The sequence below is a fragment of the Cryptomeria japonica genome, chromosome 3, assembly GCF_030272615.1.
Source record: "Cryptomeria japonica chromosome 3, Sugi_1.0, whole genome shotgun sequence".
NCBI lineage: Eukaryota > Viridiplantae > Streptophyta > Pinopsida > Cupressales > Cupressaceae > Cryptomeria > Cryptomeria japonica.
Window position 1 is genome coordinate 958313134 of NC_081407.1, and position 144179 is coordinate 958457312.

Genomic DNA, 144179 nt, shown 5'->3' on the forward strand with positions numbered 1-144179 from the left:
TACTGATTTCCAACACTACTTTACTACCAATTGCAAAACTGCATCACTACCAGTTGTAATACAACTCCATTACCGGTTACTATTGATATCAATGAAAACATTATACTTCATTAATACAATCTTCATGCCCTAGTTGAACTCTCTCCCGGATTATACTTTTTCTTCCCAGATATAGTAGTTTAAATGCAGTCTCAATTTTTGCATATGATTCTCCAAGTTCACTTAATTCAAAAGCAGCAAGCTTACCAACCATCATGTCTCTTGTCACAGTTATCATAGTCTGGATCTCATCAATAGAAACAACTTTGTGTTTGTAAGCAGGAGGAAAGGATCTCAACACTTTATCTACAATCTCATCTTCTTCAATGATGTCACTGGCACATCTGATGCTTAGTACAAGATCATTCACTTTAGACATAAAGGATGAAATATTCTCATCTTCTCCTATTCTCAACAACTCATACTTTCCTTTCAAACTTTGTAATTTAGCAACTTTCACATGTTTTTCTCCTTCATACATGGTTTCTAACTTCTCCCAAATCTCATGAGAAGTCTGCAATCCTATCACATTAGCCATCTCTAAATTAGTCAGAGCACTTAGCAATGCTTCTTTGGCTCTTATGTTATGTTCAACATCCTTGATCTCATTTGCAGTAACATGACCATTCTGAGGAACATTGTAGACATTCTTTGTGATCTTGCAATAATATTCTCCAAGACATTTCAAGTGAAACTCCATCCAGTTCTTCTATATGGTGTAATTATTTCTATCAAATCTAGGACTTTCCTTCTTGAAAATAAAATTTGGCATCCAAGATCTCCTCGAGTGGTCAAGCTTCTTCCAGAGGATCTATCTCTGATAGAAATTGTAGGCAACAATGAAGAAGGAAAATTGAGAGGGGGGGTGAACTAGTTTTCACCAAACTTAAAAAAACTAATCACAACATCAGATCTGATCATTAACAACAAGAACAAAGATAAACACCAAAACAACAATATACATAACACACAGATTTTGACTACCTATTGGGGGTACCTATTGTTCGAATTGCTTGTAGAATTTCCTTGCATATGTTCTTATTTGTCAGTCAACTTTTCTTTCTGGAGGGGTTTGTCTGCTTAGATTCCCTTTTCTTGGCTTCGATCCATCTCATCTTTGTTCAATTTAGTTTTGTGGATAATCCTGAATATTTTCAGTTATGGGTTTTAGGTCCTCCCTATTAAAATTGCTTTGTAGAGGGTTTCGGTTCCCTTAAAAACCTATTTTTAACTTAATAAAAAAAACATCGATTTTGACGTGGAAAATCCGGTTAATGGAAAAACCATGGTGGGAACCTACCCATAATATGATGATACTCTGTAGTAGTAGTATATATAAATATTACAATGGGGATTGCACATGCATTCAAGTACACTTCTTAGAGCTCAATGCTCAAACACAAGAGAGGGATACAACTCTTGGAGGAAGAAAAGAAGGCTCGTTGCCTTACAAAGATCAGACACCAATCAAGATTATATGAACTGAAAGAATAACATCTTCAAATGTGTGATCATAGTTCTAGTTAAGCAAACTATCTTCTCTGCAACTCTCTTCTTCACTTCATCACTCTTCTAAAAGATCAAATGCTTGTTCATAGATACAACACCTAGAAACGCAAAAACCCATCTTACACGATTATTACTCTTATTTATACAAATCATCAACCTTAATTTCAAGGTCATCTCAACTCATAAGACCTAATTACAAAATTACATCACATGATACATAAATCAATATGTGGACCAATACAATGTCGACAAGGACATAGCATGGACCTAAATCAAAACCTTGAATACACAACACCACTGAATATCTTGCCAAGATCATCCACAACACGCAAGAATCATCAGGTTGTTCGAAAAGTCATATAACATGAAGAATACCACCAAACCAAGAAAATCTTCAATAATGCGCACAACGATTAATGCAGACCAACAACACGGATAGAACATGATTAAAAAACATCAACAAGAAACATGAATTCTACTGCAACAACTTGGATTACTAGAATCATCATCATCTCCCTCCTAGAGCTCAAGAACACCAACATATCTTATTGACAAATTGAAAGATACGCTTGTGAAGTTTCAAATCATGGACCACTTGGACTGAGGACACACATAAATGTCCCAAACACTCCAAAATCTGTTCAACATAATGAATCAATTTTAGAGCAATACAAATTAGAAATCACAACTCTGCAATACAGAACCAACAAAAAAACCAGTCATCACACCAGACCTCATAACTTGATCAAATCACCTGTCGAAGCATTGAAACTCATGCTGAATCAACTGAAGATACTAATCTCTGGATCCTTAAATCTAGATTAGCATATCTGCAATATACCAACCAAACCAACTCTCTACAACACCGAAGCAGAAGAACATAGGAATATGTTGACATCAATGACAACAACACATTCCAACAACTATAATATCCAACAAGACCAAGGCGTGGCGCCCTGGTCCTCAAGGACTAGAGCACTTAGCACTTGAGTACTTCCAATTAGGACCCAATTTTGGGACCCTTAACGGTCATAAGATTTGAGCAGGAATTCTAACCCTGTGTCGGCTCATGTTGAACTTTGTTTTTCAACGAGCAAGTATAAAAGGAGGTCTACCCCTCTCATTTGGATATATCCAAAAAATAATTGACACATCTATCAAGAACTAAAGCATTCAAGTTCAATTGAGCAAGAAATCAGTCTTCTTTCAAGCATTGGAGCAAAGATAAAGTCAAGATTCAGGCATTGGAGTTGACATTCATGTTCTATGTTATTGAAGACTTCGTGAAACCCTAATTCTGTGTGGAGACAAACAAAACCTCACAAGGAGGTATAGAATTTTGTTGACAATTTGGATGAATTTATTATGTGTTGCATTGATGTTTGTCATTGATGTCAACACTAGCTATTTTGTTGTCTATCGGGTTCTAGTAGAGTGGTTGGATTATGATGTTGATCTGGAGATCTTCTCTAGTATGTTCTGACTTGTGGAATTGATTTGGATTGGTTATTCATGTGTTCCTGATGTGTATCTCATTTAGCTAGTTCGGTATTTGATGATCTAGATCCTATCATTTGTTTTAGTAAGCCTTTTAGTTACCAGTAAGGGTTTTACTGGCAGGGATTTGTTGAAGATCTTTTGATGAATCCAAGAAGTGGTGTTGGTGCGGCTTCTAGAAGGTTATCAGGATGTTGATGGTTATCTTGTTCGTATTCGAGTTGATTGGCGGTGTTGCAGTTAGCACCAGACCTATTCTATTCTATGTTATTCTACTAGGTTATGGACCGGTTTATGTAACATGTTGGTTGATGCTCTCGATGCATTACCGGTTGGATTTATCGTTTGGTTTATGTTGTTTTGGTCTTAGGCCGACTTAGTTTATCATTGGTTTGTGAGATTATGTAATGGATTTATTGTATTATCTTTATGGCCGCCAACCTAATTATTTAGGTTTTGGGCTGGTATAAATATGTTGTAAGATCTCTTTGTAGATCATGGTATGTGGGTTATATGATTATCTGTGTGTGAATAAAGTTATAATCATATGAAGATGTTTTGGTCGATCATAGGTGATCGAATTGGGTTTGTGTGAGAGGTTTAAGACCTCCGATATTGAGCTTAACTGGAACTGTACTCAGGCATAGGAGATGTTATTCTTCCAGTTCATTCATCTTTCCGGATTGTAGTCTGGATTTCTTTTGTAGAGAGTGAGGCTCCTTTGTAATGAGCAGTGCACTCTAGGTTGTTGGCCTTCCTGCATGTGCAGGCCCCTCTTATTGTAATCACATACTTATTGCACAAGTATTACCTGACTATGGATAGGCTTCCTACCATGGTTTTTCCCTTTACTGAGTTTTCCACATACAAATCTTGGTGTTATGTGTTGTGGGTGGATGGTAATTGTTCTGTGATTTATGTTTGCGCTTAATTGTTATATCTGCTATTCCAGTATTTGGTTTATACATTCCGATAAAAGGTTTTGTTTTCTTAAAGCTTTATAATTTGTTGACAACTTATTCACCCCCTCTCTCAGTTGTCCACCAGTTATCCTAACAATTGGTATCAAAGCCTGGTCCTCTCTGCAGAAGCTTAACCGCTTAAGAAAGATCCTATGGCGAATAATAGTTCAACTGCTATTGTTTTCCAAAGAGAAACCCCTAAGCTTGAATCAAAAAATTACAAAGTATGGAAGATTAAGATGGAGAATCATTTGAGATGTATTAGGAAAGAGATTTGGGAGATTACTGAAAAAGGCTATACTTATAATCTGACATCTGGCAATCCTCCTCCAACAGACTTGGATAAGAACATTGAAAATGACTGTAGAGCTAGAGAAGCCCTCTTGAGTGCACTTTCTGATTAGCAAATAATGGGATTAACTGACCAATAATCTGCAAAAGCTATATGGGATAAGTTGGAGACTTTTAATGAAGGTGAACCTACTGTTAAAATTGCTAAACTTGATGGTTACTGGGTGAGGTATGAGAACCTAAAGATGGAAAAAGATGAAAGGATTACTGCTTTTATGGAAAGAGTGAATGAAATTGTTATGGGAAATTCAATGTTGTGGTGGATCTCTGAGCGAAGATGAGATTGTTTCTTAAGTACTAGGAGCTAGGCCACCAGCTTACAAGATGAAGGCTACTGCAATTAATGAGTTGAGAACAATGTCTAACACTTCTATTAACAAGGATACTTTGGTTGGAAAGTTATCTACTTTCGAGCTTGCAGAATTTGGTCCTCAAGGAGTGGCAAAGACTGGATCTTCTTTTCATACATTTACATCATCAACCAACAAGAGTGATTGAAAAGCTTTATATGCAAAGGAACTGGAGGAAATGAAGAAAGAAGACGATGAGTTTAAGCAACTTGAAGCCCTATTTGCTAGAAGAGTACCTAAAGGTCCATCAAAAAGTAAGTATGAAGGAAAATCACCTTTCAAATGTTTTGCATATAATAAGATACGTCATTTTGCATCTAGATGTCCTAAGAGGAATTCAAGATTTGAGGAGAAAGCTAGAAGATATTTTAGGCTTAACCATGTGTAATTGTGGGAAAAAGATGAGTGATTGATCAAGAGGAAAACTAACCCTTTCCCTCAAAGAGAGATAAGAGTTTCACTATTGATTATCCTTCAAGCACTTTTCACCATTACATTAGGAAGATAAGGGATAATTCACTAGATCCAATCTCTACACAAAGATGATAGATTGAATTCTAGATGAATTAAGAATGATAGGATGATCCCTTCTTCCTTTGTTTGATTTGGAAAGGAAATTGATTGAATTATGTAGTGCAAAAGTGACAAAGAATTTATTATGACTTGAGATCTGAATATGGGATGAACTTGTGCACCTGGATTTCGCAGTAAAATTTTGAGATGAAGTCTCCCTGCAAATTTGACGAAAAGTTGTCCGGACCATGGTGGGAATGTACATGGTCCTTCGAAAAAATCCATGAAACAAAAAGGGTTTTTCCGCCTCTGCAAATAAAGCCTAAAGATGAAAGTACAGTTGCGCACCTACAACCTACACACAAAAAAGAGAGGGAAATGTGTTGGGATTGGGGGTTTACCTTTAGGTCGAACCCCAGTTTTGGAATAAACCAAGTAATGAAAGAAAGTACTTGCAAGTAGATGTAAATGAAAGACTGGATTGTAAATCACCTCAAGGGAGGTTGTAGTAGAAATATTGATAGAAACGCTTGTGTGGAATTGAATGTTGAAAGGGATCTCCTCTTCAATGGTTGAATCCTTGACTTGAATGCAACACCTACCCTTGAAGGGAGACTTGAGAATGCTCAATGCTGGAAAAGAATGCTTCAATGCTTGGATTCTTGATCGCTTATGCAACTTGAATCTCTCCAACTTCGACCTATCCAACTTTTGCAAATGAGAGAGTGAATTCCCCCTTAAATACATGTTTGAAGGATTTGACTTTAATCACGGGCCGACATCGGGAGAATTTTCCCGCTCACTGCACAACTCACAATGCATGCTCTAGAAAGGTCCTGCCCCAAAATAGGGCAAGGACAGGGGTGCCATGCCCCTATCCTGGGAGGACAAGGGTGCCACGACGCCCCTTTCCTACCCCTTTAGGGTAGAGTGCAGAAAAAGTGATGCAGAGGCCAAGGAAGAAGCTATTTTTGCAAGACGAGCACTCTCCGATCTCTGATCAGGCTAGAGGATTCGAGTACACATGCGTGAGGACCCTAATGCAGTAAAAAATTGCTAGGGTTGCAATTTTATGACACTACACCATGATTATCAAAACAAGCATAAGTACAGGAGAAACAAAGACAAATCATGTGACTATGCGGATGAGGAAGGTGTAACTGATTCTAATGATGAACCGGCACAAGATTCAACTAGTGGATCCAGTCGTGGAAGAATGGGTATTTTTTGCTATCAAGGAAGATACTCTAGAACCTGTCATTCAAAATGAGGAAAAGGCCCTTGCTGCTAAAATTCAAGACAATGATGAATGGGTGATAGATAGTGGATGTTCACATCATATGACTGGAGATAAAAGGAAATTTCTATCTTTGTGAGAATTTGATGGTGGTCTAGTTAGATTTGGAGATGACAAAGCATGCATGATCAGAGGAATAGGAACTATATCATTGGATTTTAAGCATAACACTGATAATGTTTATTATGTTGAAGGTTTAAGGCATAATATTTTGAGTGTAGGACAGTTGGTGGATAAGGAATTTCAATTACACTTCAAGGATGGAAAATGAAAAATCATCAATAGATCTGGATTGGAGATTGCAACCGGTACTCAGACTAAAGGTAACATCTTTCATTTGAACTCTGGTGAGAAGACATGTTTGATTGCACAAAGTGATAAGAGTTGGTTATGGCATAAGAGGTTGTGTCATGTGAATTTTGATTGCATTGTAAAGATTCATTCAACTAAGGTTGCTAGAGATATACCTAAGATTGTGAAGCCCTAAAATCCAGTATGTAAGGAATGTCAAATGGGAAAGCAAGTCAGAACTTATTTTAAGAGTATACAAGACAAATCTAATGATGTTTTTGATCTTATTCATACTGATTTGCATTATCCTGCTAGAATAAAAAGTTTTCAGGGTGATAGATATTTCATGCTAATCATTGATGACTATTCTACAATGATGTGGGTTACTTTTCTAAGGGAGAAATCTGAATCTTTTTAAAAGTTCAAGATCTTTAAAGCTAAAGTTGAGATAGAGACAGGGTTGAAGATTAAATACTTAAGGTCTGATCAGGGTGGTGAATTCACATCTGGTGAATTTAACAGTTATTGTGAGAAGCATGGGATAAGAAGACAGTTGTCTGCACCCCAGACACCTCAGCAGAATGGTGTTGTGGAAAGAAAGAACAAAACTATCTTGGATGCAGCGAGAACTATGATGATGGAAGCTAATCTACCTCATATCTATTGGAGAGAAGCTGTGAGCCCAATGGTATATACATTCAATAGAGTTCAAATCAAAGGAGACAATGGGAAGACACCTTATGAGTTATGGTTTGGTCATACACCTACAGTTAAGTATTTCAAAATCTTTGGTAGTAAATGCTATATTAAAAGAGATGATTACATTGGAAAGTTTGATCCTAGATGTGATGAAAGGATATTTCTTGGTTATTCTAATGAAAGAAAAGCATATAGATGTTATAACAAAAGATTGTAGAGAACTATACAGAGTGCTAATGTCAAGGTGGATGAGCAGTTAAATGTCAAATCAGAACTTATGAGAGAGAATTGGAAGTGGAAATGATCGTAACTAAACTGGTAGCACCTGTACCAAAATAGAATGTTGAACCAGTTACCCCGATAGTATCAGAAAATTCAATAGTAACTGAAGATCAGAGCAGAGAAACAAAAAGTCAGAAGACTCCTAGGTATGTAAGGTTAAATTATTCTACAGATTAGATCATTGGAGACAAGAACAAAGGAGTAATGACAAGAAGAAGGTTGGTAGCTGATGAGATATGTTTAATTTCTCAATTTGAAACGGCATCAGTTATTGAAGCTTGTAAAGATTAATTTTCAATGAGAGCTATGGAAGAGGAATTAGATTAGATAGAAAAGAACAACACATGGAATTTAGTTCTGCGACCTAAAAATAAGAATGTTGATGGAACTAAATGGGAATTTAGGAGTAAATTGAACGAGGATGGACAAGTTGTGAGGAATACGGATAGATTGGTATGTAAAGGATATTATCAGAAGGAAGGAATTGATTATGATGAGACTTTTGCTCCGGTAGCTAGGATTGAAGCTGTGAGATTATTTCCTTCTTATGTTGCCTATAAGAAATACAAGGTTTATCAGATGGATGTTAAGTGTGCATTTTTTAATGGAGATCTTGAAGAGGAAGTTTACATTGAGCAACCTCATGTATTTTCACTTTCAGATGACAAAAACATGGTTTGCAAGTTAAGGAAATCTTTATATGGATTGAAACAAGCCCCTAGAGCTTGGTATGCTAGATTGGACAAATATCTTTTGAAGCTTGGTTTCACTAAAGGTAACGTTGATAGTAACTTATATTATAAGATCACTGATGATGACATATTGATTATTGAAGTCTTTGTTGATGATATCATTTTTGGAGGTGAGGATAAGTTATGTATGCAATTCCTTGATAATATGAAGAATGAATTTGAGATGTCTATGATCGGGGAGATGAAATTTTTCTTAGGTTTGCAGATTTGTCAGACTAATAAAGGTATTTTCATTTGTCAAACTAAGTATTCTAGAGAGTTGTTGAACAAATTTGGTATGGAAAATTCTAAACTGGTTGGTACTCCTATGGTTACAAGTGAAAAATTGACAAAGAATGATGCATCAGCTCCAATAAATCCTACAAGATATAAATCTATGATTGGAGATTTGTTATATCTGACTCAGACTAGATCAGATATAATGAATGTAGTTTGTATTGTATCAAGATATCAAAATAATCCTAGAGAGAATCATGAGAGTGCAGTGAAAAGGATTTTTTAGGTATTTGCAAGGAACAGCTAAGTATGGTTTGTGGTATCCTAAAAATGATGACTTTACACTATGTGCATATACAGATGCAGATTGGGTTGGAGATGTTGATGACTGTAAAAGCACATCTGGTGGAGCTTTCTTTCTTGGAAAGAAACTTGTTTCATGGATCATCAAGAAACAGTCATGTACTTCTTTATCTACTGTTGAAGATGAGTATGTTGTTGTTGTTACTAATTTTACACAAGTTCTATGGATGAAGCAAATGTTGAAGGATATAAGGGTAGATTGCAATGAACCAGTAGTTATTCACTATGATAACTTTGTTGCTATTGACATATCAAAGAATCCAGTATTTTATTCCAAGACAAAGCACATTTTTGTCAAGTATAACTTTATGAAGGAGAAGGTGGAAGCAAATGAAGTCAAACTGGTTTATGTGAACACTAAAGAGAAGATTGCAGATATCTTCACTAAACCTTTTCTTGAGGAATCATTTGAGTACTTCAAGGATTAACTGGGAGTTTCTGCCCCTCCGGTAGAGACTTGAGTGATGCTAAATGGCATTATTCTGACATGCATTATCAGAACTATCATTAATTTTGGATTGATGTGTTGGTGCTACTACTTAGGGGGAGTAGTCAGTTGTGTGGTTTAGAGGATTTATGATTTTTCTTTGATATTTATGTCATATTTCTGGCATTGATATTAAAGGGGGAGAGATATTTATGTGAAAAATAGAACTTAATAGGGATATCATTCACAGGGGGAGTTTGGTCTGTTGGTTCAGAAATTCATTGTCATATCATTTTGGGGAGATTGTTGGATGTCTTCCTTTGGTGGAGACTTGTTTGGCATCTCTTGGCACTTGGATAATTTTCACATCTAGTGTTGCCATCAATCCCAAAGGGGGATATTGTTGGCAATTTGGAGTAATTGATTATGTGTTGCATTGATGTTTGTCATTGATGTCAACACTAGTTGTTTTGTTGTCTACCAGGTTCCGGTAGAGTGGCTGGATTATGATGTTGATCTCGATATCTTCTCCGGTATGTTCTGACTTGTGGAATTGGTTTGGATTGGTTATTCATGTGTTCCTGATGCGTATCTCATTTAGTTGGTTCAGGATTTGATTATCCAAATGCTATAATTTGTTCTAGTAAGCCTTTTGGTTATCGGTAAGGGTTTTACCGGAAGAGCTTTGTTGAAGATATTTTGATGAATCTGATAAGTGGTGTTGGTGCGACTTCTAGAAGGTTATTAGGACGTTGATGGTTATCTTGTTCATGTTCTAGTTGATTGGTGGTGTTGCAGTTAGCACTAGACCTATTCTATTCTATGTTATTCTACTAGGTTATGGACCGGTTTATGTAACATGTTGGTTGATGCTCCCGATGCATTACCGATTGGATTTATTATTTGGTTTATATTGTTTCGGTCTTAGGCCGACTTGGTTTATCATTGGTTTGCAGGATTATGTAATGGATTTATTGTATTATATTTTAGGTGGTCGACCTAATTGTTTAGGGTCCCGAGCTGGTATAAATATGTTGTAAGATCTCTTTGTATATCATGGTATGTGGGTTATAGGATTATCTGTGTGTGAATAAAGTTGTAATCATATGCAAAGGTTTTGATCAATCATAGGTGATGGAATTGGGTTTGTGTAAGAGGTTTAAGACCTCTGGTGTTGAGCTTAATCGGAACTATACTCAGGCATAGAAGATGATATTCTTGCAGTTCATTCATCTTTCCGGATTGTAGTCTGGATTTATTTTGTAGTCAGTGAGGCTCCTTTGTAATGAGAAGTGCGCTCCAGGTTGTTGGCCTTCCTGCATGTGCAAGCCCCTCTTATTATAATCACATACTTACTGCAGAAGTATTATCTGACTATAGGTAGGCTTCCCACTATGGTTTTTCCCTTTATCAGGTTTTCCACGTACAAATCTTGGTGTTATGTATTGTGGATGGATAGTAATTGTTCTGTGATTTATGTTTGTGCTTAATTGTTATATCTATTATTTTGGTATTTGGTTTATGCATTCCAGTAAAAGGTTTTGTGTGCTTAAAGTTTTATAATCTGTTGACAACTGATTCACCCCCCCCCCCTCTAAGTTGTCCACCGGTTATCCTAACACATTTTTGTTTCAGTCATTATTCAGCATCTCCCTAAAAAGGAGAACACTTTTATTATTACAATTCAATCATATTTCATTTCTATTTCAAGGTTAATTCCTAAACCGGAGTTTGACTTAGGCAGACCCCTATTCCCAACCTATTTCCTTTCTATAATGTGCGTAGGAGAAGGTACATAGCTATGATCTTCAAAATTGGCTTTGTTCACAATGATGAATCAATCCCCCATTAGAGTGTGAAAAGTGTGGAAGGCCAGAACGACCACCATCCTGGTCCTGAAAAATCAGGAACTCCTTATGGTAACAAGTCCAAATACTCTTATAATCCTCAAATCTAGGTCTGTGGCTCAATTCGATGACTGTAGCTTACTGTTCATGTGTTTTTACATCAATTTTAGGACATTTACTCAAATTTTAGCATTTTCACAATTCAACTTAAAAGAGGGCAGTCCAATCAAATCTAGTAAATCCAATTGAATTATTAACCCTTATCCTTGTTGGTTTGTGGCTAGATCCATTTGGTTTACCTCCCTCTTTTAATGTAATGGTCCCTAAGTAAAAATTAGAGGTTTTCATCCTTCTTGTGGTGGAAACCCTAATTTTTCACCATTACATGTATATATATCCAATACAATGATACAGGATTGCCAAAATCCATATGGACATAAAATGTCACATATCCATAATACCAAACATATGCTCAAAAATGCGATATAGGCATACAAAAAAGGCCCCTAGTCTACTAATTTCCCACTAGCACGAGGAAATAGATCATAAGTGGTCTTTGGCTATGGAAGGGATGGAGATGTATGCAATGTTGACATCTTTCGAATGCACTCACTAGTCCTCCTATATAGACTTCTCTAGAGCTCCAACTGATACAATCAAAAGTATGGACATCAATGTATAATATATATAAATAATAAATTATAGAATGACATATAATAGAATAATTACTTACTGCATACATATAATCAAACTGTCCATCTACAATGGGGGCACGTTCATGATCAAGAGTGACAAGGCCTTGCAACAAGCATTAAGATAGCAATTAAACTACATAGAGTATCATTATAATTTTTAATAATAGACCATTAAAAGAACAAGTGAAATTTACTAATTTGTCTCATACCTCTATCAAAGCTTCCAAACTCACCATTTTTGCAGCAACACCACGATCCAATGTAGTGTGAACATCAAGAGGAGTATCTAATGTCAACAATTGAAAATAAAACAACTATTGTTGAATTATCAAAATTACCTAAAATTGTTTTACAATACCATTAATGAATAAAGGTTTCCTTGGTTTAAGTGCCTCAACGAACTTCACTACAAGGTGTCGATGTCGAAGGTCCAACACCAAACTATTCGACATCCAAAGTGACTTATGAGAAAACCATTCATATAATGTTGACTATTCACATGTAATAATTAAATTATTTAGTGGATACATATTTGATCACTCGATGGTGTCATGTAAAATGTGGTTGGGGGAATGTCACGGGTAGTATAAAGACTCAGACCCTAGATTTTTATGACAATCATTGTACTAATTTAGTTATTCTAACACTTCAAAATAAAATTTAATAAACATAATTAAATGAACTTGCAAAAATTTGCCTGGGTATCAATACTGAATGTCTCATTCAACAAAGACTTTGTCATGACCATATTCTTTGTAGTAGATAGTTTCTTTGTCGGTACATGCTAACTACTATTAGGGTCATAAGTGCAAAGCAATTTGCATGACTAACAGTAGTGAGCTAAAACTCAAGGCCTACAAGATTCACCTCCATCAACATGTACTAGAGGCTCGACATACTATATGAGGGTCTAAATCAACAAGCTAATGGAACCTAAGGTATCCACCTTGACACTTTTCTTCATAATGGAAGGAATGCTCACGTGCTCCACCATAGGTCTACCCAAAGGTCTTGGTGCCATATTTGGGTCACGTTGTGCCCCTACATGAGGATCTCCCACCACTACCTTGGAAATTTAGGTACTCAAAATAGTTAGGGATCTCATTCAGGACAAATTCACAATAGAGTTTCCTCAAAAAGTTCTAAGGCACCTCATGAGTATTACATAGTAGCAGATCAAAAACCATCCACCACCTATCCCAAAAGTTATTCCTTATCCCTTCGTGGTGGCAACAATGGATATGGAATCTCCTACATCCAGGCTGTAAGGGTTGACTGGTTCAAGGGTCCATGAAAAGTGCACACAAGTCAACTTTGTTTATTTTCTTTTTCTTAACTTCAACATATTGATAACTTGTTTGCATAAAATTATTTTTGTTCTTCTCTTTTGTTGGACCACATATTAATTTGACCACTCACTGAACCTAAATGGGCTATGATAGATTGCAGTGACTTCACAAGGCTTTTCCTATGAGAGGTTGTTGAATTAGGATCTTTAAGCCTATTTATCAACTACTCAAGTTATTTTTTGTTGTTTTCAGTTTGCCCTAATATGTTTTCTTGTGCGCCTGGGGGATGTCTAGGAATTAAGGCAGGGGTTGGTTGTGCCTCTTCTTCAGAAGGCTCTTGACGAGGAGGTGGTGGTGGGGTTTCAATATTCTTAGATGGATTTTGAATTCCTAAAATTTAAAATAAATTTCAATTTAAAAACCTAATTGAATCCATAGTTTAAACAAAATTTGAGAGTAAAAAATCAGAAATACATACTTCTTTGACCCCCTCAACATCATGGTGCCATTTTAATGACGATCTCACACCTCTGGGAGAAAAAATGTGGTCTGAATTTGGTGTGCACATTGTGGAGGTCGAAAGAGCCAGTGGAACTCATGGCTTCAGTAGAAAAAATGAAGAAATGAAAATGTTTTTTATTTTTATAATGCCCTTCACATTTGACGCATGTCAAATAAGGTGTGCACGCCCTATTTGGTGCATGCCAAAGGGCATGATGGGAGCCAAAAGAAAAATTGACAACTATTTAGTTCTCCATCTTGGTTCACTCGCCCATATTATCTTAAGAAGATTGTTTTTCTAAAGATTTTTTTTTCTCAAAATATTTTATAGTGTATTTTATTATTTTTAATATCAATTATTTTATTATATATTTAATTTATATAAAATTTATATTATAATCATATTTATTATTATAAATTATTAAATCATATATTTAAATGTATTTTTTATTTTTTATATTTAATATTTATATATTTTACATAATATATTATTTAAATTATTTTTTAATAATATAAGATGGTATAATTCAACTGTTTATGTATTGTCTAAGTGAATAATTCAAACTATTCAAGAAGGATACATATCAATAAAATGAAATTTGATTATTCCTAGATTTAGGGTTTTTGGAGTTTATATGGCAACTTTTTAAGGTTCACCAATAAATAACTAGAGCCTTCCCTAAAGAGAGGCTCCCTTCATACATAGATTTGAGAATCTCAAACATATGGATCAACATCACTTAGTTCTCTCACTAATATATTTTAATTGTTTAAGATGAAATTATCAATAAGCATTTTTTATATTTATTGTTTAAATTAATCTCCATATTTCTCTTTGTCTCCTTAGCACTCCATGATTCTCTTTCTCTTCCACCTCTATCTTTCCAACTGTATCTATCTCTCTATCTCTCCCTCTCTCTTTTTCCCATCTCTCTCTCTCTCCCTCTCTCCCTATCACTCCCTCCCCCTTTATATTTATATCTTATCTCTATCTCTCGCTTATTTCACATTATCTCTCTTGCTCCATATGTCTATCTTTCTATTTTTTTTCACTACTCTCTCTATCTCTTTCTATTGTTATCTCTCTACTTTTATCTACCTATCTCTCTCCATATCCTTCTCTATCTTTCTACATATCCCTCTCTCCTCCCCTCCCTCCTCCCTTACTCTATATCTCTATCCTTTATTTATCTATCTCCCTCTAACTCCTTTATATCTCTTTCTATCAATATTGTTTACTACCTCTATATCCCTATAGCTCTAATCTCTTTCCCTATCCCTCTCTGTTTCTCTATATTAATCTCTATCTATATCTCTCCCTTTCCTCCTCTCCCTCTCTATCTTTCCCTCTTTCCCCATTTTCTTCTTGCTCTTTGTCCCTCTCCCCACTCTTTCCCTATCTTCCTCCTCTCCCTATCCCTCTTCCTCTCTTGCATCTCTCTCTATCTCCTCATATCTCTTACTCGTTTTCTCCCTCCCCATCCCCCATCTATCTATCTATCTCTCCGAACCTCTATCCCTTACTATCCCCCATCCATCTCTCTATCTCTACTCCAACTCTTTTTTCTATCTCTAATTTTTTGTATCTATTTGTCCCATTATTTATCTATAAGTCTCACTGTCTCTCTCCCCTCTCTCTATATCTCCTTATACACCCTTAATTAGGTTGTCCAATTCCACGCTTAGGTTAGCACCTACTTTAGTGTGTCCCATTGCATCTTACATTATAGGGCTTCCTTTAGCATTTCATTATTAATTTAATTAAATAAATTCCTCTCTCATTCATATACCTTAAAATTGGTCCCTTAACCCTAAGTGCGCCCCTTTTTATTTTATTTTAATTTAATCCTAATAAAGTCTTAATTTCAATCTTCAGGACACATTTTCGCATATCTACACATCTTGGATTGACCTACCGTGTTGGATTTAGCATAAGAATCATGATATACTACCTGGTTCTGAACTTTTTTCCCTGAATTTCTTGAGCTTAATTTGACGGTCTTATATTGTTTAAATTCTACTTGGTGTCAATTTTTATCAATTCTAAGTCACCCTTTTATCAAATATAAAATTAGGGTTTCATATATAAAGCCTTTCCTTTCCTCATTTTGGGATCCTAATCTAGAAATTTGAAAAGAGATCCTTGTGAAGTGAAAGTGCAACTTTGTGTGAATTCTCAAATCAACAAATTCATGCATCAATCAAGTCTTCATCAACATTTTCATCAATTATGGAAGCTCTAGGAGATATCGAAGAATGATAAAGAAATCACCAAGTGTTGATTGGCTTGTACATTTTCCTTAGGATTTGGTACATGATTTCATGTTATTTTCATGTCTCTATATTGAGCTTCAGATGTACATAATACTGTTTTTCAGATTTGAATTATTGCTTTAGATTTGCATTGCATTTGTGAATTAAAGCATTTACATTAAACTCGTTTTAGGATTTTGCTCAAAACATAGGGTAGAACTCTAGTTTGCATTTAGCTCATAGGAATCTTACAAACACATGAGATTATAGGGCACACACATTTTCAAGACAATATCAGCTATTTGTGGAGGTGGAAATTGCCAAAACAAGGGGTTTGAATAAGACAAAACCCTATATAGCCACAACACCACCATTTTTCAGACTGCAAGCACAAGTACAGGTTTTTATCGGAGCATGCAATTTCCAGGAGATCTCAACAAATATTTGTAAACACATTATGAGAAATTGGACTTGGTTTTTCAGGGAGTAGGGTGCCCCACACCGTAGTCCTCCAAGACCGGAGCACCCTATGCCCTTGTCCTCCTTGTTTGGTTGCAGATTTCACAGCACCTCCTAGACAGTCTCAGAGTTCAGAATTCCAGTTTGTAGATCAACATAGTTTCTCAGACTAGGGCATACAACGCTTTGGTCTTGCCAATTCAAGCTCGGTTTTTGGTTGCAGGTGCACATAAGAATTTAATTCCCAGATATGTACTTCTTCTCTCACTTATGTTGATAATTAGTCTGTTGTTTTACTGTTTTAGTCAATTGTATTCATCTTCTTTACATAGTTTCACATCCTCACATATTTTGCACACCCTTTCATAACAATGAAAGAATAGAAAACCTAGAAGTATCCCTTGGCTCTCTTTCACAAGAGTTAGTCAAAGAGGATTACTCCTTTAGGTGCTTTCGTATTCCAATATTTGAATGAAAGTGGGATTAGATCCTAAAACTCCCTGATCCCATTTTTCACCAACACAATACATACACACACACACACCCCTCTTTCTCCATACCTCCTCTCCCTCTCACTCTATACTTCTCCATCTCTTCCTCTCTATCTCTCTCTATGTGTCTATACTTTTATCCCTCTGTCTCTCTCTCACTACCCCTATATCTCTCTCCCTCTCTCTTCTTTATTTTCCTCTTTTATTTGTCCTTCTCTCCCCTCTCTTTTTATCTCTACCTCTCCTTCTCCACCTCCATCTCCTCCACCTCTATCTCTATCCCCAATCTCTACCTCCTTAACCCCTTTCTCTCTATCACTCACTCTTACCCCCTCTCTCCCTCTCTCCCTATTGCAAACATAACATGAGCTTGTTGGTAATAGAGTGCAATTATCTCTTTGATTAAAATGTTTTGTTTCAGTCGTGTTTGGATCCGTATGAGTGGATTTGTAGTTGATTTGAAGCTATCACTTTTCAATTGATACCTTTGTTTCACAAGAAACAACATTTTCTATATGGCCTACTAATTGACCACACGTAATGCATATGCAAAGAAAAAGCCATTTTTTCCACAAATTGACCTTTCATACCTCTTTGGTGTACCCATTGCACATCAAGGTGCGATTGCTAGTTATTTAAGTGTAAATAAATTTAAACAATGATAAATTTATATGTAAAATAATTTTGTTAAAAAAATATATATTTAGATTTTATAATTTACTTTTATACTTTTACCAAAAAATATATTATTTTTAATTATTATTTTTGCTAAATTGTGATATAAAATATAATTATATAATAAATCAATCATTATAAAATTTTAAAAATATTATTTCGTTTACTAAAAAATTATAAGAAACCATTCATATTTAGAAAATACATAATTAATAAAATAAATAGAAAAATTAATTAAAAACAATTATATTTAATATCTGCAAAAATATTTTATCATTTTTTTTAATAGTATAACTGCAATTTCAATGTAGGAAAAAATAGTTACCCCAATCATTAAATGCACAGTTATTGCAATTGGCGTTAATAATTAAAATCCTACGAAAAAACAGTAAATGGAGAACGGCCTTATTTTTCCTTCAGCTGTGTGATATTTATTGAATTACGGCACTTATGTAGGCCCGTGATTCAGATGTTTTGAATTTGCCCGCAATTAAATCGATATGATAGGTTATGCAATACAATTCCTTGAGCAACTACAGGGAGAAAGATAAGTATCCTGACTAGTTGTTATCAGTCATTTTTGGTCATTAATATAGTGGTATTTGTCGTCAATTGTTCAATCAATGTTTGGCAAACAAATTGAAATCAGTCAATTTTTAATATAAAGTTTAAATTATATATTTGTGTATAAAGTGTTATAATAAAAAGATATTTTCATACAATCAAGTAAAGTTCGTAAAAGCTTTTTAGTAAAAAAATTAGAAAGTAGAAGATTTTATGTGTACATGGTTATAAGATGATTCTACATGTCACCTCGAGTTTGATATAGATGCAAATAGTTGGTTGTCATTAGTATTGTGAATATGAAATCTATCATATCTTAGGGATTGGTCAAAGATTTCACTAGTAGCATATAGATGAATGATTCTAATAGCTATCTATGATATGATGTAGGCATTTTTTAGTAAATTGTCTTTATAATTGTGTATGTGATTTAATTGTTTGGAGCTAACTATCATATCCAAGGTCTAGTTGGTTGTCACTAGTAGCAAATAGGTGAACGATACCAAGAGCTACTTGTTGTATGATAGGGCTTAGCTAGCTTTCACCATCACCAGGCAAGCGATGGATTTGGATTGACTTCCACCAATTGTGTAGATACAATAAATGTTAAGATCCAATGACTAAAAAGGTTCAATAGACTATGAAAATATTATTAATGGCATTATGTGATGTTTCTTGTTATACTTACACCTTATTCAATGATGATCACAAGTGGATGAGATTCTCTCCCAACATCACAATTATTATAAAGAACCAAAACAATGATGGGACCTAAGGTGTAGTATGTGACAAATTGACATCCCTTTTACCAACTAGTATGCACTTAAAGGGTAAGTGTTAGCGAATTAGGTAATGGGAAGATACATGTAGTAGTGTCACATCCACTTCCTATTGTCAGTTGGGATCACTATATATGTGTGAGTCAATCATTATGTGTTGTGTAAAAATAGCCTTAGCTATTGTGCACAATGTTATATGTATGGCCTTGGTATCAATGAAAACAAGTAGTATGAGATCCTTGGTTGTTATCATAAGCGATTATAGATTGAGAAAAAGGATGGAACCCATGGCGCATTGTGAGATGTACTTAAGGGCTTGTGTTAGTGAACAAAAGCAAGGAAAATATGCTTGGAATAAGGTTGCAACTACTATGTTGCCAGTTAGTCACTATGTGTACTTATGAGGTTATTAAGTTATTTATATTGTATATATGTGTTGGGTGCTTGAGCTAGTCACACTATTTATATGTGATGCATGCATCATCTACCCCATTATATATAGGTTATGTAATTGTGAAATATTCACATCGTGTATATTTGACATATTCCTAAGCTAGTCATCATGTGTACCTATAATGTGGGTGTGAGCTAGCCATCGTTATATAGTTGACATATGCTTGAGCTAACCTCATGTATATTTGTGAATTGTATAAAAGATAATCACCTATATACATGACACAAGGGGAGCTAGCCACATTATGCATAAATGATGTATGCTCGATCCAATCACTATGTGAACAAGGAATGTTGGAATAATATGGTCTCTATATGATTTTGTGTGTGTTCGTACATTAATTATTGACATGGGACTAACACTTAATTGGACTGCATTTGTTATAATACCATTGCAAATGGATTGAATTGGAAGCATAAGACCAATTAGTAGCTATTGTTTCAAAGAGAGACCAAAGATCTTGTATCAAATGAGAGGATGCATTCTCTCTATCATTTAAATACAAACTATAGAGTTTTTTATTCTCAAAAGAGAAATGTGGGACATTATGGATGAAATATCTATCTAATGTAACATATGTATGAATTAGATAATTTAAGAAATGCTAGATAATAATTATTAGTACAATATTTATAGTATATATAATTAATGAAAGATGTTAGAGCTTTTGATATTTGGTTGTTATTTTGTTCCTATATCACTCTCACATTTGAGAGTCTCTATTGTTGTTTGTTGTACCTGTTGGGACTGATTAAAATTGAGTCAATTTTATAGGCCCATTTCAAATTTTTGCTCTGCATACCTAAATGAAGTCAGTTTGAACGGCCTAGTTAGCAAGGGGGTAAATGGAGCTGGTTGATTTTCAGAGGGTAAGGCTCGGGATTCATGTCCCACACCTTTCATTTGGCCTATTCAGTGATGTGCAATTTTCAGAATTCAATTTGGATAAGTTTATGAGGTACCCAGTTTGAGGGGTGAGCTGGAAGTGCATTTTAGGCACAAATGCATATTTTATTGAGTAGCCTACTTTGAGCGATTATATCTTTTTCCCTATTGATCATCATGGATAAATTCAAAATGGATTCAATTATATGCATAAATTTGAGTGAGCTCACAAATTTTCAAGTCTTAACGAATCCATTTGCTCAGTTTTCAAAAGCGAATCCGTTTGCAGTTTGTGTGTTTTGGCAAGTCCCTGTTTCGACAGCTAGTCGGAGCCCTGTTTTGCACAATTGTAAAACTTGCCTCAGTAAGCATCATGCCAAAGTGTTTCTTCCAAGTTGATGTCAGTATAAATGGTGAGCTACGTTTCAAATTTCAAGTCCTATCAATCTGTTTGCTCAGTTTTCAAAGTTCAATATGTTTGTAGTTTGTGATGTTTGCACAAGTGTAAAAATGTCCTGGTGAGCGTCATGTCAGAATGTTTGTTCCGGGCTAATGTTGGTATAAATGGTGAGCTACGTTTCAAATTTCAAAGCTCTATCAATCCGTTTGATCAGTTTTCAAAAGGACTCATTTTGCCATCAAATTCAGTTATCCGCACTTCCAGTGTTATATCAGTTAATGTAGCCGTTTTGGTGAGCGCGCCGTTTGCATCCTGTCAGTCGGGTGATCGAACTGAGAATTCAAAGATTTAATATGTACTTAAAAGTACCTATGTTCCAAATTTGAGAGCTTACGGAGGTCGTTTGGTATTTTTAAGAAAGGCGTCATGTGTTGCCAGAACATTGACTTCATCAGGTCCGCAGTGTCGACAAAGCCAGTTGGGCATTTTCGAAAATTATTATCTCTTCGCTCGGGACTCGTCTTGAGAAACCGTTTGGTAGATATCATCCTTGTATATCAAAGTACACGCCTGTCAGATGGCGAGCTCCAGAAAGGTGTTTTGATAGGTTTTAAAATTACGTCTTCGCGATTAAATGCGAAAATTGTGGCGTAATTGCCTGAAAGATGTAAAATGCAATTTTATGATCCGAAAATGGTGTCGATCGATTCCAGAGGTGTGTTTGAAGTTCCTAAAGCATTTCGAAGGCCAGTCACTTGAAAACGAAATTTTTTTTAGTCAGACCCACTTTGGGGCCCGACCTGGCCCATGCTTGTGCACTAATTTTTTGTGGCGAATTGTCCAGTTTTCAGAGTGTGCAATCTTCCTTTTGACAAATGATGAAGTAGAGAAAGAGGTAGTTGATATGGAAATGGTTTTAGATCCTGCTGACAAAGAGACCACAACTGAAGAAGAATGATTCATGTCAATTAATTGTTCTTTGTCACGAAATTGAGAAGACTTTCAGCAACTTAAGCGAATGGAAAATTCAAATTGACAAAGGTAATGTCAAATGTTCCTTCAGCAAACAAAGACAAACATGAAATATAAGCACATTATGCACAATATTTTGACTACTGGGTATGCTGGTAGTTATTTATATGCAATTGCAGAGGCACACACATTTTCATTGAGAAGTATTAACCAGAGGTGAGGAGTGTTGAAATCATAAGAGAATGCAGACTTTAGCAAATTAAATGCCAATCAAACAAAGAGACCTCTTTCCACATAGGTTTATTTTGGCAAATATCTCCAGCAGATGATTGAAGACCAGCATTCTCCCTCACATGGCATGGCTAAGAAAGGGGAATGGAATGCAAACAGGTTAACTCCCATGTGGTTTTTAGAGTCCCAGCAAGTGTTCATAAACTGCATCAAATGTCCCTCTTTTTACATGCTGCAGGGAGTTCCAAAAGAAATGCTCCGAATTTCAAGTGATATCCTCCATTTTGTGGTCTCCTGTCTTCTTTTCCCCCTGCGTGACATGGAGGATGGTGAGTGGGCTGCGTTGGAGATTTGAAACTAAAGCAAGTATGGTATCTCCCCTTCCCCCATGCATGGTGTGCTGGAGTGTGTAGAGGCTGTTGACATGGATTGGGGAGGAGCTTTTTTTTTAAGTTTTCAAAAAATTGATGTTGCTGCCTCCTTTTTCTCCTCACGCGCCCTCCCATCTTCCTCCCAGAGTTCACATGGCATGTGAAAAGGCCATAAAAACATCAGCAAATGCAATTGGCTGTTAAAGCCATAAACCTCCCTTCACGTGGCTGGTGAAATGATTTCAGAAATTGCTAAGTCTTCCTTGTGCGTGGTGGACAAGGTTTTCTGGTGTGATGTCTTCCTATTCTCCATTTGGTATGGTGTGTATCTGCTGCTGTGTGATGGCATGGACATTCAAAGAACAAACTCCATGAACTCCAGCATCTTCTAAGTGTTGTGAGTTGATAATATATCCCAATATGACATGGTTGAGAAGAAAGACCATTGAATGCCAGGCAAATAAAAAAATCACCATGAAAGCACTCAGGGAAAGCAAAAAAATGAAGCTACAGGCAAAACCACAATATCCCACATTGGCTGGGCGAGAGCATTTTTAAATATTTATATACAAAAACACACAGTAATATAATGTCTAAGCCATAAAGGCTTTTGACACAAGATGCCCATGGGCGCCCAAGGCGGGCCCACACGTGAGCACGTTTTTCGAGGCGATGGAAGAGTTGACTGGACGAAGACCAAGTGGACCCCACGTAGGCACGCTTCCCGAGGCAAACAAGCAAAATTTTGCAGACGAAGGTCGGGTTAACGAGTGAGCAGGTTCGAGATGGATCGACGGTGCGCGCTATTTCGCAAAGGGAAGATGCACGCGAGTTAAGGCTGCGAAATAGCGAAAGTGAACGAGATCCATCCACGTGGCACGTAGGTGGCGGGTACAGTCGGCGGTCCAGCAGGCGGGTCCCGGTGAGGTGGCAATGATGTGGCATACAAGCAAGCGGCCAAGTGGCAGTGACGAAGCAGATGACGTGGCGATGATGAGGTGTCATCCCAGGTGGCATCCGGTCAACCCCATCAGCCAATCAGAGGCCGCCACGTGGCAAGGCGTCAGAGCACAAATGGAGGCAAAAATCAAATTTTAAATGAATAAATGATATAGTTTAGACTATATTGAAATTCGAAATATTTAAATGATGGATCCATGATGAGAATTAATTCGCCCAGGGTCCAATTTTTGGCCAAAGTATAAAGTATTATATATCGCCGAAAAGCTCTCGGAGCGAGGAATCTGATTATGAAGTTAATTTGGACAAATGTGAAGTATTTTAGAAGCAGTTTTCACGGGAACGAAATTCAGTTAGAGAAGGGACACTTGGCAATTCAGTTACAGATTTGATTTGGTTCCCTCTCTCTTTTTATTCCCCATTCTTCTCAGTTGTAAGCGTTCCAGAATTCTGTGAGAATGGCTCCAGTTTTCATGGCTTCCAATTTTGAGTATTCTTGAAGATTGTACAGGGCAGGGCTTTTCCTTTAGTAATGGAGTTCAATTCTTCGTATAGGTGTTCTTAGTTGCAGGTTCTCGTGTATGTAAGGCATACATAAATTCACACAGAATTGTCTCTAGATTTGTATTTCCATTTTATCAAATCAGATCCTCAAGGAGGATGAAATTTGTTATCTCAAGGAGATAGTTATGATTGTTTGCAGGGATTCTTCAAGGAAGGATTTAAATTCTGTAATAAATCATAAAAAAATGGAATATAGTTTCAAGATCTGATGATTTTGTGAATGATCTTAGTAATGCATTTATGCAAGGCATTAATGTATGAATATTTAATAATGAAGATGGATTTGCAATCGAAGCTTTCATTTATAGTTTGATGTATGACTCTGTTGCCCTTGGATAAGGCACTGATCTTGCAATTAAAGGGGTTCTCAAACCAATTTAAAATCTAATCAGAATACCTTTAGTATGTTATGTTTTGAAATGTTTCATCTATCTCATGCTCAAGCATAGTTGAGTTTCATGTGTAGATCTAGCCCATCTGCAATAAACTACTTGTTTTGGAGCCCTAGTGAGATCTATCTGTTTATGTTGATGCTGTCATAGGTGTGTAATAGGTTTAATTCTAAGCACCAAAGGTATACCCGCCTAGGTTTTGCAGAGCCTGAAGAGTAGAAGGATTCATATCCTTGTCATGTTGTCCAAGCCCTGAAGTTCTTCATAGATTGAATTGGCTACTTCATAGATCAATTGCAGGTGTTCTTGGGTTATCACTTTTGGTGAACAACAGTACCATTATTGTTTGGTTGTAAAAGAGTGAGACCCTTTCAAAACTCCTTTATTTTAAGTCAAAAAAAATGAAAAATGCTCATATAGCATAAAATCTCATATTGATTGAAAAAAATAAAAAAGAGAATAATAATATTTTTTTTTACATTTTTCACATTATATTATTAAAAAGTCATTATTAGTATTATCTTTACTTATATTAACTTATAATAAGAAACTAACTTTTTAAGTTAATAATCTTACATATAACTTATATATAGTATTAAATAATTAGTTAATTAAAATAATTAATTAGTAAAAATATGCTTAATAATTAATTCAATTAAGGAAAAACTTACTCTTGTAGAGTAAAGGATTAAAAACAATGCCTAAATAGCAAGCTTTCAACAAGACAGTAACGTTCAAGCTTGCAAGGCATCCACTACAGAGTAGCAAACTTTCCTACGTTACTGTATGGTAGTATATACAATGAAAATGAAATCTATATCTATATATGTGTGTATATCCTTTTACTGCGTAAGAAAGCATCCTGAAAGCAAAAATGCAGAGTCTGGGAGGCTCTGGTCTTGGCTTAGAGGACTTAGCCATATATGCCTCCTTAGTGGGTTCTCAGATTTCTATGGCAATTAGCTCTGTTCTCGTGGGAAAGCAATTGGCAAAGGGTTCAAATCCCTTGACTTTTGTGGCTTATACCAATGCTTTTGGGGGCTTGGTACTCACCCCTTTTGCCTTCTTCCTTGAAAAGTAAGTAGTCTTTTTCACCATAATTTTTTTGCTGATCTCTTTACAGAAATAGTAGAATAGATATGGGAATTCAATCTTGAATTCATTGATTTCCCCAAAAAGGTGTGAAGTATTTTGTTTCAATTGGGGTATGTCTTCGAAATATTTCATAGGATGATATAATATTGCTTGGAGATCTTTCAGGGGATGATATATTCTTAATCTGTTCAAATTTATGTCTGAAAATTGCAGAAACAAGCGGTCCAAACTCAATTTCTCTATGTTGGCTCGGCTGCTTCTACTCTCTCTTGGCGGGTGAGTCAATTTGTAGCTCAGATTTTCATGTAATGTGGTATGAATTAAACAGAATTTGAATTTTAATGCACTTTTTTGTGTCTGTTATGAAAGAGTGTGTGCATTTCAAACATTGACATTAATGGGCTTGAAGGAAACTTCGCCTTCCTTCTCTTCGGCTATGGGCAACTTGGTGCCTGCAATTATTTTCGTCATGGCATGGGCTTTTGGGTGAGTGCTCTGTAATCATGTTTTCTACTTCTTGAAAGATAAAATTTTTGTTTAAAACCCTGGCTTTTCTGGTTTAACTAGTACTCTGTTTTCTTTTGCTTTTTAGAATGGAGAAAGTAGACATTAAGTGTGCTCACAGCCGATTCAAGATTGTGGGTACAGTGCTTTGTGTGTGTGGGGCAATGGCCATGAGTTTATTGCAGGGTCCTTCTTTAAGCCAGCTCTGGCCTTCATCAGACCCTAATTCAGAAAACATCATCCCTAACTTCCTACACGAGAGCAATTCTGACAAAATTATCACAGGATGCATTTACCTCATAACAGCTGTGACAATCTTGTCATCTTCCATAATAGTACAGGTCCTATTTCATTTTCTTATTCTCTTTTTCTAGTTTTTAGTCCTGGCTTACTGTAACAGAAACTTTGGTCACATTCATGGACCTCTCTGTTATAACAGTTGTATTGTTAAGTTGTGGCTAAAGTTTGTGGGCATGCAGGCTGAGACATTGAAAAGGTATCCAGCCCCATTATCTCTGTCAGCACTCACAGCACTTCTGGGATCCATTGAAACTGCTACCTTGATAACGAGTTTAGACATGGGTGTTGATGCAACATCATGGTCTCTGGATCGGAGTGGAGTTGTGACTGTTATGTTGGGGGTAAGTGAGACTAATGGACTTATGCTTTGATCCACGCATTCCCTATTCCTAGCAGTAATTTACAAAGACCAGTCTCCCATGACCATTAGGCTAGTCCTTCCATCTGTGACTTTACTCCATTCTTATGCTCGCTTACCACCCAAATTCCCTTTCCTGTTTTGTAAATAGTGCTATTGATCCCCTGGTTATATCAGAATTTGAGCTCTGTCTGAATGATTTCATTTCACATATTTTTTCTGCCAAATTGGAAAGTAAGCGACAAATATTGGTTACATGTGCAGGGAATCTTTGTGAATGTAATCCTTATCACAGTGCACTTATGGTGTATTCAGAAAAGGGGACCTGTATTTGTGTCAACATTCAACCCTGTTTCCACTGTTTGCTCCACTTTCTTGTCCTCCTTCGTTTTAGGGGAAACCCTGCATCTGGGAAGGTCAGGCCTTGTTTTTAAATTACATAGTCGTCCTTTATCTTTGTATTTGGAAATACTTCAACTCAGTTGTTGATAAGATTATTTTAATAAATGAAATAGTTTTAGAAACCTTAATGTTATAGACCTAATCCATATATTATTGGAATATTATAATTTTAAAGTATATATATATAAATAATTAGTTTTAGAAAACTTAATGCTATAGACCTAATCCATATATTATTGGAATATTATAAAGTATATATATATATGAAATATGAAATATGAGAAACTCTCAAAAGGGAAAGAGATAAAAGAGGCTTGAACATATATATATATATAAAATATGAAATATGAGAAACTCTCAAAAGGGAAAGAGATAAAAGAGGCTTGAACACACACACACACATATATATATAGTGTGTATTAAGATATTTATCTTTTAAAATTATTGAAAGAGCTATTTTGTTTTTAACTATAAAAGCAGCAAAACAAGGGTGTTGACCCTATTACAAAGGTCTAAAGGGTCAAGAAACAAGGCCAGAAAAGACCATTCACAAACAAGCCAACAAGCTTTTAACAACACACAAGCCAAACATGCCACTGACAATACTGAGATCAAAGATTAGAAATGCAACAGAACAAGGTACAAATCCAAACCACAAGGGCTGAAAAACAAGGCCAAGCAGGCCACTTACCAACACAGAGACTAGAAGGTCATTTACAACACAAAGAAAGAACTAACAACCCACTCCAAGAGGGATGAAATAATACCCAAATCCAACCCAAGCACAACAATGGGTTGGACTAAAACTGAGAGAGAACCAACTCCCTTCGCCTCAAGAGATTCCAAGAACCCCAGAATTGTCTCCACATCAATAGAAGGCAATGGTAGGGATTTTGGTAAACAATAAACTCTCCTCCTTGAAAGGAGCATTCGCAGGAACAACTGGGGTAGCCCCACACATAAACACAAATATCATAGTTGCTAGAATCACCACGTCCAATTAGCACAAAGACAAGCCTTGACAAACTTTGCAGCTGAAATCACCTCAATAGGATCAACAATAGTAACAAATACCATTCCAAGCCAAAAAATCCACACCCACAGGCCATTGACTCGTCTTCCATCTTGAACCACTCCACTTTGAGGTAAGACCCCAGTAAGTTATGCTTCTAAAACCACCTATATAGGATTAGAAACAACGGGAACCACATCAAAATCCTCTAGGAAGAAACTTTAGGAGTAAGGCAAACCACCCAACCCACCTCAATAGGATCGAGATCACTTTTACTCACAAAAGCCACCACAAAAGTGTCTGCCAAATTGACCTCCATTGTAAAAACCACCTCCATATGCCCTACAAAAGAAAATACTAGGATAGAAACTCCCACTAGAAATCTAGATCCAAGTGAAGCACACTCAACCAACCAAATCCAAAAGGGAAACCCAATGAACTCCACCTTAAGAGGAAGTAAGTAGAGGCCATAAGAACTTAGGTCAAGAACATAGGGGTACAAGATCCCATCTTCAACTTTCACAGCAACCAAGACAAAAGTCACTATACTAGCCAAACCAACCCCAAACCAAGAGCATTGAGAGACAAGATCCCCCAAACTGACCAACAAAGAGAGCCTTTGAACGACTGCCTTCAAACCCTCTTTGTGAGAAAAAAATTAAATTAAATTAAAAAAAATAAAAATAAAAGGCACCATGAAATGGTTGTTGGCAACAAGGCAAAAAACTAAGTGGGAGGAGGGGGGGAGGAGTGGGGAATTAGTTTTCTCAAAAAATTTACTTAACTCAAACACAACTTCAAATCTGATAATTAGCAATGAAAACATAAATCAACACCACATCAATAACACACATAACACCAAGATTTTTGATGTGAAAAACCTAGTCAAGGGAAAAACCACCAGTGGAACCTACCCACAATATGATGATACCTTGTTAGAAGTATATGAAATATTACAATGGGGAATGCACATGCATTCGGGCACACTTCCTAGAGCTCACTGCTCAAAACACATAACAAAGAAGGCTACAACCCTTGGGAAGACTTGTTGTCTTACAAAAACATTTGGATTACATCTGGAAGATCATGAACTGAGAAAATAGCATCTACTCATGCCTGGTTACAGTTCTTGTTAAGCACATAACACATATACTACTCCTTCGCACTTCTTCACACTTCTTTCACTCCTACCGAATGATCAAAATATTATTCGCACACACAGATAATTCTCTCACATGAATATTATTTATTTATACATATCATCAACCTATCTTTCAAGGTTGACTCAACCATATCACAAATTACAAATTACAAGGATATAACCATGCACGCAAGAACATTCCATGCGGACCAAAACAATGTCAGCTAAGACATAGTATGGACTTAAATCAACACCTCAAACACGAAACACCTCCAAGAATTACACCTCAAACATTTGCAACACGCTACAATCATCATGTTGGGCAAGAACATGAAGAACACCACCGAATCAAGGAAAATTATCAATAAGGCACACAATGATCAATGTAGACCACCAACACGGATAAGACACGATTTAGAAACATCCACAAGCATCATGAATTACCACAAAAACAACTGCAACATCACCACTTACTAGAATCTTCATCATCATTATATCGGACTTCAAGAACACTCACTAAACTGACTGTCAAACTAAGAGATTCACTTGCAAACCTCCAAATCATGAACCATCTAAATTGAGGACACACCAGAATGTCCCAAACACTCTGCCAAATCCACAAACTAAAATATTGCAACGCGAAGCAATGTGGAACAAAATCCAGAACATTGATCAACACCGAACAACAGAAAAACAAACCGCAATACCAGACCTCATAGCTCGATCAAATCGCCATGCGGGCCATTGAAACTATAGCAGAATCTATAGACGTATAAGTCTAACCACCTTCTTAAATAAATATTTAATATTTATTTAAACCACATCCCCCTATTAATTAAATTATATTTAATTAATTTCTTCATTTTCATCTATTTGATTAAATAAACTATTCGATTTTTTTAATTAAATTCATCTAACCCCTTTCTAGCCTTTAATTAAATAAATCACTTTATTTAATTAAATCCCTTTTCTCTATTTTAATTAAATTTACATTTAATTAAATTGATCCTTGCATATAAATAAATCAAATTTATTTATAAATCCCCCCCTCCCCCCCCCCCCAACCTTGCATTTATGCAAATTGCATCTATTTTGGTTGAAATAAAACATTTTTTTTTAATTTCAATTACAAACCTATTTCTCCCACTTGCCCTTTCCTACATTTCCCACTTGCCTCCTAAGCATGCTTCTAGAACCTCTCTAATCTCAATCAATTAGCCTTAATTCATCCAACCATATCACATCCCTAAAATTGGGGAGGTCACTTCTCAAGTTTGGAAGAAAGACTTCTAAATGCAATAAAGACTTTATTTCTTCAACAAGTTAACTTGTTGAATTCCCCAAATTTGTAAGGACTCTTACAAATTTGTCCCCAAAGTCCTATGAACATTTAATGGATAATTCAAACTTCCCTCATGGTTAGAGACGTTTTCTCTAACTTAACCTTCATCTAACTCAAGGGTCTCATCAAGAACTCATGGCTTTGACTCTAGTTATCCTATCTAACCCTTGCACAAGAGTTTATCTCTTGGGTAAAAGTTTTATCCAATGGATGACCCTAACCTAATCCTAACCCAACCTCCCAAGGCGACCTTCATGTCTTCTCGGGCAGTTAATGACTCTTGCATATCCTCTCAAGCCACCTCTTGTTGACAATTGTTACCATTTCATTGGTGAAAAATTGTAATCATGGATCAAGTGACTTCTAATCCTAGCCATTGTTAAAATTATTCAATCTTAACCATCCATTGCCCTATTTTCTCTATAAATAGAGCTCACATTCTTCATTCTCTATATCCAAGTTTCATGCATCTGCATTATAGTCTAATTATATCAATCATTTTAGCCTCTCTTTGTTAGAATAACATTTTAGCATCAAGAAGCATTTCATATCATAACATATTCATGTTAGTATATCATGTTAAGATAGTCTATTAATATATTTATCATATCATTATCTTCATCCTAGTTTAATATCATAGTTTGAACATATCATATAGACCTTAAAATGCATTCATGCATGTAGATCGCAATATCACTTGATCTTGGAGTTGTCATTCCTAAGTCATTTGCTCAATGATCTGGGAGAAAAACATTGGCTTTAGGGATCCTATGAGATAGAGAACAATGAGACATGTCTTAGAGAAGTTAAACTAGTTTAAGTTAGTTAATATTTGCACGCAAAAGTCTCATTGGTATGTTGGTCCTTTGATCTCAATATTGATATTCTGATCACCATAGATTCCAACACTTCAATATTGGTGCTCACCGTGGGGCACATCCCCAAATCTATTATCATTTTTATTACAAGTTTAACACAAAGATCACGTCAAAATATCAGAATAATGCATCAGAGAGTTATTTTAGTGCATCCATAGCTTATCTTAGCACATCCATGGCACATTTTAACACATAGACACCATCTTTCGGTGCATTTGATCTGCCTTTTAGCGCTCAACCCTCTTTGATATTTTAGCACATAGGAACACTAGATTAGCGCATCCAGACCTAAGAGTAGTGCATTTGCCGAATTTTCTAGCGCGTAGGCATCATTTCTTAGCGCATTTGTTCCACAGTTTAGCACATAGAGCTGACAAAGACAAAAAATTGTAACAGAGCTAAAAATTAGGCTTGTGAAGCCCACCATCAGAATTGGATTTTGGCTAATTGGTTTGGTTGTAGGTTCTAACAGTTGTCTACAGGAGGAGTTAGAATAGTTTTCTTTGCTTACATTTTAGGTAAAAAGAATTCACCTTTCTTGCAATATTTTAAAACAAACCTCACATTTCATTTGGAAGCTTAAAAGGAACCTCACATTGCTCTCTTAAAAAGCTTTCAAAGTTTTGCAATTGTTTTTCATTCATTTGGCGAATTTATTTTGGTTGGCCAGGATCTTATTTGTTCAAAGTTTTTTTTTGCTATCTTCACACATTGCTATCTTGGGATAAAAAGAACCACATGTCTTTTGGAACAATGTCTCCAAGGTAGCTTTATAGAAAACAATTGTGATATTGGATAAAAAGAAAGTGTGTATTTCGTGTTTCGAAGGTGTTATGTATATTCTCTCCCCTTAATTGGGTGATTGAAAATCCAAACACACCATTTTTAAGCTTTCTTTCGATTTACAAATTAAGATACAACCTTTAGAGGGTCTACGTTCCTCAAGCCTTGAGGGGGCTAGTGAGAAGGGTACGACCCAAGTCGGCAATGACTTTATCGCCAAGTTTACCAACCCACTATAATCAAGTGTGGAGGTTGATGAAAATCACCTCCAACGGCAATGTGTATTTGATAACCTTCCCTTAGTATCCTTGTGATGTGAAAATCCTTTGTTTTAAAGGTCAGGAAGTCTCTTAATTGATTTTATCATTTGTCGCGCCGAACAAAACCTTTATTACAAACCATAGAAGTAGAAAATTTGAGCCAAGTCAGTTTCCATACATTGGCAATATCATAGTGCAAGAGTGGGGAAGAACCTGCCCCCAAGATTACTCACCATACATCTCCCAAGATAACTACTCAATTGAGGAGCAATCCTCTTTGGGTTAATTTATGGACAAAAGCAAAAAATGGGTGCCCTCTAGGGGGTGACACGGTCGTTTGAGCTGAAAGAGTATCGAGTGTGAGCTATGATATTGTCAATGACCCTTGAATAAAGAGTCTACTTGATATGTCTTATTTGTATCCAAACCAGTGAAAACATCGAGGATTTGAACACATCCTCAAAAAAACATACACTATCTGTTTAGCATAGACAAACTGTTATTGCTTTTGTCTACTATCTTTTCAAATCATCTCTTAGAATATCATTCATCAAAAACACAAAGATCATTTCAAAAATTTCAATAAGATCATCAAATTGAGAAAATCAGGACAGTTAGCACAAAAGAACATCAATGTAGAGCATTGAAACCATAAAATAGCACTTACAATCTATAGATTGGCGCTTAAGAGGATAAAATTAGCGCATTACCAAAAATGACAATTGCAAAAATCAGATAGCGCTTGTGAACACCATATTAGCGCATCAAGAGCATCAATATAGTGCATATCCATCATCAAATAGCACATACCAACCAAAACTTAGTGCTTGCGCATAGCAAATTAGCGTATTGTAAAACCAATATTTGCATTATCATACAACACTAGATAGCATATTTCAAGAGCAGTATAGTGCATCTGACCAACTTTTTAGTGCTTTGGAGTCATCCTTTAGTACATCAACAGTCTATTTTAGTGCATGACCAAAATTGTCTAAAAACAGAGAGCAATCTATCAACTTTTGGGGAAATTCATAACTACTTTCAGATACCCTTTTGAGCCTTTTGTCAAATCCAACGTAGACAAAAGAAACTGTATCAACACAATATCAGTTAGTGATCACAAGTTTCAAATCAAACAAATCCAAACATCAACATACCCAGTTAGCTTTCTAAAGTTGGTCAAATCAACTTAGTTTCCAATATCAGGGAACTGTATCATATCATTTGACATACTTGGTCATATCAATAAGGGCATATTGAACCCTCTATTTGACTGAGTAGACTTAGAAATCAAAACAAAGTATTCATCCAACCAATATCTCAATTGAAAATTTGATCATTCGCATGAACACCCTTCAGCATATCAAGAAGAAGCATCCTTGTCTGAAAATTGGTTTGAAAAGGAGACAACCTAGTCCTAAAGTGCTTATCAAGAGGAGAAAATTTATCTACATCAACCATCAACTCTTTGTATCACATCGTATTTTCCTGTGTCATATGCGATTGTATCTTCAAGGAAAAACCAATGAGTTTGATGAAGAGCCTTTGAGAAGTAGGGCTTTTACATAGAAAACAACATTCAACCAACATCTTAACAAAGGGGGAAAGATCAAACCCACTTTCTTTCCAAGAATTTACATCACTTACAACGAAGCTTCTCTTGAGCCACCAATTCCACCAAGAACCCCACTAGGAGAAGAGGAATTCACTACTTTAGAGGTATATTGATGCCCACTATCACTCTGTCTCAGAAAAACAAAGAAAAGGATCCACAAGCATGAGTCTTAGGGATCCAATCCTTTTGACGAATACATGCATATCGGGGAAGAGGAGATCACCGAGGAGCTCATCCAACAATGTCAAGAGAATGTCGCTTTCCAAAAACTCATGGAAAGGCTTATAGAATCGGATAAACAAAAATACCTCCTCATGCTATATAGTAAAGGAGTCAGGATTCCTGAGGATTTTGACATAGATAATTTAAGAAACACTAATGAAAGAATCCCAAGATCAAGGCCAAGGACCTACACATCCCATACTCAAAATAAAGAGCACTTGGGAGGAGATGACACCTATAATCGAGACAACACCTGTGACTGAGATGATACCCGAAATCATGATAACATTAGTAAACAAGGGAATGTCGATCATCAAAGGTTCAATGAAGAAAATGCTCCCCTTAGCAAACATAACCTAACAACCTCAAGCACTCCAACGACAGATGCAAGATATGCAACAAGGGTCCACAATAAGGTGCTCTTTGGAGGACATTTGTCCTTATCCTTTTGATAAATAGGTTAAACATGGTGCCTTTTCCACCAAACTCAGGCATACCAAAGTATGACAAATGCAATGGTAAGAGTGATCCCCGTGATCACAACAGGGAATTTTGCACTATGTGCTTGGAGTTTGCCCATAATGACACTTACATGATGAGGCTATTCCCAAGAAGCTTGAGAGGACAGACAATGGAATGGCTTTCAAGACTCACACCTCCTATCAGATCATTTGACGAGTTAGTGAATAAATTCATTTCACAATACTCCTACAATATCCAACACGAGGTCACCATGCTAGACATCTGCAATACAAAACAAAAGAACAATGAAACTTTCATGGTGCTCTTACAACGTTGGAGGCACGTGGTCTCAAGATACCCACGGAAAGTGCGAGAGAAGGAAAAAATGGAAATATTCATAGACAACTTAAATGATGAAATGAGTTATCAGCTCAAAATGCAATGTCTACCTACTTTTCCACAAGCTAATCGAGAATGGCATTCAGGTGGAAGAAGCCTCAATCAAGAAAGGAACATTGAAGTTCTCTAAAGATGGTGTTAACTCATCAAACAACACTTATAACAACAATTACTATAACAACTCAGACAAATCCAAGTTTTGGACAAGAAATAATAATGTTGTTAATGATGGTGTGGTGGACAATGTTAAACCGAAACAACCCATGTTGAACCTATCCGGTGTTACTCCACCAATTAATATTCAAAACAATACCAATCAAAGAACCAACAATCCAGGAACAAGCAATCAAGGAAACATCAACCAAGTCAATAACAATAACACTAATTCAAAACCAACACCATATCAACGGAAGTTCACACCTTTAGGATAAACCCTTGAATCCGCATTTTGGGAACTATTGGCAAATAAACTCATTACATTGTCAAACACAAGGGATTTTGAGCCTCAAATCAAACCACCATGGTGGAATGACACACACTATTATGAATATCATAGAAACAAAGGGCATCGCACAAATGATTTCCTAAGGTTGAAGAACTTGGTTCAAGATCTAATCAATAATGGTGACATAACAGTAGATGGTCATAAGACCAATGATGATCATGCCACATTTAAGAATACACTTCCAAATTATGACAAAGGCTCATCCTCATCCTCGAACAAAAAAGGATCCCATATCAATTATGTGTACAACAATTTTATCAATCACATATCGACATCTGATGATCATGTTAATGTCATTACCATAAAAAAAAAGAACATATCCCTGCCAATGTAACGACACGAGCACAAAAATATGTCTTGAAGGGAAGCACAACTAAAGAAACAACATCCCTAAACAATCAATACAAATTGATAGACCAATTGAAGAAGACACCCGCTCACATATCCATATTAGAACTTCTCAAGATCTCACCCGCACACAAGGATATTCTAGAAAAGGATCTCATGGACACTACAATTCCAAACAACCTGGATATTGACCGATTCCAAGCCATGGTGGGACATTTAACTGTGCCTCACAATCTGTCATTTTTAGAACATGATGATGTTTCTCTTAATCATCCACATAATACCCCACTCAATATCAAATTCCTAGTCTACAAACATCGAGTGAAAATAGTACTAATATATGGAGGAGCCAGTCTAAATATTTGCACTCTAAAACTTATTTGTGCTTTGGGTTTCTCAGAAACAACCATTAATCCAAAGAAAAATATAACAATCAAGGCATATAATGATGAGGAAAGATCGTCAAAAGGGCTCATGGTATTACCCATTCAAGTAGGGTCAGTTCAGAAAGATACTCTATGTCAAGTCTTAAACATGGACATGTCTTACAACATACTTTTGGGTCGACCTTGGATCCATGAAATGCAAACAGTGCCATCCACATATCATCAGTGCCTAAAATTTCCATATGATGAACAGGAAATTACTATCATAGCACACATTAATCCTTTCCGATATTGCAATAACCTCAAAGAAGTTCAAAATGCTCTTGTACCCCATAACAAGGAAGCTCCCACTTCCACATTAGCAAACAACAAGGATCAACTCAAAACTCTATCCATAGATTTTGAGAAATGTATGAAGTTAAAAGACAAAGGCATGGGGGAATACTCTTTTGAATCCCTATGTCTATCATAGATGTTGATTTCACCAAAATCTCATGGACAACCATCAACTTTCAAACAACAATCTTCACAACCTATCAAAAAGTTTGATGGCATGTTCATTCAAGAAGGGACCCTAGCGGATGAAACAAAAAACAAAGACATTTTGAATTGGCTCTACCAAGATGAAGAAGACATAAGAGCAACATATATTAACATCACTATTACCACATAATAGTATGGCAAAGGATTTAAAATCATGCAGGGTATGGGATATCAAGGAACGGGTTCGATTAGCAAGCGTCAAGAAGGCATCATAGAACCAATTCAACCCCAAGATAAATATGGACTTGGGTATGACCAGCATATTCAACCAGTACAAAAATGAGATCATCATCAAAATCCCTAATGGAAAAGAAAGGTCATATACCAAGAAGACTCATGGAAAGAAGCACTACATCAAGCGACTGCAAGGATTAACAAAGAACAAAAAGATGAGGAATATGAAAAGCAACAAGAGGAACTTTCTATCCAAAGAGAGGAAGCTTCTTACAAACAGATACATCATGTGCATGCAATGATAGAACCTGATCAAGACAGTACACAATAAGTCATAAAAGGAACAATTAGAACATACAAGGAAGATGAATCTAAACCACAACAAGAAGAGCCTACTACTCTAATAAGAGAGACTATTTATGAACAAATTCAAAGAATACAAGAAAGTACAAAACCTAAATCAACACAAGCCACACAACTTGTATCAATTATCAGTGAACTCTTCTCACCTTACAATATTCCTGTCAAATACAATGGTATAGCCTTGGAAAGTGATTCTGAGACAGACTCAAAAGAATATGAATGGGATACTTGCTCTGATGTCACTAAGGACATTGAGGTAGATACAATCCACACATATACACCCATACCCTATGATGGACAAAATTCAGGGGCTAGACTAGTTGAAGTTGGATCACAACATATCAATGTTTCCAGTGAGGATGATTAGGTTCTAAGAGAAATCGATTCTAAAGAGGATATCATCATATACTTTGGCCTAAATAACGCCGATTTTAACAACATATCCATCATGACCCTCACTATTGTGGACCTTAACTCGCCAAATGATCCCTTACCCCTCATACATCCTAAACTCATAGACTGGGAATAACCTGAACAATTTAACATACCTATCTTCCCAAATGATGACACTATTGTCCAATACCCTTGTTATATAAACCCATAAACATGTTCCACTAGTGACACTCATAATGAAGTTCTCAATCAAGAGAGTGCCAAGTCTCTTAGTCTCGAAAGAAAAATAAAAAATAGATCTAATGGTGAAAACCATTTAATGGAAGTATTAGATCATAAAACTGTAAAAACAAAAGACGTATTTGATGGTGAAAACGTCTTTGAGGCGCCTGAAGATGAGAGACTTGACACTCTTCCTGAGCACTATCAAGAGAGATCACCAATTTTGATCGAGCCAACTCAATCAGTCAATATTGACGCTAAAGCATCATCACGAATCATACACCGGTCGAATCACTAACCGAACAAGAAAGGCCCGACTTCATCCAATTCTCCAAGGAAAAGAAAATCAATTTTGCTTGGTCTTATGCAGATATGTCGGGGGTAGATTTGGATCTAATCATGCATCACTTATCTATAGCCCTTGGAGATAAACCTGCCAAACTAAAATTGAGAAAGATGAACCTGTTGGCAGTAGGCCAGCATCCCTCATGAGGATTCACAACATGGTTTAACAGCCTCCTGTGGATTCTATAAGTCTATTGGTTGTATCGGGAATTGGCAGGTCGATCTTTTGGTGCAACAACAACCCTATCTTGTAACAAAACCCACATGTCGCCATATTGGTCAAAGCAGAGATGAAGAAGTTACTAGATGTAGGATTCATCTATCCTATCGATTATGCAGAATGAATATCTAACATTTTGTCAGTCTCTAAACTAGATAAAAGCATCCGGATCTGTATAGACTTCAGATATCTCAACAAAGCTTGTTTGAAGGATGACTTTCCTTTACCCAACATCGACATAATTGTAGATCTAATAGTGGGACATGCTATGGTATCCCTCATGGATGGTTTCTCTGACTACAATCAAATCAAAATAACACCAGAGGACCAAGATAAAACATTTACTTGTCCATGGGGTACTTATTGTTGGAATGTCATGCCTTTTGGCTTGAAAAATGCAGGAGCGACTTATTAAAGAGAAATGACCATAATATTTCATGACATGATGCACACATTCATGGAAGACTATGTAGATGACTTATTGGCGAAATCATTCACAAGAGAAGGACATCTAGAAATTCTGGATAAAATCTTTCAAAGATTCGAACAATTCAATGTACGACTCAATCCTAAGAAGTGTGTCTTTGGTGTAACATCCGGAAAACTTTTGGGATACATGGTCTCAAAAAAAGGAATCAAGGTGGACCCTGCAAAGGAACAAGGGATCATGGAGATGGCACCTCCTAGAAATATCAGTCAATTAAGATCTCTACAATGATGGCTACAATCCATAAGAAGATTCATTTCTCAACTAGCCGACAAGTATCTTCCATTCACTCATCTACTCCATAAGAATGCACCTTTCAGATGGGACGACAAGTGTGCGAAATCATTTCATCAACTCAAGCAATATCTGATGAATCCACCAATCCTGGTATCACCAATAGCTGGCAAACCACTTCTTCTCTGCATATCAGCAACATAAGTGTCACTGAGGGCATTACTAGCACAAGAAGATCCAACAGGCAAAGAAAGGGCAGTATACTACATCAACAGGACATTGAATGGATACAATCTTAACTACACATTCATTGAAAAATCTTGTTTGGCAGTGGTGTTTGCTTCTCAAAAGTTTCGCCACTACATGCTAGCCCATACAGTCAAATTGGTAGCAAAGATTGATCCCTTAAATATCTACTCAGCAAAGCCACTCTCACAAGCAAGTGAGCTAAATGGGTCATGATTCTAAGTGAATTTGACATTCACTACACAGATAGAAAGGATATCAAAGGGCAAGCTATAGTTGATCAGGTAGCAGAGGCAACCCTACAAGACAGTCATCCAATCCATGTGGAATTTTCAGATATATACATCCTCACAATATCAACAAAACCATGGATCTTTTACTTTGATGGATCATACACACAACATGAACCAGATGTCGATGTCCTATTTATTACTCCAGAAGGCAACACTATCCCTGAATATTACAGATTAATATTTCTTTGTACAAATAATATTGTTGAGTATGAAGCTCTAGTCAGAGGCATTAAGATGGTCATAGAATGGAAGATCACATAATTGAAAGTCTTTAGAGACTCCAAATTGGTTATTAATTAGGTTAATGAAGACTATTAAACAAAGGATGACAAGTTGATGCCCTATAAATGCATGGTGGATGATTTCAAGAAGTACTTTATGGACATCAAATATGAGCAGATTCAAAAGGTGAACAACAAAGTTCTAGATGCCATGGCAACCATTTCCTCCCTCCTACAAATACCAAACAAACAAAATTGTTATGATTTCTTGGTGGAATAATTATTTTCTCTGGCCTACGACAATCCTAAATCCCAAGTCATATGCCACCTAGTCAATTCTGACTCACCCCTCTATGGAAAGATATACACCTACCTAAAAGATAATATCCTTCCATTAGACCTATCCCGAAACCATAAATGCAGCTTTATTCGACAAGCAACTCGCTATACCTTAACCGCTGACACACTTTACCATCGAGGTATTGATGGTACTCTTCTTTGGTGTCTTGATCACTGCCTTGCAGGAACTTCATGAAGGTATTTGTGGAATAAATTCAAGTGGTCCTACTCTCACCGAGAAGCTTCTAAGAATGGGCTATTATTGGCCAACCATGGAGAAAGAATCATATCAGTTTGCCAAAAAAATTCCAAAATGCCAAATTCATGGCAATCTTATACATGCGCCATCCCAGGAGCTACAACCATTCACAACATCATGGCCCTTTTGTCAATGGGGACTCTCGACCTAGTAGGCAAGATTCATCCTTCCTCATCAAATGGATATAATTTTGATAGTATGATTAAAGAATGAGTATCCGGTAGATTAATGAGAGGGGGGGGTGAATCAATAAACAGAAAAACTGATACAAACTTTCCCAAACACCAAACTCAACCACTCAAAGTAAACTTATCAATGAAATACCATTGTCAAGATCAATACTCATAAGAATACCGATTGATGGTTACAACAACTTAACAGTAAACAACATCAAAATTGCAAACATCCAAATGCTTTATCATATGTCAACATACTTCATTTCTCAATGCTTCCGGTTATCATGTCTTATCAAAAATAGTTAAATCAAATAAACAATAAGATCATAACCATAAAAAAATTCACCACTTGACACAAGTATTTATACTTGGAAAACCCAAATAGGTAAAAAGCACAGTGAGATGGGACTCGCAAGAAAATATTTGAACTCTTCTGAAGTTTGCCCTATTAGGAGCCAAGCCTGTTAACGCTTTTACAAAAAGTCTTGTTAAGAATTGATCCTGTTAGGAATCACCCGGTTAAGGGATTGACTACAAATGCCTTGTTAGAAGCAAATACCTATAAGGAGTAACATCAGTAGAGGATTTGAGAATCCAATCTAATAGGCCACATTGCTAGAGGATTTAATAAGTAACCAAGCTTGTTAGAGCATCAGATCATAAACCAACGTAACAATGACATTACGTGTCACCATCATTACTACTCAACATCAAATCATAAACCAACATAACCAAATCAACAACCTTAATCAGCTAGGGTTTAGCAAAAACAACTGACGGTTTACTGGTTACATAACATATAAAGGGTTTAACCATATACTCCGGTTACCAGTTCAATTTACAAACTTACATACCGATTTACAATAACCATCACAAAGTTCTTCCTACCGGTTACAAGACAATATCAACAATATCATTAATATCATTATTACCCATTCAATTGACATCAATGACAACATAACATATCATTAATGCAATCTTCATGCAAATGCCAACAAGTTTATCATCACAGCCACTGAATATTTCACAAAGTGGATAGAGGTTGTTCCATTGACTACTGTTACCGACAAGCAAATATCTTATTTTATCTCGAATTATCTCATTTTTCGGTATGACATTCCTAGTTTTATTATCTCTGATAATGTAAGACCTTTCAAGAATCAAGATGTACAAGAACTATGTGAACAATTCCATATCTAGCATCATTTATCCACACAATATTATCCACAAGGGAATGGCCAAGCCGAGGCCTTAAACAAAATAATCCTGAAAATCCTCAAGAAGACAATGAATGATGTTGGTAAAGATTGGCATGCCCAGCTTAATCCTACACTTTGGGCATACAGAGCAAGTGTCCACACACCCATAGGAGCTACACCATATTCATTGGTGTATGGATCATAGGATATCCTACCTATTGAGGAAAAAATTGCATCACTCAGGGTATCATTAAAAGGCCTCATCCCAGATGAGAAGTGTCAGGTAAACAGATTGCAAGAACTGGAACCGCTAGATGAGCACTGACAACGTGCTTTTGATCATCTCAAACCATATCAGCAACACATGTACTAGAGTTATAATCACAAGGTAAAACCAAGAGCATTTCAAATCAGTAACTTGGTACTAAAGGAAAATCCCCGCAATCAACAAGATTGGGAAAAGAAGGGCAAGTTTGAACCAAATTGGCTAGGTCCTTTTTTCATCATATCTTCCTACGGATCAGAGGCATATCAGTTATCTACATCAGAAGGGGACTTGTTTGATGAACCTATCAACAGTGTGCATCTTAAAAAGTTCTATACCTAATTTATGCAATGCATGGATAAGAGAAAAATACAAAAATAAAAATAAAAAAAATAAATAAAAATTAAGAGAAAAATACAAAAAAATAAAAAAACAAATCAAAAAGTGCAATAAAAATAAGTAGTGAAAACCTAGAAATAGGCGCTATTTGTGATAGATCGACTCTTCCATCTGTATGTACTCATATCATATCTTTTTGTACTGAGCCTATGGCCATCACAACTTTGCTAAACACATATCTGAATCATGGACACACTTAGTGTAGTCATTGTCCTTGATTATTCAAACAATCATCCTCATAAATCTCTCACCATGCCTTGGTGATCACTGTATATATCCACATTGAAAAAGTGTCCCTAGCTGGGGGACAAAATCCTAATCTCAGTAGGGGCATTTCGCTTTAGCTTTCATAAAATAGGCAACATGTATCGCAAACAAGGATCACAACATACCAAGGAGACCAGTGTCAAAACTAACAGTCAGACTAAAAATCAAAATCATTGTCAGACTACACACGAAATGCAACACGATGGATGATCTATTCTGAATTATGATTTGTTTACTTACATTTAGCATGAAATTTTGACTGTTTGTATCTCCATTTTTGAACTATTAGATCTCCTAAGAAACTCAAGGATGCATTGAGCTAAAGAAGCAATGAAGGAATGTGATGTTTTCTTTGGTTTTAAGTTTATGAGGCGATCATTCATATGATGCAAATTTGTCTCGAGACATGATTGGAAACATATAATTGAAGATATTTCTCATTTTGCACATAAAAATGGTCAACTCTTGTCTGTTTTACGCAAACAATACTCAGGTCGTCTTGGTTCAATTATACCTCAACGCTTGTGTCATTTTGCAATATCAAAAATAATGTAAGTTATACTCAAGTCATCATGGTTCAATTATACCATTGATGTTTGTATTAATTTTCAACATTTCAAAAAGCTCAATGATGACAAAAAGAGCACAAACAAGTGACTAATAGGAAGGAGAATGACATAATTAAAATGATCATTGGTGCATTCATACATTTAGTCACATTCATCATCATTATCATCGTATCCTATGTATTTCATTATCACATCAAGGCATAGACACATCAATTATTATCATATCAACAATTTTTAGACCACATATATCACCTTCAAAACATATAGATAACCATCATCATATGAACAACATTCATAACATTCACACATCATCACATTATCAAAACATGTATATCCAAAATTCCATCAAGAAACAAACATGTGCATCCATACATCATCATGTGATCAATACATCTAAAAATCAACATCATAGAATCATCATAGCATCATCATATCAAAGAATCCACATAACATCATCATATCTATATATAACTATCAAATCATAAGCATCATAACATCATCATGACACATCACATGTGGATCAAAGAGAATCGCTATCATATATCATATAATATCACAACAAGGTCAAAATATACATCTGAGTATCATGTCTATAAGTACAACAATGATGATCCATATCACTGAAATAAGTCTATCATGTGTGACTATGCCCTGAGGTAGAGGGTCTTACAATGGATGTCTCTGCTCCTAGATCCCCACGAGATGGATCGCGTCGTGCTGGCCCTGTAACACCTCTTCTCTCCGTCCTAGAATGATTGTGTTCGGATCAGGTCGATGCCACTCGGCCTCCTTGGCCAACTACTGTATCTCCTTAAGTGTGTCCCTGAGAAGGGTGCCCATGACTACTCTATCTAATCTATCAGCGAGCACCTTTACTCGTCCCAGTTTCTCAATGGTTGTATCCCTCGCCATTTGCAGTTGGGCAATCTGTCGTTGTTGCACCAAAATTTGGGCCTGCAACTACTGCACCGAGATTTGTAGGGCCTTGATCTATGCATCTTGCTGATGAGAAGGCACCCTAATTTGGATGGGTACCTGCAAAGTATTCCATGTTTCACCTATCCCTATCTAAGGAGATGGTGGAGGAAGAACTTCGGATCTCCTCCTCTATGTGGGTCATCTACTGCCCTCTGTAGTGCCCTCCATACCTCCCACCACACCTATCATTGCACCTCTCCTTGTGCCTCTGCTCGCACTAAGCACAAGACTACCCCTACCACCTCTACCCTCTCTACCACCTCCACCATCACCCCCATCATCTCCCTCATCACCATCATCTACCTCATCCTTCTCTCTCTGCCTTTGACCTCCTCGCCTCTACGACTGCTCCTCCTCCTCATCATCAAATGACGACACTGGCTCTACAGGATCAGATAGATGGGCCACCGCATGAGAAACAAAGTAATCTGAGAACTCCTCAGTCATCCTGACATCCACTACCCTGACTTCGTAATCCCATATCTGGCCCACTAAGCTCATATACTCAGCCACTGCTACAACACTATCAATGGTCGGCCCCCACTCGAGTACATCATGTTGCTGACAAGCATACAAATAGGCTCCCTGTGGAATCCCCTATTGTCTCCCATACTTCCCATAGACATGTTTGTGCAAAAATATCTCAATGATAAAGAGAATCTGCCCAATCAAATATCGAGACATGTAGACATAGGGAATCTCTAATCCATCCTCAACCCATACTTCACAATCCATATATGGTCTCCAGATGACCATGTCCATATCATCAAGGACCCCGCGCTAGTGCTCTAGTTTTCCCAACTTATGCTGGACAACTACACCTGTATACACATATGCATAGGACCGACCAACTAGTCTGTCGATATCAGCAAGCGGCCGCGTCACCGCTATATGCTCCCATGCCCACACCTATAATATTGTCACCCTTGCAGATAAACTAGTGTAACCCAAATACACAACTTGGTGGAGCTCCCTGTATAGGTGGGCCAACATGCATGACCCCCATGTGAACCTATGAACCTATGTAACTATATCCTCCAATACCAAACCCCATCCCACAACCAGCCCCTTTGACCTATGGTCGAGACATAGGAAACCACCAATGAAACCTGCTAATACTAAGGGCAAAGGTGCATAATCTAGATCCAAAAACTCCTACCATGGGATCTCATAACCACTAATGTGGTCATCCTGAAACACATGTCATAGAGCCTCTATTCCACCCTCCTCCATCTTCTCATAAGGTAACAAATCTCCTATAGTAGGAATCTCCAAGATCCAGTAACATTCCTCGGGCGTCATCATCATCTCCCTTATCGCCAAGGTGTTGGTGTCGATATGCCACCTCTCTACTAGTGTTGTCAACAAACCCAGGTTAATGGTATACCAGGGCATGTCTAACAGAGATGCTAATCCTCATTTCTCAATGATATCTCAATCTACCTATGTCAATCATGGGATCAGTCTCCATGGCTTTGGAAATCTCTCCAGATATTGTAGAACACCAAGTACCGCCTACAAATCACAACATATCCACCATTAGTTCTCGATTCAATCAAATCTATCAAAACAAATCAACTCAAACTGTGAATCTCATATCACAAATCAATCAGTGAAACATATCCAATGCCTCATTTCAGTATCAAGAGCATCCTATCATGATCAATTAGAAACATATCAGTAGTAAATATCAGTATCAAAAGCATCACATCCAAATCAATCAAATCATCATATCGACAACATCCAAAACATATCTCAGGAATCAACTCAACATCATATCAGTGCATCATATCGACAAAATTAGAAACATATATGTACATCATATCCAGATCAGAAAGCCTCATATCGATGAAACAAATCAAAACAACATATAAGAGCATTTCATATCAGAGCAACATATCCATAAACTTGATCAAAAATCCATATACAAACAACATATCAGTATCCCATATCAGTGCAACATACCGACAAAACATATCAGCATCATATCAATGAAACATATCAGTGAAACATATCAATACTCCATATCAGTGAAACAAATAGTGAACCATATCAATGCCCCATATCAATGATTCATAACGTAACTCATATCAAAACAACCCATATCATGATCCATATCGTGACCCATATTTGTGCACCATATCAAAGCAACATATCAGACAAATCGATTCCACAACCTATATCAGACAAAAACAAATTCATCAGACCCATATCGATATCTAAATGAGCTACACACATCGATCACATCCTATTTCAATCATTCCAAATTGACAAACTCATCTCAAAAACCAACTTCTTACATTTTGCAATTGACATGCTAAAATAGACCTTCAAAGCACTACGTTGCCCTACATGTGCTAAACTTACTGGTGAATGTGCTACAGAACATGGTGAATGCACTAAATCCTACCTATGCACTAAAATAGTCATCGAATTCATTAACCTATTTTGTGTATGCGCTAACATCTCCTATGCGCTAACTTTCCAGGCCAATGCGCTAACTTGTGTTTTAGATGTGCTAAATTGCACCTACGCGTTGTCCTACCAGGTCAATGCGCTAACCTATGTTTCATATGCACTATCAAACTAAGCCTATGCGTTAAAACATGAAAAACTGACCCAAAAACATGAAAAACGTGCTTAAAATTCACAAAAATTGAACAAAAAGACAGGGATTCGAGTCACTTACTGGTGGGCCATACGCAATGGGTCTATGGTATTGTCTAATGTGCTCAAAATGATGAGTATGGTAGGGAATCGACATCATTGTCAGAGTTCCAAATGTCCAAATCACAAGAAGAGTACATAAAATGAATTTTTAAAATCACTTTTTACCTTTTAAAAGGGTAAAAACTAGGGTTAATAAATGGGGCATGTATTTTTCCACTTCTTTTTCCATTATTAACCATATCAACATCATTTTTCGGGAGATGAATCCAATCATGTGTATCCAAAATTCAAACGTCGTCAACATTATCATATCAAAACAACATCAACCAGTCAAAACTTTGACAATTTTTATAAATCTTTTGAACACACCCTTTATTCATCTCATAAGGGGGCATCATCAATATCATTTCGCAAATCCACATCTGGGGCATCATATCATAAATTTTGACACACGACATCACATCGATAAAATTTTGGCAACATATCAAGCGATTTTCTTTGAATCAACATGTGCACATACGCCACTTCAAAGAGCGGCAAAATGTAGACATGTAAATCTAACTACCTTCTTAAATAAATATTTAATATTTATTTAAACCACATCCCCTATTAATTAAATCATATTTAATTAATTTCTTCATATTCATCTATTTGATTAAATAAATTATTCGATTTATTAAATTAAATTCATCTAACCCCTTTCTAGCCGTTAATTAAATAAATCACTTTATCTAATTAAATCCCCTTTCTCCATTTTAATTAAATTTACATTTAATTAAATTGATCCTTTCATATAAATGAATCAAATTTATTTATAAAATCCCCCCTCCACTTGCATTTATGCAAGTTGCATCTATTATGCTTGAAATAAAAACATTTTTTTAATTTCAATTACAAACTTATTTCTCCCACTTGCCCTTTCCTACATTTCCCACTTGCCTCCTAAGCATTCTTCTAGAACCTCTCTAATCTCAATCAATTAGCCTTATCACATCCCTAAAATTTAGGAGGTCATTTCTCAAGTTTGGAACAAAGTCTTCTAAATGCAATAAAGACTTTATTTCTTCAACAAGTTAACTTGTTGAGTTCCCCAACTTAAAAATTTATCCCCAAAGTCCTATTAACCATTAATGGTTAATTTAACCTTCCCTCATGGTTAGAGAATTTTTCTCTAACTCAACCTTCATCTAACTCAAGGGTCTCATCAAGAACTCATGGATTTGACCCTAGTTATCCTATCTAACCCTTGCACAAGAGTTTATCCCTTGGGTAAAAGATTTATCCAATGGATGACCCTAACCTAATCCTAACCCAACCTCCTAAGGGGACCTTCATGTCTTCTCAAGCAATCAATGCCTCTTTCATTTCCTCTCAAGCCACCTCTTGTTGACAATTGTCACCATTTCATTGGTAAAAATTGTAAACATGGATTGAGTGACTTTCAATCCTAGCCATTGTTAAGATTATTTGTAGTCACATAAATCTGTCCACTTAATTAAATGAATACTTAGTATTTATTTGATTATTTAACCATCAATTAATAATTAATTAAATTAATATTTAATTAATTCCTCTTAACCCTATTCTCCTATTAATTAAATAAATTATTCAATTTATTTGATTTAATTCACTTAACCAAATTCAGACCATTAATTAAATAAATAAATCATATTTATTTAATTAAATCTTCTCTCACATTTAAATAAATTAATATTTATTTAAAACCCCCAAAATCCCACCTCTCACATTTAAATAAATAAATCATTTATTTAAAATCACCTTTATCCTCCACCCACTTGCATTTTCCTACAAAAGCAAGTTGCACAATTATTTTAAATAAATAATTTATTTAAATCACCTTTATCCTCCACCCACTTGTATTTTCCTACAAAAGCAAGTTGCACAACTATTTTAAATAAATTATTTATTTAAAATCCTATTTATCCTCACCCACTTGAAACCTTTAATGGTTTCCCTTAAAGTATTCAAACTTGATGGCTTTAAAGTCTTCAAACTTGATGGCTTCCTTCTATAGTCTTCTTAAAGACTTTAATGGTTTTCCTTAAAGTCTTCAAGCCTTTAATGGTTTCCCTCAAAGTCTTCAAGCATTTTAAATGCTTTATCTTCTTTTTCTCATTTAAATAAATTAATATTTATTTAAATATTTATCCAAATTCAACTTACACCATTTAATTGAAATAAATGATTTTATTTTAACTGAAAATACCAAAATTTCTCCCACTTGCATTTTCCTACAAAATCCACTTGTATGCCTAAACCCCTTCTAGATTCTTCTAAACCCTTCCTAATTAGCCTAATCCATCCCCTAAATATTGTCACATTCCTAAGCAAATTGGAGTCACTTCTCAAAGACTCCAAAGTCTTTGAAAAGCAATTAATGCTTTGTGTGTTCAACAAATTAACCCTCCAAGTCTTGGATAACCTTTGAAAGCTTTCAACCTTCAACCACTTAATCCCCAAAGTCTCCAATAACCATTAATGGTTAATTCAACCCTCCCACATGGTTAAAACATTTGTTTTGACTCAACCTCTACCCAACCCAAGGGTCTCATCAAGCCTTTAATGCTTTGACCATGATTATCTCTTAATCATTTGCACAAAGGTTTATCCTTGCATTAACTCCTAATCCAGTGGGTAATCCTAATTTAGACTTGACCCTTACCTTCTAGATAACCATGAGGTCTTCTCAGGCCTTTAATGCCTCCAACCTCTTCTCTCAACCCAATCCTATGTTGACACTTGTCACCATTTTATTGGTGCCAATTGTGCACATGGATCCCCAACTTTCAAACTTGGCCCTTGATTAAACCATTCAATCTTAACCCTTCATTTCCCCATTTCTTCTATAAATAGAACCCTTCTCCTCAAGCAAAAAAAACATTTTAGAGTATTGTTGTTATACTGGCATTAGCATAAAGCTTTTTCATAGCATCACTATCTACTCTTGCATAGTATTTGCTTATCATATTCAACCATCTTGAATCTCCATATGGCATCCATGGCTAGTGCTAAAAGCTGAGAGCTACACTCATTTGGGACTTGGAGAGGAGAGAAACAAGGGAGAAGCATCAAAAGGCATCATGGAAGCATCTTAGGGAGGCTCTTCTCCTTTCTTTTATTTTGTTAAACTTCTTTCATGCTTTTTGAAATCTCTCTTGATATGTTTAGAATGGTTTTTAGTTCTTTGTTTTGTTTTTATGGTTGAAACTAACTTATTAACATTGAACTTTGTTGTTGCCTTGTCCCCATTTCCATGACATCATTTGGTGAACCCGACGTGAATCCAAACACCAAAAAGATCAATTTTTTTTTTTAACCAATAACATGTTTGAATGTTGAAAATGTCACACACGTTGCGCTTTTGACACTGTTTTGGTGTGTTTGACATTATTTTGGCGCTATTCACTCTGTTTCAGTGTTTTTCCCTTCTCTGTCTTTCCCTTTCTTTTAGTGCGTTTGTGTTAAATAGTGCCTCTGTTCAAACGCAGACTAGCGCTATTGTAACAAAACGTTGTACAAATCACCTTGTAACCAAAAAAAAAAAAAATTAGGCTTGTAGAAGCCCACCAAATAGGCGGATTTTACTAACTATTTTTCTCTTTTGTGCAGATTTAAATTAGATTAAAAAGTAGATTTATATTTTTTACTAACTTGTTTTTTGAAGTTGGTTTTAAAAATGAATTCACTTTTTATTTTGGTTTAAAATTAACTTCACATTTCAAATTTGGGCTTTTAAAAAAAGAATCACACATTTGTTTGGGGCTCTTAAAAAGAATTTCATTGTTCCAAGGTAAAAAGAACCACAAACTTATACAAAAACAACTTTTTTTTTTTTTTTTTGCAAGTTAGGAAACAAACTTCGTTTTGGTGCTTCAAATCAACAAGGCAAATTTTATTTCTTGCATCAAGATAAAACTCACAATCCACACTTCCATTTTTGGTGCAAATAAAATTCACAATCAACTTGTCTCATTTTCAAAGCAATTTTACTTCATGCAAACGTGTTTTACATTAAGTTGACCAGGATTTTCAAATTCTAGTTTACTCAAACAATTGCCTTTGAAAATTAAAAAGAACACCATGATTGTTGGAGCAACATCTCCAAATAGTTAGATCACATTGCAATGACAGATTAAAAAGAACACGTGTTTTTTTGTGTTTGGCACACTTGTGCAAAAGAGTTGGTCGAGTGGTCCTACTTTTAACACACACTATCCTCTCCCTTGGCTTTCGTGGTCCTAGGTGCAAGAGAAAAGTGTTAGTAACGCTCAAATTTTATCTTTTTAAGAGAGGCCTGCCAAGGGATCGATACTCTTGGGAACGACCTCGAGCGGTAAATCCTTCGAGCCGCTATAGAAATCAGGTGAGAGCGAAAGCTGTAGCCTTGGGTATAGCTGTTCCTACAGTGTAACTGGCTGAAAGGACAAATGGGCCCCACCACCAGTTACAAGGCTCTTAAGTGAGTCACTGCAGAATGAACTTATGTCCAAAAACATCGAACATGACTAAACACCTTTAAGTAGTAGCCCACCTGTTCTATTGATTGAGGATATTTGAGATATAATTTAGTGCAAGAGCATAGATGGTTTTGCTCCCAAGATACTCACCATACATATTTCCTTGAGTAGAAACATAGCTTTTTGAAAAGTCACTTGTGGCTTGATAAAAGTGGTGACTCCCCCATCATAGGGATCATCTATTTGTTATGCTCATGCAAGACTTAGTATATCACATCCTTACCTGCCACGGCGGGATTCATAAGGTATGTAGTACCAAAGTCGAAGAAATATCAAGATGTGGGCTAAATTTATCACAACTGGCCATTTGACCTTAGGGATAAAAAGTGTTTGAAGTGTGTTCGTTTTATAGACCTAGTGCAAATTGAGCCGACTTCAGGCTTTGGAAATACACTTTAAAATAAATCTAAAGGAAGCGTCATATACAAGTCCAAAGATTGGGTTGATCTAGACCCATACTCATTTGTGCCTTTGGGGGCAACATTCTTGTGTTTGTGTGCTTGCTTTGTTTTCTTGTCAAAGAAAAATCAGCAAATCACTTTAAAAAACAAAGTACTCATCCAACATTTCTCAAAAACAACCAAACACATCAAAAACAAAGTAAAAACAACAAAGAGACAAATTTTATGACCATTCTTCACATCTTGCGAAAGAAGAAGTGTCATCAGAATATCACCTTGAAAAGGAGACCACTAAGCTCAAAGGCTTTGATCAAAAGGAGGAAATTCTTCTATCTCAATAGATAAATCTTTGTCTCACATAGAGTCTTTCTACATCGCATGTGTCTATACCTTCAAGGTAAAACAAACGAGTTTGATTCAAAATCATTGAACCGTAGAGCTTTTATGCAATATAGAGCTCTGAGTTATCACAAAAATCAAGGAGGAAAGATTAATCCCAACTTCTTCCCAAACGTCTGTATCACCTACAACACAGCTCGAGAAGTGCCACCAACGCCTGAAAGGGAAGTAGAGTTTGTTCCATTTGTAACACAAAGTTTTTATTGAAAGTTGAAAACAAAACATCCAGCATCTTACTCATACATCATCATTATTCCATCATCCATCCATCCCAACTCTCAAAACATTAAAGAGGTTCTTGTCCCACGATTCCTTTTTAGATATTGCTTGAAATCAAACACATCACATCACTTTTAGATTGTTTCTACATCTAGGATAAGCTCATCCTAAGAGACACATCTACGCAGGTTAAAACTAGTTCATGAGTGAATCCTCTCATTGCTAGGTAGTCAAAATCTGTAACACATCTCAGATTTCTCTACACCTTATCACATCCAAACTCCTCAAAACAAACAAGCAATTCAAAGAAAGAATTTCGGTTACATCTACCTTAGAGTGCTAGAGATCTACATACAACACAAATCACCAACCATCAATCTTTCATTTCATCACCAACTTATCATCATCTTCAATCAACTTCAACACAAACTTGCAAACAAAATGGCTCAAACCCGATCATGATCAAGGCAACGAGAAATAGAAATTGAGGAAGAAGAGGACAACCTCAATGAATTTCAAGAAGCACTTGGAGGAAATGTGAATGACGAAAACCCAAGTACTCCCACTCCTTCAACAATCGAAAGGGTTCAGCATAACCCTCATTTTAACAGATTATTTGATGAAATACTAAGGAGCAATGCAGATGCTCACTTCTTAAAACTCGCTCAAGAAGGAGCCAAACTCCCCTCGGACTTTGATCTTGCCCAATTAAGACAAGCATCAGAAAGACAAAGTCGCCATGAGGAGGAAAGGGGTAGAAATCACATCGGATATAACATTCCTCGAGGTAACCCACCACCTCCTCCTCCAAATGAAATAGAGATGTTGTGGCAACAAGTCGAGAATCTCGCCCAACAACTTCATAGTGGTGTTAAGACCAATCAATTCTCACTTAACGACATCTGTCCCTATCCTTTTGATAGGAATCTTTATATGCCACCCTTTCCACGCGGGTTCGAAACACCCAAATTTGAAAAATATAGAGGAAAGGGGGATCCCCGTGATCATGTCCGAGAATTTCATTCCGCTTGTCTTGAAGTGGCTTATGAGGACACATACCTAATGCGCCTTTTTTCCCAAAGCTTGGGAGGAACCACCACATCATGGTTTTCCCGACTACCAGGTGGCATTAGAACATTTGAGGAACTCATCCAGAAGTTCCTATCTCATTACTCTCATAACATTGAACGCGACATCACCATGGCTGATCTATGCAACACCAAACAAAAACCAGGTGAATTATTCTCAGTTTTCCTGCAACGATGGCACCAAATGTCTAGCAGACGTTCTCTTCAGTTACCTGAACAAGAACTAGTGGAAATTTTCATTTCCAACTTAAACGAAGAAATGGAATTTCACCTGGATGTCAAAGACACAGACTTCTTTAACGATATGATCACCAAGGGTATAAAATGTGAAAGGGCACTCATCAAGAAAGGACTCATCAAAATCTTTAATGAACCAAAAGATGGTCCTCGCCCGTGCTTCAATAGTGATAAACCAAACTTCTGGAACAAGAATAAAAATATCGTCAACGATGGGGTTGTGGATGCTCGAACTATCCAAAATGCACAACCTGTGGTTCGATTTGCAGGACAAAATCCTCCACCTCAAAATAACACAAATGTTCCTCTTAATCAAGGTCGCATCACATCTCATGATGAACCAAGACCTCGTCCACAAAAACAAAAACGCACATACACTCCCTTAGGGGAACCCATTGAAACAGTGATGCGACAACTCATTTCTCAGAATTTGATCACACTACCTAAGTTATCAAATTATGAGCCTCAAGTTAAACCGGCATGGTGGAGAGATACCGAACACTGTGAGTTCCATCAAGGAAGAGGACACAAGACAAGTAATTGTCACCGATTGAAAGATCTCATTCAAGATCTTATTGATCGAGGAGAAATTGAGATTGAAGGACATGATCCAAAAACGACAAATAATGATCATCTGATGTTCAAGAATCCACTTCCATCACAAGATCAAAGGGGTCCTTCCACTTCCAAGCGAGGTACTGATACCACTGATTATACGTAGGCTGCGTATAACTACACTGTAAATCACCTGTATGATGCCAGTGAACAAATTGCAACCATAACCTTCAAAAATCCCACCTCAAATTGCAATGTTGTTACACGTCGTGGCAAGGTCACCATCAAGGCAGCTCCACAAGGCACCACCTCCATCCCAAAGCAGTACAATCTTGTGGAACAATTAGATAAAATGCCTGCGCTCATTTCCATTTTAGAGCTATTACGCCTATCACCATCTCATAAAACAATCTTGGATCAAGCACTCCAAGAAGCGTCAGTCCCTGCAAACCTGAACATGGACCAATTTCAAGCCATGGTTGGAAATCTAAAGTCATCACCTTGTCTCACTTTTTCTGAAAGTGACAACTCTTCTTTCCAACAACCTCATAATGCTTCGCTACACATTGAAGGCTTTGTCAACCAACACAGGATCAAGCGAGTCTTGATTGATAATGGAGCAGGCCTAAACATTTGTACACTACAGTTGGTCACAACATTGGGATATGCAATAGAATCAGTGGATCCTCGCAAGAAGATCACCATCAAGGCCTATGATGATGCAGAGCGTTCATCCAAAGGAGCTGTGGTACTACCAATCCGAGTAGGCCCCGTGGTAAAGCACATCATTTGTCAGGTTCTGGACCTTCCTCTGCCATATAATCTATTATTAGGGAGACCTTGGATACATGCCATGCAAGCCGTTCCATCTACCTACCATCAATGTATCAAGTTCCCACATAACGGTGTAGAGATCACAATTCTGGGCGATGCAAATCCCTTTGCATTTTGCCATAATATCAGCCATCAACCAGAGATTACTGTTCCTAATAATAGGGAAGCCATTTCCTCCACATCATATGTAAATCCCGCCTCTCTTGCCAGTTCAAACACTCCTATACCCAAGCAAGAAACGCTTAAGATGAAAGTCGCAGAGGAAGGTCCTGGAGAATACAACTTGAGTCAGCTCTTTTGTGTGGGACAAATGCCTACTTCTCCTAGAACACATGGTAAACCACAGCAGTTACTCCAGCAACCACTAAACACGCCTACATGTGCCTTAACGCCTTTCATCTTTGGAAAGAGTCAAGAGGAAGAGACACAAGATAAGGACCTAGCGGACTGGATCTATAAAGATCCCATCACCACTGACATACCGCGAGTTACACTTCCTACAGAACAGTATGGCAAAGGCCTCCTCATTATGCAAAGAATGGGACATGATGGTCAGAGTGCTTTGGGATACTGCAAACAAGGACGACATGAACCCCTACTGCCGAAATTGAAGCCCAAAGGTAATACAGGCCTAGGCTTTGAAAAAGAGATCCTTCCTAAACTCAGATTTAAAGGAAAACCTAGCAAACCATTTTGCCCACCTACTGTAAAGAGGACACCTTTCATAATCAAAGCACCATCAAGCAATATTGTCACTGCCCCATCGAGGCTCACAAACCCACCGCAACCGTCATCAGTGCCAAAAATCCCACCAATCGAACTAGTAATCCCATCCACAGCAATCATCACATCAATAAAAACTTCATAGCAGCAACTATATTGGAACCCGTAGCAGCATCTATGGCACCAGCCGTTCCAATAGAAGCCACTAAATCAACCCTGTCGATACTTCCAGTGACAAAACCTTTAAACCCCATCACAGTTCCTGCAGCACCGATCACCTCAAAGGTACATAAACCAATCACTCCTGTAGTATTCAACTCCAGCGACATCCCAGTATGGTATAGCAATCGGATGCTGGAAAGTGATTCAGAGACCGACTCACATGAGTGGGAATTTGATTCTGTACAGCTTAACACTTCAAATGAGGAAGACACGTCACCACCTCCGCCACGCAAAGACATTCCTGTTTACGGAGAAGCACAGATAAAGACCACTTGGGTACCTGAGCTGGAAACATCTTCCACAGACCCTACGTCTCATCCTATGCCTGATTCTGACAAGGAGAGTACCATCAACGACCTTCACCACACTATCTTAACCCTCACTGATACATCTCCCGCACTTAACTTAATCGATGAAGTAATGCCCATTATCCACCCTGAACTCATTGAATGGAACCAACCAAATCCCCCATGTCTTGACCTCTTCCAAAACGATGAGGCTATCATTGACTTTTTGGAATTAAGGGATAATCTACCAAGCGGGGATCACAAAGCTGGATTCGCCATTGAACTTAATAGCGCAGCATACTTCGGGGTGGATGCCAAACCCTTCAGCTGCAAAAATATAACATTAAAACATGGATCTTCCAGTGAAAACCACACTGTGGCACTGTTTGATCCAACAAAAGTAAAAAGAAAGAGCGTATCCAACGGTGAAAACCTCTCTGAGGCACTTGAGGATGAAGGGTTTGACATTCTCCCTGCCAGTACACAACAGGAACGATCGATGATTCTCATTGAGGAGACTAAAGAATACAATGTGGGGACTCCTGAAAACCCTCATATCATACATCTGGCATCTCTTCTCACTCCAGAGGAACAGCCTCAATTTATAGAGTTCTTCCAACAGCGTCAGATCAACTTTGCATGGTCATATGCAGACATGCCTGGGCTTGATCCTGATTTAGTCATGCATCATCTCACAGTAGCAAAAGGAGCCAAACCTATCAAGCAGAAGCTTCGTAAGATGCATCCTCAGATTGCCGTGCTAGTCAAAACAGAACTCAAGAAACTTCTGGATGTTGGTTTCATTAGACCAATTGATTATGCAGAATGGATCTCCAACATTGTACCAGTTGGCAAACCAAAAGGGGGCATCTGCATTTGTACAGACTTCAGAGATCTGAATAAGGCATGTCCTAAGGATGACTTTCCCCTACCAAATATCGACATCATAGTGGATTTGACAGCAGGACATGCCATGATTTCACTCATGGATGGCTTTTCAGGATACAATCAAATAAAGATCGCACCAGAGGACCAACATAAGACAGCCTTCACATGTCCATAGGGCACATACTGCTGGAATGTAATGCCTTTTGGTCTAAAGAATGCAGGAGCGACCTATCAAAGAGCAATGACCACCATCTTCCATGACATGATGCATACTATGATGGAAGATTATGTGGATGATTTACTAGCAAAATCACTTACTAGAGAAGGACATCTTCACATCTTAGATAAAATCTTTGATAGACTGGAACAATACCATGTTCGACTCAACCCAAAGAAATGTGTCTTCGGAGTGACCTCCGGGAAGCTTCTAGGATACATTGTCTCAAGCAAAGGTATTGAGGTCGATCCAACAAAGGTTAAGGCAATCATGGACATGCCACCTCCAAGGAATATCAGTCAGCTAAGGACACTACAAGGACGGCTTCAATCCATCCGCAGATTCATTGTACAATTGGCTGATAAGTGTCACCCATTCACAGACCTGCTACACAAGAACATCCGCTTTCAGTGGGATGCCCGATGCCAGCAAGCATTTCAAGCGCTTAAAGACTATCTCATGAATCCACCATTGTTGATGCCACCAGATCCAAGTAGACCGTTGTTACTTTATATCTCAGTGACAAGTACAGCATTAGGTGTATTACTGGCACAACATAATGCAGAAGGCAAAGAGTGTGTTGTATACTACATCTCTCGTACACTGGTTGGCTATGAACTCAATTACACACCTATTGAGCGAGCTTGCCTAGCAGTAATCCTGGCAGCCACTAAATTGCGGCACTATCTATTAACACACAAGGTACAACTCATTGCAAAGATTGATCCACTCAAGTATTTACTCAGCAAAGCAGCATTGACAGGTCGCTTGGCCAAATGGGTGATGATTCTAAGTGAATTTGACATCGAGTATGTGGACCGTAAAGCTATCAAAGGTCAAGTTATTGTAGATCAGTTGGCCGATGCACCACTCATAGGCGATCATCCCCTCATTTCCAATTTTCCAGATGAAGAGATATTCATGATCACAGAAGTACAACCATGGAAACTATATTTTGATGGTTCATACACTAGGCACGGCTCGGGGGCAGGCATTCTGTTTATCACACCTCAAGGTGATAGCATCCCGAAGTCTTACAGGCTCACATTTCCATGCACAAACAACATAGCAGAGTATGAGGCCTTGATCACGGGACTCAAGCTAGCCATACAATGGAAATTACAAGAACTGCAAGTATATGGCGATTCCCAACTAGTCATTCGACAAGCAACCGATGAATATCAGACCAAGGATGATAAACTCGTGCCATACAAGCAAATGGTGGACAATCTAAAGACATCATTTACTACTATCACTTTTGAGCAGATACCAAGAGATCAGAATCGAGCTGCTGACGCTATGGCTACCATCGCATCTCTACTAGATCTTCCACAGAATTCAACACGCTACGAGTTCTTGGTAGAACAACTTTGGATCCCCGCTTATGATATCCCCGAATCTGAAATGATATGTTGCCTTGTTGGTTCTGAATCCCCATGGTACGGTGAGTTCTACACCTATCTCCGCGATCACACCCTTCCTCCCAACCAATCAAATAACCAACGTAAAACCTTCATTCGCCAAACTGCTCGATATACCATTATTGTTGAAACCCTATACCGACGCGGTCTTGATGGTACTCTCCTTCGATGTCTAGAACAAGGTGAGATAACAAAGGCTTTGGAAGAGGTACATGAAGGAATTTGCGGGACTCACTCAAGTGGTCCATCACTAGCCAAGAAGATCATGCGAGCTGGATACTATTGGCCATCTATGGAAAAGGATTCCTACTACTTTGTCAGGAAGTGCAAAAAATGTCAAGTTCATGGCGACCTAATACATGCACCAGCTCAAGAACTGCAACCAATCACGACACCATGGCCTTTCTATCAATGGGGTCTTGATCTTGTGGGTAAAATCCATCCATCTTCATCCAATGGCCATAAATTCATTATTACCGCCACTGAATATTTCACCAAGTGGATCGAAGCTGTTCCACTTACCCAAGTCACCGACAAGCAGATCGCCTCATTCATCCTCAACTACATCATCTGCCGGTATGGTGTACCCATCTCCATCATCACAGATAATGGTCTTCCTTTCAAAAATCAGGATGTCCGTGAGCTTTGTGAGAAATTTCATATCCAACACCGCTTTTCCACTCCCTATTACCCACAAGGCAATGGTCAGGCCGAAGCATCCAATAAAAACATATTGAGAATCCTAAAGAAGACAGTCAATGATGCCGGTCGTGATTGGCATGTTCAATTGAATCCAGCATTATGGGCATATCGAACTAGCATTCGAACCCCTACAGGTGCAACTCCTTATTCATTGGTCTATGGTGCAGAAGCTATCTTGCCTATTGAGGTCGAGATACCGTCACTACGGGTTTCCTTGCACAATCTCATTGATGATGAAGCTTACAGAGTCTCACGTCTTCAGGACTTAGAGTTACTTGATGAGAAGCGACAAGCTGCATACAACCATCTCAAAGCCTATCAGCAGCGCATGAGTAGAAGCTACAATCACCGAGTTAGACCTCGTACATTTGAGGTAGGTGATCTTGTTCTACGAGAGAATCCTTGCAACCAACCAAACCGAGAACATCAGGGCAAGTTTGAATCAAACTGGTTGGGCCCATATGTTGTCACTGCTGTATTCGGGTCCGGGGCATATCAGTTGGCTACATCAGATGGAGAACCGCTCGCAGATCCAATCAATAGCATGCACCTCAAACGGTTTTATACCTAAGGTGTACAAGGCATCAGGCTCCCCTGCATATCAGAAAATACCAAAAACATTCAGAAAACAAGGCATCAGGCTCCCCTGCATATCAGAAAATACCAAAAACATTCAGAAAAATGTCCTAAAGAAAATACCAAAAACATTCAGAAAAATGTCCTAAAGAAAATACAAAAACATTCAAAAAAAGTAAAGAAAAATCATGCATCCAAACGGTGAACAACCACTCCAGTGGCACCTTGGGTAAGTACGATGGCGAAAACCTGGCAAACAGGCGCCACTCGTAAAGGTAATGGCTCCAGTATCTTTCAGGCTCGTTGCGATCATATTCATACATACACACATCCATCCATCTAACCATGGCTTGTTATTTGATCTGTAATCCAAGAAAGTACTTCATGCATCTGGCATCCCACTTTTTCATAAATCATGTCCAACTTGGGGGCAATGCCCTTACAATCTAGATGATGGAAGTGGATTCTACATTACTGGTGATTCATTGGCAAAAACATTCAAAAATGTCTCGCAAAATACAAAAACATTCAAAAATATCTCGCAAAATACAAAAACATTCAAAAATGTCTCGCAAAATCCAAAAACATTCAAAAATGACTCACAAAATCCAAAAACATTCAAAAACTATTACACAAAATCCAAAAACATCGAAAAACCCATCGAAAATCACACAAAAACATGGGAACACCTTGTAAATATTCATCCATGCAGATACCAAAATAAACATTGACAAACTACTCACACAATGACCATTTACCAATCACCCACACACTCAACATCAACAATCAAACTGTCTTCAACAAGTATGCATCATTCCTTACCAAAACAAAGACAAAAGTGACATTTTCTTTGACAAGAAAATTATGTTAAGCTATCAAATGCTTGGTTGATTTGTGAGTAATTCATTTGTTTATCTGTATCGGGATCTTTCAGCATTGTTTTGTATCGTTTGCGCATTATTTTCGATGAAGTACTGGGGCATGTACTAATGGTGTCTACGTGGGAAGTTCACTAGGCTACGTGATCTTATGCCAAATGCAGTCATAGATCATTACGGCTTGCTGACTACAGCGTATACCTCAACCATATGAGCATGAACCATTACCAAGGATCCATATTCTTTATTCTTTATGTATATATTGTTTGTTTGCAGGTACAATTCTCTTTCTTTGGTTCCTCCTACCTCATCCAAACTGGATAAAGGTTTTATCTCTTATTACGGTATGCACTTGTCTCAGGATATGATCAACCTAAGATCAAGGAGGACGTTTCAAGTCATGCATGAAAGGAGATAATCCTTATCTGTTCCGCAAGCAATACTCAGGTCAACTTGATCCATTATATCAAGTTGCTTGTATTAACTTGCTATATCAAATCCATGTAAGAAATACTCTAGTCATCTTGAATCATTATGTCAAGATGCTTGTATTCTCTTCCAACATTTTAAAGCTCAATGATGAAAATAGAGCACTATGGATCGTCATTCCATCTCATCTATATATACTGCATTTCGTTGCATTCCAACCATCCATACATTCATAAATAGCTGCATATCATTCATACATAGTAATGACAATGGATACTCTATTTTCCTCTTCTTCCATAGGAATGTAATAGGTTCTCCATTTCTTCTATCTAACATCGAACCCCCCCCTCACCCTCCCCATCTTGATAATTAGCATCACATACCCTACATCGTTTCTCAATCAACCCAATCAAGCCACGTTCATCACCATCCATCTCTAAATAGGAGGGATTGTGTTTCCTATGCTAAGTCATCCAATAAGTCAAGAAAGTTACTCTATCTACACAGATACATCGACTCCCACACACCTAGACTATCAACAGATACTCTGATCAAGTATCTTCGGGTCTCACCAGGTAATCGATTATGGTAATCCTAGACTACATCAGGCATTTATCATAATGACCTAGTCTCAACGGGGTTGCCATGATTCACCACAATCATCCATCCCACGCACACACTATCAATTGATCAACCAATCAAACACAATCCAATGGACAATTACATCAATTGTCTAAGTCTCAACGAGTATTTTGCTTCATATACCTTGACTTCATCGGACAATTACATCAATTGTCTAAGTCACATCAGGTCACTTTGATTCACTTACTCAGACTTTATCATGTCCAAGCGACCAACTGACATCAACTGTCACGCTTTGACTTGACCGGGGCAATTCAACCGATTGCACCAGATTGTCCAACCAATTTTGATCAATTGTATAGCATCAATCAAAACCCCACACTACATCTGCTATGTATCTCTTGCATGACCTCAGGGTACTCGCTGGCTTGTTGTTTCTTCATATTCACTCCATTTTCTCCCATTCTTTCATCATTAGTTCTAATTTCTTCTATTCTACCTCCCCTCCACTTTTCATTCTTTTTCGAGAGATCGCCCGATTTAAAAAAAAAAAAACATTCGGCCCATCTCTCGAGGGGGCATACCACCCATTAAATTTACATTTTATGGGGCATTTCTTCACACCTATTTTTCTTTCTTTGAAACGACGCGATAAACCGCAACGTCTCAAAGAGGGGCAAATGTAGTCACATAAATCTGTCCACTTAATTAAATGAATACTTAGTATTTATTTGATTATTTAACCATCAATTAATAATTAATTCATCTTAACCCTATTCTCCTATTAATTAAATAAATTATTCAATTTATTTGATTTAATTCACTTAACCAAATTCAGACCATTAATTAAATAAATAAATCATATTTATTTAATTAAATCTTCTCTCACATTTAAATAAATTAATATTTATTTAAAACCCCCAAAATCCCACCTCTCACATTTAAATAAATAAATCATTTATTTAAAATCACCTTTATCCTCCACCCACTTGCATTTTCCTACAAAAGCAAGTTGCACAATTATTTTAAATAAATAATTTATTTAAATCACCTTTATCCTCCACCCACTTGTATTTTCCTACAAAAGCAAGTTGCACAACTATTTTAAATAAATTATTTATTTAAAATCCTATTTATCCTCACCCACTTGAAACCTTTAATGGTTTCCCTTAAAGTATTCAAACTTGATGGCTTTAAAGTCTTCAAACTTGATGGCTTCCTTCTATAGTCTTCTTAAAGACTTTAATGGTTTTATTTAAAGTCTTCAAGCCTTTAATGGTTTCCCTCAAAGTCTTCAAGCATTTTAAATGCTTTATCTTCTTTTTCTCATTTAAATAAATTAATATTTATTTAAATATTTATCCAAATTCAACTTACACCATTTAATTGAAATAAATGATTTTATTTTAATTGAAAATACCAAAATTTCTCCTACTTGCATTTTCCTACAAAATCCACTTGTATGCCTAAACCCCTTCTAGATTCTTCTAAACCCTTCCTAATTAGCCTAATCCATCCCCTAAATATTGTCACATTCCTAAGCAAATTGGAGTCACTTCTCAAAGACTCCAAAGTCTTTGAAAAGCAATTAATGCTTTGTGTGTTCAACAAATTAACCCTCCAAGTCTTGGATAACCTTTGAAAGATTTCAACCTTCAACCACTTAATCCCCAAAGTCTCCAATAACCATTAATGGTTAATTCAACCCTCCCACATGGTTAAAACATTTGTTTTGACTCAACCTCTACCCAACCCAAGGGTCTCATCAAGCCTTTAATGCTTTGACCATGATTATCTCTTAATCATTTGCACAAAGGTTTATCCTTGCATTAACTCCTAATCCAGTGGGTAATCCTAATTTAGACTTGACCCTTACCTTCTAGATAACCATGAGGTCTTCTCAGGCCTTTAATGCCTCCAACCTCTTCTCTCAACCCAATCCTATGTTGACACTTGTCACCATTTTATTGGTGCCAATTGTGCACATGGATCCCCAACTTTCAAACTTGGCCCTTGATTAAACCATTCAATCTTAACCCTTCATTTCCCCATTTCTTCTATAAATAGAACCCTTCTCCTCAAGCAAAAAAAGCATTTTAGAGTATTGTTGTTATACTGGCATTAGCATAGAGCTTTTTCATAGCATCACTATCTACTCTTGCATAGTATTTGCTTATCATATTCAACCATCTTGAATCTCCATATGGCATCCATGGCTAGTGCTAAAAGCTGAGAGCTACACTCATTTGGGACTTGGAGAGGAGAGAAACAAGGGAGAAGCATCAAAAGGCATCATGGAAGCATCTTAGGGAGGCTCTTCTCCTTTCTTTTATTTTGTTAAACTTCTTTCATGCTTTTTGAAATCTCTCTTGATATGTTTGGAATGGTTTTTAGTTCTTTGTTTTGTTTTTATGGTTGAAACTAACTTATTAACATTGAACTTTGTTGTTGCCTTGTCCCCATTTCCATGACATCATTATTCAATATTAACTATCCATTGCCCTATTTTCTCTATAAATAGAATTCACATTCTTCATTCTCCATATCCAATTTTCATGCATCTACATTATAGTCTAATTATATCAAGCATTTTGGCCTCTCTTTGTTATAATAACATTTTAGCATCAAGAAGCATTTTACATCATAACATATCCATGTTAATATATCATGTTAGGATAGTTTGTTAATATCTTTATCCTATCATTATCTTCATCCTAGCTTCATATCATAGTTTGAACATATCATATAGATCTTAAAATTCATTCATGCATGTAGATCACAATATCACTCGTTCTTGGAGTTGTCATTCCTAAGTCATTTGCTCAATGATCTGAGAGCAAAACATTGACTTTAGGGATCCTATGAGATAAAGAACAATGAGACATATCTTAGAGAAGTTAAACTAGTTTAAGTTGGTTAAATATTTGGACTCAAAAGTCTTATTGGTATGTTGGTCCTTTGATCTCAATGTTGATATTCTGATCACCACAAATTACAGCACACAGAATTAACTAGACATACCTTTTTGGAAAACATTTAATCTGCAACAACTCATCTGCAACACACTGGCCAAGCCAACTCAATTAATCTAACTACAACACTGGAACACACAGAAGAATTTGTTGACATCAATGACAATACCAATGACAATACATCACTCAACCAACCCAAACACATATTTTCACATTATCCTAGCAATGAGAACAAAATACCTAGAACCGAAGGCCAAGCTTCAGAAAAGGCCAAAACACACCACAGGTAGATACGACCATTTGCACACGTACAAAAGGCACAAAATAGCAAAGGGAGGCCCACACAAACCAACCCGAAGAACATTAGTGGGGGAAAGGCAACCCACATAGGAAAAGCCCTAAAAAACAACCAAAGTCTGGCCTACTTAAAAGGAAAGAACCAATCATAGTCACCCAAAACCACCACCAAACCAAATAACTGTTGGCAACCTGGAGGAATTGATTATGTGTTGCATTGATGCTTTTTCATTGATGTCAACACTAGCTGTTTTGGTTGTTTACTGGTTTTCGGTAGGTTCCGGTAGAGTGGTTGGATTATGATATTGATCTGGTATGCTCCGATATGCTTTGTTTTGTGGAATTGGTTTCTATCTGTCATTCATGCTATTTAGATGTGCATCACGATCAGTTGGTTTGGGATTTGATGACTCATAAGCTATCATTTTCTCTAATAAGCCTTTTGGTTACTGGTAAGGGTTTTACCGACAAAGCTTTGTTGAAGAGCTTTTGATGCACTTGATAAGTGGTGTTGGTGCGACTTCTAGATGGCTCGTGGGATGTTGTTGGATATCTTGTTTGTGTTCCTGTTGATCGATGATGTTGGATTTGGTTTATGGCGACCTATTTTGGGTTTGGTCTTATTCTACTAGGTTATGGACTAGTTTATGTAACGTGTTGGTGGATGATCTCAATACCAGTTGGATTCATTGATTGGATTATGTTGTTTTGATCCCAAGCCAATTTGGATGATCAATGATTTGTGGTTTTATGTTATGAATTTATTTTATTATCTTTTAGGCGGCCAACCTAATTGTTTAGATCCCGGGTTGGTATATATATGATGTAAGATCTCTTTGTAGATGATGTATGAAAAGGGTTATTGGATTATCTATGTGTGAATAATGTTTTAATCATATGCAGAGGCTTTGGCCAATCTTAGGTGATCGAATTAGGTTTGTAAAAGAGGTTTAAGACCTCCGATACTGAGCTTAACCGAAACTGTACTCAGGCGTAGGAGATGTTATTCTTGCAGTTCATTCTTCTTTTCATATTGTTGTTTGGATTTATTTTGTATTCAGTGAGGCTCCTTTTGTGATGAGCAATGCCCTCTAGGTTGTTGGTCTTCCTGCATGTGCATGCCCCTCTTACTATAATCACATACTTACTTCAGAAGTATTATCTGACTGTGGGTAGCTTCCCACCGTGTTTTTTCCCTTTATCGGTTTTTCCACGTACAAATCTTCATGTTATCTTTTGTGGGTGGTTGGTAAATGTTTTGACTTATATTTGTTCTTAACTTCTATATCTTCTATTTCGGTATTTGGTCTATGTATTCCGGTAATAAGGTTTTAACACTTAAAGTTCTATAATCTGTTGACAACTGATTCACCCCCCCCTCTCATTTGTCCACTGGTTATCTGAATTGTCTAACAATTGGTATTAGATCCTGGTCCTCTCTACAGAAGCTTGACTGCTTGAGGAAGATCCTATGACATCTAATAGTTCAAGTTCATCAAGTTCATGTGCAGCTATTTTCTGGAGAGAAATTCCTAGGCTTGATGGAACAAATGACAGGGTATGGAAGATTCAGATGGAGACTCATCTGAGATGTCTTAGGAAGGAGATTTGGAAAATCACTGAGAAAGGATATACTCCTCATAATCTGGCATCTAGCAATCCTCCTTCGATAGGCTTGGATAAGGACATTGAAAATGATTGTAGAGTTAGAAAAGCCCTTTTGTGTGTACTTTTAGATCAACAAATAATGGGACTAACTAACAAATCAACTACAAAGGCCATATGGGATAAATTGGAGACTTTGAATGAAGGTGACCCTACTGTTAAAATTTCTAAACTTGATGGTTACCGGTTGAGATATGAGAACCTGAAGATGGAAGAAGATGAATGGATTACTACTTTTATGGAAAGAGTCAATTAAATTTTTATGGGAATTCAGTGTTGTGGTAGATCTCTGAGCAAAGATGAAATAGTTTCTAAAGTATTAAGAGCTTTTCCACCAACTTATAAGATGAAGGCTACTACAATTAATAGAATAAGAACAACGACAAACACCTCTATTAATAAAGATACCTTGGTTGAAAAGTTATTTGCTTTTGAGCTTGAGGAATTTGGACCTTCTGGAGCTGCAAAATCTGAATCTGCTTTTCATGCATCTACATCATCTACTAGAAAGAGTGATTGGAAAGATTTATATGCGAAGGAACTAGAGGATATGGAGAAAGAAGATGAAGAGTTTGAGCAACTTGAAGCCTTATTTTCTAGAAGAATACCTAAAGGTCCGGCAGGAAATAAGTATGAAGGAAAATTACCTTTCAAATGTTTTGCATGTAATAAGATAGGTCATTGCATCTAGATGTCCTGAAAGGAATTTCTAGATTTGAAGAAAGACCTAGAAGATCTTTTAAGCCTAACTGTGATCGTTAGAACAAGCATAAGTATAGGAGAAACAAATACAAATCATGCTACTATGCAGATGAGGAAGGTGTGACCGATTCTGATGATGAATCGGCATAAGATTTAGCTAGTAGATCCGACAATGGAAAGGAATGGGTATTCTTCGCTCTCAAGGAAGATGATTTGGTACCTAAAGAAAAGGCCCTTGCTGCTAACGTTGAAGACAAGGATGAATGGATGATAGATAGTGGATATTCACATCATATGATTGGAGATAAAAGGAAGTTTCTATCTTTACAATAATTTGAAGGTGATCTGGTTAGATTTGGAGATGACAAAGCATGTATGATCAAGGGAAGAGGAACTATATCATTGAATGGTAAGCATAACACTGATAATGTTTATTATGTTGAAGGTTTAAGATATAATCTTTTGAGTGTAGGACAGTTGGTGGATAAGGGATTTCAATTACAATTCAAGGATGGAAAATGCAAGATTATCAACAGATCTAAATTGGAGATTGAAACCGGTGCTCAGACTAAAGGTAACATCTTCCATTTGAATTTCGGTGAGAAGACATGTTTCATTGGACAAATTGATGAAAGTTAGCTATGGCATAAGAGGTTGTGTCATGTGAATTTTGATTGCATTGTAAAGATCAGTTCTACTAAGGCAAATAGAGATATACCTAAGATTGTGAAGCCCTATAATCCAGTATGTAAGGAATGTCAAATGAGAAAGCAAGTCAGAACCTCTTTTAAGAGTATACAAGATAAATTTAATGATGTTTTTGATCTTATTCATATTGATATATGTGGTCCTGCTAGAATCAAAAGTTTTAAGGGTGATAGATATTTTATGATAATCATTGATGAGTATTCTAGAATGATGTGGATAACTTTTCTAAGGGAGAAATCTGAAACGTTTGAAAAGTTTAAAATCTTTAAAGCTAAAGTTGAGACAAAGACAGGATTGAAGATTAAATGCTTAAGGTCAGATGAGGGTGAAGAATTCACATACGGTGAATTTAATAGTTATTGTGAGAAGCATGGGATAAGGAGATAGTTGTCTGCACCCCAAACACTTCAACAAAATCGAGTTGTGGAAAGGAAGAACAAAACTATTTTGGATGCGGCTAGAACTATGATAATAGAAGCTAATCTGCCTCCTATCTATTGGAGAGAAGTTGTGAGCATATCAGTATACACATTCAACAGAGTCCATATCAAAGAAGACACCGCTAAGACACCTTCTGAGTTATGGTTTGGTCATACACCTATAGTTAAGTATTTCAGAATCTTTGGTAGTAAATGCTATATCAAAAGAGATGATTCCATTGGAAAGTTTGATCCCAGATGTGATGAAGGAATATTTATTGGCTATTCTAATGAAAGAAAAGCATATAGATGTTATAACAAAAGATTGCAGAGAATTATGGAGAGCACTAATGTCAAGGTGGATAAGAAGTACAGAGGTCAAATCAAAACTGAGAGAGAACCGATAGTGGAAATGATCATAATTGAACCACTAGCACCTACGCCGAAATAGAATGTTGAACCAATTACCTCGACAGTACCAAAAAATTCAACAGTAACTAAAGATCAGAGCAGGGAAACATAAAATCAGAATACTCCTAGGTATGTAAGGTTGAATCATTCAGAAGATCATATCATTGGAGACAAGAATAAAGGAGTGATGACAAGAAGAAGGCTAGCAACTGATGAGGTATGTTTAATTTCTCAAGTTGAACCGGAATCATTATTTGAAGCATGTAAAGATGACTATTGGATGAAAGCTATGGAAAAGGAATTAGATCAGATAGAAAACAATAACACATGGACTTTAGTTCCCCGACCTAAAAATAAGAATGTTATTGGAACTAAACGGGTTTTTAGGAATAAATTGAATGAAGATGGACAAGTTGTGAGGAATAAAGCTATATTGGTTTGTAAAGGATATTCTCAGAAGGAAGGAATTGATTATGATGAAACCTTTTCTCTGGTAGCTAGGATTGAAGTTGTGAGATTATTTCTTGCTTATGTTGCACATAAGAACTACAAGGTTTATCAGATGGATGTTAAGTGTGCATTTTTGAATGGATATCTTGAAGAGTAATTTTATATTGAGAAACTTGATGGATTTTCACTTTCAAATGACAAAAACATGGTTTGCAGGTTAAGGAAACCTTTATATGGATTTAAAGAAGCTCGTAGAGCTTGGCATGCAAGATTGGATAAACATCTTTTGAAGCTTGGTTTCACTAAAGGTAATGTTGACAGTAATTTATATTATAAGATCACCAATGGTGACATATTGATTATTGAAGTCTTTGTTGATAATATCATTTTTGGAGGCGGGGATAAGTTATGTATGGAATTCTCTGATAATATGAAGAATGATTTTGAGATGTCTATGATTGGGGAGATGAAATTTTTCTTAGGTTTGCAGATTACTCAGACTGATAAATGTATTTTCATCTATCAAACTAAGTATGCTAGAGAGTTGTTGAAGAAATTTGGTATGGAAAATTTTAAACCAGTTGGTACTCCTGTGGTTACAAGTGAGAAATTGACAAAGAAAGATGCATCAACTACGGTAAATCCTACAAGGTACAAGTCTATGATTGGAGGTTTGTTATATTTGACTCAGATTAGACCAAATATAATGAATGTAGTTTGTATCGTATCAAGATATCAGAGTGATCCTAGAGAGAATCATGAGAGTGCGGTGAAAAGGATTTTCAGGTATTTACAGGGAACAAGTGAATACGATTGGTGGTATCCTAAAGATGATGGTTTTACACTATGTGCATATACAAATGCAGATTGGGCTAGAGATGTTGATGACCGGAAGAGCACATCCGGTGGAGTTTTCTTTCTTGGAAAGAAACTTGTTTCATGGATCAACAAGAAGCAGTCATGTACTTCTTTATCTACTGTTGAAGTTGAGTATGTTGTTGCTTCTACTAACTGTACACAAGTACTATGGATGAAGCAAATGTTGAAGGATATAAGGGTGGACTATAATGAACTAGTAGATATTCATTGTGATAACTCTGTTGTTATTGACATATCAAATAATTTGGTACTTCATTCTAAAACAAAGCACATATCTATCAAATACAACTTTTTGAAGGAGAAGGTGGAAGCAAATGAATTCAGATTGGTTTATGTGAACACTAAAGAGAATATTGCAAACATTTTCACTAAACCTTTGCCTAAGGAATCATTTCAGTACTTCAGAGACAGATTGGGGGTTTCTACCCCTCCGGTAGAGACTTGAATGATGTTGTTTGACATCAATCCAGTATACATTTACAGGACAATTATTCATTCTGGATTGATGTGGTGGTGCTACTACTCAGGGGGAGTAGTCAGCTATGTGGTTCAAAGGATTTATGATTTATCTTTGATATTTATGTAAGATTTCTAGCATTGATATCAAAGGGGGAGAGATGTTCATGTGAAAAAATAAGCTAAACTGTAACATTAGTCAAAGGGGAGAGATCAGAGGTTAACATAGATATCATTCACAAGGGGGATTTTGGTCTATTTGTTCAGAGCTTCATTGTCATATCATTTTTTTTTGGAGTTTGTTGGCTATCTTCCATTGGGGGAGACTTGTTTGGCATTTCTTGGCACTTAGATATTTTTCACATCTAGTGTTTCCATCAATGCCAAAGGGGGAGATTGCTGGAAACTTGGAGAAATTGATTATGTGTTGCATTGATGTCAACACTAGTTGTTTTGGTTATTTACCGATTTTCGGTAGGTTCTGATAGAGCGGTTAGATTATGATATTGATTCAGTATGCTACGACATGCTTCAGTTTGTGGAATTGGTTTGGATCTTTCATTCATGTTATTCAGATGCGTATCACGATCATTTGGTTCAGGATTTGATGACTCAAAAGCTATCATTTTCTCTAGTAAGCCTTTTGGTTATCGCTAAAGGTTTTATCGGTAGAGCTTTGTTGAAGGTCTTTTGATGCACTTGATAAGTGGTGTTGGTGCGGCTTCTAGATGGCTCACAAGATGTTGTTGGTTATCTTGTTCGTGTTCCTATTGATCGATAGTGTTGGATTTGGTTTATGGCGACCTATTTTGGGTCTGGTCTTATTCTGCTAGGTTATGGACCGGTTTATGTAACGTGTTGGTGGATGATCCCGATGCATTACCAGTTGGATTCATTGAATGGATTATGTTGTTTTGATCCCAGGCCGACTTGGATGATCATTGGTTTGCGGGTTTATGTAAAGAATTTATTGTATTATCTTTTAGGTGGCCGACCTAATTGTTTAGGTCCCGGGTTGGTATATATATGATGTAAGATCTCTTTATAGATCATGTATGAAAAGGGATGGGATTATCTATGTGTGAATAATGTTGTAATCATATGCAGAGGTTCTGGTTGATCATAGGTGATCAAATTGGGTTTGTAAAAGAGGATAAAGACCTCTGGTACTGAGCTGAATCGGAACTGTACTCAGGCATAGGAGATGCTATTCTTGCAGTTCATTCTTCTTTCCAGATTGTAGTCTGGATTTATTTTGTAGTCAGTGAGGCTCCTTTTGTGATAAGCAGTGCGCTCTAGTTTGTTGGCCTTCCTACATGTGTAGTCCCCTCTTACTGTAATCACATACTTACTACAAAATTAATATCTAATTGTGGGTAGGCTTCCCACCGCGGACAAATATTGGTGTTATCTTTCGTGGATGGTTGGTAAATGTTCTATGACTTATATTTGTGCTTAACTACTATATCTTATATTTCGGTATTTGGTTTATGTATTTTGGTAAAAGGTTTTAATTCTTAAATTTCTACAATCTGTTGACAACTGATTCACCCCCCCCCCCTCTTAGTTGTCCACCAGTTATTTGAACTATCTAACACTAACAACACCCCAAAAATGGGGTCAAATATGTAGTACCTAACAAACAACCATGTAAATAAGGACCAACACCAAAAACAACCAGACATAGGGGCATCCATCAGCCAACAAGGAAGGTGGAGAATAGCATAACCTATGCCAAAAACCCACTCTAAAGGGTGTGAAAAAGGCCGAACCCACCAAAGCCCAAAGAATCAAGGCTAGGAGGAACCCTCCAAACATAAACCCATCACCATTTGGATCTCCATCATCTGTTTCATCGTCTCCACCATTGCTTGCAATTTTAAAACCTTTGTTTCCCACTCCTTCACTCATCTCACCCATCCTCAATTGTTTGAAAGAGCTATTTTGTTATATACCCATGGAAATATATTTTTATTTTTATTTTTTTAATAAAAGTGGAAAATCCACTAAACTTATATTAATAATAAAGTTATTACATCGGGTTCAAAACAATGCATACCAGTAGGAAAGAACCCACAAGAAAACCTCTGGTTGTAGCCTTCAAAATGATAAAAATAGATACTACCCATTACAAACATAAGTTTTGTCCAATCAGACCCCCCAACCCCCTATCTCTACAGTTTTTACAAGTGTCCCATAGGACAATTCCAAATAAACCAAAGTACCATCAACTGAAGAGCAGAACAAAGAATGCCAAGAAGGACCACCAGGAGGATAAGAGAGAAAAAAACCCTGCCAAATCCGAGGCTAAACAACCAAGCATAATAGGAGCCATAGAGACTTCAGGCCTGCAACAAAAAACCATTCCACCAACTACAAAAGAAAAGTGTTAGCCATCCAAAAACCAGGAACTAGAGCTTACCTCCGAGGGTTCATGAGGCGGAGGCAGAACAATCCTTATAGGAAAAGCCAAACAAGTGGGAGCAGAGCACAAAGAGCCCAAAGAGATTAACGAATGTAATGCTTGAAAGACAACCCAGGCTCTATCCACATAATGATCAGGAGCCAAATACAACAAAAAATCCATGGAGGCCCGAGTGTTTTCCATAGAATCACAAATCAAGCCCATACGAAGTTCATGCAGTAATTGGCCAAACCAACCATTAGCCATAAGCTCGTGGCAAGGAAGAAAACCACCATAGTAAAAAGACCCATATCAAAGCGATAACTGGCCAATGCAGGAGAAACCAGTGTCCAATTGCATACTGATGGCAAAATAAACGTGGAAACCAAGAGGCGTACCAAATCCACATCAAGTAAAACATCAAAGCAAATAGTAACAAAGCGAGAGAGAAGCTCAACATTAGAAACTTGAGGACAAACTTGCAACCACCGACATCCCAAAAGCCTACGGAATTCAAAATCCACCGCAGGAGTGAACAAGTTAAAAACCTTACCAAGCTTGACAAAATTATCCTCATTTTCTTCCCCCAAAATTTGGGCATTTAAAAACACTTTGTAAACACCAATGGGCAGAGAAGAAGACATTCGCAGGAGGACGGGCTCCGAAAAAGGCCACGAAGAGCATAACATAAAAAACTGATTTGGCAATAGCATGAGATAGTATAAATGAAAAAACCACCCTTAAACTCATCATCATGACATTGCAAGATATCCAATACAAGCTCAGTCTTATTAGAACATTTCACACGAATTGGCAACCCTTATTCTAAAACCCATAAATGCATCTCCAGCAAGCGATGGCGCCACCTTCAACAATAATTATCCCATAAGGAAAATCTATCAAGGCCGGAACACACACATGGTGGCCAATGATATAGTACTTTGCAACAAGTAATTAATCCCTAGGAACATACCAAGTTTTGCAAAATCCTAAAGGACTGAAATAAAGACAGTACAAATCGCACATGCCACCACCCTAAAAATGTCTTTATCAAAAATCAAATACTCAAAAGCAAAAAATAGTATCAATATCAGATATCGGCCTATACAATGTATTGTACAAAACCTTGAGAAAGACCCTTAATAGAAATTTAACTTCAGCTTAAGATTACAAAACATACCGCAAAGAACTACATATTACATGCTAAGCATACCTCATGGGATATACCTCCCATCTTCTAACCCAGAAAGAAAATTTTGAGAACACACCATATGTACCGAATAAATCATGTTTGCATATGTGGTGCAAATAGAATCTACACCTGGATGAAGATAACATGCAAACCTCAAGAAGGAGTGATGACAGATAAATTGAAGTGAATTGTCATACCCCACAGTTTGAACAAGTAGCATAAAAGCCAAAGAGGATTAAAATATTAGCTTACACGGTGAGATGCCAACTGAAGTTTTCATTATTTCTCAAATTTTCTTTATTTTTATTGAAAGAGTTGTTTTGTTAGTTATATATATAATCAAATGATTTTTTTTTGTGATATTGATTTGGGAAGCTTCAAGGTTGAACCTTCACAAGCTCAATTGCAAACTAGTGATCCAATCACTAATGAAACTCAAAATAACCAACAAGAGTTGTGGTAGATGTATTTTGATAGTGCTTGTAGTAAAGAAGGATCTAGAGGAGGTGTAAATTTTATTGCATATAGTGGGAAAATCCCTTTTTCTATAAGTGAAGGTCTAAAATAGAATCCTTGTAAAAATCTTTACTATCCTTGGAAATTATTGGCAAAGGATTTAAGAGAGGACTTGAAGTTTCTAGATTAAATTATTTTTAATATTTTTGCATCAACATCTAAAATCACACTCTTTGATCCATCATCAAGATGAGGAGAGCCAGAGAAATCACACACAAACACACACATGTGTGTATGTATATGTATACATATGTATGTGTATGCATATGCGTATATATATATACATATATTTACACACACATATACATATACATATTGGAAAATTTCTACTAAGGGGGCAGCTCCCATATCATTAATCACAAAGAAAAACAAGATACATAATTTTAGCAACAATAAGCAAACAAGGTTCTTATAGCCTCAATGACCTCTTAAGCTCTAGTCAACTGCTCAGAAGGGAACAAGTCCCCATTTACACCCATCATGTCCTTATATGTCTCAAGATTATTCCTACTCAAGCCATCTCTTAGAGACATTACAGTATCATGCATATCCTTATTTTTCAAAATCACCTCTATGTCAAAAGCATTAGCAACCATACCATTGAAGGCTTTAGACTTCAGTTTCTTCAGGGTATTCATAGTTGAATCCTAAATATGTGGGACAACCATCCACCTAATAGCCTTTTCCATTGCCTTATGGTCCCCAATAGTCAGTGCCAGAATACAAACAAATCTCTCAAGGAGCTCAATATTGTGTATGTGACCACTGCCCAGGCACACATCACCTAAAAGCTTCCTCTGCTTCATCCATGTCTAGAGAAAACATGTCCTTCAATTGAGCTTCCACCAATGCCTAATTATAGTCACATTCACATATTGATATTAACATTATATCGAGCTCCTCAAGCCCCAACCCCACCATCCTTTGCACCAAGTTGAATTTTCCTCTGTCTGCATGCTCGACTTTATAGCAAGAGGAATTGTTGGCAACTTCCATAAAGGATGTTATTTCAATTTGATAATGTCAAGTGAATCAAGCATTGCGATTTGGATGGATCCCTCAGACTGTTGGAAGTGAAGTCCAACAAACTCCTTCCATTTTCCGCCAAAACTCTTGGCTATTCGACTTCTCCTTGCAAGCTTTTTAAGAGTTGATTGTAATTTATTTGTAGAGCTTAGTTTCTGGAGCTGATTGTAGTTGTGTATATGTAAACTAGATTGGTGATTAATAGATTGATTCCCCTGCTTCAAGTGTGGATGTAGGCAATTGCCGAACCATGATAAATCTGTGTCTCATTGTCTATGTTGTGTGTTTTTAATTTTGTTTATCTGTTGTTTAAAATCGTTTCTTCATCCTAACAATTGGTATCAGAGTAAGGTTAGATCGTTGTTTAGATTTTGGTGGTTGAAATTCTGGAATCATGGAAGAATCGAAGATAGAGAATTTCTCTGGTCAGAGCTTCGGGTTATGGAAGGTGCAGATGGAGTCTTTGTTGATAAAGAAAGACCTTTCACTCGCGCTTGAAGGGAAAGTAAAGAAACCAGCTGGGATGGCCAATGAAGAATGAGAAAAATTGGACAAGAAGGCGAGAGCGACAATTTTTCTCTCACTGTCCAATAATGTTCTCTTCAATGTCACGAGTGATGCGACAACAAAAGATGTATGGGATAGACTCACAACCATGTATGAAATGGCATCGACTGCAAATAAAGTTTTTATTATGAAGCACTTGTACAAACTGAAAATGAAGGTTGTGCTATGGCAAACCACATCAATGAATTCAATACATTGATTAGTCAAGCGACTTCGGTGGGGATGACACAAGATGGTGAAAGCAAGGTTGTTCTATTATTATGTTCTTTACCAAGCAGTTGGGATGGCGTTGTAACAACAGTTAGCACATCTATATCCAGTAAAAATAAGTTGGTTTTTAATGATGTAGCAGCTACTCTTCTCAACGAGGATTTGAGAAGAAATAATGATAAACCTTCATCCAAGGAAGCCGTAATGGTGGTCAGCACCCAAATGGAGGTAGAAGTCATAATAGAGGTAGAAATGATTACCATAGACGTTCGAAATCAACAAAGAGATCGAAGTCTAGAAACAGAAATGGTGAATGTTGGTTTTGTGGCAAAGCTGGTCATGTGAAGAAGGATTGTAGAAACTTCAAAAGGACACAAGAGAGGGTGCGGGACAACGAAGAAAATACAGTCTATGATAAAGATGATAGTGTATTAATCCTTTCAACAACTGACACTACTTCAGATTCATGGGTGCTTGATTCTGGTGCCTCCTATCATGCTACCTCATGTCTTGAAGCATTCATTAACTACCATGAAGGTCATTTTGGCAATGTTTTCTTAGGAGATAACAAAGCTTGTGAAATTACAGGCAAAGGGGATGTATTGCTTCCATTAGAAGGTGGTAAAACATGGCTGCTCAAAGATGTTCGCCATGTCCCAAAATTGAAGCGGAATTTGATATCCGTTGGACAAATCTTTGACCGAGGTATAAATGTAAATTTTCTCCCGGATACATGGAAGGTAACTCATGGTACCATGCTGATTGCAAATGATAATAAAGTGGGAAGTCTATACATATTTAAGACTCATGGTGAAGTGGGAGCTGCAATGGTGATTGAGGACAGCAAAGCGGATCTTTGGCATCAAAGACTTGGCCATATTAGCAAGAAAGGACTCCATGTTATGCATACAAGAAATCAACGACCGGGCCTCAAACTTGTTGACTTAGCCTTTTGTGAACATTGCCTTTATGGAAAACAAAAGAGAGTCAGTTTTTTGAAAGATGGGCGTGCCACAAAGACAACACCGCTAGAGCTTGTATACTCGGATGTTTTTGGGCCTACCGAGGTAACCTCCATTGGAGGAGCTAACTATTTTGTAACTTTTCTTGATGATTGTACAAGAAAAGTATGGATTTATATGCTTTCTAGGAAATCTAAAAGTCTTTTCAAAATTTAAAATTTTCAAGGCTTTAGTTGAAAATCAGATTGGGCATAAGATTAAATGTTTACAAACTGATAATGGTGGGGAATTTTGTTCATACGAATTTGATGGTTTTTGTGTTGATAATGGGATTATAAGAATCAAGGTTGTTCCTTTCACTTCTCAAGAAAACGGCACAGCCGAGAGGATGAATAGAATAATTCTTGAAAAGGCACAATGCATGTTGTCTAATGCAGGTTTAGGCAATGGATTTTGGGCAGAAGCGTGTAACACAACGGTGTATTTAATCAACCGAAGTCTATCATCTAAATTGGATTTTGGTATTCTAGAGGAGGAATGGCAAGGAAAGAGGATTTCATACTCACATCTTCATGTGTTTGGATGCGAAGCCTTCTCGCATATACCCAAGGAAAAGCGAACCAAATTGGATCCTAAGTAACTGAAATGTATTTTTGTGGGGTATGGAGAAGAGCAATTTGGTTTCAAATTGTGGGATCCAGTTCACAAAAAGATTGTTCGCAGCAGGGATGTAGTTTTCCATGAAACCTCCTTTCCTGCACTACAAGATTCAAATAAATTAGAGACAAAATATGTCCCTATGTCTCTGTTTCAGAATTCGACTACCAGCGCTCTGCCTTTGATCTCTCATTCAGTGGGAGCTCCTATGACATCTACCTCAATTGAATATAATTCTCAGACTGAGAATGAAGAAGTAAGTGCCTATAATGAATGGTCTTCGTTCAATTCTGAAATTGGGGGTCTGCCGAATAGAGCAAATTCTCCCCAAAATAGCACTGATGTCACAAGAAATTTGGAGGAACCATGGTGGTCTGCAATTCCACGGGTTACTGCACAATATACACCACCCTATCCACCGCATTCTGCACATTGTGATTTATTTTCTCCATGGCATGTTGTGCGGCCTTCACATGCAACACACCCGCCACAATCCCCACACCCCACAGCCTGTAGTTCTCCCCACGAGCTTCCTATAGCTTCTGCACCCTCCACACAAACTCCTTGATGTCTTCCCCATGAGCTCCATGTAGGCCCTCACTCCACGGGCTCCTCACCCCATCTTCCCTTGCACTCACCTGCCTTCGTGGGCTCCCTGCCACCACCATGTGCCTAACCTACCAATGGTGATGTGGTAGCCCCCTTTCGCAGACCTAGCTCCCTACCAATACATCCAACGCAGGTAGAGAAAGATGCTTCTGGAGGTCCACTTTCCTGTGACTTGTCTGCATCCAATGTGGACAAAAATCCACAGGTCAGTAAAACTACCAGTCCAATTAAAAATGGGAGAGATATGAGTTTGCATAAACATGGATTACAAAAATTGAATGACTCTACTACTGAAACAGAGAGTCAATTGAGGAAACCAACCAGACAAAGGCGACCTCCTGCAAAGTTCTCCGATTATGATTTACTATTTTGTGAAGAAGCTGAACCTACTTTGCTCAGCTCTGATCAAACAGAGCCTGCAACATACAAAGAAGCTTGTAAAATTGCAGACCGTGATAACCGACACGCTACAATGTGTGAAGAAATGGACACACTAGTGAGAAATCAGACATGAGATTTGGTGCCACTTCCGCCTGACAGAAAGGCATTAAGAAATAAATGGGTGTATAAACTAAAAGATGAAGCCGATGGTCACAAAAGATTTCAAGCAAGACTGGTTGTAAAGGGATATGCTCAGCAACAAGACCTCGACTTCAAAGAAATTTTCTCGCCAGTAGTTAAAATGACTACCATCCAAGCAATATTGGGCTTAGTTGCAGCCTAGGATCTTGAACTTGAACAGCTGGATGTGAAGACGAAATTTCTCCATGGCGATCTTGATGAGGAACTATTTATGCATCAACCGGAAGGGTTCATTAAAAAGGGGCAGGAACACCTTTATTGCAGATTTAAACGCAGTTTGTATGGGCTTAAGCAAGCCCCCCGACAGTGGTATCTTAAATTTGACAAATTCATGATTGATCACAAGTTTACTCACAGCGAGTTTGATCCTTGTATCTATTACAAGAAGCTTCCTAATGGCGAATTTGTCATTCTTATCCTTTATGTGGATGATATGCTAGTGGCCGACACAAGCATGAGGATTGTGAGTGTACTTAAAACTCACTTAGCAAAGGAATTTTCCATGAAAGATTTAGGGGCAGAAAAGAAGATCCTAGGAATGACTATTTTTTGGGATAGAAAAAATAGAGAACTCAAACTATCTCAACAAGACTACAATAAAAAAGTCTTGGACAGATTTGGTATGGCGGATGCTAAGTCTGTCTATGTACCCTTAGCCTCTCATTTTTAGTTGTCTTCTCAATTGTGTCCTAAAACACAAGAAGATAAGGAGTTTATGGATAAAATTCCATACAAATCTGCAGTTGGAAGCCTCATGTATGCTATGGTGTCTACTCGACTGGACATTGCTCATGTTGTGGGATTGGTGAGCAGATTTATGGCCAATCCAGGCAAATCACATTGGGAGGCGGTTAAGTATATCTTGCAGTATCTCAAGGGTACATCTAATCTTTGTTTATGGTTTGGAAAGGACAGGGTAGTTTTGCAAGGGTTTACCGATTTAGATTTTGTCGGTGATCTAGACAAAAGAAAGTCTACTTCAGGTTATGCTTTCACATTTGCCAGGGCAGCGATTAGTTGGGCTTCAAAATTACAACATACAGTTGCTCAATCAACCGTGAAGGTTGAATACATAGCTCTTTCTGAAGGAGCCAAAGAGATGGTATAGTTGCAACTCTTGTTCAGCGAGTTGGGTTTGAAGCAATCAGATTTTGCTTTATTTTGTGATAACAGTAGTGCCATTTTTATGACTAAACATTAGACATCTCAGCCTCAGTCAAAACATGTTGATGTTCGCAGTCATTATGTTTGCCATATGGTTGAAGAAGGCGAATTTCATGTAGATAAAATTCATACCGACATGAATCCAGCTGATGTGCTCACTAAAGTGGTTAAGTGGGAGAAGTTTGATTTCTACCGAGCTTCTCTCGGCCTCTCCAATAACTGATAGCAGGACTTAGTGGGGGAATCTACTTGTTGCAGCAGTTCATTGGCCTTTAGTGGGAGATTGTTGGAAGTGAAGTCCAATGGACTCCTTCCATTTGCCGCCAAAACTCTTGGCTATAGGACTTCTCCTTGCAATCTCTTTAAGAACTGATTGTAATTTATTTGTAGAGGTTAATTTCTAGAGCTAATTGCAGTTGTGTATATGTAAACCAGATTGGTGATTAATAGATTGATTCCCCTGCTTCAAGTGTGGATGTAGGCAATTGTCGAACCACGATAAATCTGTGTGTCTCATTGTTTGTGTTGTGTGTTTTTAATTCTGTTTATGAAACCAACAGAAAAGGGTTCAGGATTTCCCTTGGAGACACCATCAAAGTTTAATTTCAGATGGCCCTTTGATAGGAATATACATATATATATGTATATTCCTGCCAAAGGGCTGTATGAAATTATATACTGGTTGTGCTTTAATTTTAATTATTTTTATGTGTATTCTTTAATAAAAAAAATTTATACCATAACACCCCACCTTTGCTCCCACTATAATTACATTTTTTTATCTCTTGTTTTTTAATGAAATAAAATAATTTTTATAAATTTTAAATTATATATATATATACTATAAAATATATTATTTAGACAGTTCATTAATGACATCAAGTTTCCACAATCTAGATTAGATTGCATATAATTTTTTTACATCAAAAAAATTCTACACAATCTAATGGAGAAATACAAACAATTCATTTTATATATATTTTTACAGCATATTCTTGTCACATATATAAATCAACATATGTATAAATATATACATATATAATATTTACTTAAATTTTATAAAAATATTTTATTTATTTGAAAATAATTTTATGAAAAATTAAATTACTGAGTACTAAAAAAAATAGAGACAGCAGTTTCAAAATATAGTAATTGAAGTATTTTGAACTCAGTTCATAATTTTTTTAAAAACTGTAGGTAGTAAAAAATGTCCTGTTTCCTGATAAGTATTTTGTATTTATAGAAAATATATCTTCTAATGTTTGTTTCAAATTGTATTATTAATAATTTGAACAGTGTAATGGGTGCGCTGTTGATATTGGGGGGTCTGTACCTGGTTCTGTGGGGCAAGAGCAGAGACATTATTATTATTATTTCTGAAAAAGATGAAGAAGACCAATTAATCACTTCTCAGGAAACATCAATAGATATAAAAAGGCCTCTATTACATTGATGCTCACAATCTATTTAAATTACAAGTAATAGTGCAAGAAAAACTATGCACTAATTGTATGTAAATTAGCTATTTAGTAAAAAAGTTCAGATTGATTGTTGTTATAAATATAATTGAATATAAAAATTTAAAATAAATTAAATGTGACATTTATTTAGTTAGATTTTGATAGTAAAGAAATATTGTAATATATGTTAAGAAATGATTTTCTAATGTTTTTATTTTTTGTCATGATTTAAGTGAAGATTCTTTATTCTAAAAATTCATTGTCTGTTATATCAATTTAGGTCAACGCTTGAAGAATTATTCTTCTAATTGACGAAGTTGATCTTATTGATTTCTATAGTTTGCAACCTATTTGCCTCACTTCCTTGATATTTGAACGTGGTAAGGATCAACAATGTTTATAAATACATTTGGGGAATGTATTAGATCACAAATTTCATATATGGATTGACTTAATAGCTCTAAGCATTTAGAATCAAAGACAAGAAGAAAGTATGCAATGGATAGACAATGGAATGTAAATTATCTGTATAGCTCTTATATCTCGATGTTCTTTTCACATTCCAATATGATTTCAAATGAGTTAGTGGGTATCCTTAAATCCAACAACCAAACACAAAAATCAACATAAATGCATGCTAGGTTGACTCACAACAATTACTAAGGGAGTTAGGATGGAACACGTGCCCATTTTAGAGATTTTGAATTTAAAAGTTTGGGCTGAAATTCACAGTTGTGGAATAGACTTGGGTTAGATTTGCTCCCGTTAATATAAACCGTGATGGGTAATGATAATTTTCTTAATCAAGGAACTATAGGAATTAATAATAATAATAGCAATTAGGATATGAGACAAATTAATTACAAACGAATATGCCATATATATGTTGATTATTGCATTTATGAAATACTAATTAAAGTGGACCCAAAACATAAGGGAAGAAAGTTGAGTATCCAATTTTTACTATCATATTTTGCCTCCATTGTGATATGCATGCAGACTATTAGGTAGATGCATGTCAAATTTAAATAATCAATTGACAAGTTAGAGTGAATATTTTCAAGAAGTAAAAGGATTTCCATGCAATGTAAAGTAATGGACCATTCATGAATTCTTATTCTCTTGAGCACTTCATTAAAATTGACAAAATCAAGAAAAGTAGGCAATGAGTAGCACCAGTTACACAATTTGAAAAAAAAATTAATTTTAATTTTCTTAAGAAGGAGCTATTTTCAAAAAGTAATAGAAGAGAAATGGATAATAGATTTTACCTATTAAAAAAAGTGATGCAGAGCTCTAACTATGCAGAAAAGGATGTGACTCTATAGATGGATTGATAAAAGCTCCCCTAGACATGAGAATGGGTATAGGCTTATCAACACAAAACATGGTCACAAAGGAACAATAGTGACATATGTTTCCCCTCAAATTGGATACATACATAAGATGCAAAGAATACAAGGAAATGTGTAATTTCCCTAGACTAAACACATGGCATTATCATTTAACAAATGTGCAAGCACGTACAAGCACATTTTGTACATTACAATCATAATACAATCTTGTCACAATGAATTCTTGAACTCTACAAATGTTATAAAATAATCTAATGACACTCATAGAATATGAGGTTGATGCACTAAAGGAAGGATTTATTAGACATAGGACTACGTAGTGTCATCATTATGGCACTAGGACCAAGCATAGTTGAGAATTATTCTCCTATCCACAATTAGGGTATTCTCAATGACAATTCAATCAATTAATAGGATTGGAAATAATGGTTGTCACAATTATTTCATGAACCCATTAGGAAACTGGATACTAAATTATGTCTTGACTTGATTACATTTTATTTCATATTTGAAACATTGTTCAATTTTACTTATTAATTTTTATACTCTCATGTGCCATAACCATTCTCTTCATTTCAAATAGACTAGTGAGAATGTCCACTCGATTCCTATTCTAACCCTCACTCCTAAAACATGAAGGATGAAAAAAATATTCACTATGACCCTTAGGAATGGAAAATAATGGTTATGTAATGCCACATCATTAAATCATAAAAAATTACAAATTAAAAATAAAAAGAAAACATTTTCATATATCTTCTCACAAAATAAAGTGATCAAATATAATCTAAATTTAAAAATTTTCAATTTTTAATAATTATATATCGTGAACCATACAATTTAAAGATTCACCATTGATGAAACTTGGAGCTTTTTCAACAAAAATAAAAATGCACTCAAGAAAAAAACAAGTTCCCTTTTGTTCTAAAGGAGAAGGCGAGTTCAATTTTATAAAAGGAAAATACCTTGTTTTTAAGGATACAACAAACCAATGAAAGAACTCCCAAAGATGAGCCATGCAACAAGACATTTCTAATTTATTTATCCAACTCCTTTTCTCCAACTTAAAAATATAGAGCACTCATTGTTAGGAGAGTAGATATTGTATGCGTCAATTCATGTATCCTTTGAGTGTATGAAATATTAAATCTCCACATTGACTACTTGTTTTTGTCGTATGTAAAATTCATCTATCAAATCAATTAGAAACAAAGGAAATCATGATTCCCTATCTAATCAAAGAATTCTAAATAAACCAATGAAATAACACAATCAAGCAAATAGGAATGCATAATTATCAATTAAAACTTTATATTCCATGACTGCATATTGCTTCCATTGTTCTTCTCTTCTTTGTGGTATGGTGGCTCTCAGATATTGCCTTGACAACCTGCAAATGACACAAAGATTCAAAGTTCATGATTCATAGTAATTGTCTAGGATTCATAGGAGGATTGAAAATGGAGATTGAATGCTCAATTTATAGATTATTGGAGAGGATTGATTGAAAGGTGGAACAAATTGATCAAGAGGTGGAACTTAGGTGAGCTCACATGCTGATTGATAGTTGAACTATTGATTTGGAGGTGGAACTCAATTGATTGAATGGATAAATGAGTTAACTGATTGAGAAAAAACTGATTGAAAGATGAAAAAGAATGATTGGAGGAAATAAAAAGGAGGAGATAGTTAACTGATTGAAAGTTGATTGAGAGCTTTATTTAGAAAAAGCTAACTAAAAGATAGAAATAGGAATTCAAGAGATAATTGAATTAATTAATTAATTGATTGAATTAATTAATTTAGCATGTGCTTGAACTTTGACTTAGATTTTCAATTTAATCTTTGCATGAGAATTAATTCAAATATTGAATTTATTTTAAATTCAATTTAGTATTTGAATATATTTAGAACTTGACTTTGATTTTCAATTTGATTTTTGAAATCATGCACATGTATTTGGAATTACAAGAAATTAGAAGAATTAAATGAAATTAGAATTTGGGAACTTGAAATTAGAAATTAGAAGAATAATTAGTTAATCAAATAATTTAAAGAAACTATTTAATTATTTAGAAATGAATTTAATTAAATAATAAGGATTATTTAAATTAAAGGAATTAAATCACAATTAATTAAATAATTAATATTTAGAAGAGGGTTAATGATCAAATGATTGGAGATATAAATTGAGAATGAATTTATTTAAATAATAAAGATTATTTAAATTGAAGGATTAATCACAATTCATTAAACAATAAATATTTAATTAATATTAGAAAATGGTTAAAATGATTAAATGATATGATAGAATTAGAAATGAATTAATTAGTAAGATTACAAGGAAACATGAATTAGAAGAATAAGATTAATTTAACTTAATTAAAGAATTAAAGAATTATTTAATCACTTAGAGGAATAATTAGTACGTGATCAATGAGACATTTTTAGGTGTCTACATTTGCCCCTTTTTGAGACAAAGCCTGAATGACATTGTTTCAAAGAAAACGAAAAAATTATGCCCTAGTATGCCTTGGTACCACTATATAGTATAAATATGCCCCCTCGGAAAAGGTGGTCAAAAAATTCAGAAATTGAGACCATATTTTTTATATCAGTATAATGACTAATCGTGTGAAGTTTCATGCATTTTCGAGATCGTTTGAGTAGCCTACGAGTTGTTTGAAATTGGCAGGGACTACGAGCGTCGGAGTGAGAAAAAAACCCTAATTTTGAGCTATAAATAGAGATTTTAGCCTTTCATTTGCTCATTTGCATTGGGGTGAGTTCTTAGAGATCCTTGCGAGGTTTTTGCTTTCTTGTGAGTATTTAATCATCATGGTTGGCTATAGGGCACAAGTGCACTTGTCTGACCGAGTACGTTCTTATCAGAGACCTCCGGGGACTAGCGGCATGGCATTTTTCTAGATTTTTGCCTGTTTTTTACAATTTTTTCAAAATTTCTCTAGAGACCTAATTTTTATTCATCACACATTCGCCTGTCGGTTTTTACACATTAGTGCTAAGTGTTATGCAAATGCTATAAATGTACCACAAAAGCTTAAGTGTTACGCATAGGTGCTTAGTGTTACGCATTCACTTTTCTGTTTATGCATTAGTTGTAAATGCTACACATTCATTGCAATTGTCACACATACACATTAATTATACTGCAATGGTGTTAAATGTCACCCATAAGTGTTTAACTTTATGCATTCATTGGTAATTGAATTTTTGTCATGCGTTTGATAATTTCTTGTAATCTTGTTATCCGATATCTGACATTTTCAATATTTTCTCTGTGCAGGAGAATATTGGAGTGTTATACTATCGACAGAGAAAACCTAGTGGACTTGATCTTCGAGCTGATTTACTTGATGAGGAGATTGCACATATCCGACATCTAGGACTATATCATGTTTTACATTTGCCAGAGGTTACAACCAATAGGGCCTTGATTACAACGTTAGTAGAGCAGTGGCATTTTGAGACATGCTCCTTCCATCTTCCTACTAGTGAGGCATCCATTACCTTAGAGTATGTTTGGCGTATACTACACATTCCCATTCATGGTGCGAGAGTTGTCTATGATCATGACGATGGCGTTGCTGGACTGTGTGCCCTTTTTGAGTGTGAGGAGCAGGATTTACAGATCAGTGGTCATTATGATCCCTTGGGCTCGATTGGACTATGATGATCTGACTATCGTATTGTGCAGTATCGTAGGTGGTTTGTTGATTCCTGACAGATGTGGTCATGGCTTTCCAGTTGGATGGGGCAAACTGCTCCATGATATGATTGTTCATCATCAAGTATACGCTTGGGTTCCTTTTCTTTTAGCCATGGTTTATTATCAGATGCACGACATTGTATACCTGGGATACGGATCTACCAGTTGTGATGTGACATTGCTCCAAACTTGGGCGTGGGAGCACATTTCTATCTCAAGACTAGTTATTCATGTTGACTTGCATCCTGATGACCCTTATGCATATAGATACACACCTGGTATTAGACATAGGGGATTGGGTAACACCTTGTACTGGTGACATCAGCTTGATATCTTGCAGCATTTTATTTGGAGACCATTTTAGATTGCCCCAGTTGGGCAGATGATGCACAACACTTGCCTTTTTGCAGACAACAAAGATATCTTATTGGGAGGACCATTGAGACTCAGAGGATTATTGAGATGTGTCTTCCAAGATGGGTACTCAGACAGTTTGGAGAGATACATGTGACACCTGTTGTTACAACGTACTTTGCTCATGTTTCACATGAGGTTTTTGATCGGGGTGTATGCATACAGCCACATGTTGTTGCTGCCGAGTTTGATGTTCTTCAGGAATTACCGTGGGGATGGAGTGCAGGTGCAACAGATCCAGAGACTACTCCTGAGTATGATGCATGGTGGGCCAGACATAGTCCTATTCCACTGATTGATCTAACTATCTTGATCACAGCACAACAGATATGACATCCTAGACAACGACTGAGGATCGACATGGAAGAGAGGAGAGGAGATGACAGGGGTGAGGAGGGAGGAGGAGGAGAGGAGGGTGGAGGAGATGAGGGAGGAGATGAGGACGTAGACATTGGTGGAGACACCAAGTCTATGAGCAACGGAGATGACGATGATTCTTCAGAGTCATCGAGTAGTGAGGATGGGGATGATGATGATATGCCAGAGCTAAAGGATGTGTCTATTACAGAGGGGGGAGGAGGAGAGGGTAGTGATGGAGATGATGATGATCCGCAGATTCTCAGAGCGCGGATCCAGAGTTTAGAGGATGAGGTTGCTAGACTTAGGCAACGATGAGATACTGAGCGGGAGGCATTTCGCAGAGACTATGGTGCATTAGAGACCGAGAGAGATCGTCTCCAGAGGGAAAGAGATGAGGCAGTCAGACGATCGTAGATGATTCAAGCTGCCTATGATCAACATTTTGCTCCAAGTATCGATGCACACAGACAGTCTGACAGACTCTACTACGCTACACAGGAGGCTTTTTATTATTGACAGCTCTACTATGACACTGTACCTAAGGGATAGAGAGCTCCTAGATTTAGTGAGGTTAGAGGTCATTCTGGTTCCAGTAGGACTTCTACACAGAGGACCAATAGTGGTGGTGTTATGGGTCCACCTCGACATCCTGGGGCAAGATCTAGCGGGCAGGATCCACCTGTTGACAGATGCAGTGTTGGTTGAGACATTTAGATCATGCTATCTGAGCCTTTGGGATTATTTTATGTATTCAGACACATTACCATTTTTGAGTTATATATATATGATATGCAGTTTTTGGCGGTGATCTATTATGCCTTGTTTTCTATATATGTTGTATGATGATATGAGTTATGCAGTGTATGTTTATATGATTTATGATGTAATATTATGAATGCAATGGTTTCTACATGATTTCTATTTGATATATAAATAGTGTTATGAATGTAATGGTTATTGAATGAAATTTAAACTAGATGAATGCAACTTAAAACTATATGGATGCACTTTTAAAACTATATGGATGCAATTTAAACTATATGGATGCAACTTTTGTTTTTGTATGATAATGCCAGAATATTCTTTTAACTCAGATGGACCTTGAAGAAATGTTAGTAAGATGAAAGAAAGAAGAGATTGATGAAAAAATAATGTTAGAAAAGAAAATGACTTAGAAAGAAGACGAGAAATCAACAAACTATCAATAAACAAGTGAGGTGAGAATGAGAATGAATGATTCACGAACCTGTGTCATTATTTATTGCACAATATTGTTACTACTTATCAGGTTGCCATTAGTTTTATGTCAAAGTTATTATATATACTCTAGTCGGTTACTACTACAGAGATATTCAGCCGGTATGCACAGTCTAGTCAGTTATAGAAGAAAGTAGTCTCAGAGCGTAGTATACACCGAGCTGTCTACCAAGTATCATTCCATGTCTACTGAGCAGCAAAGATGACACACCGAGTTGATATACACTGAGTGAAACATGTTACTAGATTCATTGAACCTAGACATACATATGAAAAAGTGTTACAAGATCGAGGAACATCTAACCATTATCACATTGGAAATTGCACTTAAAAAATGTGTATGATTTTGAGGTCATCTAACCAATGAAGTATTTTGCATGGTTATTCATTCGATAAAACATGTTTGTAAGATCAAAACAATGAAAGGATCACCGTCATAAGAGATATATTTATACAACATGGATTAAGATTAGAAATATACATGTAGCATGACAGAAAGAAAGATATAGAGATATATGAAGAAAGACATGTGAAAAAGAACCAAGTGTTATGACTATTACAGAGACACAGAGGTCACCAAGAAGGATTTCAGAGAACAATCAAAGAACAAAGTAAACAGAAGGGTTTACCGAGTTACTATATGGGTTACCGAGGTATGCTATAAGCAAGGTAATCTTATTCTGAGCATATAGAATCTGCTATAACATTTCAGAAGTAAAGTTGCTGATAATTGTAATGATTTTATTGTAATATTGTGAAGTTGTAAGAAAAACCTTTAACAAGGTAAAAGACTCTAATCAAGTCTATAAATTGTAAAGCCTCTAACCAGGTGCAACATTTTGATTAAGTGTTGTAAAATTCTTTAGCAAGGTAGATCTAACAGATCTTGTTACTCCTAACAGGGTAAGCTATCAGAAATAGCTAAACATGTAGCTCTAACCGAGCAACCTTTATTATTGCAGTAGTGAAGTTGTGGGTGCCATCCCCACTGCAGTTTTTCTCTCTAACCAAGAGTTTCTGTGTAGCCAAAATATATGTGTTATGGAGTGAATCATGTATGATTGTTATCTATTTGTTTTAGCTTTATATTATGTTACTGCATTATTCGGTTTATGCATAACAGTAAAGTTATTATTGAAGAAAAGTTTTGAAGTACTGATTCACCCCTCCCCTCTCAGTACATTAGCTTTCCATATTGGGCCTAACAATTGGTATCAGAGCTTGAATCTTGGAAAAGGGTTTAACTGTCTAAAGAGAAAGATCTTATCAATGGAAGGCTATAAACAATCTCAGAGGATTGTGTATCTGCAAGAAGAGCTAGGTCATGCTAATCAAGTAATTGCAGACATGCAAAGACAAATGCAAAAATCTCTGAAAGTGAGAAGAAGATTATCTAATGATCTACAGGACTCTCAAGAGTTAGTGGAACAAATTGAGACATCATCTGAGAACAGTATATCTGAAGAAACTGAAGAAATGATTGGAGTATTGAGAGAAAAGAACAAAGCACTGGCTGATCAACTAAAAGCAATGAAAAGAGAACATGAACATTTCAGCACACAAATGACTAAAAATCTTGATGCATTAAGGATAGCCAACGATAAAGTAAGAGATCTACAAAGAGAGAAACAACAACTTGAAGTCTTAGTATCTGATAAGAATGATGAAATCACAAGGTTGACTGGAATTCAACAAAATCTGTCAGATCAACTAGGTTATGCACATCATGAAGCAAATATGAAGGATGATGAGAATCAAGCATTGAAACTTGAAGTATCAAGGTTGACCGATGAACTTGAAACAGAGAAGAAATCCAAAGAAACACTGAAGAAGAGTTATGAAGCATCAAAGATGTTGGATGAGCAACTGAATACAAGAAGACCCAACAAAGATGCAGGACTCGGTTACAAAGGAAAAGACTCTACCGAGAAGGGAACTAATACTATCAAGAGAGGAGAATCATCAAAGCAAGCTGGATTCAAGAAGAAAATCAAAGGAAATAAGCCTATTTGCAACTAATGTGGAAATCAAGGTCATACTGCCAACATGTGCCAAATCAGAAAAGGTAAGCAACCAAATGTCACTAAGTCCAATGGTTATTGTTACAATTGCAATAAATATGGTCACACATCTAAACAATGTAGGACAAAGTCTGTAAACAATTATCATAAGGCAAAATTCAAAGGGTTTTGTAAAAACTGCAATAGATATGGACATAGTACCGAGAAGTGTTGGTTTAAGCAAAAGAACTATATGTGGTCTGCACACCGAGCAAATGTTAGAGGTTACCGAACTCACACAAATCCTTACCAATAGTATTCTGCAGTACCATGGGATTACAATACAAGGATATGGTGTGAATGTTGTGGAAGATATGAACATATAAGTGCCAACTATTTTATAAGGTTTGGGATGTACAACCGAAGATCATGGAGAAATCCTGGTATGGCATGTTTTCATTGTCACAAAGTTGGACACTTAGCTGGAGATTGCAGAGATCAACCTAGAAAAGACACTAAGGAAATAAAAGACAAATTAAAGATGATTTGGAAAAAGAAGGAAATTGTGTCAAATGAAGAAAGCACCTTACCTACCGAGTTAGGTGCTCCTATTCCAAATTAATCGGTAAAGGTATGAAGGGACTGCATTATCTCAAAGTTAAATCTTAACAGTTCCTATTTTATTATGTACTTAATTCAAAATCTACATAATTAAGATGTAATAGTAAGTTTGAAATTCTATCAAAGTCTTTTGAAGCACTTTACGGGAAACTTGTCAAGTCGGTGAATACAGGAAACCTGTCAAGTCGGTAAATGAAGGAAGTTTAGTTACTCAGTTAAAACAAAAAAGGAGAGTAAATCGGTTAAATAGAATTGAGTGCATTTAATGTTTTTGACCTAACCTACACGGAGCCTGATAAGGCATATTGTGTACTTAAAAGCATTTTCATGGTCATTTTCAACTCACCAAGTTTTCGAGAGAGTAGAGCAAAGCGAATCTAAGGTGATCAAACCTCCTACAAAGCAAATTTAAGGTATTTACATCAATCTCAATGCATTGTTAAGTTGGTTTATCGATCTTATCAAGTTGCTATTATTTGCTAAGTGTTAAGCGTTTGTCGTTTCAAATCCTGAAACCCTAAGGATCCTTTGTTAGCTTTTATTTGAAATCTAAAATGGCGCCTAAGATCCAAGATCCCATTGTTGTCAAGAGTGCAGAGAAGCCCTCACTAAAATACTCTTTGACTCCCAAAGTTGCATCTGAACCGGATGACAAAACCGCATTTTCACTCATCCTGGATAGAGTGTTATTAGTCGAGGATGTGAGATTCTTCACCAAATGTCATGTTGAAGAACTCGATCATGTTGAAATCAAAGACACCTATGATGAGTTATGTACCGATGGTAAATTGAATAGCAAGTATGAGCACATTAAGTTCAAGGGATTAACTGAAGCCCTAACCTATCCTCGTGTGTTCAAACCCCAGTGGGTCAAGTTTGTTCTGAGTAGAGTTCACGATGATTTCATGTGGCTAGAAGAGCAACCATTTAAGATTACCAAGGAAATCATTAATCTGATTACCGGTTATCCTATTTATGATCATGCCTGAGCCCAAAAGATGATATCACAGAAGGAATTGATCAGTTTAACCAGAGTGGAATCAAATCGTAGAGGATTGAAATTGAACAATGTCACAAATGAAGAACTAAAATTTGCCATAAGAGTAATAGGTTACTGTTTCTTCCAATCAGCAAGGGAAAATAGTGTACCCTGTGCAGCAGTAGACCTAGCATACAAAATTGTGAAAAAGGGAATGAAAATTGATCTATGTGAGGTGTTGCTGAAGAACCTGTTTGAGAATTTGAACACCATCAGGAAGCCAAAGAAGAAGAACTCGGCTAATACACTAAAGTTTGGATCATTACTTGTATGCATGTTTTTCTATTTTAAAAAATTCTTTCCATCAGTCGGTAAAGTTGTTTGGGAACTACATCGACCAATCACCCAGCAGATATATGACTTCATCAAGAAGTTAGGTGATAATTTCAATGATATTATGGATGATTACTTCAGTAAATTTTAAGAAAAAATGCATAACAGGTACCGGATTCCACCTCAGCTAGTGGAGAAATACAAAAATGACATGTTTTGAAGTTGACACTAATTACTGTTATGTGAATGCTGTGGAACCAAGAACTCAATCTTTGTCACCGATGGGTTACGAGATTGATTTTGACATCACACAACAACAAATTGATGCATTTCTTACATTGCCAAGACATGCTATCGAGCTAAGGTATGGAACCTATGAGGAAGTAAAGGAAAAAGTAAAAATGAGCATTGTAGTACCCCAAAGCTACAAGAAAGACAACAAAGATGATAAAGGCATTATCAGAGAAATTCGGAGAAGACTCTTCCTCTACACCTGTCAAAGGCACCATTGCCATTACCAAAGAGGAATCTGAAGCCCAAGAGGCAGCTATAACATTGAGCACCAAATTGCCTAAGGGAAAAGTGTTGAAGAGAAAGAAACAGGACACATCAAAGGCCTCACCGACTCCACCTCCAAAGCGACCTAACACTAGAGCATCTGCAGCTTCACTGAGTAATAAAAAAAAGAGTGTTACTATTCCCAAGGTAACAAAGACCTACAAGAAATCTACTCGGAGACTCATTTTGGCAAAAGAGTCTAGTGATACCGAATCAGAGGATGCAAGCAAATTTCAGATTGTCAAGAGCAAGAAGGTAAATGTACATAATGTTGAAAACTTTTGTGCTAATCTGAAAGAATATGGAGGATTTGGATCATTCAGATATGTAAAGTATGAAACCAGAAATAATGATGAGAAGAAACAAATTGAAGAAGTTGTCATCTACACACTTCTAAAATTCTGATTGGCTCCATTGGAACTAGCTAAGTCACTTCCGAATGAACTTTATTTGCATATTGATAATAGGTGGAAGTATGCAATGGACTCAGAGAAACGGATCAGAGAAAGAAGTCTGGTACATCTCTTTCCTGACATGTTAGTAGCTGAAATAAACGAACATCTGACAACCTACAACTCAAAGTTTCTTGTCAAATAGAGAGCCTTAAAACTGATGAATGGGCTATATATTGAAGTGGAAAATGAGACAAAAGCAAAGTGGTAGGAAATCTTTAAAATCAAGGATGTCGGTGAGCAAGCTACAGTTGAAATTGTTGATGTCATCGAGCAAGATCCTGATGTTACCGAGAAAGACCCTACTGACACCATTCAAATAGATGAAGATGTCATGGATACAGAGGCACCGGAACAGGAAATGATAGAAGGCAATGCATATGCAAAACTTGTATCTAGTGAATCAGTCTTGGAACAAGTTCAGCCTTATCCACCGGTCAAACAACCTATCTCAACTGAAACCCCTCATGACACAGATCAAGGCACCGAAGGCCACAAGTCTACAACAGGAGAAGGTACTACTCAAGAACAAACATCTCAAGCACCTTCTAGCACTGATAATGTTGCAACTGAGACACCGAGTACCGAGACACCAAAGGACTCTACAGAGGCTAAATAAATCGATCAAAGTGTTGCCTCTACCAAGCAACCTACTGAGGGTCGTCAAGCCTCACAAGCCATTGTCTTAGTTCCATCAGTAAAAGGTAAAGAAAAGAAAATGAAAAAGCATAGTTTTAAAGTTGATTTGTCAAAACCAATAGTGTTGCCCAATATAGATATATCAAAATTAAAGGGGCAAGCACTCATTGATTTCGGTGAACTATGCAAAGAAAAGGCCGAACAAGAGAAGCAAATGGCGATTCAAAAGAAAAATAAAGTACTTCAGAAGGTGAAAGCACTCTTAATAGATATGCTACCTAAAGCTACAGTGTCAACAAATGCAGCCATCCACATTCAACTGGATGAACTCCTAACAAAGATAGAGACATCTGGAGTAGATGCATCAGAGTATTTGAGCAAGCTAAAAGACAAAGAGCTCACTGCAAAAATGATAGAAGAGGTATAGAAAGCTATAGCTATTAGCAAAGTTAAACTTGTCAAATTTATTGCTGAGTTGACTCCTCAACTCAAGCACATTCTTTATTTATTTCAGAAACTCTGCACATTTTCTTTATTCATTAAAGACATTAAGAATAAAACAGAGGCAATTGAGAAAGAGATCATTGATATCTCAAATAAGTTGACCACAGAGCCAAATTCAGTTCAAAATTTCTATACAAGGTTACAACAACTCATGGCTCAACAATTGGACCTAAGAAATGAAGAACACAAGATCAGGATGGACATAATGACACTTCAGACATTATTCCTTCCTCATATTTCATTTGTCCAAGAACAGATCAACCGAGCCACTTCCTTATCTACTACACAAGTGGGAAGCACTCTAGATGGCTTAATATCATTATTGGCTGATATTCAAGCACATAATTCTTTAATAGACAGTGTAAAGATTGCACTCTCTGTCGCTCTCACCGAAGCACGGACCAAGTACAAATCCATTTTTGACCAATTACCACTCTCGAATGGTAATTAAGTTTTGATGTTTGTCAAAAAGGGGGAGTGATACAGTATTGGGGGAGTGTAGTATTCAAAGTATCAAACAAAAGGAGTATAGTATATAGGGGGAGTATACCAAGCAGAGTAAGCAGAGTATCCAAGAGCAGTGAATCGAGCAGTAAACATAACAGTAAGCAAAGAACAAGAACAGATCACCGAGCATGCAAAATCAGAGTTTTGTACAAGTATATTGATAAGGGGAGTATATCTTCATTGACTATTGTATATACTGTTAGTATAGTCAAATTTTGCAAGTATATAGATTATTGAGTTATAACATTAAAAGTAGTTTTTGTCAAACATCTCAACTAATGTCAAAAGGGGAGATTATTACTGTAAAGCAGAAAAATTGAACCCTGGTCGTTCTCCCCTCCCCAACTCCAAGGAGAGAGAAGGGAGAGTCACTAGGGTTGATGGTTTTCACTTAGGGGAGACTTTACATTCAAAAGAGGGGTTGAAACCCACAAGATCCAATCCCACGCAATGCAAGATTGGATTCTAAATGAGTTTCAAGGGTTGTGACATCAAGGATACCCTCTTTTGTAAATAAATGTAGATAGAATGATTGAACTAGGAATGCATGTAAAGTAGGAAAGATTCGCTTATAAACAGAGATAGGGATATAGGATGAAGCTGCGGACCTGGAATTAGAAGTAAAATGTCGAGACGGTGCTGTTCTGCAAATTTGAGTGAAAGTTGACGGGACGATGGCGCTCGGCGTGCACACGGTCCTCCGAAAAATCCGCGAAACGAAGGTGGATCTGTTCGTCTCTACACAAGGATTCCAGATCTTCAATTACAGCCGCATACCTGCAACCTACACACAGAAAAGAGAGGACGATTGGGGGGTTAGGGATGAGGGGTTTGCCTTTAGGTCAAACCCCGGTTTTGGAATTAACCAAGAAATGAGAATGTTGTAAATGTAAATGTTTGTAATGTAAACAAGTACTGATACCTTGTTGTAAGAATGTTTGTATTCTTACATGCGAAGGTGTAAATGTTGTTGTATGTAATGTGTTGTAAGTGATCTCCTCTTCAATGGTTGAATCCTTGTCTTGAATGCAACACTTAGCCTTGAATGGAGACTTAGAATGATCAATTTCTTGAAGGAATGCTTGAATGCTTGAATGCTTGAATGTTTGAATATTGCTTTCGCCTCCTCTTTTCCATCTACCAAAATGGGAGAGGAAATGTAGTTTATATACTTGTCAATTAGGGCTGATAGACTGATTTTCCCGACCTTAGGCTGACCAGGAAGATTATTTTCCAATTTGCAAACTTAAAGACCCGAAGCCCCATAAGAGACCAGGCCCAAAATAGGGTCAGCGACCAGGGCGCTGGGCACCATGGTCCCACCTCCAGGGACAGCGGGGTGCAAGGAGGATCAGGCTAGGGTGCTGAAAAATGTAGTTTTTGGTGTCGTGAACAAGTTTCGGGGTCTCCATTCAGGTTCCGTGTTGCGTCACCATCGTGAAGACCCAAATGCAGTCGAAATTGCAAGTGTCACAATTTTAGGACGCTACATTTAGCCCCCACTTTAGCGGGAGTATAAGCGTATGCTCATACTTCCGGTAAAGTACAAGGAAACAACATTGAAAAACTTTCACCACGTCAAGGAGGCAAGATACACTAAGCCCCCAGTGGACTAAGGATCTTACGACTTCGATTGACAAAGTAAAAGGGAAGATCACGAGGGAGAACCATGACTGTCAGTAGTAAGGTTCCCTCACTATGAGTCATGCAAGAAAGATATCAAAAATTTTCAAGGCAAAGCTAAGTTTGTCAAGAAATTTTCAAGTATCTTGAAAAGATATGGACGGGATGTATACCCCCCTACGTTAAAGCGATCGCACACGCCTCACCGGGGGTGATTGCTTTAAGGTAGTGATACATATAAGAAATGAGAAAGGGGCACGTTATCACAAGGATTTAGCCCCCAAGTGTGAGATAAGCCCAAGGATAATAGACACAGAACACAAAGCACAAGGTGACTTCGCTTTCCTCGGGGTCAGTATGCTGTATGATAATTCATGTATATCATATGTATGTATGCATAATTGTTCTTCATTCCCCAATCAAGGAAGGTCACCTGGAAGAAGGGAACACATGTGTCTTTTGAGTCAACATGAGAGAGACCAAAAGAGATCTCAATGCTTTGCATCTTCCTCAAGTAGACAACACTAAGGACAACAAATAGAAGAATGAGAGTAACACATAGAAGAAGTAACAAAAAATCAAGAGAGGAGGAGAGAATCTGCTATGCTAATGAACTAGTCTAGCACGTCATCTACCCCCCGATCTTGCTGATCAATATTTCGGGAAGGCAGGAAACATGCTAGAGGAGGAACATTCAATACAGCAGATGGAGTTATCACAAGATCCAAACAAGGGCTATGTTCATGTTCCGAGCCACGTTGTTCTTGTCTAGGAGCTAGGATAAGTGCTTTAGAAAATTCATTAGATAGATGGTTATCAACATCAACATATTCATATTCACTATCAGAATGAACAGGAGTAACATTTTCATCATGAATAACATTTCATCTATATCATCATCAAGATTTATAAAAATAGGATCTTTAACTCGCACAGGATCAAAACCATCATGCCTCTTATGTTTAGGAGATTTCGACTCAATCGTCGGCTGAGGAGAAAATGGAATAATACTAGCTGAAGGTGTTTTGGGGGATTGCAATGTTTGAGAAGCAGCTGCTTGAGCTCTAAGACGACGCTTTCATCGGCGTTCATGTGCAGAACGATTTCTTCTAGTCTTAGTAGGAAGTTGCGAAGATTGAGGAGGAGGAATGTTCTCATCCTTTTCACTTGGGTGTTTAGGTTGTGGTCTCTTAGGTTGAACAATAGGAGAAGAGGAAGGTCTCTTCTCTCCATAAGAGGAAGGAGGAGGAACTGCTCCATATAAAGGAGGAATATTTGGTTTAGGAAGGAGACCAAGCCCATCATGACGAGGAGGTATAGGTCTACCTTTAGAAAGTTTATTAGACATAGGCATAGTTACATCCATAGGGATGGGTTGGGAATCTTCTTGAGGAAAGACATTGGTTTTATCTTTCAAAGGAAGAACTTCCTTCTCAAGAATGATAGGAATGTCAAGTTTGGGTGTTCTAGGTTCACTTAGAGATAGGATCATATCTTTTTTCCACTTTTGATAAGATTTGAAAAGATGATCACTTCGCGAAGGAAGAGATTGGAATTGTTTAGGCCAAAAATAATCAATAGGAATGCTAGAAGTTCTTTCAGCTGGTTTAAAGAGACTATGATTGACAGTAACAACTTCACCATTATGGGGAAATTTCAAACACTTGTGAATAGGAGAAGCAATAGCTTTCATGGAAGATAGCCAAGGATAGCCTAGCTTCACACGGAATTGTTCAGACGATGGAATAATAGCAAAGTCCACATCAAGGGATTTATTATGGACCTCAATAGGTAATGTAATAGAACCAATTGCAGGAGAAGAAAATGCATCAAATAGTTTCACAACCACATTTGTTTCGTCATAGATCACTTGATTCAATTGCAAAGTAAAAAAAATTCTTCCGTAATGATATTAACCATATAAGAAGGATCAATAAGCACTCCACGGCAAGGTGTATTCTTGACTTTTGCAACTATATATAAAGGACCATCAGGTGCCCTGATAGTTTCACTAGAATCAAAGGTGATGGAAGGTTCTTTAGGGATTTTCTGCTGCTCTACAAAGTTAATCACATTCGGAGTCATAGACACAAGATCATCAGGTGAGACAGAGGAATCAGTAGTATCAATCGCATTAGAGGTATGAGAAGGTAATGGATCAGTAAAAATCTGAAGATTTTGGTTGGGAGGAGCTACAGATGTATTGCCTTTATCATTCACACCAGAAACAGAGATAGTATTATTATCAATCAAATCTTGAATTTTACCTTTTAAAGCAAAACATTTTTCAGTATCATGCCCAGGTTGACGATGAAATTGATAAAAAGATTTGTTATCAAAATAGGGTGAATTAATCTTTGCAGGATCTATTTGCCTTATAGGAGGAAGAGTAAGCACATTTTGTTCCAATAACTTATTCATAATACTATGCAATGATTCATTCAAAGGAGTAAACATTCTTTCTTTCTTGAAAAAATTAGAAATAGGGGGCACACCTGATGCCGCATTCACATTGTTGTTGATGATGTGTTCATTGAATTTAATGGACTCTCTATTCGGTTTAAACTTCCCAAATGGTTGTTGACTACTATCACCCTTATCACTCGGAGTCATAGGATTTGCTTGTTCCATTTGACTCACAGTCAGTTGATAATGGTGAAGAGTTGCGCACAACTGTTGGAAAGAAGTAAACTCAGAAAACAGGAGTTTTTCTCTAATATCTTTTTGTAAATTAGAAATAAAGATTCTTTGAATATCATTGTCAGGTACTGGAAAGGAAATTTGAGCATACAAATGCTTATATCTACCAATGAAATCAGTGACTTTTTCTTTAACACCTTGATTACAATGCATTAAATCAATCAAAGTAACTTTAGGACTTATATTGTTTTGAAATTGTTGAATAAAAGCATTTGCAAGTTGTTCGAAAGAAGAAATAGAATAGGAAGGCAATAAGCAATACCATTGTAGGGCTTTGTCTCTTAATGTTCTAGTAAACAATTTTGCAAGCAACCTTTGGTCATAAGCAAAATCAGTACATATTGTTTGAAAGGTCTTGACATGTGTTAGAGGATCACCCTTACCATTATAAAGCTCCAAATGCAGAATTTCAACATGTTTAGGGGGGATGGCTCGAACAATGTCAAGAGAAAGTGGGCTCACGACATCAAATGTGGGCACACTAAACTTAGATTGATTCATAGAGGCAATTTGTTGCTGTAAAGAAGAGACAGTTTGTGCAAGATTGTTAATGGTTGCTTCAGTCGAAGAGTTCATATTAGACGTGTTAGATTGTGATGGAGGTATTATGTTATTGAAAGAAGGTAGAGAGTAAGGTGGTGGAACACTATGATAGTTAGTCATAGGAGATGATTGGAAAGGAGGAACACTACAAGGAGGAATGGAATGGTTAAATGAATTGCCCCCTTGCGTCATGTTCATTTGTGGAGATATAATAGGAACAGTCATTGAAGGAATGAATGAAGAAGCCGGATTGAATGAAGGAAGAGGGTTGATTGAAGAAGAAGGATTGCCCCCATGACTGGTGATCATAGGAGGAATGACTTGTATTGAATTAGTCATTATGTTTGATGTAAAAGTAGGTATACTAGCAATAGAAGTCGTAAAAGGAATAGAATGATTGACTTGAGTAGGAGGTTGTGTATAACCTAAGGTTTCGGCACAACTTTTCATAGGCATCACATTCGAATCCACAATGTGTGCAATACCATGCAAAATATCAATTCCATTCTTATCACTTTGAACCATACGTTTTAGACCCTCAATTAATGAAAGAGCTTCACTATCAGGGTATTCTTGAGACATCCATTGTCGAAAATCATCAAATTGGTTATCCAATTTTGAAAGTTGTTCTACAGAAACCTCATGGAGAGCTTCTTCATCATTAAGAGGATTAGAGGAATTACCCATGTCCTCGTTAAAAAGGCCATTCAAATTAGGTTCCATCTCCTCGGTAATTACACCTTGGAAAGACTTAATTCTAAGGCTTCGTCTAACGGGAATAGTGTAAGTAGGGCTTATTGTTGTAAAACTCATGCACTAAAGAGAGAGAGAAGATTTTGAATTTTAGAGGTAGCAAATTTCAATAAAATCAGCCAATCTCCTAGATTTAAGCTGTTAAATGCAATTAGGACAATCTCCCGAAATTTCAGAAAAAATGTCTGGGACCGTGGCGAACGGAGTGCACACGGTCCTCGCAACTTTTTTCGAAATTTTCAAGGATGAAAGTTATGATGATTTTAAAGCTAATCTGAAAAAATTGAGTGATTTTACAATCTGTAGATAGGCCAAATTAAAGTTGCAATCTCAAAATTGAACCCTACCAAGATTGTTGAAAAAATGTAAAATTTGAATTTTAAAAAAGAGAGGGAAACTGAAATTTTGAATTTTATGATTTTAGAGGGAATATTGAAAGCAATGCAGGCTTTGAAATTTAAAAGTTGACTCAATTTCATGCAACAATTCGAGTTTGAAAGCAGAAATCAGAGTTATCGCAATTAAACACTTAATTTCAAAAGTCACAAATTGTAAAAATTTGAATAAAGCATTGAAATTTTGAATGAATGCCAACACACTTTTCAAATTTAGGACTGTAAGAAACACAATTTTGACATGAATTTCAATTTCAACAATTTTTGAATGATTAGAAGCCTTAATCCAAGCAATCACTAGACCAACTTTGACTTTAATTTTGAAAGTGTTAAAATTGATAAAATCAGCCAAAATTATGGATTTTAGTAGAAAAATACAGTAAGATCTAGCTCCCGAAATTTCGAAAAAAATGTCGGGGACGATGGCGCTCGGGGTGCACACGGTCCTCGCAACTTTTTTCCAAATTTTCAGGGATGAAAGATATTGTGATTTTATTGCGGAATCCAAAGTTACAGCCGATTTGGAGGTGTTTTGATCAGTGAAATTATCAGTCAAAGGTTGAATCAAGGAGGTTTTAAAAATTAGGGTTTTGACACTTAACCACTTAATTTTCAAAATTAAAGCACAAATATGAATTGACAATTTGCAATAGAAGGGTAGATCTGAAACAAGCATTAACAATTAAACATTCCACAAGTTTAATTACTAAAAAGAAAATTTTAAGGTTTTTTTTTTTATGCAATTAGCCTCTAAAATTTGCAAAAGATCAAACATGGAAATATAATTAGGAAAGCAAAATTTTCAGATCTAACCATGAATAATCAGAATGAGGATGTTCACGTCGGGTTCACCAAAATGTAAAGCGGAAAAATCGAACCCTGGTCGTTCTCCCCTCCCCAACTCCAAGGAGAGAGAAGGGAGAGTCACTAGGGTTGATGGTTTTCACTTAGGGGAGACTTTACATTCAAAAGAGGGGTTGAAACCCACAAGTTCCAATCCCACGCAATGCAAGATTGGATTCTAAATGAGTTTCAAGGGTTGTGACATCAAGGATACCCTCTTTTGTAAAGAAATGTAGATAGAATGATTGAACTAGGAATGCATGTAAAGTAGGAAAGATTCGCTTATAAACAGAGATAGGGATATAGGATGAAGCTGCAGACCTGGAATTAGCAATAAAATGTCGAGACGGTGCTATTCTGCAAATTTGAGCGAAAGTTGACCGGACGATGGCGCCCGGCGTGCACACGGTCCTTTGAAAAATCCGCGAAACGAAGGTGGATCTGTTTGTCTCTGCACAAGGATTCCAGATCTTCAATTACAGTCGCATACCTGCAACCTGCACACAGAAAAGAGAGGACGATTAGGGGGTTAGGGATGAGGGGTTTGCCTTTAGGTCAAACCCCGATTTTGGAATTAACCAAGAAATGAGAATGCTGTAAATGTAAATGTTTGTAATGTAAACAAGTACTGATACCTTGTTGTAAGAATGTTTGTATTCTTACATGCGAAGGTGTAAATGTTGTTGTATGTAATGTGTTGTAAGTGATCTCCTCTTCAATGGTTGAATCCTTGTCTTGAATGCAACACTTAGCCTTGAATGGAGACTTAGAATGATCAATTGCTTGAAGGAATGCTTGAATGCTTGAATGCTTGAATGTTTGAATATTGCTTTCGCCTCCTCTTTTCCATCTACCAAAATGGGAGAGGAAATGTAGTTTATATACTTGTCAATTAGGGCTGATAGACTGATTTTCCCGACCTTAGGCTGACTAGGAAGATTATTTTCCAATTTGCAAACTTAAAGACCCGAAGCCCCATAAGAGACCGGGCCCAAAATAGGGCCAGGGACCAGGGCGCTGGGCGCCATGGTCCCACCTCCAGGGATAGCGGGGTGCAAGGAGGATCAAGCCAGGGTGCTGAAAAATGCAGTTTTTGGTGTTGTGAACAAGTTTCGGGGTCTCCATTCAGGTTCCGTGTTGCGTTGCCATCGTGAAGACCCAAATGCAGTCGAAATTGCAAGTGTCGCAATTTTAGGACGCTACAATTACTACTTATCAAGTTGCCATTAGTTTTATGTCAAAGTTATTCTATATACTCTAGTCGGTTACTACTACCGAGATATTCAGTCGGTATGCACAGTCTAGTCGGTTATAGAAGAAAGTAGTCTCAGAGTGTAGTATACACTGAGCTGTTTACCGAGTATCATTCCATGTCTACCGAGCAGCAAAGATGACACACCGAGTTGATATACATCGAGTGAAACGTGTTACTAGATTCATTGAACCTGGACATACATATGAAAACGTGTTACAAGATCAAGGAACATCTAACCGTTATCACATTGGAAATTTCACTTAAAGATTGTGTATGATTTTGAGGACATCTAACCAATGAAATATTTTGCATGGTTATTGATTCGATAAAACATGTTTGTAAGATCGAAACAATGAAAGGATCACCATCATAATAGATCTATTTATACAACATGGATTAAGATCAGAAATATACATGTAGCATGACAGAAAGAAAGATATAGAGATATATGAAGCAAGACATGTGAAAAAGCACCAAGTGTTATGACTATTACAGAGACACAGAGGTCACCGAGAAGGATTTTAGAGAACAATCAAAGAACAGAGTAAACATAAGGGTTTATCAAGTTACTATATGGGTTACTGAGGTATGCTATAAGCAAGGTAATCTTATTATGAGCATATAGAATATGCTATAACATTCTAGATGTAAAGTTTCAGATAATTGTAATGATTTTATTGTAATATTGTGAAGTTGTAAGAAAAACCTTTAACAGGGTAAAAGACTCTAAGCAAGTCTATAAATTGTAAAGCCTCTAACCAAGTGCAACATTTCGATTAAGTGTTGTAAAATCCTTTAGCAAGGTAGATCTAACAGATCTTGTTACTCCTAACAGGGTAAGCTATCAGAAATAGCTAAACATGTAGCTCTAACCGAGCAACCTTTATTATTGCAGTAGTGAAGTTGTGGGTGCCATCCCCACCGCAGTTTTTCTCTCTAACCAAGAGTTTCTGCGTAACCAAAATATATGTGTTATGGAGTGAATCATGTATGATTGTTGTCTATTTGTTTTAGCTTTATATTATGTTACTGCACTATTGGGTTTATGCATAACAGTAAAGTTATTATTAAAGAAAAGTTTTGAAGTACTGATTCACCCCTCCCCTCTTAGTACATTAGCTTTCCATATTGGGCCTAACACAATATATATTCATCACTAAGCCTTATTATTGAACAATGAAGCTTAGCACATCAGGGTATAAGGAACCAAGATGTAAAGATATCTCATTGAAGAAACAAACACGTAGCAAACAAGGAGTGAACCCCTCCATTCTGGGAAATACACTAGGGGTTGAGGTATGCGTGGCATTCACTAGATGAATTCTCCTATCACAGACACCCACTAGAGAAATTTCCCTAGAACTTCATCAGTTCACACCACAAACAACAAACAAAGAAAAAGATAATGTCCATGATGGCTCCTCTATTCACTTGTGGACATCCTTGAGTAGTATAGGAACATGATCTGCCACCAAATGATAAAAGATAAAGACTAGCCTGGATAAAATTCAGAAGCTATACTGATCTTGTGCCTTCATTCCTAGTTGCTTGATGTGATGGTTGATAATCTCTTATCTCAGAAAGTTGCGGACCCTATTTAAGACTGACCTGTCTGATTTCGAGTGTATCCTCTTATGTTTAAGATAAGATAATGATCACCTAATATGGATATGATACGATTGATAAGACAGTTTGATCAACTGATTGCAAATGTTTGACTAGATAGTCGTATCCTTTGCTAACTTTGTGTGAATTGTTTGCTAGATATCTGCTAGGGTATTTGTTTCTTGCGAGACATTTTATTGCAAGCTTTTGAAAATTCTGCAGATAAATGATTGTCAACATCAACATATTCATATTCACTATCAGAAGCATTAGGAGTTGTATTGCCATCATGAATAACATTTTCACCCATTTCTTCATCAAGACTTATAAAAAGAGGAGCTCTAACATGAATAGAAGTAAAACCATCACATGTTTTTTGCAACTTATGATTTGAAGAGTTAGGTTCAACATCTTTCTTAGGAGAAAATAGAATCATGTCAACTATTGGTGTTTTGGGAGATTGAATAGTTTGAGAAACGATTTCACGAGCTCTAGCACGAAGTTTTCGTCGGTGTTCATTCACACAACGATTCCATCTAGCTTTAGCGAAAGTCTTAGAAGACTGAGGTATATTTGTTGAAGGAGGAAAACTCTCATCTTCGGCAGGTCTCTTCTCTCTATAAGAGGAAGGAGGTGGAATTGCACCATATAAAGGAGGAATATTTGGTTTAGGAAGGAGACTAGGTCCATCATGAGGAGGAGGTATAGGTCTAACCTTATGAGGAATATTATTGTTCTTCTTAGGAGAAGGCATGGTTTCATCCATAGGAATAGGTTGGGAATATTTCTTAGGAGGAAGATTAGTTCTATCCATTAGGGGAAGAACTTGATCTTCAAGAATGATGGAAATATCAAGTGTTGGAGTTTTAGGCTGGATTAAGAATAAAATCACATCTTTCTTCAATTTTTGATAAGATTGAAAAAGAGAATCACTTCTTGGTGGAAGTGATTCAAATTGTTGAGGCCAAAAGTAATCAATAGGAACACCTGGGCTTCTTTCGGTTGGTCGAAATAAGCTATGGTTAATAGTTATGATTTCTCCATTGTGGGATAATTTCAAACACTTATGGATTTGAGAAGAAATAACCTTCATGGAAGATAGCCAAGGTTAGCCTAACTTCACATGGAATTGTTCATATGAAGGAATGATAACAAAGTTGACATCTATAGATTTAGTATGACCCTCAATAGGAAGTGTGATAGAACTAGTAGTAGGACAAGGTGTTGGCATTATGAGAATCGGTATGGGGACATAATGACATTGTATGTTGTCATTGATGTCAATATGTTGCAAAGGTGTGAACCGGCATTTGTGCCAAAGTGAAGCGGTGTGCTTGTTCAAGATGAACCAGCATATGGAAGCGTTGTATGACTACCGGTTGGTAGTCTCAACTTTAGGGTTTCTGGTTGAAGTGCTTCAAGCCTGTGTGGCTCAATCGGTGACTTTGTGCGATGAGGTAGCATGATAACAAAGAACAAGATCGTGTTGCCACGTAAGCCTTGTGTGCATGAAGGATCATGCATGAAGAAGATCTTGCCTATCTACCTCGGGAATATGAGAAGACTGTAAAACGGTGATAACATGTGATGGGTTATCAGCCACCATGGAAACGGCGGAAAACGAATGATGCAAATTAATGCAGTATGCTCAACGATCAAGATTGAACCGTTTGAATTCCTTAACCTATTAGGTTTAGGGTTTAGGGTTTATGCTTCTGACCTAACTGTTTTCTATAAGGTCGATGTTGTGACTCTTTCTAGGGTTCTTGGCAAAAAGTTGTGTTTGAGTATCCAAGAGAGAGGATACATGTTTCTTGCTAGACCAAAGGGAGAGAAGTGATACCTGCAGAGTGTAAGTGCAGAAGGAGAAGAGGAGCTTAAGTGGATCTGCATTGGCATTGAGTGCTACTACCAGATCATAGTAATACCTCTTGATCTCTAACCAACTCAACAGTTGGAAAATCCCTTAACAGGGTAGCCTTAACCGGCTTGCTGTAAATCCTTTGACAGCGTAACTCTAAGCTACTGAGTTTGAAGTCCTTTAGCTATTGAGTTCTTGAAATCCTCTAACAAGGTAACCTTTGATAGGGTTTAACCCTTAATCGGGTATTGTAGCCATCTCTTAACTAGGTGATCTCTAACAGGATTGATTCCTAGCAGAACCTATTGTAATGTCTCTAACTGGACAAGGCTCCTAACAGAGCGGACTTCCAAAGAGTTCAAAAATAGCTTGTGGGTATTCATCCCCACTGTGGTTTTTCCCAGTTGGGTTTCCACGTGAAAAATGTGTGTGTCATGTGTGATGTTTTTATCTTGTGATGCTTTTCTATTGCTTGTCAAGCATATGATGGTTCTGTGTTTTATGCTTGTCAATAAAACATGTTGAACTAGTTGCTATTATGATTTGATGATAGATTACCTGTTTATGCATAAGGGTGAACTAGTAGTGTAGTCTCAAGTTGAGTGAAAGGCCAAGTGAGTAACCAGTTAATGCTTGCCTCAAACATTCTTAGCTTTACCAGTTGCACTCTGTTTCAAACCGGTGTCACTATCTGCTAGTCTTCTGAAGTGTTTGCTATCAAACCGGTTTAAGAAAAAATGTTTTGTATGTACTGATTCACTCCCCCCCTTCTCAATACCGGTTTGGTACTATTTGCTCATCATTGAGTTATCAATTGGTATCAGAGCAACCTCCAGGTCCTCTGTGTTGTAAGCTTAACCGCTTGAGGTAAAGATCCCAATCAAATGATGAAGAGGGAAGGTCCAAAGTTTAACAAGGAAAATTTCGGTATATGGAAAGATAGGATGAAGATATTCATCAGAATCATGGGTGCTCAACACTGGAGATATGTTGAGAATGTCTATGTTGCCCCTACCGGTACTCTCACCGATGACCAAAAGAGAGAGATACAAGAAAATGGGCAAGTCATGGAAGCCCTTATTAATAGTCTATCTGACATTGAGAAATCCCAAAGAGGTATGGGATGCTTTCGAAAATATCTATGGCGGTGATGAACATGTAAAATAGGCTAAGGAAGAAAGCCTGAGAGGGAAGTTTGAAGATATGTGGATGGTTGAAGGTGAGACCATTCAACAGTATGGAATAAGAATCAAAACCGTTGTTGGAGATATCAAGAGTGTAGGTGGTAAAATAGAAGACTCCACTGTGGTAAGCAAAGTCCTAAGATCCCTATTGCTGGTCTATGCAACAAGGGTTGCCACTATTCAGGAACTGAGATCAATAGACAAGACTAAGGTATCCTTGGACTCCATCATAGCAAAGTTGATAGCCTATGAGCTAAATAGTTTTGATAGCAGTGTTCAAAAGACTAAATCAGCTTTTAAAGTTTCTGCTATTCCATCCAGAAAAGGAAAAGAAGCTAGCACTAGTGGTGAACCAAGACAGAGCAGAGAAATGGATGATGAGGAGATTCTGATGGCATTTGAAGCTCTCCTTGCCAGGAAGCTTCCTAAAGGAACCGGTAAATACAAAGGTAAGCTACCTTTGAAATGCTTTTCTTGTAACTTGATATGACATATTGCTATAAACTGTCCTTATGGCGATAACAAGGACAAACCGAAAAGGTTCAGGAAATTCAAAGGAGGAAACCAGAGAAACTATTTTGTGGCAGTTGATGAAGGTGTCATAGATGAAGAATCAGAGGATGAAGAAAATGAAGATATTGTGTTTGTGGCTGTCAAGGAAGAAGTGTCAGACAAGAAGGCTCTTGTCTCCTGGTTTGATAATTCCAATGAGTGGATCATTGACAGTGGCTATTCTCACCATATGACTGGTGACCAGAGCAAGTTCCTATCCTTGGAGGAGTATGATGGTGGTGTGGTTCATTTTGGCAATGATGCACCATGCATGGTCAAAGGCAGAGGGTCCATCTCTTTGAATGGAAAGAGTAGTGCTGACAATGTGTACTGGTTTGATGGTCTCAGACACAACCTTCTGAGTGTTGCCCTGCTGAATGATAGTGGCCTCACTCTGGAATTCAAGAATGGAGTTTGTAGAAACAAAGGAAAAGATGGTGAATTGGTGGCCACCAGCATGCGGACCAAAGGTAACCTATTTCATCTAAATGCAAATACAAGTACATGTCTTATGGCTAAATTTGATGATAGCTGGATATGGCATAGGAGACTCTGCCATGTAAACTTTGATAACATTGTAAAGGCCAGTAAGATCAAGACAGTTAGAGGGTTGTCGGTGCTAAGAAAACCGGATAATACCTTGTGCAGAGAGTGTTAATTGGGGAAAATGTCTTCCTCAACCTTTAAAGATAAATCTTTCACTACTAACAACTTGATTGATCTTGTGCATACTGATTTGTGTGGTCCTATGAAAACTAGGAATGTGGAAGGTGATAGGTACTTCATGATTCTCACTAATGACTGCTCAAGAATGATGTGGGTCACATTCTTGAAAGACAAGTCTAAAGCCTTTGTGAAGTTTAAAGCTTTCAGAGCATTAGTGGAGAAGGAAAGCGGTAAAAGGATCAAGTGCTTGAGAACTGATCAAGGAGGGGAATTCACTTCTGGTGAATTCAACAAGTACTGTGAAGAACATGGCATCAAGAGGCAATTATCTGCCCCCCGGACTCCACAGCATAATGGCCTAGCAGAGAGGAATAACCAGACTATGGTTGAAGCAGCTAGAACCATGTTGATTCAAAAAAAGGTAGCTCACACCTTTTGGAGAGAAGCGGTGAGCACTGCAGTCTACACAATGAACCGGGTACTCATCAAGAAAGGTAAGGATAAAACTCCTTATGAGTATTGGACCGGTAAGACACCTATGGTTAGCTACTTTAGAATGTTTGGTAGCAAATGTTACATCAAGAGAAGTAAACACCAGAGCAAATTTGATGCAAAATGTGATGAGGGAATATTTCTAGGATATTCCACCAAGAGAAAAGCTCTCAAGTGTTTCAAAAACAGGACTCAGAGAATTGTGGAAAGCATCAATGTAAGAGTTGATGAAACCTCTGAGAAAACTGAGGAAACTGGTAGTGTGCAAGTGGTAAGTGAACCGGTTGCAACCTTCTGGAAACTGGTTGTCAGTCAATCGAGTCCCAGCAACAGTGTTCATACACCGGTAGATGTATATGCTGACACTGATGGAGATGAGGATGAAGAAGAAAAGCAAGAGGAATCTATCAAGACCTTTCCTCAGTATGTCAAGCTGAATCATGATCCTAAGTAGATCATAGAAGATAAGGATGCAAGAATCCTTACAAGAAGAAAAGTCAGAGAAAACTCTTGCATGATCTCTGAATTTGAGCCTAAAACATTCAAAGAGGCACATAAGGATGAAGACTGGATCAAGGCAATGGAAGAGGAACTTGACTAGATAGAGAAAAATGGTACATGGTCCTTGGTACCCAGACCAAAGCACAAAAATGTCATTGGTACCAAATGGGTCTTCAGAAATAAACTGAATGAGGATGGCACGGTGATTAGAAACAAAGCCAGACTGGTGTGCAAAGGATATGCCCAAGAAGAAGGAGAAGACTATGGTGAAACCTTTTCTCCTGTAGCCAGATTGGAAGGAGTTCGTATGCTTCTAGCATATGCAACCTTTAAAGGCTTCAAAGTATATCAAATGGATGTAAAATCTGCATTTCTAAATAGTGTACTTGAAGAGGAGGTGTATATAGAGCAACTAGATGGGTTTGCCCTATCTGAAGATAGTGACATGGTGTGTAGGCTACATAAAGCCTTATATGGTCTAAAGCAGGCACCTAGAGCATGGTATGAACGCCTGCATTCCCATCTTGTGAAGATTGGATTTGAGAGAACAAGTGAAGATAGCAATATCTACTTGAAGTTTAAAGGAGATTAGATCCTGATCTATGAGGTATTTGTTAATGACATTATCTTTGGTGGAGATGACAAGATGAGTCATGAGTTTGCAGATGAGATGAAGAAAGAGTTTGAGATGTCACTCATAGGGGAGATTAAGTTCTTCATTGGACTATAGATCCAGCAGATGAGAGATGGAATCTTTATCACTCAGTCCAAGTATGTCAAAGAAGTGTTGAAGACCTTTGGTATGGAAGATAGCAAACTGGTTGGTACACCGATGGTGACCGGTTGTAAACTATCCAAAGAGGATGACTCAGCATTGGTTGATGAGAAGGAATACTGATCAATGATTAGTAAATTGCATTATGTAGTGCATAGTAGACTGGATATTGCACATGCAGTTGGCATTATTGCAAGGTTCCAAAAAAGTCCAAGGGAATCCCACTTGGTTGCAGTCAAGCAAATTCTTAGGTATCTAAAGGGAACTGTTGACTATGGATTGTGGTATCCATATAGCAAGTATTTCAACTTGAAAGTGTTCACAGATGCTGATTGGGCTGGTAATGTAGATGACCGGAAGAGCACAATCGGTGGTGCATTCTTCCTTGGTGGTAGAATGGTCTCCTGGATGAGTAAGAAGTAGAGTTGTATCTCTTAGTCTACAGCAGAAGCGGAGTATGTTGCAGCTTTCATGAACTGCACTCAGACAATTTGGATGAAGCATGTATTGAATGGCTTCAAAATTCCTGTATCTGAATCAGTAAGCATATTTTGTGACAATACTAGTGCAATTAATATCTCCAAGAATCCAATTTTACATTCTAGAACCAAGCACTTTGAGCTTAAGTATCATTTCTTGAGGGAAAAGGTTCAAAACAAAGAGATTGCACTGGAGCATGTTTCCAGTAAGGAGCAGTTAGCAGACATATTCACCAAGCCTCTCCCAAAGACTACATTTACATACTTAAAAGGTGAATTAGAGGTACTGCCCCTTCAGGAGGTGAACTAAAAGCATATGCTCCACATCAATCAGGTACTGCACAGTCAGTTTTTTTTGGATTGGTGTGTTGAAGGATGCTACTCCTTAGGGGGAGCAGCATAATGGAACAGGGAAGCTTGTGCCTCCACTTTGGCATTGTTGTCAAAGGGGGAGAAGATGTGAAGCAGAGAGATATCTGTGTATATTGCCATCAATGCCAAAGGGGGAGATTGTTGGCATTATGAGAATCGGTATGGGGACATAATGACATTGTATGTTGTCATTGATGTCAATATGTTGCAAAGGTGTGAACCGACATTTGTGCCAAAGTGAAGTGGTGTGCTTGTTCAAGATGAACCGGCATATGGTTATGGGAACTAGCATATGGAAGCGTTGTATGACTACCGATTGGTAGTCTTAGCTTTAGGGTTTCCGGTTGAAGTGCTTCAAGCTTGTGTGGCTCAACCGGTGACTTTGTGCAATGAGGTAGCATGATAACAAAGAACAAGATCATGTTGCCATGTAAGCCTTGTGTGCATGAAGAAGATCTTGCCTATCTACCTCAGGAATATGAGAAGACTATAAAATGGTGATAACATGTGATGGGTTATTAGCCGCCATGAAAACGGCAGAAAACAAACGATGGAGATTAATACAGTATGCTCAATGGTCAGGATTGAACCGTTTGAATTCCTTAACCTATTAGGTTTAGGGTTTAGGGTTTATGCTTCCGACCTAACTGTTTTCTATAAGGTCGATGTTGTGACTCTTTCTAGGGTTGTTGGCAAAAAGTTGTGTGTGAGTATCCAAGAGAGAGGATACGTGTTTCTTGCCAGACCAAAGGGAGAGAAGTGATACCTGTAGAGTGTAAGTGCAGAAGGAGAAGAGGAGCTTAACTGGATCTGCATTGGCATTGAGTGCTGCTACCAGATCATAGTAATACCCGTTGATCTCTAACCACTTCAACAGTTGGAAAATCCCTTAACACGATAGCCTTAACCGGCCTGCTGTAAATCCTTTAACTGGGTAACTCTAAGCTACTGAGTTTGAAGTCCTTTAGCTATTGAGTTCTTTAAATCCTCTAACAAGGTAACCTTTGATAGGGTTTAACCCTTAATCGGGTATTGTAGCCATCTCTTAACCAGGTGATCTCTAACAGGATCGGTTCCTAGCAGAACCTATTGTAATGTCTCTAACTAGACAAGGCTCCTAATAGAGCGGACTTCCAAAGAGTTCAAAAATAGCTTGTGGGTATTCATCCCCACCGTGGTTTTTGCCCAGTTGGGTTTCCACGTTAAAAATATGTGTGTCATGTGTGATGTTTTTATCTTGTGATGCTTTTCTATTGTTTGTCAAGCATATGATGGTTCTGTGTTTTATGTCTGTCAATAAAACATGTTGAACTAGCTGCTATTATGATCTGATGATAGATTACATGTTTATGCATAAGGGTGAACTGGTAGTGTAGTCTCAAGTTGAGTGAAAGTCCAAGTGAGTAACCAGTTAATGCTTGCCTCAGACATTCTTAGCTTTACCGGTTGCACTCTGTTTCAAAACGGTGCCACTGTCTACTAGTCTTCTGAAGTGTTTGTTGTCAAACTGGTTTAAGAAAAAATGTTTTGTATGTACTGATTCACACCCCCCCCCTCTTAGTACCGGTTTGGTACTATTTTCTCATCATTGAGTTATCACAAGGAAATCCATCAAATAACTTAACGACCACATTAGTATCATCATATATTGGTTGATGCAAATGTAAAGTATAAAGATATTCTTCAGTGATGACATTAACCATGCAAGAGGGGTCAATAAGCACACCATGACAAGGTTTGCCTTGGATCTTTGCAACTATGTATAAAGGGCCATCAGGTGCCCTAATGGTCTCACTAGGATCAAATGTGATACATGGATCCTTAGGTGTTTCTTGTTTCTCTACCAAATTAACCACATTTTGAGCTGTAAAAGTGAAATCAGTGGGAGAGAAAGAAGTGTGTTTAGTCTCAATCCGGTTAGAGGTATGAGAGGGTAAAGGATTAGTGAAAATATTAAGATTTTGATTAGGAGGAGCTACTGATTTGTTTCCCTTATCATTCACACCTGCCACAGATATAGTATTATTATCAATCAAGTCTTGAATCTTACATTTTAATGCAAAACATTTTTCAGTATCATGACTAGGTTGACGATGAAATTGACAAAAGAATTATTATCAAAGTTAGGTGAAGATGCCTTACAAGGATCAACTAGTTTTATTGGAGGAAGTTTGATAACATTTCTTTGTAACAACTGAGACATGACGCTATACAAAGATTAATTCAAAGGAGTAAATTCTTTCTCTCTTTTAATTTAGAAATAGGAGGCACACCTATTATAGCATTCACATTGTTGTTGTTGATGGTGTCATTGAAATTGATGAAGCCTTTGTTTGGTTTGAACTTCGCAAACGGTTGTTGATCACTCTCACCCTTATCACTCGGAGCCATAGGAGTAGATTGCTCCATTTGACTCACAATCAGTTGATAATTGTGAAGTATTGTGCCCAACTACAAAAAGGAAGTAAACTCAGAAAAGAGAAGTTTTTCCCTAATGTCTTTTTGCAAATTAGAAATGAAAATTCTTTGAATATCATTATCAGGCACTGGAAAAGAGATTTGAGAACACAAATGCTTGTATCTACCAATGAAATCAGTCACTTTTGTTTTAACACCTTGTTTACAATGTATTAAATCAGTCAAAGTGGTTTTAGGGCCTATGTTGTTTTGAAATTGTTGAATAAAAGCATTTGCTAATTGTTGAAAAGAAGATAGAATAAGAAGGCAAAGAACAATACCATTGTAAAGTCGTATCTCTTAATGTTCTAGTAAACAATTTGGCAAGCAATATTTGATCATGAGAAAAGTCAGTACACAAAGTTTGGAATGTTTTGACATGTGTTAAAGGATCACCTTTTCCATTATAGAGTTCCAATTGAGGGACTTCAACATGTTTAGGAGAGACAACTCTAACAATATCAAGAGAAAGTGGGCTCGTAACATCAAATGTGGGCATACTAAACTTGGATTGACTCATTGAAGCAATTTGTTGTTGCAATATAGACATAGTTTGAGCAAGGTTATTAATGGTTTCTTCAGTTGAAGACATGTTTGATTGAGGTGGTGTGATGTTTTTGAAAGAAGGCATTTATTGAGAATAAGGTGGTGGGACACCATGGTAATTAGTCATAGGTGATGATTGAGTAGGAAATGGGACACTAAATGGAGGCTGAGTGAATTTCTCCCTTGTGTCACATTGATTGGTTGAGGGATAATATGAATACTCATTGAAGGCATATATAAAGATGGAGGATTGAATGAAGAAAAGGGATTTCCCCCATGACTAATGGTTGTAGGTGTAGTCACATAAATCTGTCCATTTTAATTAAATGAATATTTCGTATTTATTTGATTAAAAATCCACTAGCCATCAGTTAATTAAATTAATATTTAATTAATTCATCCCCAAACATTCTTCTATTAATTAAATAAATTATTCAATTTATTTTAATTAATTCATTAAATCCAATTCCAATCAATTAAATAAATAAAATCTATTTATTTAATTAAATCCCCCTTTTCCTCTTTTAAATAAATTAAATAAGACATTTATTTAAATCATTTTAAAAACCCCCCCCACTTGCATTTTCCTACAAATGCAACTTGCACACATTTATTGGAATAAATGAATTTTTATTTCAATAAAATCCTATTTTCCCTCACCCACCAAATCCACTTGCAAAATCTAATCCCCTTCTAGATTCTTCTAAACCCTTCCTAATTAGCCTAAACCATTTCCTAAATATTGTCACATTCCTAAGCAAAATGGAGTCACTTCTCAAATGGCCCAAAGTCTTGGATAACCATTGAAGGTTTTCAACCTTCAACCACCAAAAACCCCAAAGTCTTTGAAAACCATTAAAGGCTTCCAACTTTCAACCACTTAATTCCACAAAGTCTCCAATAACCATTAATGGTTAATTCAACTCTCCCACATGGTTAAAACATTTGTTTTGACTCAACCTCTACCCAACCCAAGGGTCTCATCAGGTCATTAATGCTTTGACCATGATTATCTCTTAATCATTTGCACAAAGGTTTATCCTTGGATTAACTCCTAATCCAGTGGGTAATCCTAATTTGATGCCCTCCTAAATGGCACAATTGTTAGTTCTTGATCAATCAAAACAAAACACACAAGATGTTAACGTTAGTCAATCAAAAACTAAAACATGAAGGCATTCCAAAAGAGACACTAAAAGAAACATGCTAAATATATCTAATAAATAGAACAAATGATCATGAGACATCTCCAACTGCCTCTTAGCATGGCCTTAGCTTCTTCTCCCTTGTTCCTCTCCTCTCCAAGTTCCAAAATAGTGTAGCTCTCAGCAGCTTTTTGCACTATGGATGCTTATGGAGGATTGAGATTTGTATAATAGCTCCAAATATGAAATGAAAAGCTAATAGTAATGCTAAAATGATGTATTTTAACTAAAAAGACAAGATTTAGTTATGCTATGCTAAAATGCTCTCTAAAATGGCTATAGTCTAAATGCATACAAGTTTTCAGGATCTGGATTATGAAGGAATGGGCTCTATTTATAGGAAAAATGGAGCAATGGATGGCCAGGATTGAAAGGTTTAATCAAGGGTCAAGCTTGAAAGTTGGGGATCCATGTGCACAATTTGCACCAATGAAATGGTGACAAGTGTCAACACAGGATTGGGTTGAGAGAAGAGGTTGGAGGCATTAAAGGCCTGAGAAGACCTCATGGTTATCTAAAGGCTAAGAGTCAAGCCTAAATTAGGATTACCCACTGGATTAGGAGTTAATCCAAGGATAAACCTTTGTGCAAATGATTAAGAGATAATCATGGTCAAAGCATTAAATGCTTGATGAGACCTTTGTGGTTGGATAGAGGTTGAGTCAAAACAAATGTTTTAACCATGTGGGAGAGTTTGGGTTAACCATTAATGGTTATTGGAGACTTTGTGGATTAAGTGGTTGAAAGTTGGAAGCCTTTAATGGTTTTCAAAGACTTTGGGGTTTTTGGTGGTTGAAGGTTGAAAACCTTCAATGGTTATCCAAGACTTTGGGCCATTTGAGAAGTGACTCCATTTTGCTTAGGAATGTGACAATAATTAGGGGATGGATTAGGCTAATTAGGAAGGGGTTAGAAGAATCTAGAAGGGGATTAGATTTTGCAAGTGGATTTGGTGGGTGAGGGAAAATAGGATTTTATTAAAATAAAAATTCATTTATTTCAATAAATGTGTGCAAGTTGCATTTGTAGGAAAATGCAAGTGGGGTGGGGATAATGATTTAAATAAATGTTTTATTTAATTTATTTAAAAGAGGAAAAGGGGATTTAATTAAATAAATAGATTTTATTTATTTAATTGATTTGTATTTGATTTAATGAATTAATTAAAATAAATTGAATAATTTATTTAATTAATAGAAGAATGTTTTGAGGATGAATTAATTAAATATTAATTTAATTAATTGGTGGCTAGTGAATTTTTAATCAAATAAATACGAAATATTCATTTAATTAAAATGGACAGATTTATGTGACTACATTTGCCCCTCTTTGAGACGGTGCGGTTTATCGCATCGTTTCAAAGAAAGAAAAACTGGTGTGAAGAAATGCCCCATAAAATGTGAATTTAATGGGTGGTATGCCCCCTCGAGAGATGGGCCGAATTTTTTTGAAAAACCGGGCGATCTCTCGAAAAAGAATGAAAATTGGAGGGGATGTAGAATAGAAGAAATTAGAACTAATGATGAAAGAATAAGAGAAAATGGAGTGAATATGAAGAAACAACAAGCCAGCGAGTACCCTGAGGTCATGCAAGAGATACATAGCAGATGTAGTGTGGGGTTTTGATTGATGCTATACAATTGATCAAAATTGGTTGGACAATCTGGTGCAATCGGTTTAATTGCCCCGGTCAAGTCAAAGCGTGACAGTTGATGTCAGTTGGTCGCTTGGACATGATAAAGTCTGAGTAAGTGAATCAAAGTGACCTGATGTGACTTAGACAATTGATGTAATTGCCCGATGAAGTCAAGGTATATGAAGCAAAATACTCGTTGAGACTTAGACAATTGATGTAATTGTCTGATGTGATTGTGTTTGATTGGTTGATCAATTGATAGTGTGTGCGTGTGATGGATGGTTGTGGGGAATCATGGCAACCCCGTTGAGACTAGGTCATTATGATAAATGCCTGATGTAGTCTAGGATTACCATAATCGATTACCTGTTGAGACCCGAAGATACTTGATCAGAGTATCTGTTGATAGTCTAGGTGTGTGTGAGTCAATGTACCTGTGCAGACAGAGTAACTTGCTTGGCTTATTGGATGACTTAGGATAGGAAACACAATCCCTCCTATTTAGAGATGGATGGTGATGAACGTGGCTTGATTGGGTTGATTGAGAAACGATGAAGGGTATATGATGCTGATTATCGAGATGGGGAGGGTGAGGGGGGGTGGGTTCGATGTTAGGTAGAAGAAAGGGAAAACCTATGACTCATTCCTATGGAAGAAGAGGAAAATAGAGTATGCATTATTATGACTATGTATGCATGATATGCAACTATTATGAATGTATGGATGGGTGGAATGCAACGAAATGCAATATATACAGATGAGATGGAATGACGATCCATAGTGCTCTATTTTCATCATTGAGCTTTAAAATGTTGGAAGAGAATACAAGCATCTTGACACAATGATTCAAGATGACCTGAGTATTCCTTTCATGGATTTTATATAGCAAGTTAATACAAGCAACTTGATATAATGGATCAAGTTGACCAGAGTATTGCTTGCGGAACAGACAAGGATTATCTCCTTTCGTGCATGACTTGGATCGTCCTCCTTGACCTTAGGCTGATCAGATCCTGAGACAAGTGCATACCGTACTAAGAAAATAAAAACCTTTATCCAATTTGGAGGAAGAGGAATCAAAGGATGAGCATTGTACCTGCAACCAAACAGTATATATACATAAAGAATAAAGAATATGGATCCTTGGTAATGGTTCATGCCCATATGGTCGAGGTATACGCTGTAGTCAGCAAGCCGTAGTGATCTATGACTGCATTTTGCATAAGATCACGTAGCTTGGTGAACTTCCCATGTAGACACCATTAGTATATGCCCCAGAACTTCATCGGAAATGATGCGCAAATGATACAAAACAATGCTGAAAGATCCCGATACAGACAAACAAATGAATTACTCACGCATCAACCAAGCATTTGATAGCTTAACGGAATTTTCTTGTCAAAGAAAACGTCATCTTGTCTTTGTTTTTGATAAGGAAGGATGCATCCTTGTGTTAAAGACAGTTTGGTTTGTTGATGTTGATTGTGTTGGTTTGATTGATAAATGGTCATTGTGTGAGTAGTTTGTCAATGCTTGTTTGGGTATCTGCATAGATGGGTATGTACAAAGTTTTGTCATGTTTTTGTGTGATTTTCAATGTTTTCTGATGTTTTTTGTATTTTGTGAAACAATTTTTGAATGTTTGTGGATTTTGTTGAGACATTTTTGAATGTTTTTGGATTTTGCGAGACATTTTTGAGCATTGGGTGTACTACTAGCACAACATAATGCAGAAGGTAAAGAGTGTGCTATTTACTACATCTCTCGCACACTGGTTGGCTATGAACTCAATTACACACCTATTGAGCGAGCTTGCTTAGCAGTAATCTTGGCAGCCACTAAATTGCGGCACTATCTATTGACACACAAGGTACAACTCATCGCAAAGATTGATCCACTCAAGTACTTACTCAGCAAAGCAGCATTGACAGGTCGTTTGGCCAAATGGGTAATGATTCTAAGTGAATTTGACATCGAGTATGTGGACCGTAAAGCTATCAAAGGGCAGGTCATTGCAGATCAGTTGGCCGATGCGCCTCTCATAGGTGATCATCCTCTCATTTCCAATTTTCCAGATGAAGAGATATTCATGATCACAGAAGTACAACCATGGAAACTATATTTTGATGGTTCATACACTAGGCACGGCTCGGGGGCAGGCATTCTGTTTATCACACCTCAAGGTGATAGCATCCCGAAGTCTTACAGGCTCACATTTCCATGCACAAACAACATAGCAGAGTATGAGGCCTTGATCACGGGACTCAGGTTAGCCGTACAATGGAAATTGCAAGAACTACAAGTATATGGCGATTCCCAACTAGTCATTCGACAAGCAACAGATGAATATCAGACCAAAGATGATAAACTCATGCCATATAAGCAAATGGTGGACAATCTAAAGGCATCATTTACTACTATCACTTTTGAGCAGATACCAAGAGATCAGAATCGAGCTGCTGATGCCATGGCTACCATCGCATCTCTCCTAGATCTTCCACAAAATTCAACACGCTACGAGTTCTTGGTAGAACAGCTTTGGATTCCTGCTTATGATATCCCCGAATCTGAAATAATATGTCGCCTTGTCGGTTCTGAATCCCCATGGTACGGTGAGTTCTACACCTATCTCCGCGATCACACCCTTCCTCCCAACCAATCAAATAACCAACGTAAAACCTTCATTCGCCAAACTGCTCGATATACCATTATTGCCGAAACCCTATACCGACGTAGTCTTGATGGTACTCTCCTTCGATGTCTGGAACAGGATGAGATAACAAAGGTTTTGGAAGAGGTGCATGAAGGAATTTGCGGGACTCATTCAAGTGGTCCGTCACTCGCCAAGAAACTCTTGCGAGCTGGATATTATTGGCCATCTATGGAAAAGGATTCCTACTACTTTGTCAGGAAATGCAAGAAATGTCAAGTTCATGGCGACCTAATACATGCACCAGCTCAAGAACTGCAACCAATCACAACACCATGGCCTTTTTGTCAATGGGGCCTTGACCTTGTGGGTAAGATTCACCCATCTTCATCCAACGGCCATAAATTCATTATTACCGCTACCGAATATTTCACAAAGTGGATCGAAGCTATTCCACTTACCCAAGTCACCGGCAAGAAGATCGCCTCATTCATCCTCAATTACATCATCTGCCGGTATGGTGTACCCATGTCTATTGTCACAGATAACGGTCTCCCTTTCAAAAATCAGGATGTCCGTGAGCTTTGTGAGAAATTTCATATCCAACACCGCTTTTCCACTCCCTATTACCCACAAGGCAATGGTCAGGCTGAAGCATCCAATAAAAACATATTGAGAATCCTAAAGAAGACAGTCAATGATGCCGGTCGTGATTGGCATGTTCAACTAAATCCAGCGCTATGGGCATATCGAACTAGCATTCGAACCCCTACAGGTGCAACTCCTTATTCATTGGTCTATGGTGCAGAAGCTATCTTGCCTATTGAGGTCGAGATACCATCATTACGAGTTTCCTTGCATAATCTCATCGATGATGAAGCATACAGAGTATCCCGTCTTCAGGACTTAGAGTTACTAGATGAGAAGCGACAAGCTGCATACAATCACCTCAAAGCCTATCAGCAGCGCATGAGTAGAAGCTACAATCACCGAGTTAGATCTCGTACATTTGAGGTAGGTGATCTTATTCTACGAGAGAATCCTCGCAACCAACCAAACCGAGAACATCAGGGCAAGTTTGAATCAAACTGGCTAGGCCCATATGTTGTCACTGCTGTATTCGGGTCTGGGGCATATCAGTTGGCTACATCAGACAGAGAACCGCTCGCAGATCCAATCAATAGCATGCACCTCAAACGGTTTTATACCTAAGGTGTACAAGGCATCCAACTCCCTTGCATATCAGAAAATACCAAAAACATTCAGAAAATGTCCTGAAGAAAATACAAAAACATTCAAAAAAGTAAAGAAAAATCATGCATCCAAACGGTGAACAACCACTCCGGTGGCACCTTGGGTAAGTGCGATGGTGAAAACCTGGCAAACAGGCGCCACTCGTAAAGGCAATAGCTCCATTATCTTTCAAAGCTTATTGCGATCACATTCATGCACACATACATCCATCCATCCCAACCATGGCTTGTTATTTGATCTGCAATTAAGAAAGTACTCCATGCGTCTAGCATCCCACCTTTTCATAGTCAGGTCTACAAACTGGGGGCAATACCCTTACCCTCGTAATGGAAGTGGATTCTACATTTTCTTATATATCATTACGCTCTTCATTCAAGCAATCATCAGAAAATATCAAAAACATTCAAAAATGTCTCGTAAAATCCAAAAACATTCAAAAATGTCTCGCAAAATCTAAAAACATTCAAAAATGTCTCGCAAAATCCAAAAACATTCAAAAATGTCTCAACAAAATCCACAAACATTCAAAAATTGTTTCACAAAATACAAAAAACATCAGAAAACATTGAAAATCACACAAAAACATGACAAAACTTTGTACATACCCATCTATGCAGATACCCAAACAAGCATTGACAAACTACTCACACACTGACCATTTACCAATCAACCACACAATCAACATCAACAAACCAAACTGTCTTTAACACAAGGATGCATCCTTCCTTATCAAAAACAAAGACAAGATGACGTTTTCTTTGACAAGAAAATTCCGTTAAGCTATCAAATGCTTGGTTGATGCGTGAGTAATTCATTTGTTTGTCTGTATCGGGATCTTTCAGCATTGTTTTGTATCATTTGTGCATCATTTCCGATGAAGTTCTGGGGCATGTACTAATGGTGTCTACGTGGGAAGTTCACCAAGCTACGTGATCTTATGCAAAAATACAATCATAGATCACTACGGCTTGCTGACTACAGCGTATACCTCGACCATATGAACATGAACCATTACCAAGGATCCTTATTCTTTATTCTTTATGTATATATATACTGTTTGGTTGCAGGTACAATGCTCATTCTTTGGTTCCTCTTCCTCCAAATTGGATAAAGGTTTTATTTTCTTAAGTACGGTATGAACTTGTCTCAGGATCTGATCAAGCCTAAGATCAAGGAGGACGATCCAAGTCATGCATGAACGGTGATAATCCTTGTCTGTTCCGCAAGCAATACTCAGGTCAACTTGATCCATTATATCAAGTTGCTTGTATTAACTTGCTATATAAAATCCATGAAAGGAATACTCAGGTCATCTTGAATCATTATGTCAAGATGCTTGTATTCTCTTCCAACATTTTAAAGCTCAATGATGAAAATAGAGCACTATGGATCGTCATCTCATATGTATATATTGCATTTCGTTGCATTCCACCCATCAATACATTCATAATAGCTACATATCATGCATACATAGTCATAATAATGCATACTCTATTTTCCTCTTCTTCCATAGGAATGTAATAGGTCCTCCATTTCTTCTATCTAACATTGAACCCCTCCCCACCCTCCCCATCTCGATAATCACCATCACATACCCTACATCATTTCTCAATCAACCCAATCAAGCCACGTTCATCACCATCCATCTCTAATAGGAGGGATTGTGTTTCCCATCCTCATTCATCCACACAATTAAGCAAGTTACTTTGTCTGCATAGATACATCGACTCCCACACACCTAGACTATCAACAGATACTCTGATCAAGTATCTTCGGGTCTCAACAGGTAATCGATTATGGCAAACCTAGACTACAACAGGCATTTATCATAATGACCTAGTCTCAACGGGGTTGCCATGATTCCCCACAACCATCCATCACACGCACATACTATCAATTGATCAACCAATCAAACACAATCACATCGGACAATTACATCAATTGTCTAAGTCTCAACGAGTATTTTTGTTTCATATACCTTGACTTCATCGGGCAATTGCATCAATTGCCTAAGTCTCATCAGGTCACTTTGCTTCACTTACTCAGACTTTATCTTGTCCAAGCGACCAACTGACATCAACTGTCACGCTTTGACTTGACCAGGGCAATTAAACCGATTGCACCAGATTGTCCAACCAATTTTGATCAATTGTATAGCATCAATCCAAACCCCACACTACATCTGCTATGTATCTCTTGCATGACCTCAGGGTACTCGCTGGCTTGTTGTTTCTTCATATTCACTCCATTTTCTCTTATTCTTTCATCATTAGTTCTAATTTCTTCTATTCTACATCCCCTCCACTTTTCATTCTTTTTCGAGAGATCGCCCGATTTTTCAAAAAAAAATAAAAATAAAAATTCGGCCCATCTCTCGAGGGGGCATACCACCCATTAAATTTACATTTTATGGGGCATTTCTTCACACCAATTTTTCTTTCTTTGAAACGATGCGATAAACTGCACCGTCTCAAAGAGGGGCAAATGTAGTCACATAAATCTGTCCATTTTAATTAAATGAATATTTCGTATTTATTTGATTAAAAATCCACTAGCCATCAGTTAATTAAATTAATATTTAATTAATTCATCCCCAAACATTCTTCTATTAATTAAATAAATTATTCAATTTATTTTAATTAATTCATTAAATCCAATTCCAATCAATTAAATAAATAAAATCTATTTATTTAATTAAATCCCCCTTTTCCTCTTTTAAATAAATTAAATAAGACATTTATTTAAATCATTTTAAAAACCCCCCCCACTTGCATTTTCCTACAAATGCAACTTGCACACATTTATTGGAATAAATGAATTTTTATTTCAATAAAATCCTATTTTCCCTCACCCACCAAATCCACTTGCAAAATCTAATCCCCTTCTAGATTCTTCTAAACCCTTCCTAATTAGCCTAAACCATTTCCTAAATATTGTCACATTCCTAAGCAAAATGGAGTCACTTCTCAAATGGCCCAAAGTCTTGGATAACCATTGAAGGTTTTCAACCTTCAACCACCAAAAACCCCAAAGTCTTTGAAAACCATTAAAGGCTTCCAACTTTCAACCACTTAATTCCACAAAGTCTCCAATAACCATTAATGGTTAATTCAACTCTCCCACATGGTTAAAACATTTGTTTTGACTCAACCTCTACCCAACCCAAGGGTCTCATCAGGTCATTAATGCTTTGACCATGATTATCTCTTAATCATTTGCACAAAGGTTTATCCTTGGATTAACTCCTAATCCAGTGGGTAATCCTAATTTAGGCTTGACACTTAGCCTTTAGATAACCATGAAGTCTTCTCAGGCATTCAATGCCTCCAACCTCTTCTTTCAACCCAACCCTATGTTGACACTTGTCACTATTTTATTGGTGCCAATTGTGCACATGGATCCCCAACTTTCAAGCTTGACCCTTGATTAAACCTTTCAATCCTGGCCATCCATTGCTCCATTTTTCCTATAAATAGAGCCCATTCCTTCATAATCCAGATCCTGAAAACTTGTATGCATTTAGACTATAGCCATTTTAGAGAGCATTTAGCAATAGCATAACTAAATCTTGTCTTTTTAGTTAAAATATATCATTTTAGCATAAATAGCTTTTTCATTTCATGTTTGGAGCTATTCTACAATCTCAATCCTCCATAAGCATCCATAGTGCAAAAAACTGCTGAGAGCTACACTATTTTGGAACTTGGAGAGGAGAGGAACAAGGGAGAAAGAGCTAATATCATGTTAAGAGATAGTTGGAGATATCTCATTGTCTTACTTCTTCAGTTAGATTCATTAACATGTTTTTAGTGTCTCCTTTGGAATGCCTTCATTGTGTTTGGTTTTTAGATTGATTAACTCTAACATCTTGTGTTTTTTGTGTTCTTTGATCTTAGACTAACATTGTGCCATTTAGGAGGGCATCAGTAGGTATGACATTTTGAGTTGAAGTAGCCATGATGTTTGAAGTGAAAGTAGGAATAATAGTCATAGAAGTGGTCAAAGGAATAGAATGATTGATTTGTGTAGGAGGTTTTGAATAACCTAGGTTCTCAACACAACTCTTCATAGGCATAACATTAGAATCAACAATGTGAGCAATACCACACAATATATCAATTCCATTCTTATCACTTTGAATCATGCATTTTAGACCTTCAATTAATGGAAGAGCTTCACTATTAGAATATTCTTGGGACATCTATTGTTGAAAATTGTCAAATTGATTGTCCAATTTTGAAAGTTGATCTATGGAAACTCTAGTCAACGCTTTTTCTTCGTCATGGGAATCATCAATTGGGTGGATAGAGATGTTATTAGGATGGGAATAATTAGCAATATCCTCATTGTAGAAGTCACCCAAATTAGGATCCATCTCTTCGGGAATTAAACCTTGGGAAGCCTTAATTCTAATGCTTCGTCTAACGGGGATAGTACAGGTTGGACTAATAGTTGTAAAAATCATGCACTAGAGAGAAAATTTAAAATTTTAATTTGAATTTTGAATTTTGGGAACAAAGTTTGCAAAATTGAATAATGCAAAATTCAAGAAAATGATGATTATACAATTTGAACTTTGTGGAAAGAAGAAATGACACAATCTCCAAGAAAGATTTATAATTAATAAAAAGTGACTGAAATTTAAAATTAGGGCCAATGGGATCCCTCTTAATTTCAAATTTAAAATTGACACAATTAAGATCTTAAAATTAGGGTAGATTATAATTAACCACTTAATTTTAAATGTTTCCTTGAAAGTTGCAATGTTGAAATTGGGAAGTGTTTTCAATTTTAGAGCAATCAAAATTCGATAAAATCGGCCAATTTTCTGGATTTAAGCAATTAAATACAGTCATAATAGTCTCCCAAAATTTTGGGAAAAAAGCCAAGGACCGTGCGTAAGTTATGCAGGCTCCTCCCAACTTTTTCAAAAAATTTCAGGGATGAAAGCTATGATGATTTGAGAGCTAAACCCAAAAATATGATTGATTTATGATCTCTAGATAAGTGAAATTAAGGTTTGAATGTCAAAATAGGACCATATTAGGGTTTTGAAAAAAGATAAGAAATTGAATTGCAATTTTGAAAAAGGTCAAACCTAATGGATAGGGCCACCTTAAATAATATTTAGAAAACTGAAATTGGTTGAAATTGATTGAAATTTGCACAAAATCCAATTAAATTTGAAAATTAGGGTTTTGGGACCTAACCATTGAATTTTGAAATTTTGAATTTTCGGAAAAGGAGGGAAATTGAAAATTTAAATTTTAGGCAAGAAGACAAGTCTGAAAAACAGTCACAAATCTGAAAATTAAATGTAAATCCAATTTTTGCACAAGTTGAAGTTGATGTTTGAAAATTAGGGTTTTGACAATTAACCAATTAATTTTGTAAATTTGATTTGCAAATTGAACAAGACAATGAAATAATTGAATTTGACAAGCAACACAATTTTTAGATCTAAGACAATAAATAGCAAATTTTGCAAAATAAAAGTTCAATTTCAATTTTAGCAACTAGGTTTTTGAATGAATTAACCACTAAGTTAGTGTAAATTGCAAGAAAATTAAACTTGTAAATGAAAAGTATGCAATACTTTTTAATGTAAAGCATGTAAGACGTCGGGTTCACCAAAATGTAATAGGGTGAAAAATGATGAGGGGAGATCAAGTGGAAAGCTTTACTCCCCTCAAAAGAGGAATGAAAGTTTCACAAAGGATTCCCTTCAATTTTTCACACATTAAATTCAAAAGAGGGGTTGAATTCACTAGATCCAATCCCCAATGGTAAGAGATTGAATACTAAGTGAATTGCAATTGTAGACATATAAAAATGACCATATTCCTAAATGAATATTTTATGTTCATTCCTCTATTTAATTAAATCCAACTTAATTAAATCACCCACATTCCTCTATTTAATTAAGTAAATTATTCAATTTATTTAGTTAAATTCACTTAAGCCCTTTTTGTGTCATTTAATTGAATATATCATTCTATTTAATTAAAACCCTTCTCTCTACTTTTTAATTAAATTCACATTTAATTAAATAGTTAACCCCAATTAAATAAATCTAATTTATTTAAAATCCCCAATTTGCAACCAAATTGAAATAAAGCAATTTATTTTAATTAATTCTATTTTCCCTCACCCACTTGCACTTTCCTACATCTCCCACTTGCATCCTAAACCCTATTCCTAAATTCTTCTAGAATCCATCTAATCCTAATCAATTAACCCAAACCCATCAATTATCCCCTTTCCTTAAATTTGAGGAGCTCACTTCTCAAATTTGGAGTAAAGTCTTCAAAATGCATTAAAGCCTTTATCCATTCAACAAGATAACTTGTTGAATGCCCCCAAATTTGGAAGAACTCTTACAAATTTGTCCCCAAAGTCTTCAAACCATTAATGACTAACTAACCCTTAGTGGCATGGTTAGAGACTTTTTGCCTAACTTAATCTCCATCTAACCCAAGGGTCTCATCAAGCATTTATTGCTTTGACCATAGTTATTCCTTTAACCTTTGCACAAGAGTTTACCCCTTGGATAAAAGCTTTATCCAATGGATAACCCTAACCTAACCTTAACCCTTACCCCCTAGGGTAACCATGAGGTCTTCTCAAGCATTTAATGCTTCTTATATCTCCTCTCAACCAGCCTTATGTTGATAATTGTCACCATTTCATTGGTGGAAATTGAAAACATGGATTAACAACTTTTAATCTTGACCCTTGATTAACTCTTTCAATCCTGGCCATCCATTGCCCTATTTTTGCTATAAATAGAGCTCTCCTTCCTCCATTTTTGGGGATCCATGAATCTAAGAAATCTATTATCTAAGATCCATGCAAGCTTTAGTATCTCATTTATGCTCAATTTTAGCACATCTAGTCTCTCTTTGCAAAAGGAATTAATCTAATAAACATTTTAGACTACTTCCTTTATCATTAGCTTAAAACATATAACTAGTATATCATGTTAGGATAGTATTACTACTAATCTTGTCATCTTATAATCTAGTTTATTGCATTTGTAGGATCATGCATAGATAAGATGCATTCTCATGTTAAAATCAATCAAAAGCATCCCTTGTTCTTGCATTTGTCATCCCTAAGCCACTTTGCTTAGTGATCTGAGAGCAAAGGCATTGGCTTGAGGGACCTTGTGAGATAGAGAACCATGGAACCATCATTGGGAAGTTGAGTCATTCTTCGTGACTCCATAACTTGCACCAAGAAGTCTTGTGGGTGTGTGGACAAGCCTTTTGGAGCTTCAATTTTCACATTTTAAGTTTCATCAACCCACTTTTCTCGCATACATTTCTAGTGCCCACCGTGGGGCACTACCCCATTAATCAAATCGATTTTAAAAAATAAACACTTTTGCAGGTACGTGGGAAACAAGAATTAGCGCGTAGGGAACATCCCTTAGCGTATTTGGTGGATCTTTTAGCACATCCAACACATTGTTTAGCGCATGGGGTCTATACTCTAGCGCGTGAAGTCCTTACCTTAGCGCATAGTCTCCACTAATCTTTTCTTGTAGGTCTCGACGCGGGAGAAAAACAGAGTAGCGTATTTGAAAAATAGTTTAGCGCGTCGGGCCTTTTCGATAGCGCATCCAAATTACTTTGTAGCACGTATAGTTTGTTTTGTAGCGCATCACAAAGTGAGGCAAAAAAATAAAAGCTATAACTGAGTGCGAAATTAGACTTGTTGAAGTCCACATTTGTCTAACAATTTTGCTTGTTATTTTGCAGGGTTCTAACAATTTTCTTATAGATAGGAGCTCCATGTTTAGGATCATTAAGATAGTTTAGAGTTTTTACTAACTTAGCTAAGTTAGTTAAAATTTGAACCTCTTTTAATTTTTCTTAAAACTGAACTCACATTTCGGTTGGGTACCTAAAAAGAACCATAATCAAAATCTTTCTTGCTTTCATAGGAGAAAAACTTTCCTTTTTGGGTTATTAAAAAGAACAAGACAATCTTTTATTTTGCAAAAAGATTTAAAAACAACCTCACCATCCTTTGGTGTTTAAAAGGATCAACTTCAAATTTTTGCAAAGTAAAAGAAACCACATTTGTCAAATTTTTGTTTTCAAGTTAAAGAGGGAAGTCCTTCCCCTTTTATCGATTTCTTTTGTTGACCACCAAGATCAAAGTTCTACTTTGTTGACCAGGTTCTTTTCCTAGATTAGAAAATCATTGCTTTGAAGGAATAAAATAAACACCATGTTTTTGTGGAGCAACATCTCCATATAGATTTTAACAAATCATTGCAATGAAGAGTTAAAAAGAACACTTGTTTGCTTTACTATGAAAGTGGAAGGAATATGCTCTCCCCTTAACTGGGTGATCAAAAATCTAGACCACTCTTACGCTTTCAGTGTTTATTGCATTTAAATCCTTTAGTAGGCATGCCTTCCCGAGGGGTTGAAAAACTTAAAGCCATTTTTGGCCGGTGTGAAGGGAACGACCTAAGTAGGAATCGACTTTAACGCCAAGTGTTCCAACCCACTATAATCAAAAGTGGAAAGCGATGAAAGTCCTTTTCAACGGTTGCGCACAGTGATTAGCCTTATCCCAATATCTTTGAGATACATAAAGCCTTTTTTCTAAAGGTTGAGAAGCCTCCTGAGAGAGTTTATCACTGACGGTTGAATAGGAAGCTTGATTACGAACCTTAGCATAGAAAATTTGAGCCAAGTCAATAACCAAACATTTGTAATATCATAGTGCAAGGGTGGGGAAGAATCCACCCCCAAGATTGCTCACCATATATCTCCCAAGATAACTATTCAATTGTGAAGCAATTCACTTTGAGTTAATTTCTAGCAAAAGGCAAAAAAACGGGCACCCTCTAGGGGGTGGCACGGTTGTTTGAGCTGATGGAGTATCGAGACTAGTAGGCTATGGTATTACTTATGACCCTTGAATAAAGAGCCTTTTTGAAGTGTATTCTTTGTATCCAAACCTGTTGAAACATTGGGGATTTGAACACATCGTCACAAAACATACACTTGTTGTTTAGATTAAGCAAAAATGGTTACTTCTTTGGTGTTGTGTCTTCATTTGTTACTTTAGAAAATCATCTATCATCACTGAAAACTCAAGGCAAAACTCCAAAATTGCAGAAAACAATCAAGTCAAGGAAGTTTAGCGCATAAGAGCAACATCTTAGCGTGTAGGAACCATACTTTAGCGCATCAAACCCTATCTTTAGCATGTAAAGTCTTAACAGTAGCGCTTCACCAGAATCTAAAATCAGCAGTAGCTGTTAGCACGTTCTGAAAACAGTTTAGCGCGTTGAAGCATCAGCTTAGTGCGTGGAAGTCAACCTTTAGCGCGTAGAGTATAAACAGTAGTGCGTCAGCGACTCATATTAGCGCATGATCTTTTAAACCAAAGCTGAAACAAATTTAACCAGTGAAACGAATTAGTGCATAGTAGGGGGCAGCATAGCGCGTGGGGTCTTTTCCTTAGCACTTTAAGAACATTCTATAGCGCATAGCGTCTCTATTTCAACGTGTGGTCAAAACCAGAAAAACAGGGGGCAAAATAGAGGTCAAAGTGGAAAATTTTGAAAACATTTTCGGAAACCTCCTTTCATCAGCCTTAACTTCGTCAAATCAGAAAACCAAAAACAAAGTATCAAAAGCTATTTCCAAAGCAAGTTTCTCATCAAACAAAAGTCCAAAATCTGAAATTGGTCACACGATAAACATATCTATTCTATCAAAATCAGGAAACATCATCACAAGTGGCAAATAGGTCCTTTTTATCACATGGATTTTTATCCCAAAACACACTTGTTTAAAACTCCAAGTTGTCAAATCAATTTTCCATATCGGGAAAGCTCTATTCCATATCATTTGACGCACTTTGTCGTGAGGGGGCATCTAAACCTTCACTTTGATAAAGTAAAACTTAAGTTTCCAAAACAAGATAAACTGAATCCAAAACAACTCAAAAGGAAACCATTGATTGCTTGTGCATGACTAATCCTCATATTCTGAGAAGAAAGAATATTTATCATAACACTAAGTTGAAGAAACAGCAACCAAGTTCTTTGAAACTTGCCAAAAGAAATAAATTTTTATACATCAATCGTCAACTCTTCAAATCTCATCGAACATTCCTTCGTCATGTACGATTATATATTCATAACAAATCAAACGAATTTGACAAGGAACCTTTGAAGAGTAGAGCATTCTGTCAAAAATCCACGTTTAGTCAACAAATAAATTGTGGAGGAAAGACCAACATTCTTTCTCGATGAGTGCATCACTTATAACTTCCCAAGGTTACCACCACCAACCCCCGAATATTTCTAAAATGCCTATTGTCACTCACTCTCAACAAAACAAACAAAGCGAAACACAAACTGAATCCAGCATGAATCGAAGGTTATCTAATCCTTTCGAAGGTCCGCATCTAGAGGACACTGAAATTTCTGAAGAACTTCTTCAAGAATGTCAAGAAAGTGCTTCATTTCAAAAGCTTGTGGAAAGACTCATGGAAAATGACAAAGAAAAATACCTACTCATGCTCACAAGCAAAAGAGTTAAATTTCCAGAGGACTTTGATACAAACATTTTTCGAACAAGATCTCAACATTATGAATATCAAGAATGACAAAGAGAAGAAGATGCATGTGACCCTGAGCAAGATATTCCTAAACAAAATCAACCAAAACAAAACATCCCTGAATAAAACATATCGTTCCATACCCCATTTCAACCTAGAATTAATGCAAGAGAAGAATTCTTCCCTCAGCAAAACAATGCACCTTTGATTGCTCTTACTCAACAAATGCAAATGTTACAAAGACAAATGCAAGACATGCAACAAGGTGCAACAGTACGGTACTCCTTAAATGAAATTTGTCCTTATCCGTTTGACAGAAGATTGAACATGGTGCCTTTTCCTCCAAACTCAGACATTCCTAAATTTGACAAGTACGATGGGAAAAATGATCCCCGTGATCATGTTTGAGTCTTGAATTCACTCATGATGATACCTATTTGATGAGGTTATTGCCAAGAAGCTTGGGAGGGAAAACAATGGAATGGTTATCCAAAATCACACCTCCTGTCAGATCATTCGATGAACTAGTCAACAAATTCATAACTCAATATTCCTATAACATTCAACATGCTATCACCATGTTAGATGTTTGTAACACCAAACAGAAAAACAATGAAACATTCATGGTTTTCCTTCAACGACGGCGGCGTATGGTTTCAAGATATCCTCGAGATATCCCTGAAAAGGAGAAAATGGAAATTTTCATCGACAACTTGAATGGTGAGATGAGTTACAGGCTCAAACTCCAATGCATACCATCTTTTGCTAAATTGATTGAGAATGGCATTCAAGTGGAAGAAGCATGTGTTAAGAAAGGAACAGTAAAATTCTTCAAAGAAGGAACAAGTTCATCGCATTACAATAACCAAAACAACAACAATTTGGATAAATCTAGATTCTGGACCAGAAACAAAAACAATGGAAATTGTGAGATTTTGCCAATATCAAGGGCACAATGAAAAGTATAAAAATAGAGACAAAAGAATGACAAGAACAAACTGTATTCTCATCAATATGAAAATGATCAACTGGATTCACCAATACAATGAATATAGGCCTTCTTATATAGGCAAGGCCATATGGATGTATGAGCACACAATCATGACATGTGGCTCAATGAGAAACAAGGGTAGGTAAGAAATACTAGGGGTAGGTAGGAGAAATAATATAATATTCCACAAGAGGTGGATGACCCACCGAATGTGAAGTGTAACAACAAAACAAGACCACAAAAGGTGGAATTTCTCCTACAAGCTCTATCCCTATGTGCACACTTCCCTAAGTGTCTCAAATCCAAACTACGAAGAAATGCATTATCCTAAGTTAACGTAAGTAAAGTGTAATAATATCCATAATAACTATTTATTTACACCAACACCCCCCCTTAAGTGCAACTTAGGGGAATGAAGACTCAAGTCAACAATGCAAGATGGGTCCCGGCTACTAGGCCATGATAGGTACCCATGTACAATATGCAAATGCAAGCAAAACCATGCAATACAATCTCTCACAAACGGAGAAAAGGAGAAAACCCAGTGGGAAAAAACTCCCCCCCAAAAGAGAGATGAAAGAACAAAAGACTCTCAAAGAAGAAGGACGAAACCTCAAAGAGGAAAAAGTCCCCCCCATAAGAGAGGAAAGAGAAGTCAGCTGACCCCCCCTAATGACACATCCCGCACTGCCAAGAGAGCTCGCAACTGCTGGAGCTTACTCTCGGTGAAAGGTTTGGTGAATATGTCTGCAACCTGCTCCGCTGTAGGACAATATTGCAAATCAATGACTTGCTCCGTAATCAACTCTCGGATATAGTGCATATGGATCTCGATGTGTTTGGTTCGCTGATGCTGGACCGGGTTCTTTGAGATAGCAATAGCACTCTGATTGTTGCAATGTAGAACTGTCGATCGTGGAGTGGTGAACCCAAACTCTGTGAGAATCTGTTGAACCCAAATGGTCTCAGTCGCTGCATTAATAGCACCTCGATACTCAGTCTCAGTCGAAGAGAGAGCAATAGCACGTTGCTTCTTGCTTTGCCAACAAATGGGGCCTGAACCAAGGTGAAAACTGTAACCGGAAGTAGACTTACGATCATCAAGATCGCCAGCCCAATCGGAGTCTGTGTAACCAACCAAGCGAAGTCCTATGCCTGTTGCATAGTGAATCCCATAGTGATGTGTACCCTGGATGTAATGAAGGATGTGTTTGGTGGCTTTCCAATGAAGCTCATGTGGTTCATGCATGAAGCGGGAAACCATGCCAACTGCAAATGAAATATCAGGGCGTGTATGGGTCAAGTAGATGAGACTACCCACAAGCTGACGATACAAAGTGGCATCAACTGGTGGAGAAGAACACTAAGCCTCAAGCTTGACTCCGGAAAGAAAGGGAGTTGGTGCAGGCTTACAATCAGCCATATGAAAGTGTGCAAGTAGATCAAGAGCATACTTGAGCTGCGATAGTGTAATCCCAGAAGGTGACTGTGAAATCTCTATCCCGAGAAAGTAGTGCAAAAGACCTAAGTCAGTCATAGATAATCTGTCATGCAAAGTAGATTTGACCCTGCTAATGATGGATGTAGTACTCCCTGTAATGATCAAGTCATCAACATAGGGCACAAGTATCAAGTGAGAGTCATCCTGTCGCAAAATATAGACATTCGGATCGGAATGACACCTGGTGAACCCTGCGAAGAGAAGAAAGGAATCCATCTTGGCATACCAAGCCCTGGGGGCCTACTTAAGGCCATAGAGAGATTTCCTTAGTCTACAAACCAAAGAAGTATCCTGGATGAAAGCCTGTGGCTGCTCCATATAAATCTCCTCATCAAGATCACCATGAAAAAAAGCACTCTTCACATCCATCTGATGTACAACCCAACCATGAGTTGCAGCAATAGCAAGTGTCAAGCGAATGGAGTTCATCTTGGCTATGGGCGCAAAGGTCTCAGTATAGTCAACACCTGCTACCTGGGAGAAACCTTTCGCAACAAGCCGAGCCTTGTACTTATCCACACTACCATCCACTGCATACTTGGTCCGATAGATCCACTTACATCGAACCATCTTTCTCCCCTTAGGGAGATGGACTAAATCCCATGTATTGTTCCTCATCAAGGAACTATACTCCTCCTCCACAGCTCGGTCCCACTCAGGAACCCCTGATGCTTCCCTAAATGTTTGTGGATCAGAAGCGGTAGCAATGAATGCATGTGGAAGATCCTGATGTTGTGATCAAGTTCTTCGTGTATCTGAAGGATCCCCAACAAGAGAACCCACGGACTCAAGTGTCTATCGAGCCCAACGAGGTCTAGGTGGAGGTGGAGAACGAGGCTCCTCAACTGCAAGTGGACCCTGTAAAGGTGTAACCCTGCGAGTCAGAGTTGAAGGAGTCTCATTATCTGAATCACTAGCATCACTATCCACAATGGAGGAAGGTGGAGGAGGTAGAGAGGCTAAGCTAGGAGAGCTTTCCTCAAAGTGAACACTCCTCTCAATGAACACCTCATGTGTCTCAGGATCCATCAATCTATATGCCTTAACACCCTCAATATATCCAACAAATATGCAAGGCCGACTCTGAGGTTCCAATGACTTGCATTTCTGTGGAGGTATGCAAGCCCATGCTAGACACCTAAAGACTTTGAAATGTCTCACAATCGGTTTCCTACTAGCCCAAGCTTCAAAAGGAGTAATACCTTGCAAAGCTTTGTGAGGAACCCGATTCTGGATGTGTGTGGCACAACTAATAGCCTCGGCCCAAAAGGCGGGATCAAGAGAATGTGCATGAATCATACAGCTAGCCATTTCTTTGAGAGTTCTATTCTTGCGTTTTGCAACTCCATTCTGTTGTGGAGTATATGCTACAGAATGTTGAAGATCAATCCCCTCAAATGTACAAAAATCCTCAAGTCTCTTGTTCACATATTCCCTTCCATTATCTGTACGAAGAATCTTGACCACTTTCTTGGATTACTTCTCCACACGAGTCTTGAAGTCCTGAAATTTGTCAAATACTTCACTCTTATGAATAAGAAAGTAGACCCAAGTGAAGTGGGAGTAGTCATCAATGAAGGTGAGGACATAATGGGCCTTACTAAATGGAGGTGCTGGAAATGGACCTGCTACATCGCTGTGAACAAGTTGAAGAACTTCCAAAGCTCTCCAAGCTTTCCCCTTATCAAAATTTTCCTCGGGATGCTTGCCCATGGAACAACCTGAACATACACCCTCTAAAAAATTGATTTGAGGTAGACCTGTGACCATGTCTTTAGTGCTAAGCTGCTGAAGATAGTGGTAGTTGAGGTGACCAAACCACTCATGCCATAGCTTACTTTCTGAATTTGAATGAGTAAGCAAGGCCCTAGAAGGTGAACTTGGCACAAAGTGGGAGATTGAATAAAGCCTTGAGTTGTCATTGACTTGTCCCACTGCTACCAAGGCATCATCATCAAGTTCCTTTACCACAACTGAATCTGGTGTAAACTCAACCTTTTTCCCATTCCTATAGTGAGTGATTTGGTAGATAGAGAGAAGGTTGGTAGACAAGTTAGGAACATAGAGAACATTCTCAAATGTTCCATCATCCATGTCAACTGAACCTTTCCCTTCAACCTCTACTTGTGTATCATCACCTATGTAAATGTGAGATACCTTAGATGGCTCCAATGAAGAAAACTGCTCCTTTGTAGAACCCATGTGATATGAGGCACCTGAGTCAAGTAGCCACTGCTATGAAGAACTTGTTGTAGCCACAAATGCTTGCCCTTTTCCCTTAGAATGTGAGGAAGAGGAAGGAGATGAATCCTTCTTTGTGTAGGCAAATGGCAAGTTGATGTTGTTTTTCTTAAGAAGATTAGTTAACTCATCAACTTGCTTTGTGTGGCATCGATGCTCATCATGACCATACTTCTTGCAATATGTACAAGTTGGCTTATCCTTCTTAGGTGGTGTCCCCTTCTTGGAAGAGGGTGAAAAATCGCCTTGTGATGGAGAGGATGATTGTCCTTTTTCCTATTGTGGTTGTGACTTAGATTGCTTCTTGTTGTTGTTGGAATCTTTGCCTTGACTTCCTTGATTCCCTTGATTAGCCACCAAAGCCTTGGACTTTGAAGACTTGAGAAACCCCATGTTCAACAACTTAGATTGTTCCAATATCAACATTTCTGTGAAAGCATCAAATGAAGGCATAACATAGGAACTCCCCACTGTCAAACTATGAGTTTGGAAGCTAGACACAAATGCTGCATATTCTGGTGCAAGCTTGTCCAACAAGTTGAATATCAATTGAGCATCTTTTTTGTCAATTCCACAATCCTTAAGCTTTGCTCTTAGCTCATTTGCTTTGGTGACATAATCTTGGATTGTATCAAAACTCTTGGGATCTAAGTTGGTGAGATCATTGTCAATCTTATAACCTCTGATTTCATCAACTTGACCATACAATTTCTGAAACATATCCCAAGCATCTTTGATTGTAGTACACTTTTCAATATGAAAGATGAGGTCATCTGATACATACTTGCGCAAAGTTCCAAGAGCCATGCAATTATTAGTGAGCCATTCTAATTGAGCATTAGCATCAGCCTTAGGATCAGGTGGTGCTGCTATTGTTCCATCTATGTAATGCGTGAGACCTTTTTCCATTCATTTGCTCCATACTTTAATTTTTCATGATGCATAATTATGTGGAGTTAAAGGTGGAAATTTATGAGGACTCATTGCAACAAAAATGAAAGAGTGCAAAGAAAGAGAGGCACAAACACACAAGACACCCCCCCAAATTCACTCAATCAAAGAACCCCCCCAAAAGTGATGATTTGACACTTTATACTTAGCGCATGTAATGAGCCACTTGCAAAAAATGGCAAAGTGGACTTCTGATTTCAATTTTACAAATACCTTAATAAGGCCAAAAGAGACTTAAACTAATAATGCAAGAGATCTAAACTAAGATCCAAGCAATTTACAAGTACAAAATAGGCCAAATAAGACCAATATATGAAAGTACAATTTCTACTTAAAATATCTAAAATTTGATCATAGATTATGAAAGTAGATGAAAAAAAATGCACTTTAAAAAAAAATGGCACCTGAAAAGGAGGTCGTATGAGCTCAAACGAGGCCTTTGAAGTTGCAGAATTGAGGATTGGACAGGTGCAACTGAGAGAATCTGAAAATTTCGAAAAACTTGTGCACCAAAACTAAAAAATAACTATACCACTGCGACGAGCATGAAAAATTATCCCGAATCAAAAAAAATTGCACCCAAAAAGGAGCAAAATTGAGCAAGTTATGGGCCTCCAAAGTTGACCCAAAAATCCAAACTGCTCAACGGAGAGGGGTCTAAAAATTTCCAAAGAAAATGTTGACTAGGCGCTGACTGGGCGCTGACTGGGTGTTGCTGACTGGGCAGAAGGTACGGATCCCAATTTTCAAACTGAAAAACAATTTTCAGAAAAAAAATAAATTTTTTTTTGAAAAAATCTGAAAATTCCGTACCGTACCATCTGAATTGGGTAGAAAATTTCGTCCACACCCAAAAATTGATTTTCGCCAAAATAGGTCAAATTTATACTCGATTTTTATGGAAACGGCCTCCCGGATGCAATAGTGAGGTTGAAAACGCTCTAAGATGCCTCCAAAAAAATGCAGTCCCTCAGATCCGAAAATAGAAGCCTTCCACGATGTCTCCAAAAACCAATCAATGAAGCCCCAATGGCTCTGATACCATGTGAGATTTTGCCAATATCAAGGGCACAATGAAAAGTATAAAAATAGAGACAAAAGAATGACAAGAACAAACTGTATTCTCATCAATATGAAAACGATCAACTGGATTCACCAATACAATGAATATAGGCCTTCTTATATAGGCAAGGCCATATGGATGTATGAGCACACAATCATGACATGTGGCTTAATGAGAAACAAGGGTAGGTAAGAAATACTAGGGGTAGGTAGGAGAAATAATATAATATTCCACAAGAGGTGGATGACCCACCGAATGTGGAGTGTAACAACAAAACAAGATCACAAAAGGTGGAATTTCTCCTACAAGCTCTATCCCTATGTGCACACTTCCCTAAGTGTCTCAAATCCAAACTACGAAGAAATGCATTATCCTAAGTTAACTTAAGTAAAGTGTAATAATATCCATAATGAATATTTATTTACACCAACAGAAATGAAGGAGGCAATGAATCACATGATCCAAAATCTAAGAAGCCTATGCTCGCATTATCAGGAAATCCTCAAGCTACAAAGAATCCCAAAGGTGCTAACCCAGACACTAACACTTATGCACCGAATACCAATCAAGGTCAACCCAACACCAACAACGCCAACAACGCCAACAATGCTCAAAACAATCACACAAATTGAGGGCCTAATAACAATTCACGAGGTAACACCAACAATTTTCAAAAACGTGTCTACACACCATTGGGACAATCACTGGAGTCAGCGTTCAAAGAACTCCTGGCAAACAAAATTATCTCTTTACCAACAATCAGCAACTATGAACCACAAATCAAACCACCTTGGTGGAATGACTCGCACTTTTGTGATTTTCATCGCAACAAAGGTCATCAAACAAATGACTACATGAGACTGAAAAACATTGTTCAGGACATGATTGATAGAGGTGATTTAACAGTGGATGGTCTCAAGACAAATGGTGACCACGGAGCCTTTAAGAATCCTCTTCCAAACTACAACAAAGATGGAGCTTCAACCTCAAACGATACATGTGGGGCTCGTATCAATCACATATACAATAAAACTATCAATCATATATCAGTTGTAGACAATCAAGTAAGCGTCATCACAATCAAAGACAGGTGTGAACATGAATCCGTCAACGTAACAACCAAAGCTCAAAAATATGTCTTGAAGGGACATATGCCAACAACAAACACCGTACCCAAAATTCAATATGATCTAGTTAGTCAACTGCACAAAATTCCTGCTCAAATATCTATACTGGAGTTGCTGAAACTTTCACCAAAACACAAAGACATATTGGAACAAGCATTACTCGAAACAAATGTACCTCAAGATCTGGATGTTGACAAATTCCAAGCCATGGTGGCTCATATGACAGGACCTCATAACCTCACTTTTTCTGAGCATGATAATATCTCATTGAGCCATCCACATAATACTCCTCTCCATATTGAAGTCATAGTCTATAAACACTGAGTTAAACGAGTATTAATAGATGGAGGAGTTGGACTTAATATTTGTACCTTAAAACTTATCCGTGCATTAGGCTTTTCTGAAGAGTCTATTGATCCACGCAAGAAGATCACTATAAAGGCATATGATGATGAGGAAAGATCATCTAAAGGAACCGTGATGCTGCCTATTCAGGTAGGACCGATACAAAAGGATACTATGTGCCAGGTCTTGGACATAGATCTCACATACAATATCTTATTAGGTCGACCCTGGATACATGAAATGCAAGCAGTGCCTTCTACATATCACCAGTGTGTCAAATTTCCCTATAATGGCCAGGAGGTTTCTATATCGGCTGATCATAATCCATTTCAACATTGTAATGCAATGGGGGCAGCCCAACATAGCTTGGTTCCACATAATAGAGAAAAACAAAATTCATCAGCACAAGATCTTCAACCAGAAAAGTCTAAATCATTACCTAGAGATTTCAATCAGAAAATAAAGATCAAAGATCAAGGCATGGGAGAATACTCTTTGGAACCCATGTATTTGGCCAACTTACCAAAATCACCTCGATCTCATGGATTACCTACAACATCAACACATCAAGCAACTCAACCCATCACCAAGTTTGATGGCACATTCATTCAACTCGGCATTCTAGCACATGAATCCGAGGAAAAGGATATCCTTAGTTGGCTATACAAAGATGAGGAAGAAGACCGAGCAACTACTATGGAAGTAGTTATGCCCACACACCTATATGGAAAAGGCTACTTAATCATGCAGCAAATGGGATACAATGGCAAAGGACCTATTGGTAAGCGTCAGGAAGGCGTCACAGAACCATTAGATCCTCCTTCACAATTCAGTAAAGACAAAAAGGGATTGGGCTTTGAACTCACTCTACTACTAAAGAAGGTACCACGCAAATATCAAAAACCTCAATGGAAAGCAAAGAATAAGTACAAGGAAGACTCCTGGCAGGAGGCACTATTTGAGTCAGCAAAGACAATACGTAAAGAACGTGAACATCAAGAACAAGAACAATGTCAAAAGCAGACTATCAACCAAAAGAAGGAAGCATCTACTACAGAAGCACATCATATTCAAGAACCAACATCCAACAAAGAAGACTCCCCTCCGGATTACATCATTCCTCCCCGAGGAGAGACAGTATATGAACAAATGCAAAGAGTGGAAGCAGGATCTGACACAGATTCAGAGAAAACTATCAAACTTGTCTCAATTATCAAAGACCTATTCTCACCCTACAACATACCACTTCACAACACTGCTAGAATCTAGGATAATACCTTTGAGACTGATTCAAATGAATATGAATGGGGCAACTACTCTAATACTACTAAAGATATTTGTGCAAATGACAGTAATACACCCATCTCTCAAGAAGAACGCGACACAAAATCTAGACCACTTGAGTTTGGTCCACAAAATATCTATGACGCCAAGGAAAAATAGCAGCAACATTATGTGCAAGTCTATACGGAAGATGATACCATCGAAGACCTCGATGAAATCCTTAACTTTTTTAACACCCCAGCTAATCACAATGATACTTCCATCCTGACACTTACAACAATTGAACTTGATCCACATAACGATCCCTTACCACTTGTCTTTCCTAAACCTCATAGACTAGGACGAACCTGAAACTCATGATATACCAATTTTCCCAAATGATGAATCCATTATCCATTACTTATGTACCGTTAACCCAGAAACATACTCTACCAGTGAACAAAGTAACGATGTCTGCAGTCAGGGGAGTGCCAAGTCTCTTAGTCACAAAAATAAACCAAATAAAAGATCTACTGCTGAAAACCAATCAATGGCAACAATAGATCACACAAAAGTAAAAATAAAGGACACATCCGAGGGTGAAAACCTTTCACCTAAGGATGGGAGACTTGACACTCTTCCTGAACATTATCATGAGCGATCACCCATATTGATTGAGCCCACTCAATCAATCAACATTGGTACTACAGAAGTAGCCAAAACTATACACCTTGCAGAATCTCTGACGGAAGCAGAAAGATCAGAATTTATCAAATTTTTTAAAGAAAAGCAAATCAACTTTGCTCGGTCATATGCAGATATGCCCAGGATTGATCCATAATTAATCATGCACCACTTGTCCATTGCTCTAGGAACTAAGCCAGTTAAGCAAAAACTGTGAAAGATGAATCCACATGTGGCACTCATGGTTAAAGCTAAATTGAAGAAACTATTAGACGTCGGATTTATTCGGCCCATTGACTATGCTGAATGGATTTCCAACATTGTACCAGTATCAAAACCAGATGGCAGTATCAGAATCTGCACTGATTTCAGAGATGTCAACAAAGCTTGTCCAAAGGATGACTTTTCTTTACCCAGTATCAACATAATTCTAGACCTCACAGCAGGCCATGCAATGCTATCACTAATGGATGGTTTTTCAGGCTATAATCAAATCAAGATAGCCCCAGAAGATCAAGATAGAACAACGTTTACCTGTCCTTAGCACAAGAATATCAACAAGGCAAGGAACGAGCTATATACTACATTAGTAGGACATTGAACTGATATGAATTAAACTATACATTCATTGAGAAGGCTTGTCTAATAGTAGTATT

At 37.1% G+C, this 144179-nt stretch overlaps 1 protein-coding gene across 1 annotated transcript; it reads left to right on the forward strand.

The window, feature by feature from the left end:
- Positions 1-25160: 25160 nt before the first annotated feature.
- Positions 25161-82858, forward strand: LOC131035586 (WAT1-related protein At5g47470). Its single transcript, XM_057967316.2, has 7 exons — positions 25161-25407; positions 25639-25701; positions 25795-25911; positions 26018-26270; positions 26409-26570; positions 26852-27003; positions 82545-82858. The coding sequence occupies exons 1-7, from the start codon at positions 25205-25207 to the stop codon at positions 82699-82701; spliced, it is 1107 nt and encodes a 368-aa protein (XP_057823299.2). The 5' UTR covers positions 25161-25204; the 3' UTR covers positions 82702-82858.
- The last annotated feature ends 61321 nt before the right edge of the window (positions 82859-144179 follow it).

Coding starts and splice junctions, on each gene's coding strand:
- LOC131035586 (XM_057967316.2), top strand. CDS start 25,205: ATGCAGAGTCTGGGAGGCTCTGGTCTTGGCTTAGAGGACTTAGCCATA. Junction 25,702..25,794: donor CTTCTACTCTCTCTTGGCGG/GTGAGTCAATTT, acceptor CTGTTATGAAAG/AGTGTGTGCATTTCAAACAT. Junction 27,004..82,544: donor GAAACCCTGCATCTGGGAAG/GTCAGGCCTTGT, acceptor TAATTTGAACAG/TGTAATGGGTGCGCTGTTGA.